The 144,179-nt window shown below is 41.2% G+C and overlaps 5 protein-coding genes and 3 long non-coding RNA genes across 18 annotated transcripts; 5 read left to right on the top strand and 3 right to left on the bottom strand.

The window, feature by feature from the left end:
• The first annotated feature begins 19,423 nt into the window (after positions 1-19,423).
• On the top strand, positions 19,424-23,408 carry LOC131323183 (uncharacterized). Of its 5 annotated transcripts, XM_058354867.1 has the most exons (6): positions 19,424-19,606; positions 20,054-20,130; positions 22,032-22,102; positions 22,187-22,311; positions 23,041-23,082; positions 23,227-23,408. In XM_058354867.1, exons 1-5 carry the CDS (start codon positions 19,578-19,580, stop codon positions 23,078-23,080), a joined length of 342 nt encoding a protein of 113 aa, XP_058210850.1. In that variant the 5' UTR covers positions 19,424-19,577; the 3' UTR covers positions 23,081-23,082; positions 23,227-23,408. The 5 variants fall into 5 exon arrangements, 2 of the variants coding, with proteins under 2 accessions (XP_058210850.1, XP_058210851.1); XR_009199107.1 differs by lacking the exons at positions 19,424-19,606; positions 20,054-20,130; positions 22,032-22,102 and adding exons at positions 20,619-20,976; positions 21,058-21,129; XM_058354868.1 differs by lacking the exons at positions 19,424-19,606; positions 20,054-20,130; positions 22,032-22,102 and adding an exon at positions 21,049-21,129.
• LOC131323184 (uncharacterized) lies at positions 20,613-20,977 on the top strand. The gene is made up of 2 exons (XR_009199109.1): positions 20,613-20,660; positions 20,885-20,977. It is a non-coding gene; the product is annotated as an uncharacterized LOC131323184 (long non-coding RNA).
• Positions 23,409-32,755: 9,347 nt separating the features above from the next.
• Positions 32,756-40,931, top strand: LOC131321713 (chlorophyll synthase, chloroplastic-like). Of its 3 annotated transcripts, none has more exons than XM_058352611.1 (15): positions 32,756-33,182; positions 33,275-33,319; positions 33,458-33,549; positions 35,205-35,292; positions 35,690-35,775; positions 35,857-35,943; positions 36,047-36,112; positions 36,199-36,282; positions 36,381-36,442; positions 36,647-36,722; positions 36,808-36,870; positions 36,982-37,063; positions 38,669-38,745; positions 40,158-40,205; positions 40,572-40,931. In XM_058352611.1, exons 1-15 carry the CDS (start codon positions 33,089-33,091, stop codon positions 40,632-40,634), a joined length of 1,113 nt encoding a protein of 370 aa, XP_058208594.1. In that variant the 5' UTR covers positions 32,756-33,088; the 3' UTR covers positions 40,635-40,931. The 3 variants fall into 3 exon arrangements, with proteins under 3 accessions (XP_058208594.1, XP_058208596.1, XP_058208595.1); XM_058352612.1 differs by having other exon boundaries at positions 32,831-33,182; positions 33,461-33,549; XM_058352613.1 differs by lacking the exon at positions 35,857-35,943 and having other exon boundaries at positions 32,828-33,182.
• Positions 40,932-50,001: 9,070 nt separating this feature from the next.
• Positions 50,002-52,101, top strand: LOC131323821 (B3 domain-containing protein Os01g0234100-like). The gene is made up of 7 exons (XM_058355661.1): positions 50,002-50,037; positions 50,669-50,799; positions 50,857-50,930; positions 51,131-51,216; positions 51,500-51,587; positions 51,693-51,750; positions 51,843-52,101. Exons 1-7 carry the CDS (start codon positions 50,002-50,004, stop codon positions 52,099-52,101), a joined length of 732 nt encoding a protein of 243 aa, XP_058211644.1.
• A 1,049-nt stretch (positions 52,102-53,150) lies between these two features.
• On the bottom strand, positions 53,151-57,674 carry LOC131321714 (uncharacterized). Of its 2 annotated transcripts, none has more exons than XR_009198615.1 (3): positions 57,483-57,674; positions 56,836-56,923; positions 53,151-53,275 (listed from the first exon to the last, which is right to left on the bottom strand). It is a non-coding gene; the product is annotated as an uncharacterized LOC131321714 (long non-coding RNA). The 2 variants fall into 2 exon arrangements; XR_009198614.1 differs by having other exon boundaries at positions 53,160-53,287.
• Positions 57,675-61,346: 3,672 nt separating this feature from the next.
• Positions 61,347-89,084, top strand: LOC131321712 (chlorophyll synthase, chloroplastic-like). 4 transcript variants are annotated; one of them, XM_058352609.1, is made up of 15 exons: positions 61,347-61,581; positions 61,719-61,763; positions 61,882-61,973; positions 72,184-72,271; positions 73,137-73,222; positions 73,304-73,390; positions 73,607-73,672; positions 73,758-73,841; positions 73,942-74,003; positions 74,207-74,282; positions 74,368-74,430; positions 74,543-74,624; positions 87,695-87,771; positions 88,391-88,438; positions 88,592-89,084. In XM_058352609.1, the coding sequence occupies exons 1-15, from the start codon at positions 61,476-61,478 to the stop codon at positions 88,652-88,654; spliced, it is 1,125 nt and encodes a 374-aa protein (XP_058208592.1). In that variant the 5' UTR covers positions 61,347-61,475; the 3' UTR covers positions 88,655-89,084. The 4 variants fall into 4 exon arrangements, with proteins under 4 accessions (XP_058208592.1, XP_058208593.1, XP_058208591.1 ...); XM_058352610.1 differs by having other exon boundaries at positions 61,387-61,581; positions 61,885-61,973; XM_058352608.1 differs by having other exon boundaries at positions 61,419-61,632; positions 61,885-61,973.
• Positions 89,085-106,256: 17,172 nt separating this feature from the next.
• LOC131323820 (protein MAIN-LIKE 2-like) lies at positions 106,257-106,879 on the bottom strand. Its single transcript, XM_058355660.1, has 2 exons — positions 106,454-106,879; positions 106,257-106,355 (listed from the first exon to the last, which is right to left on the bottom strand). Exons 1-2 carry the CDS (start codon positions 106,877-106,879, stop codon positions 106,257-106,259), a joined length of 525 nt encoding a protein of 174 aa, XP_058211643.1.
• A 25,670-nt stretch (positions 106,880-132,549) lies between these two features.
• LOC131322384 (uncharacterized) lies at positions 132,550-134,775 on the bottom strand. Its single transcript, XR_009198821.1, has 2 exons — positions 134,381-134,775; positions 132,550-132,789 (listed from the first exon to the last, which is right to left on the bottom strand). It is a non-coding gene; the product is annotated as an uncharacterized LOC131322384 (long non-coding RNA).
• Positions 134,776-144,179: the final 9,404 nt, after the last annotated feature.

Below are 144,179 nucleotides of genomic sequence, written 5' to 3'. Positions count from 1 at the left end.
ACTACAACTAATTAAGAAAGGAAAGTGCAGAATTAACTAAGAAAATGAAGAACAATAGCAAGAGTAAGCAACAAGAAATGAAATCCTATTATAGATCTAAAAAGTGCAATGTAATCTAGTGTGTACTTGGATATGTGACATAATGAGGCATATATACTGTAACGGCCCTGATTTTCAGTCAATAAAAATTTCGTTAAATATTTGAATTTTATTACTTGGATTGCTTTTAAATTCCTATAATATGTCGTAATTACATTTTAGCCCCTTGAAATTCGTGTATAATTCATTTCTAACCGACCAGTTGGAGAAACCAAATTAGGAAGTCACCTAGTTACATTTCCCTAACCATAGATGGACCTTTTTGCCTATCTTTGAACCTTGTGAACCTTTTCAACCCTAGACTTGAAAATTATTTATTTATTTTCTTCTATTATTTTGGTTTTCTTCTTTATCCATTGGACGATATAGTTAGGAGAACTTTTATCCATTGGATAATAGAAATCCTATTCTTTATATTAAAGGTATTCATTGAAAGATTTGATTAAGTACTAATATCTATAAAAGAATAGAATTTTATAATTGTTTAAAATGACATTTTTGATTATTTAACTATAAAAATTTCCTTATTACTTTTGTCCATTGGACAATAAATACTAAGGGATTTATTATCCATTGGGTAATAGGGTTAATCTTTCAACTAGTACAAGGGTTTTATAAACAAATCATTTTCTAGATTTCACATGTGTTGATTAGTACCAATATTATATTACATATATGCACATGAGCAAAGGACACCTATGCATTGTTTATTACATATTCTTCCACCCCCCCCCCCCCCCCCCCCCCCCCCCCCCCACCCAATTATCCATTGGTTATTAACCACTAGGAAAATTATTACCCATTGGGTAACAGCTCCTCTCTTCCAACAAGGTACAAGGCTTTGTTTTTATATTCAAGTATTGATTTCCATGTACTTTTATGCATTAAAATATTGGGGTAAATCAAATCCCTAGATTTCTAAAGGTACTTTATTGATTAAACTAATGCAAGTACTTTATTGTTATTTAAATGGGGAGAATCCTAACCTATTATTTAATTAGGGTACTTGGTACCACTTCTATATTTAAATATTGGGCATTTGTACACATGTATCAAAACCCTAGATTTGTTTAGTACAATATCTATTAGTTTAATCAAAACATGTGCCTAATTAGAATTCTTTAATGGGATATTTGATTTGGAAATTTAGTACCTTGTACCTTTTGGCCTATTATTTTTCTAGGAAAATCTTTACCCATTGGATAATAATTACTAGGGAAAAATTTATCCCTTGGGTAATAACCAAGACTTTTGCTATAAATAGCACCTCATTCTTGCCATTCAACTCACACCTTCCAACCTAACAATTTCTCTCTCTAGAAAAACTTGTGTTCTTCCTTTGTTCTTGCTTGTTCTTGGTGTTCTTGAGTTCTTGTTATGTTCTTCAAGAAACTCATCCAAGACCGCCACTCAACCACCCTCTCGATCCAAAAGTAGTAGTAGTAATAGCCAAGGTCAAGTTTCGAGAGAAACCTTTCTCTTTCGAAGCTACCGGAAGCTCCCGTAGGAAGTTACTCCGTCCGACCGCCGATTACCGTCCGTAAGCCGTTACTACCTCCTAGAAGAACGGTAAGGAAATCCTTACTTACTTACTTACTTACTTACTTATTCCAAGTAAAACGTATGTTGTTGATCTTTGAGAAAGAACGGTTTTCGAAAGTTAAAATGTTACTATTTGAATCGAAGTATTCATATTTTGATATTCCAAGGAGTATGAGCTTGCATACATGAATCGAATGTGTTACTTGTGGTATATTATAGAATTGGATGATCTTGTTAGAATGTTTCATTCTTACTTTTGTCCTACCGCGGAGTCTTTGCATGTAAACGAGACACGAGAACCGAGAAAGTAGAAACATGGCACCTAGGGTGTGATTAATGAAAGGAAATGTTTTCCGATGAAGGAAATGTTTTGAAACTACATTATGACCGGTTTTGGTGGCATAATGTGAGTTGGGTGTGTGTGTTCCAATGAGAATCCGGGAAAAATGGAACCATTGTAAGGTTGTGTGTGTTCCAATGGGAATCCAGGAAAAGCGGAACCATTGTGAGGTTGTGTGTGTTCCAATGGGATTCCGAACCAACGGAACCATTGTAAGGTTGTGTGCATTCCCATGGGAACCCGGAGCAGCGGAACCATGGTGAGGAATGGCTTGGTTATCCGCGGTATGGAGCCAATGCAATTGTGTGCCAATGGGAACCCGGCGCAGCGGAACCGAGGTTGGGTGAGTTAAACAAATGATTTTTGAAGGGTTGATTTGTATGTGAAAATGTTGACACGATCTACGATGAGTCGCGTAGGAGAAACACGGAAATCTTGGACACCAACGATAGATGATTAACGAATGTGGATGTGTGATTGCTAGTGTTGTTGTAAATGATTTACTGTTGTAAGATTGGTGGGTAAGGATTTCCTATTGAGCGTTGTAGCTCACGGTGTTACCTTTTGGTAACCCTGACATATTATATTGGTGGTGACGCCAGTATAATGTGTCAAACCTCATAGATGAACAGGGTGAGATGTACACCTTGGAGGCCTTCGGAGCCGAGGAGCTAGCTAGGATGGAGGAAGAAGTGGAGCAGTAGATAGGAACCCTAGTTCCTTCCGTTATTTGAATAAAAGTACTTTTGTAAGGTTTATGATGTAATAATGAGCCAGACTCACTTCGTTTTTATAATAAAATGTCTTATTTAACGTACCCAAAATTCGGGGCGTTACATATACTGGCCCTCATTTGTGCATGAAATATCCCAAAAATGCCTTTAAAATCTGCAAAGGCACTCGGTATCGATACAAGGGTTTCTTATATCGATACCGGATAACTTTTTGACAAATCCACTAGGCCGCCAAATGAACCGATATCGATACAGCAGCTGTATCGATACCAAATTGAAATTGGCATTTTCCAATCTCTCTCTGTTTCAACCGGGTATCAATACAGCAAAACTCGGTATCGATACCGCCTTCAAATCCTTGGGTTCTTTTGCATCCGGCCTCCGGCTTGGCTTCCAAAGGTCTTGGCCACCCAACGGGTCTTCAACACTTGGTTCTTTGGCCCCGGTGGCTTCATACCATGATCATCTTGAGTCTTGGATGCCTCCGGCTCGCTTTAAGCTTTAAAACCCTCTTATTAAGCGATTTTCCTACAAAATAGAATTAACATACCATACGTGCAATATCAAATAAAAAGCTAAATTAACTAAATATAAAGCAGTAAAACTAAGGACTTGAGTACCAAGAATATGCATTATTGTGTGCTTATCAATTAACTAGGTGTCAATGTTTGAAGTCCCTATCAAATTGTGAAACCATAATTAACTTTGGATATATGTTTCAGTTGTTTTTCTTTTGTGTATCTAATAGTACAAGCCACAAACTATGGGGGCATTCAATGTTGAATACATAACCGGCTTAAAAGTTGTAGTGGATGCATGCTAAGACGTGTGATTTTGCATTCTACGTAGTTGAGTGGTATTTCTAAGTCGAGTAGCAACATTGCCCTTCGACAAATTTAAAAGATGCAAACAAAAGTTAATTCCAAAGTTTCAGATAGTAGACTAATTCTCTCTCTCTCTCTCTCTCTCTCTCTCTTTGCAGAACCCACTCCTCGACGCTGGGATAAAAAAAAAACACAGCGCCCACAAAGCTCGCCCACCAATCAGCTGTCCATGAAATTGACAAAGCACACCAACCAATCAACAATACGCGAAAATCGATTTGATTCTCCCTCTCCAGTAAGACTCCCATGTCCCATCATCCTGAGTCTTCCTGTGGAAAAAATAATGTGGCATGTTCCTTGGTTTGTTGAAGTTTTTATTGCCTTTGTTTGGTTATAGACCTTTGTTTGGGTCTAGACCTGTTACACAGCCTTTTAGTTGCCTTTGTTTGGGTATTTGATTTACTACTGCTAATACATGGACGTTGGTTGGGAGTTTGATTTCCAAACTCTCAATGCCTAGACATGGCCTATGAAGTTTTCCAACTTAGGTTTTCGTTCAATTTTGAACTTCGAAAACTGATGGCGGCTGTCGCTTTCAAATTCTACAGTTTAGTTTTTGGATCTCAATTATTAGGATTGGTAGAATATGGGTTCTTCATGTCATGGCCTCTTTGTTTATACAAAAAAACAAAATTAAACAAAGGCTGAAGCAATTGCTAAGGAAAAACTAAAGGGAACAATCGTAGACGAGGGAAAGAAAAAGCTAACCACCCCAGGAAAGGGAAAAGAAAATTCATGTCCAGTGGTATGACGTCTTACAGTTATTCTTTTTTAATCATCTACAACATCTTACATAAACAATTTTTTTCTTTCTATTGACTTTGCACATATAGGTTCAAGTTCTTCGAGAAAGAAATACTGGTATTGTGATCAGCGATGAGAAGGACATTATGCGCTTGCGTGAAGTAATACATTAAATGTTTGGTATTGATTTTACTCTTTATTGTCGAAAAGGACTAAAGCCAAGATATACCTCTCACTACCCGCGTAATTGCAGAGCAACAGTCAAACGGTAGAAAGACTCATCATCGTCGAAGGTTGTTGGTCATTCGGGGTCCCCGGGCTCCGGTAAACCATGCCGGATTGCCAAAAATGATACAACGAGGCTTATCCCACATCAATGCAAATGAGAATGCTAAAGAATTGATTAATGGAATAGAATCGCAAATTCGCAAATGCCTTTTCAAATTTGGCTCTCTTTATTTAGTCTATACTTAGAAGAAACTACACAAGAGAACAATCAGAAAAGCCCCAGTCAGGATGGCCAGACACGAGGTCCTATTAAATCACCAATCCTTTCTTTAGCAGAGCGAAGCTCACTATTTTGACAGACTTTTGTGGGATTGTTCTCAAGCGTATTAAAATCTAAGTATAGACTACAATTGATTCGATCCCCAACAGAGTCGCCACTGTGGGCAGCGTGCCCGGAAAAAGAAGGGGCGGATCGATGAGCGCGCTTTTTTGGCAGACGAGCGCTCAATTCAGAGTCGCCACTTGGGTTTGAAGGTCCGACACCCAAAGAACCGAACTTGAAACGCTCGCTGCGCTGTTTGATTTGAAAAAGGTGAAGGCACCGGTCCGTCATAACCATATCTGGGTTCGGGAGCCAAGTTACGAGAGGGGAAGGGTTTTAAGGCACCCCTCTCACCCAATCCGAAGATCGGTCTTTACTTAGGCATTTGTGAAAAATGTCTGCAATTCTGTTTGATTAATCAATTTTTTAGCCAATTAAGGCGGGGGAACAATCAAAGGGGATTAAAACTATAACATGTTTGCAGGATGTGATAGAATAGCGTGGATGCCAGTTAGTATAGGATGAGAACAGACTCCTGTGGGAGTTTAAACAAACTGGGAGGCCCTTGTTTTGGAATGACGTGCGCAGGAAGAAACAAGCATGCACTGAACAAGTCATTGCATGTTTACTCTTGCGCGCGCAACTCCAAGACACGCGCACGCCGGTGAGCTCAAACCCACAGCTCTTATTCTCAAACCCTCTGGGCTTTGGAAGGATCAGTGCACACCCAGGACAAACCACGCAGTTATAAACAGCATAATATACAGTTTAAAGGCTGTAAAGCCCCACAAATTAATAAAACACCCCATAAACAGTGTGGGGACAAACTAATGGCCTAAGGCCGAGCTACCCGTGCAAGGCCACTCACTGGTCAGAGGTAGTCTAGCGCGCAATGGAGCCAGTCTGTCACGCGAGGGTGCGCCCTGGCGCGCGATGGTCTGAGCCTTTTAACCAGTGTTTGGTTTACACATTTCTGGGTTCTGGTACATGTCCAAAATGATCCCAGGGGTACTCCAAAACAGCAGAAACACAAATTAACTGCAAACAAACTAGCAGTTTCTAACAAAGGAAAGTTGTAAACTGATTTTTAACATGCTTAACAGTGATCTATATATAAATAAATACACAAAAACAGCAAGAAACCAATCCCCACGCAGTCCATCGCGTGATGAAGTGAGAGTGTCGCGCGCGTATATGGGACCATCGCGCGCTGGTTCTTGCCTCTACAGTTTTTGAAACCTTGCTAGCTTTAGGACCAGGACTGGTATTGATTACCAGCCTTAGCCCTGCCAGCCCCCCTCAGGGATCAGAACAGAAAACAGTAGGTAAGCTATACCTAGATTGAGTTTGAAAGAGATTAAGCTTTGAGTGAGAGGTTGTTTGAGTGGTTGAATGATTGGAGGAGGAAGAACAAGCTTTGTTCTTGGATGGTTGAAGTGTGAAAAATGGAGGATGGTGAGTGTAATCCTTCTTTGGACTTAAAATTTGGTAACCCAATGTGTAACCCTTTAAAATTCTTGAACCTTTTATATGGAAGAAAAATAGGGGTATTTATAGGGAAAGAGGGAGGTGAATGTGGTTGGTGCAAGGAGAGGAGCTCAGCCAGTCCATGAGGCTGGCTGAGGTTTTCTTGGTGGCAAAGCTTCCCAGCTGATAAAGTTGATGGGGACAGCTTGGACCATCGCGCGATGGAGTCAGTCTGGCGCGCGATGGTGCGCCCTGGCGCACGATGGTCAACGGTCAAGCTTTGACTGTTGACCACCACCTGGCAGTTTGACCATCGCACGTGAGAGTCAGACCGTCACGCGACGGTGCGCCCTGGCGCGGGATGGTTGCGCCCTGGTGCGGGATGGTTGCGCCCTGGCGCGCGTGTACCACCTACTCACGCGTCGGTCAACGATCAAGCTTTGACCATTGACCAACACTTGTCAAGTTGATCTACGGGCCCGGGCTCTCAACCAATGCGTGCCAATAGGGTTTTTGGCTCTTTTGAAGTGGCTTAGGCTAGGTTAGGTTCAAGGGCTTTGCAATCACTCAAAACTCAAACACGCTATCATTCCCAGGGTGTTCTTGATCCATTTCATCATTGGGAAATCAAATATCGTAAGTAAACTAATCTGGAAGCCCAAATTGGGGTGTCTATAGTAGCCCCTCTTTGATGGCACTTGAAGCACCATCGACTTGGTACAAGTAACGTCAAAGAATTCTAGACACCCTCAAGCCAATCCAGAACAAAGCATACCAGCAAAGTAGACTTGTAAACTTAAGGAACCTGATTGGTGGAATGGATGGGCGGTCCATTGCCGGGGATGGAAGCAGCAGTGGACGAGTGAATCGCTGCTTGTTGATCGAATTTGGACAGGACAGGCTATCGTTGCAAATTTGGACGGGACAGGCCGTCGTTGCTGGGAATCAAACTATCCTCGGCACAAAACATTCCAACAAACATGGGTAGGTCGTGTCAGGCAGGTTGAATTCTATCTATTGGGAATCAGAGCCAATCTCCTTATCAAAGACCATCCAAGACAGAGCAATAAGGCTGCTAGAAGATGCGCTTGAAGCTAGACTGATGTAGAGGTAGTCGTTTGGGGCAAACCGAGGCGGACTCTCCTGGGGAATAACTAGTTGTGGATGGGTGGACCATCGAACGATAATCTGACCGGTGTTGGGGCCTGAAAGAATGTTATGGACGATATGGCTGACCGTCGTTAATGGATTTGACAGGACTGGCTGTCATGAAGGCGGACGAGGAGATCAATGTGCTGATTGATCAAACCGTTGAGGGATTTTGACAGGACCGGCTGTCGTGAATGCGGACAGGGAGATCAATGTGCTGAATGATCAAACCGTTGAGGGATTTTGACAGGACCGGCTATCAATGATTTGAAAGGGCAGATCACTATACAAAGTGATCGAGCCATTGGAAATTGGACAGGACCGGCTGTCGTTGATTTGAAAGGGCGGATCACTATACAAAGTGATCGAGCCATTGAAAATTGGATAGGACCGGCTGTCGTTGATTCGAACAGGCAGATCACTATACAAAGTGATCGAGCCATTGAAAATTGGACAGGACCAGCTGTCGTTGATTCGAATGGGCGGATCACTATACAAAGTGATCGAGCCATTGAAAATTGGACAGGACCGGCTGTCGTTGATTCGAACAGGCAGATCACTATACAAAGTGATCGAGCCATTAAAAATTGGACAGGACCGGCTGTCATTGATTTGTAAGGGCGGATCACTATACAAAGTGATCGAGCCATTGAAAATTGGACAGGACCGGCTATCGTTGATTCGAACAGGCAGATCACTATATAAAGTGATCGAGCCATTGAAAATTGGACAGGACCGGCTGTCGTTGATTCGAACGGGTGGATCACTATACAAAGTGATCGAGCCATTGGAAATTGGACAGGATCGACTATCGTTGAACGGGCAGATCACTATACAAAATGATCGAGCCATTGGAAATTGGACATGACCGGCTGTCGATTCGAACGGGCGGATCACTATACAAAGTGATCGAGCCATTGGAAATTGGACAGGACCGGCTATCGTTGAACGGGCGGATCACTATACAAAGTGATCGAGCCATTGGAAATTGGATAGGACCGGCTGTCGTTGATTTGGTTCCGCAGGAGATTGCATCGCGTCCTTCAGGAAACAAGTCGTGGATTCAGGGAGATTTCTTCGCATCCGTTGACCAATGATAACAAAACCGCAGGAGATTGCATCGCATCTTTCGGCAAAAAAATCGTGAGTTAGAGAGATTTCCATTGCCTCTGCTAACCAATAATAACAAACCGCAGGAGATTGCATTGCATCCTTCGGCAAACAAATCAGAATTAGGGAGATTTTCATTGCCTCCACTAAACAAAGAGAACAAAATCGTAGGAGATTGCATCGCATCCTTCGGCAAACAAATCAAGAATTAGGAAGATTTCCATTGCCTCCACTAAACAAACAGAACAACACCGCAGGAGATTGCATCGCATCCTTCGGCAAACAAATCGAGAATTAGGGAGATTTCCATTGCCTCCACTAAACAAACAGAACAACACCGCAGGAGATTGCATCGCATCCTTTGGTCTTTAAAGAGATTGTACCTGCTTTCAACAATTGACATACACAATATGCAAAGATGTATACTAACAAAATGCACGAATTGAAAATGCAAACCCTAGCTAAGGGCGGCTTCTAGGAGGACAACGATGCTTAAGGACTATCACTGAGCCCCAGTACTTTACTGTCTTTTGCTTCTGAGATGCGCACCCAGACAAAGAGACATTGAGTGGGCTGGCGTGTCCAGTTGATTGAGTAGCGGCATTGGGCCTGAGTGCCCATTCTTTGGTGCTTGCACAGACGTGCCCCAGAGATATGCTTTGCTTGGCCTTGGGCCGACGTGCCCTTGCCGTCCACTAGATTCCACTGCTTGCGGATTACAGATACTAGGGTACTAATGTAAAAATTGCATTTTCCAGTTTATTGACATGTAAACCATGCGCTAATATCTAATTTGCATTGACAAGCGAACTGAGTCAACACAGACACACATGTGTGTACAGACTCGCCTAGCTCGAACAAAAAGGGTGAAAGAGCCCCAGGATTCAACACGGACCCTTAGACACATGGAAAATAATGAAATTTTGGGCATTAATGTGCCAAAACTCACAATATCCCTTTTGACATGTGAAACTGACACTTGCATAAGGTCAAATAGCTGTACAATGACTTGTACGAACCAACAAAACTGGGAAAAGCATCCCGAAATGACAATGGACTGAAAAATTGAAAAAAAAATGCCACGAAGACGAACATAAGACGCAAATGAAGACACATAAAGGTCCATACTGAAACCGACACCCCTGTGCAGTCACATTAGGTCTGCATGGTATGACAAAACTTGGCAAAAGCCCCTTGAATGACATTCGAAGGCAATAGCTGACTGCTATTGATTGTTGCTCGAATTGAAGCAGCGCAGGTTTGAGACCAACGCGCATCATATTGAATGAGCACGCATGAGTATTGAACCAGTGCGTGTGACTGCAAAGCTGTTGCAGCTACTCAAACTAGACTTCGCTAAACTCAGAACAAACTGTGAGCCGTTAGGCCTCGCTAGCATTTCGTTCTGTTTTTTTATGCTTAAAATCTTTTAAGGCTTTGCTCAGCTTTGAAATTGAAGTAGTAGTTTGCAATAAAATTGAAAGACAAAAGGTTTTCCCCCTTCTGCACAGATGAAGCTTGTCTTGTTCTTGACCCTTCCCGACCCTTGGTGTGCACCAAAAATGTCAACCATGGACCATGTTGATAGAATATGACCGAGTCTCGAAGAGAGACTGCCTACGTATCCCATATTCTAGGGAATCAGGTCAAAACATAGTTTAGGCTATGGTTCACTCGTGTGTTTTTACCTCACCTTTTATGCTCTAAATTTTGCCCAGAACCGCCTTCTTAGGTCTTCGGTCTAGCGAGCTTTGACTATTGCCATTACTTTTGCCTAGACCTCCATCATAGGTTCTCGGTCTAGTAGGTTGCTCTAACTTTTGCTTGGAACTGCCCACCTTTGGGGTTTTCAGCCCAACGAGCTTCTCTCAGGGAAAAGGCTTTTGAATTGATCCATGTTGGCTAAGGTATTGAATTGTTGCCATCAAGGTTGATGATCTTTGGCCACAGCCCCAGATAAGATGTCTTTGATACTGAAGGATCCAAAGCGCTTCAGCTGGAAGTGTCTCGCTTTGGGCCATTCTTATGCCTTCTGATTTGTACTTGGCAGAACGTTGTTCCTGCAAACTTGAACATGATATATGGCGTTGGACCTTCTGAGCTTTGCATTACATGATTTGGCATTCAGTAGCAAAGGGATTTGATGTTCCTTTATCTCGGGATCAACGCTGGGCATGTCTTTGTGAGACCATGCCAAGACGTCGATGAACTCTTCGAGCTTGTCTGACCGGGCACAATTCTTCTATGGGGACAGCGTTGAACCAATTTGAACCATTCGGAGGTCTACCTCATCTTTCAAGTTTATTTAAAAACTACTATTTCAATTAATAGGCTGAGCATGCCTTTCGTTTTCCCTTTCGGCGAGGGAACACATTTCCTTAAGGATGATCCCATCAAAATCTATCCCTTCGTTGTCAGAGTTGACACAGTTTATTCAAAAAGCCATCAAAGCACTTAGAAGCAAGATAATGCATTCAAAAGAAAGCCCCTCGGGGTTGCCAAGTACAACAAAAGACTAAAATAGAAGCTACGACATGGAGGGCCAAAAGGCACAACCTCCGACTCATAGCTAGACTTAGACAACTTGACAGACATTGTGTTAGATTCGGACTCAGAAGTGTCAATGCAACTAGATGCGGTTTGAAAAGGCAATTTCAAAAGCTACCATTAGTTTTCTCACAGAGAGGTGGGATCTAGCAGGTGTCAGGCCCAAGGAACAGCACTTCAGCTTCCTCAGCTTCTTCGACCAAACCTACTCGATGCTCCCATGAACAATGGACCTCACCCCGTCAGTCCGCTCCTTTGAAAGCTCTTCCTGACTGTCAATCCAGGTGTTGGCAGAGAAAGTCCCATTTGCACAAACAGCAGCCAGCAGGCTATCCTTGGGCTCAGATGAGATGGATACAGTCAGCTTGAAGCTTGGGTTGATTTGAGTGGAGATAGTGGATGTCTGACCAACTTGCGAGCCAGAGTTGGACTGAAGGAAGATTTGGAGACAGTATCGGCTGTTGATGGAGGTGGGGCTGTGATGATGCCACAATCGATGAGATCTTGAATGGCATGTCGAAGCCGGAAGCAGGCATTGGTAGAATGGCCAGCCCCTTGATGATAGGCGCAGTAGAGGTTAAGTTTGAAATTGGCAGGTGGATTCTTGGGTAATGGAGTTGGATTGAGGGGCATGATAGAACCAGCATCAAGGAGCTTCTCATAAACTGAGGCCAAAGGTGCAGTGAAGCATGAGAAAGTCCTCGGTGGATTTCGGCGAGTGAATTGAGAATTTAAACTGGAACCTTGTTTGCTTTGCAATTGCACCACATCGCCTCATCAACAGGATGCATTCTTTTGCCTTTGGGGCTGAATTCATCACTAAGCATGTCCTCCCCTTTGGCAATGGCTTTGGAAAAGGAATCAACATCCTCCTTCGAGTGAGTCCTAGCCTCATGGAATTCAACCAGGTTGTTGAACATGTCTCCTAAGCATAGTTTGATTACGACCGTTGGAAGGTGGTAGGCTTGAGAAGGTTCCTTGGCTAGCCCCAAATCCGGTTGCGGGGCTGTGGAGGTAAAGAGGCCAACCAAAGCCTGGACCATAACCATTTGTTTGTCCATCTTGTGACCCAAATCCTCTACAGCTTTCTTGAGCTCAGCCAGCTCCATTTGTGCTGCCATTCTGGATTGATGAACAAGGAAGGTGATATGACCTTGGAAGCGAAGATGTAACAGCCCCGGCAGACGTTCCCAATCAGGTTTGGCTCTTCCTTTCGGTACCTTTTTGCTCGGTGCAATGGCTTTGAACTAGACAGCAAAGTAAGTGAAAGCTCAGTGACGTTCCTGCAGCAGATATTTGCAAGAAGAATGCAATGCACACATCATCGTCGGTGGTGTCCTCCTAGACTCTATAACTATAGACGAGTTTGTCTCACGACGTTCGGACACTGCCAAAATCCTTAGAATTCTTTTTGAGAATGTATCCTTTGAATAGATCGACTAACACTAACAGATGTCAAAATAGTCTAAGCCTTTGACTATTCTGTTCTAGAAGTTTCAACTTTTGGAGTCAGAACAACTCGGTGTAGATGACGTGATACTGTAACCGGAGCGGCGTAGGTGACACAGCGCCATAGCCTAAACGGTGTACGTGTTGCGCATGATAATTAAGGTAGTATAAGCATCACGGCATTCTCTCCGTTGTTCCTCGTTTTCTGTTTGAAACCTCGATCGGGTATTTAGACAAGGACTTATAAAGTCTTGATTTCCCAAAGTCTCGCTGATCTAAGGATTCTGAAAATTGATAACATGCACCATCAAGACGCATGACTCTTCATCGGGCCAAGGCAGTGTCCTAATAATCATAAGACAGACTCGAAAGAGAGACAACCTAGAAGCCGCCCTAAACATGCTTCTACACAAAATAGTATGTATGTACAGTGCATGCGATAGGAAAAGCAGTAACACGTAGACAGTATATAGGGTTAGATGCAAGTAGATCTTTGTAACGCCCCGAATTTTGGGTACGTTAATGAGGCATTTATTACATAATAAAGAGAGTCTGGCTCATTATTACATCATAAATACATCAAAGGGTACATTTATTCAACAAGGGAGGAACTAAGGCTCCTAACTACTCCTCCACTTGCTCCTCCATCCTAGCAAGCTCCTCTGCTCCAAAAGCTTCCACGGTGAACTGTTCATCTTGAACATCTACAAGGTCTGACACATTATACCAGCGTCGCCATCGATATAATATGTCACGGTCACCAAAAGGTAACACCGTGAGCTACAACGCTCAATAGGAAATCCTTACCCACCAACCTTACAACAGTAAATCATTCACAACAACACTAACAATCACACATCCACATTCATTAATCATCTATCGTTGGTGTCCAAGATTTCGTGTTTCTCCTACGCGACTCATCGTAGACCGTGTCAACATTTTCATATATTGTTCAACCTTTCCCAAATCATTTTTGAACACACCCAACCTCGGTTCCGCCGTTCCGGGTTCCCGAGTATCCTCACAATGGTTCCGCCGCACCGGGTTCCTATTGGCACACAATTGCATTGGCTCCTCTCCGCGGATAACCAAGCCACAATTCAAAACCCTCGGTTCCGCCGCTCCGGGTTCCCGAGTATCCCACAATGGTTCCGCCACTCCAGGTTCCCATTTGGGTTTTCGAAAATTCATCCCTCGGTTCCGCCGCTCCGGGTTCCCGAGTATCTCCACAATGATTCCGCCGCTCCGGGTTCTCATTGGGTTTTTCACAAATCGTTCTTTTACACACACACAACTCACATTATGCAACCAATACCAGTCATAATGTAGTTTCAAAATATTTCCTTCCTCGGAATACATTTCCTTTCATTGACCACACCCTAGGTGCCATATTTCTACTTTCTCGATTTTCGTGTCTTGTTTTCATATAAAGACTCCGCGGTAGGACAAAAGCAAGCATGAATCTAACAAGATCATCCATCTCCATAATATACCACAAGTAACACAATCAATTCACATATGCAACTCAAACTCCTTGAAATATCAAAATACGTATACTTCGATCCAAATAGTAAAGTTTTAACTTTTCGAAAACCGTTCTTTCTTAGCAATTCAAAACAACAACGTTATACTTGAGTAAGTAAGTAAATAGGAAGTAAGTAAGGATTTCCTTACCGTTCTTCTAGGCGGTAGAAAACGGCTTACGAACGGTACGTCGGCGGTCGAATGGAGTAACTTCCTACGGTATGCCTTTGGGAGCTTCGAAAGAGAATGGTTTCTCTCGAAACTTCTTCTTGACTAACACTACTCTACTTTATGGATCGAAGGGTGGTCGGGTGGTGGTTTAGTGGCGGTCTTGGATGAGTTTCTTGAAGAACTCAAGAACGCTCAAGAACAAAGTAAGAACAAACTAGAACACTAGGATTTTCTAGAAAGAGAAGTTGCTAGGTGAAGGTGTGAGTTGAATGAGAAACATGGGGTGCTATTTATAGCCAAAATCTTGGGCTCTCCCTCCCCTCTCATGGCCGGCCCTCTCTCTCTCCAAATCCTCCATGGATTTGCTCCATTAAGTTGTCAAATTACATCACATGTCATGCCATGCCTTGTCCAATCATATCTTAGGTGTAAGGCTATAGAATCAAGTTAGATCTTAGGCTTTAGGTGAATCTAGGTAATTACAACCTAGGTCTAGCTTGTAGTCAAATCTTAGGCTAACAAAGGCTAGGATTGTGTCATAATGGCCCATCAATAGGTTGTCATTGGCAAATAGGCTTAGGGCTATTAAGTAGCGTGGAGTGTACTACACACTAGCACACATCTCACTTTCTCTTTCCTCTCCCAACCGGCCTCCCCCTCTCTCTCTCCCATGGCTCTCTCTCTCTCTCTCTCATGCTAGTATACACACACACACACACACACACATATATATATATATATGTGTGTGTGTATATAACCAAGTACAACTACAATTAAGTACTATATGAATCTTTCTAGATTGCAAGTACAAGATTCCCACATTAAAGAAATCAAATAAGCACATGTTTAAACTATAATATTAAAGTACAAAAGAATCTCAAGGTACAAGTTAAATCTTCTAGTCTTTCAAGTACAAGTCAATCAAAGAATGACTAATGGTATTAACCAATGGGTAATAATTTTCCTAGCGGGTAAAGACCATTGGATAAAAGAAGTATAAGTACTTTTATACTTAAAATAAGATTTCTTTAAAGACTACATGTCCTATATGTACTTTAAACAAAATATAATAATGAAAAGGTTATTAACCAATGGACAAAAGTTACCCTAACATTATGGACCAATGGATAAAGAATAAAGTAAGTTTGATGAGAAAGTTTGAAGTGACAAGGTTGGCTTCTAGAAAACAAGATACAAGATTCCTTTATTATGACTAGTCAAATCAACTTTATTAGAAGATTCTCTAGTCACATCGGTACTTTATTGGTCGTAAGACTCTATTACCCAAGGGTCACTAACTTCCCTAACGGTTATTACCTAATGGGTAAAGGATCCAAGGAACTAGGTAGTTGGTTTCTAACTAATCGGTTTAGAATCTAGTTCTATGTGCTCGGGAAACTATTTAGCCAACGGTTAAAATTTAGGGAAAATCTAATTATCACGAAATATCGAAAATATAGAAGGAATATAAAAAGTAAAAATAAAAATCAAATATTTAACGAAATTTTTATTGACCAAAATTCAGGGGCTTTACAATCTTACCCTGTAGGTACTTGTCCTAGTTTGAAGAGTGCTAGTGCTTTGTATATGCAAAGGCCTATTTTGGCTTGTAACAGGTTCCGCGGACTAAAGCCAAGATATACCTCCCACTACCTGCGTAATTGCAGAGCAACAGTCAAACGGTAGAATGACTCATCATCGTCGAAGGTTGTTGGTCATTCGGAGTCCCCGGGCTCCGGTAAACCGTGCCGGATTGCCAAAAATGATCCAACGAGGCTTATCCCACATCGATGCAAATGAGAATGCTAAAGAATTGATTAATGGAATAGAATCGCAAATTCGCAAATGCCTTTTCAAATTTAGCTCTCTTTATTTAGTCTATACTTAGAAGAAACTACACAAGAGAATAATCAGAAAAGCCCCAGTCAGGATGGCCGGACACGAGGTCCTATTAAATCACCAATCCTTTCTTTAGTAGTGCGAAGCTCACTATTTTGACAAACTTTTGTGGGATTGTTCTCAAGCGTATTAAAATCTAAGTATAAACTACAATTGATTCGATCCCCAACAGAGTCGCCACTGTGGGCAGCGTGCCCAGAAAAAGAAGGGGCGGATCGATGAGCGCGCTTTTTTGGCAGACGAGCGCTCAATTCAAAGTCGCCACTTGGGTTTGAAGGTCCGACACCCAAGGAACCGAACTTGAAACGCTCGCTGCGCTGTTTGATTTGAAAAAGGTGAAGGCACCAGTCCGTCATAACTATATCTGGGTTCGGGAGCCAGGTAATGAGAGGGGAAGGGTTTTAAGGCACCCCTCTCGCCCAATCCAGAGATTGGTCTTTACTTAGGCATTTGCGAAAAATGTTTACGATTCCGTTTGATTAATCAATTTTTTAGCCAATTAGGGCGGGGGAATAATTAAAGGGGATTAAAACTGTAACATGTTTGCAGGGATGTGATAGAATAACATGGATGGCAGTTAGTATAGGATGAGAACAGACTCCTGTGGGAGTTTAAACAAATTGGGAGGCCTTTGTTTTGGAATGGCGTGCGCAAGAAGAAACCAGCATGCACTGAACAAGTCACTGCATGTTGTTTACTCTTGCGCGCATAACTCCAAGACACGCGCACGCCGGTGAGCTCAAACCCACAGCTCTTTTTCTCAAACCCTCTGGGCTTTGGAAGGACCAGTGCACACCCAGGACAAACTAAGCAGTTATAAGCAGCATAATATACAGTTTAAAGGCTGTAAAGCCCTACAAATTAATAAAACACCCCATAAACAGTGTGGGGACAAAATAATGGCCTAAGGCCCAGCTACTCATGCAAGGCCACTCACTGGTCGGAGGTAGTCTGGTGCGTGATGGAGCCAGTCTGTCGCGCGAGGGTGCGCCCTAGCGTGCAATGGTCTGAGCCTTTTAATCAGTGTTTGGTTTACACGTTTCTGGGTTCTGGTACATGTCCAGAATGATCCCAGGGGTACTCCAAAATAGCAGAAACACAAATTAACTACAAACAAACTAGCAGTTTCTAACAAAGGAAAGCAGTAAACTGGCTTTTAACATACTTAACAGTGATCTATATATAAATAAATACACAAAAACAGCAAGAAACCAATCCCCACGCGGTCCATCTCGCGATGAAGTGAGAGTGTCACGCGCGTATATGGGACCGTCGCGCGCTGGTTCTTGCCTCTACAGTTTTTGAAACCTTGCCAGCTTTAGGACCAGGACTGGTATTGATTAGCAGCCTTGGCCCTGCCAGCCCCCCTCAGGGATCAGAACAGAAAACAGTAGGTAAGCTATACCTAGATTGAGTTTGAAAGGGATTGAGCTTTGAGTGAGAGGTTGTTTGAGTGGTTGAATGATTGGAGGAGGAAGAACAAGCTTTGTTCTTGGATGGTTGAAGTGTGAAAATGGAGGATGATGAGTGTAATCCTTCTTTGGACTTAAAATTTGGTAACCCAAAGTGTAACCCTTTGAAATTCTTGAACCTTTTATATGGAAGAAGAAGAGGGGTATTTATAGGAAGAGAGCGAGGTGAATCTGGTTGGTGCAAGGAGAGGAGCTCAGCCAGTCCACGAGGCTGGCTGAGGTTTGCTTGGTGGCTAAGCTTCCCAGCTGATAAAGGTGATGGGGACAGCTTGGACCATCGCGCGATGGAGTCAGTCTGGCGCGCGATGGTCAACGGTCAAGCTTTGATTGTTGACCACCACCTGGCAGTTTGACCATTGCGCACGGGAGTCAGACCGTCGCGCGACGGTGCGCTCCGGCGCGGGATGGTTGCACCCTGGTGCAGGATGGTTGCACCCTGGCGCGCGTGTACCACCTACTCACGCGTCGGTCAACGGTCAAGCTTTGACCATTGACCAACACTTGTCAAGTTGATCTACACGCACGGGCTCTCAACCAACGCGTGCCAATAGGGTTTTTGGCTCTTTTGAAGTGGCTTAGGCTAGGTTAGGTTCAAGGGCTTTGCAAACACTCAAAACTCAAACACGTTATCATTCCCGGGGTGTTTTTGATCCATTTCATCATTGGGGAATCAAATACCGTAAGTAAACTAATCTGGAAGCCCAGATTGGGGTGTCTACAGATTATTGGACTTTGGGTTTTTTTTTTTTTTTTTGTACATCTTTCCTTGCATTTCACATGCATTAGGACTGCACATTTCATATATCACTTTAAGTAAGTCTTCCATTCTTTTCCATCGTATTTCTAAAAACTATTGAATGAAATTAGGTGATTTCTACCCATCTTTTTCTTCACTTTTAAAAGCAGTGATATTAACATCTTCGAGAAAGCAGTGATAGCAACCTACTTTATGGTATGCTGGTTCTTCATTCTAATTATCTAAGGACGGGAATTTTTTTGATCCATAACTTTTGTTATTTGTCTTTCAAAGATGCTCATTTTGTGTTTGTTAAAATGCATGTTTGACAGAGTGAAAATATTGGGGAGTGAATTAATTCTTTATGCCCAATTTTGTGTAGCTCTCTTAATTTTTTGATAAATTTTGTGGTCCGACACTGCGAGGACACGCGACCCGACGGAAACACGTGGAGACATGTCTGGACATGACACATGAGGTATCCATTACCAGGAGAAATACTAGGAACACGGCAAAGTGAATTTAACACTTTTTAAAAGTTTTAACAGAATAACATATGTATCTTAAAAAGTATTTCAATTGGGAGTTTAGGAAAAATTTCAAAATACCCTCCAAACTTTTGATTTCATTGTCAGTTCATATTTCACTACAACAAAAAGGACTTTTTCTCGGCATTTCCTTTCCCGCGTTTGACAAAAACCCCGGTAAAAGTAAAATTTTATTGTCCGGGGGCGCGGAGTGAAAGGTTAAAACTTTCCCCGGCCTCCATCCTCTCCGAAGCCTCTTCAAAAAAAAAAAATCCTCTCCGAAGCCCAGAGATCGAAAAAGCCCTGGTTCAACCACGCTCCTGCTCTGGCCGTTCTCTCTCTCTCTCAACCACGCTCTTGCTCTGGCCTCTCTCTCTCTCTCTCTCTCTCTCTCACAGATCTCAAACCAGTGTAAGTTCTCTCTCTAGCGTTCTCGCCCTTGCCTCTCCTGGACAGATCTCAAACCAGTGTAAGCTCTCTCTCTCTCTCTCTCTCTCTCTCTCTCTCTCTCTCTCTCTCTCATCTGGTTCATAGCAAACCCTAAAAGTTCTGATTGTATTCTTGCTTCAGAAACCATTACAAGAAAAAGGGGATCTCACGACATTTGAAAACCGGTACCGGCGTCATTGGGGCATGTACATCGGCGCTTCCTCTAACGCCGAGTAAGTTTTCTACTCAAAATCAGATATACCTGAATCTCTTGTTTGAGCTCAAAGAATTGTAAATCTGAATCTTTCTTCGACTTTGTCAATACTATTTTAAGCCCTAATTTCTAGAGTCTATGGCGTTCAAATCTTTTGATTTCTCTTTCCAGCCCTAATTTCGAGAGTCTCTCTGTGTGTGTTTGATTTTGTCGATTCTAGAGTATATGGCGTTCAAATCTTTTGATTTCTCTTTTAAGCCCTAATTTCGAAAGTCTATGGCGTTCATATCTTTTGATTTCTCTTTTCAGCCCTAATTTCGTGACTCGAGAGTCTCTCTCTGTGTTTGATTTTGTCAAATCCTCTTTTATGCCCTAATTTCGAGAGTCTATCTCTCTTTGTGCGTATACATAGACATATAGATATTATGCATTTGTATGTGTGCAATTAATTCTTTGCTCTTTCAAGTCTGCAGTTTAAGTTCACTTGGATCGATCGCTCTGTACTTTCAATTGCATCTTGTGTCCATGTGAATTATGATCTCGGTATTTAATTCTCTTACTCAGTTGTATACGCTTTGAGTTTTTTGATTTGGTATACAGTTTGTGTGTGTATTGCCTGAATTTTGAATGCTAACTGAGTAATTTTGACACTCTAGTTGGATTCATAGGAATATTTTGCTTGTTAAGTGTTGATTGAATCTGTCGTAAATCTTATTATTTTGAGTAAGGGTTGGATATGCCCTTATGAATGCTCTAATTTTATCAATTTATCTTTTCTTTGTTCTCATATGCTTTTTCTTTTCATGGCTGCTTTTGTTTTTTATTTGATTTGATTTGGTTTTCATGTAATGCCTATTATACTTCTAAAGGTGAGACTGTAGAGTTGAACTGCTCTTCTAACATGAATCTTATGAAGAGAAACAATAAAGCTAAAAGTGCAAGACATCCTCTTGGGACCAAAATGTCAAAATCACCAAAATCAATGATGAAGGAGTCAAGAGAGCTATGTTCAGAAATGGAGAGAGAGCTATGTTCAGAAATGGAGAGGAAGGGACAAATTGCAGACGAGTCCAGTTTGTTTTGTGAATCATGGTTCGTAATAATAGAACTGCAGTTTATTCCTCCCTTAAATAGTTAAATCCTTTTGATCCTTCCTTTTCTTAGCCGAGTTCTGAGAACAATGAGCCTGATGAAGCCATATTTTTTGTATTTTGACTGTATGATTGGCTATGAAATTTCAAGTTTAATGCAGTGCTTTGTGGCTCTTAAACAAATTTTTGGTTTCTTTGTTCTCCAGGGAAAGAGATTAGTCTTTGTTACCAATAACTCCACAAAGTCCAGGAAACAATATGGGAAAAGTTTGAAACACTTGGTCTTAATGTCAACGAGGTTAGTTCATGGCCCTTGCCTTCTAAATTCTCAGATAGTATATGTCATCCTTCTTAATCAAAAGATAACCCCATGTATCAGGAAGAAATTTTTGCGTCGTCCTTTGCCGCTGCAGCATATTTGAAATCCATTAATTTCCCGAAAGATAAGAAGGTATGCGCAACAAGAACTTATAACTCCTAAGTTAGTGATGAATTGAAAGTTGAAAGCTAATCTTTCAGTAAGACTAAAAACTTCGGCCGAAGGACATGCTTTTCCGCCATCCGCTTCCGGCAGCTGTTGTATTGTGTGATTACCCGAACTGATTTATTTTCAAGTGAAGGCACATGTTTTTACTTTAGGCTTGCTTGCCCTCAAAGAATTCAAAAGAATTAATTAAGGCGTATATGTATTTTGCGCCTGTACATACAACTTGACCTATGTGTTAATTTTCTGTTGATCGGAAAGATTTGTCTTTGTTTTTATACTCATAAAAGCTAATCGTTCTGTAATTACTTTCCAATACATAATCAAAAGAGATATTGCGTGATTACATGACTAATTTCTTTTGAAGGCACATGTTTTTAGGCTTAAATTGCACTCTAAATTTTCAGAAGAATTAATGCCTATATGTACTTTTGCATGTACACTGTAGGTATGTGTTGATCACATTTCTGTTGCTCAGGAAGATTTGTCCCTGCCTTTATATTCATAACGCCCTAGTCCGAATATGTGTGTGTAGGTATGGATGTACATGTGGTTGTGTGATTGTATATAGATGCCAGTGTTTTTGTAATTTTGAAAGAATCAATCGAGTTCAAATAAAAGTTGTGTCTTTTGATCTTCTTTAACTACAAGAAAAATTGCTATTTCCCGCATTTAATTCTCGGCATTTACCGAAAACCCCGGGAATAGCTAATAATGCACATACGGCAGTCGGACAAAAGAAACGGCGGAGGTGGCTACTTAACCCTTAAACATGAAACGACGTAGTTTTGTGTTGCCCAAAGTTTCCCTCCCCCGAAATTCCCCAATCCCACACAATAACCCTAGTTCCCTCATCTCTCTCTACTCAGACGCCGCTCTCTACCTCAAACGCCTCTCTCCCTCTCTCCCTCTCTCTCTCTCTCTCTCTCTCTCTCTGCGGGTATAGTTCTCTCTCTCTGCATCTCTACCTCTGCATCTCTCTGCTGGTATAGTTCTTCTCTGATTTCGTTTTCTCTCACTGTAGCTTTCTCTATGTTTTCTTCTGTATCATGGAGGCGCCGGCGTCGGAGTCACTCATCGGCGGCAAAAAGCTCACAATAAGCTGTTCAAGGAGAATTTTCCTGACAACAAATCACTTTTAGTTATGAGGTATACGAGAACTTTTGATCTAACCTTCGATTTATGAGCTTTGTTCGATTATTTTACTGTTTTCATTGTTTTCTCATATTCTGTTTGGTTGCTGAGAAAACGGAGGGGGAAAATGAAACAAAATAAAGGATCTACTTCGATCGTACCTTAGACTCTATCGTTTTGTTACGGTCTATATGAATTATGATTTGAGTTCAGTAGATAGAGATACAACATCATATATGGTAGAAATCAGAACTATTTTGCACTCTTCCTGCTTTAGAGTAATTATAATGTGCAAGAGTCTTCTATTTTGTCGGGCCTTTTTGGCAACCATTGTGGTGTAAACTTTGGTAAAAGCATGCCGCATGAATTACAGAATTAGAGGTGAGAGACGATTGTCCTTATAAAGTGTCACTCTATTAGTCAATTGTTTTCTATATCCATTTCTCTCCATTGCAACAAAATATGGTTACTAGTTTAATGTTTTAGATTTTAGACTGATGGAGAACATACATGATGCAATGTACTTGAGTTCCATTTCATTGGAAAATTGCAAGTGTGGAACTGCAGGGGGTTTGGTGAACTTCTTGGGTACAATGGAATCAAGGTAGATTATAGGTGAATGTTCTGGTGTATCCATTTGTATGGTACTGAGAAATGAGCAGCTAATTTTCCATAAATGTAATTTAATTTCCTTTCAGGTCAATTATACGTAAAATTTTAAGCACTTCTGCCTACCTCTTGCAGGTGGCTCTTCCTCGAGAGTCTTCCACTGGAAAGAGATTAAAGGTTTGGGTTGCCAGTTTTGCTAGTGCAGATTGCAAATAACCATGTTTTTTTAGGAATGCAAGCCTTCTTTATTCTGTTAACTTTTTTTCTATTATTTCTCCTCCATCAGTTTAAACTAATTTCTCTTTTTTGTATGATTCTTAGGGTGTCTGGGACTCTCATCCATGTTTGGCAAAAGCAATACTATAGTTCCATGGTTGAAATTTTTTTTTTCTTTATCCTCGTTGTGCTTCGTGTGAATGTAAATTGTGGACATGATGTAACATGATGTTGGGATGTTGCTAAATTTTTTGTTAGATGTTTCAATCCTATGGATTATTAATGAATTTGAATGTGTGTATTTGTTATTTATTACTTATATGTTTGTTACCTTGGATGTGAGCGGGTGTTAATGAATTATGAATATATAGGTGAAAATAATAGTAAATGGGTAAAATTGGTATATGTATTTTTTTAAATAAAATAAAAGACTATTCCCGGCGTTTACTAAACGCGGGGAATTCCCTCGCCGGAGCGGTATGTCTTCTTACCGGAAAACTTTTCCCGGGGTTTATAAAACGCCGGAAAAAACGCATCGCTGGAGCGGTATGTTTTCTAGCTAGAAAACTTTTCCCGGGGTTTATTAAACGCCGGAAAAAACGCCGGGACTATTACCGGCGTTTTGCAAACGCCGGAAAGTATTCCCGACTAGGGCAGTCGCGGCATTTACGGAAAACGCCGGGAAGACTTTTCCCGGCGTTTTTTTCACTTTTGCCGGCGTTTAAAAAACGCCGGGAAAACCATGATTTCTTGTAGTGTTTGGTGATGAATTTAATAATTATTAATCTTATTTATGTAGGAATGTCGAGGACTGGCAAAGGAACAATGGGGTCATCGTGATAAGAGCTTTGTTAAGACATTGGAAATTTCATAATGACATTTTATTTGTTAGGTTAAGTTTTACAAATATATATTTGTTTGACAATAGTTAATTTTTATTACGTGTGTTGGGTGATTTATGGATTTTAGAAATTTTTTACCTACTTGAATATTTTTTGCACCTCGATTTGTCTTACGCATATACTGTAGTTTACTATGTTCCAATCCATTTTTTTACAATATGTCCTCTCTTTGCTCATTATTCGACCCGTGCCTTCAGGGATGGACATTCGCTAGTATATATATAATACCTAACATTTTATATAAGGGCACTATTGGGATTAAAAAAATTGAGAATAAAAACTTAACTATTCAAAATGGCCGGGATGGATACTTAAGTGAGATGAGGTTTGAGAATGAATATTTAAGTCTCCCTTGATTATTTTGCAAAAACATTCACATTTTTCATGTATCACATTAATGTTGCCTTCGCTCCTATATGAGCCGACTGAATCCGTTACCGGTTTAGTTCATAGATCAAGATGTGCTTGCTTGTGGAGTCCTTGGAATCATAGAGGAGCACGGGGTGCTACATCATCAAAAGGTAAAGTTAGGTGTCACAAGAGGCTTGTGGGTAAATCCTAAATTGGTATCTCTTGTAGTCTTTTGATTTATGGATATATAGTAGGATTAGACCGTGTTGATCCTAAGTAGTTTCCACATAAATCTTCTTGTCTTGGCTCTTTTTAATTGCTTAATATTTGATTGTCATGGAGCTTGATTAGTTGAATATCTCTTAACTAAAATTTAAATTTAAATTGGTCGTTCCATTCAATCCCCTGAGACTCTTAGTGCATTTGGTAATACAAGTTTTTTTTTTTTTTAATTCAGGTGCTAGAGTGGGTTTTTTTGGAAAGACTTAAAGAATAGTTCTCGGATTCAACTCTTTGTAAGTTTTCATCTGGCATTTTTTGAATAGTTATGTTTTCATCCTTTTAGGTGGTGAATTGCCTATATTACCCATTTAATATATAAGATATTCATATTTAGGTGTATATTTTCTTCCTAAATTAGTGGAATTCTAGTAATTATAGTTACCTAAAATCATGGATGGAAATGGGGGAAATTTTTAATTTTTAAAATCCTTTATGGATATATTCTAAACCGTTCTCTCTCCTTAATTTCGTGAATTTTCATAAATTGGTCGTATTATTATATTATAAACTTACAGGAATATGGTTCGACCAATTTCACAAAAATTCATGATTTATATAAAAAATATGAATACACTATTTTTATTCATGAAAATAAATTAATAAAAAAACATGAAGACGTTAATTAATTAATCGAAATACATGGAAAAATATGAATACACCATGTTTTTAATCGACCATGAAAAACAAGAATAAATTAATTGGCCATGTTTTTCATGGTGTATCCATGAAAAACATGAATAAATTAATCGGTCATGTTTTTCATGAATACACTATGTTTTATTCATGAAAAATAAAAATAAACACGAAAATCATGAAAACACATAAATACACCATATTTTTTCATGACTCACAACCTCGCGTGATTTGCCGCTCGACGCTGCTTGCCCATCACTGCTCACCATTTTATTGTACCGCTGCTCGCCACGTCCTAAACCTACAAAATGGAATGAAAGATTTTGCCATGCGCTTTTTTTTTTTTGAAAGGCAATAGGAAATTTTATTAATCTTTGAAGTTGTTACAAAGATTAAAAGGATCCTGAATAATTTCATTATTGGAATGCATCCCAATAATGTTGACACCCAAATCCTTGACAATCATGTGCCAAACAAGGCCAAAAAAGAGAAAAATAGTTAACAGGCGTTCAGAGAAAGAAACAAAAATGGAAAACATTTCAGAAACAGAAACAAAGCAGAGTTTGGACAATCCTCTTGAGTGTTCCATTGAATACTCTAGATCCCTTGAAAGCCCATCTTGAAGTAGAAGCTCCATGGTCCATGGTAAAAGCAGATCTTGGCTGAGCATAGTAATCATCGAGCAAAGTGGAAATAAATCCAAGGATTTACAGAGTAAAGCCATCATAGAAGTCACCCCATCGTTTAATTGAAAAACGGAAGAATGGTAGTCACCGTTGTTGAATTGAGAGCAAGATGGGCCTAAATTTTGGGATTCAAATTAGGGGTGATTATCCTTAAATTAGGTTACAGGACCTTCAAGATTATTTTTTGGTCCCAAAAATCTCTACATTCAAGATTATTTTTTGGATTCAAACACAGTCCTATTTTATTATATAGATATTATGTATATAAAGGGCATTTCTGGGATTATTTAAAAGTGGAGATGAAAACATAACTGTTCAAAAAGTGCCAGATAGAAACTTACGAGGGATGAGATTTGATGATGGATATTAAAAAACTCCGTTTTTTGAGTATGTGTTCTTTAAATTGCTTTTGCAAAATCCTATTGGGAGTATGAGCTCTTTTTAGTTGATTTTTGTTTTTGTTCTAGCAATCTCCCTGTAAGGTGTAGTTTCTTGCACCATCACCAAGTGTGTGGATTCCATGAAAATGTATGGTGGAAGAGGTTGCTGCGGTGCTTCAGGAGTATTGAATAATTACTCCTCGAAATCAGGTTCATTTATCCCACTTTGATGAGTTGCTCTTGGCTCTTGCTCCAAAGCCTCCAATCATCTTTTTTCCTTATAAGGCTCCGTTCAGTTGTCAGAAAAGTACAGGAAATGATGAAAAAATCAATTTTTCCACAACTTTTGTAGTGTTCAGTTGGCAGGAAAGTAGTGGAAAACATGTTTTTAAGTTTTCCTGCAAGATTTACTTTCTTGCAAAAGTGATCCGGCCAAAAGCATAGGATTTTGCATCGCGGGAAAAGTTTTCTCCATTGTGGGGCCGAAATAATTGGCGGGTAAGAAAAAAAGTGAATGACGCCAATACCAAAAAAATATGAATTAGGTTCTTAGAAAGACACTTTGAGATTTACATGAGCAACAACAATTTCGACTACTATGTTGCTTTCTGAGATAATTGTTGTGGAAAAAAATTCGTAGTTTATTTTTTTTGGAAGTATTTATTTATCTTGTCATTAGTCTTCAATTTTGTTTTGTACTAACTAATTTTCAGTGAGTTTTTGCATCGGCAACTAATCAAGCATGGTTGTTTAATAGTTATTTATTTAGTTATCGATCATCTACTTATTTTTTAAACTTCATTTGTACGGTTGATTGTCAGAGACTTTCAATTTAAATGGGGGATTTGCATGACCATTCAGAATATAGGAAATTGAATAGGAAATTGCAAGTCAATTTTTTCATTTTATGTTAAGGTTTTGCATTAAATAAAATACATTTTTCGTATATGTTAATTTTTGAAACATGATAGCCTATTATTTAGCTCTCAAAGTTACTTTTATTTAAAATTAGCCATGGAAATAAAAATAAAGAAGTTTCTCATAAGCGTATTTTCCCGGCAAATGAATCACTAAACTTTAGTTTTCCTGCAAAAAAAAAATTGTCAAATGAACACTCACATGAAAATAGATTTCTTTTTCCTTTACTTCACTTTACTTTCACTTTTCCTGAGAATAACTTTCCGGTACAACATTCCTGACAACTGAACGGAGCCTAAATGTTTCTTGGGAAAATCTTCTTTAAGAGGTGCTATAAACACTTATTTATAGTACTCAATCGTGATCGTTCAAAAAAAATTTTTTTTGAACGGTCAAGATGTTAGTGAAACTTTTTCAGGAAAGAGTTAATTGTGACCAATCATAATTGAAAACGAATCTCAGCTATTGATTGTGCGAATAGACGGCTGAGATCAGAGACGTAGCTACATGTGGGCATACGTGGCCCCCGCATTGTTTCTGGGTTTTTTTTAAATTTAATATTAGTTATTTTTTTATTTGTTAAGAATTATATTTTGTATTGGGTGTTATTTAGACATTTAAATGCTTAAGAATGTGTTCATTTTGGGTCCCAAAACTTAATTTTCTCTCTCTGCTCATGGTCTCCCATAAGTTTTTTCTTCAATTATTAACCTTATTTATCTTTCTATCTCTTCCACTGATTATCGAAAAATCTCCCTTAAAATCTAGACCAAACCAACTATTAGATTTTCTAATATTGAAATTTCAAAATCTTGTAGTTCATAATCCAACCCTTGCGTCTATGAAATCCTGGCTCCGTCCCTGGCTAAGATTGCGCCACTCCGTGAAAAAGATACTCTCATATTTCTTTCTTTTTCCCTTCTAAATTGACCTCAAGCTTTTCAAAACCCATATTACGAAAATTTTCTTTACGGAGCGTCTCATAAAGGAGATTTACGGCACTAAACCGCGTGCGTCCAAAAGTGTTTGGGACGGTTCGGATTGAAAATCAATTGTGACCGGTAATAAATTATTTTTGACCGATCAAAATTGAAACATATTTTAACCATTGATTGTGCGAATTGACGGTAGAGATTACACAGAACCGTGAATAAGTCCTTTCTCTATTACTTCGTGGCATTCAGCACTTGCGATTTGCACTAGAAATTCACGACAAATTTTGCCCTAAATGGTCATTTGGTAAAGCAACTTTGCATCCAACCTTTGGTTAGGTTTGTTAAACCACGCAAGCTTGGTGGGGTCATCTAGGTTTTGAAACAAAGACAAGAAACATCGACACATACTTACGTAACTTACCCACTATGCGATGTACAATACCTTGAAAACTTTTGAGTAGTGATTAATTGTTTATTGAAAATTTTCATTTTTTGAGCATGCTAGCTTTGTCCTATATCTTATTATACAAGGGAAAGTGACTTCATCAGTCTTGTGTTTTAAGTGATGACCAAGTCATTAACTTAAGGAAGTCAGGTGAACATGAGAAATTTGATAAGTGTTTGTCCTTTATTACGTTGCATATTCAAATTCTACGAAAGCCAAATATTCCCAACCATGGAGCCACATGAGAATTTGTCCGATCATTAATTTTTGAACTCCAAAATTAATTGAGAAGTGCGCAGGCTGGTTCAAATAGCCGATTATCAAAAGTGGTGACCAAGTCATTGAATTCAATAGCTTAAGACTTTATGGTTGTGCAAGAAAGCTTCCACTCACGGAAGGTTAACGTGCAGGTATCTAGAGTCAGCTCAACGGAGAAGGCCTAAAACGAAGTTCAAGTGTCACAGAGATTTTATGATGGTTGTTCGCATTGCAAGAATTTGTTTTCAAAACTCATTCCGCACAACCTAGTTAACGTAATTTGAATGGAATTACCGCCTTCACTATTATAGGCATTTCATTTGGACGTTTGTTTTTATTTATAAGGTCTTTTTTTTTTTAACCAAACTCAGGAGTTTTGATTAATCAAAATCAGCCCAAAGGGCTACAAACCCCAAATCGGAGCCCGTCAATGGGAACAAACCCACGATAATCGGGTTATCCATATGATTTGGATGGAAATACACTGAGTACAGAAGAAACCTACCCACAAGGGGTGAGGCAATACCCATAGAGGGCAAAGAGTGCTCCATGTAGGGAACCAAGATCTCCATTAAAGAAGAGAAACAAGAAAAAACAGAAAATAAAAACGGAAAAATAAACCTCTTGCCGACAGAGATGTCACCAGAGCCGCCACCGTGGGTCTGGCGGCTTATGGGTTGTTTAGATAAGAATTTTTTGGTTGTTTTTGGATTTTGCAAATAAAGGGGGATAATTAGAGTTGTTGTGTCGGATTGAAAATTATGAAAAATTGTTCCACAAATGTGAGCATTGAGTGATTTATTTCGTAGTTTTGCAAAGTTTATACTTATTAATTAACCTACATCTGAAGGGGGCCTTCCATGTGCTTGTGAAATTGTTCTAAGGTTCAGCTGCCTTGCGGCTATTTTAGATGAATTTGAGAAACTATAAGTACAAAACACAAATAGCTCGTTTTGTCCAAATATTAAAAATTGTTATGTAAAAGCTATGAATTCAAGACTAGTGTTATGATTTTTTTATTTTTTTTACAATTATTATGAATTAAATGCGATTCAAGGAGTATTTATCATACACATCCAAATAAGTTTGTGAAATGTAGCAATTTCCGAACTTTTAACACCCACCTATACACAGTAGAATAACGAAACAGGGCCTTAAGTAAATTAATAAAAATGGACAAGTCAAACTCAGGTGAATAGAAAAACCCAACTACATTGGAATCTATCCATCTATCTATTTATACTACTCCTTCCATCCCAAAAAGATACTTTACTATGAAAAACGTTCAATTTCAGATCCAAAAATATAGTTAAGTTTGTGAAACGTTCAGTTTTCATGCATAATTTTTGAAGTTTCATGAAGACCGAATTAGTTATTAAATTCGGTGTCAAGAAATTTAAAAAGTTATTAAGATATAAGTACTTTTATTTTAATTTGAAAATTACACGTCTTTTTATAGCGGACTATCTTTCAAGATGAGAGAGCATATATTTAAGATGTGTCGGTCATTTGGCACTACCTCTTTTTTTTCAAGAAATAAAAATGCATAGAAATTCATATCAACCCTCCACTTTTCTAATCTCATATTCTTTTGTTCATTCACCATTACACTTTCTCACTGCACTCATTGGTGTCCATCATTTCTCTTAATTGTGTACTTGTGGTAAAAACAAAAAACTATGCTAAAAAGTGTAGGCATGATACAACGTACTAATTAACATACTACGGAGTAATATTTTTGTGCTCTACGGTGCTTGAATGATACTATTATTAACGTAAAGAAAAGGGAAATTTGCACTTACTTCCCATGTACTATTATCGATTTGAAGATACACTCATTGTTCTTCAAATTTAAGCACTTATACGTAGAAATATAAGAGGTGTAAGTGCAAATTCTCCTTCTTTCACTTCAGAGTACAGGGGTGTAAGTGCTAAAATTTTAAATACAAATTGTGTATTTTTTAAATCAATAATAGTACAGAGGATGTAAGTGCAAATTACCTCAAAGAAAATGGTTTCCGCAATCTCTATATGTCCTTTTGCTCTATTTTTTAAAATTTTTATTCACGTAAAATTATCAAATTATTCTTGCTTCTTAACTCACTCATGAAAGGTGACTTTTAATTTTGCATGAATAAAAATATAAAATAAGTACAAAAGAATAGAAGGAAAATACTCCTACACAAATTACGAGTTATTTTATTTATTTTTTATGTTTTTATCCCCTAAACTATTCTCCATTTTTCTACTTCGTCGTGTAGGTATGATTTTTCTCACGTAAATTGTACTCCTTTTGTATCTTTCTAAGTGTCTAATTTCGTAACTCCAACTTATTAAGGAGATCATCATTACACTTTTCATATCAACTTTTACCTCACTTTTCATACTTATACTTTATGGAGGCATCATCATTACACTTTTACTCACTAACTTTTTAAAATGAAATCTACTTTTAGGGACAAAATGAAAAATGCACCAACTTTTACCCACTAACTTTACAAAATGAACACTTATTAAGGGACAACCCAAAATAAAATATTGGACTCTAAAAAAAACCCGGAGGGAGTAGTATCTACATGTATGTATGAATCCTGTGGGTTCTGCAACAAGACCATAGTGTCCATTCCAATGTGCCAAGTGAACCCAGCCAGAAACATAACCTTGGACCCGGGTGCGAGAAGCCAAATCTTCTGTATTGAAAAGTCTACATACCTTCGTTGTCGTGCATTTCCAGTTTCAAAATTGCTTACAAATATCCTTTTCGTGCCCCTGAAAAAGTGTGAGAGTTGTAGTATATTCACTTTTTTTATACACCTGTATCGAGTGGGTAGGTGCGGTTGTCTAGACTCGTTTGATTTAAAGCATCTCTAGTCAGAGACGGATATATGTTGGGGCATATGACCCCCGCGTTGTTTCGGTTTTAAAAATAATAATAATAATAATAGTTATTTTTATTTGATAAGAACATCTAGTTATTGTATTTTGTATGAAATGTTATTTAGACATTTAAATATTTTAAGAATGTTTTCGTTTTGGGTTCCAAAACTCAATTTGTCTCTGTGCATATGGTCTCTCATGTGTTTTTCTTTCATTATTAATCTCATTTCTCCCTCTCCCTCTCCACTCATTACTTAAAAAACCTCCCTCCAATCTTAAACCAAACAAACTATTAGATTTCTGAAACTTGAAATTTCAAAATCTTGTTGCTCATTGTTCGGCGACATCCTGATTCCGTCCCTGTCTCTAGTGACAATCTTTATATTTGTGTGTTAAAATATTTGTTAGAGTGTGCATAAGAATACGTGGATCCAGAGATGTGTCATCTTTTTCCAATAAATTCTAAGAACTCTTCAAAATAAATGTCAAACCAATGGCTAGGTACCTTTGTTCTTATTATTGAAATTTAATTTTAAGTGGATCAGACCAACTTATTATTTTTTTTATTATGGTCAAACTTAGGAGAAAATTTTCAATTTAATGGTAATTTGTAACGCTTCTTCTCTCACATGATGTGGGGCCTACACATATATATGAAACCCACGTCATGTGAGAGACGTTACAAATAACCGTTGCATTAAAGATTTTTTTCAAACTTAACGCATATTCTAGCATATCTCAAGACAAGGACACTCTAGCGTCTAAACTCATACAAGCATTGGAGGGTACGCCAAAACTACTGGGAATTGCAGTTAAAAGAAAAATACCCATCGAATGCTCTTACTTGACTCTACATACAGAAAGGTTTTTTGTTACTTTTTTTTTTTTTTTAAATGAAGAGTGTCCTGAATCCGACTAATCTCTACAACTTCTTCTTTCCACGCGTTTGCGTGAGATAAGGTGACCCTAAAGACAAATCATTGTCTAAGAGAATCGACTCTGCGAGTGCGACCACAGTTTCTTTTTATTTTTTGTTAGACGGAAAGACATATAGAACAGTTTTTTTTTTTTTTTCCCTTGAACGAGGCCATATGGGACAGTTTCAATCACAGTTATATTAACTGAATTGTGTTTGTGGATTTTTGATTCCGAAACTATTGCTCCCCTTCAAATATTTTTCCGCCGAAATACAGAGATACAAGAGAGTAGAGACAGAGTTTAAAAACTGCCGGACTCTCTCTCTCTCTCTCTCTCTCTCTCTCTCTCCTGCTCTTCGCCTCCAAAATACAGAGTCTCTGAAATGGCGACCGTTCTAAACATATTTTCATCCATTCGATTACCGAATAACATGACCCGACGTCCTACTCCGCCACCAATTTATCTCAGTCTCCCTCGTAAACTCAATCAATCACTCCCGTTTCTCAACTCAAACATGAGTCTTTCTAGTATATATATGCAGTTAATACGTATTGTATTATCCTCTCAGGTCGGAGGCTCGTCATCAGAGCAGCGGAAACGGATGCGAACGAAGGTAATTTTTTTTGGAAATGTTTGTTTTTGTGAATACTGATCGTTGACTTTTGTTATTTGAGTATAAAACGGGAATTTGGTGAAGGTTTATTGGGGATTTTAAGTGGGGGCTTGTTTTGCTTAATATTCAAAATATTAGTAGCTAAAGCTCCGGCACAAGAAAAGGCACCTTTGGCAGGAGGTTCCAGCTTTAACCAGATTTTGGGCATCAAAGGAGCCAAACAAGAGACGGTCAGTCATCCATCTCTCTTTCTTTTCCTATTTACAGTATAAATGTCGGTGGTCATTACCAGAAGGCGAAAATCATTTTCGAGGCACTAAACCAAACTATGAGAAGTGAGAACACCCCCAATTTTTGAAAGGGTTCGGTCATATTTGATTTTCTGTCACATTTGCCTAGATACTGAACAGGCTATCCTATGATCATTGAGATAGTAATGATTTGGACATATCCACTTACATCAAGTAAATCACAGCGGAATTGTACATATTTGTTCAAATAATGGATTTTACAAAACTTTGGACTGAGGCATGCACATAGTTGTCAAAGCCGCACGCCGCATCAAGGTGCCTTCAATGAAGTGCAGCCAAGGGGTGCCTAGGCGAGAAAGGCGCAAAAGTGAGAAAAGGTGCGCCTCTTTCAATTTTAATCAAAACCATCAAATCTAGGTTAAAACGTTTTACCTTCACTCCTTCAGCCTTGACTTCAGTCGATTGTAAATCCCTCCTCTCTCAGTTACAGAAATGGAAATAGCATATGTATCATCTCGATCATCAGTCGATCTTCCTCTCCTCTCTCTGTTCTCCTCTCTTCTCTCTTGATCGTCAGTCGATCTTCTCTCTTCATGTATATAGTCGATATATATTCTACTGATATCAAAAGGAAAAAACTTTTTTTAATGGTTTTAAATGGATGTTTTGTTTGTACAAAAAATAGCCCCATGCCCTTGGTGCACCTTGCAAATGCTTGTGTGGCACTGAAAGGGATATGTGAACTAGAGTTTTGATCGTTACTGTTGGAAATTATCTGGTGTGTGTGTGTGGACTGTGGTGTGTGTGCACATTCTCATGCAGTATTGGTCTGTCTGAATTTGCGAAACATGAATTGCGGGTGATGATAAGGTTATCTATCTTAATAGCCCCATTCCCCCATGTAAAGACAAGGGACTTGTTCCATTTCCATTAGCCCAACACTAAACATCCTGAAGTTGAGGACATGTTCCATGGTTGGTTTCTTTAGGAAAGACAGAGGAGCAGTGGAGTCTCAACAAACTAAGTCGAAAAGGGCTCGTCGACTGCAGCTTGCAGGCCTAGATTGGGTGTTATCGGAGAACTTTTGGGATGTCAGAGAAAGAAGTGCTTGAGCTGAGATAGTGGTCCATATTGTAGTGCGTGGCATGCATGATTGAGAGCCATTTGACTTTATAAATGCTTCTCAAAAACATCATTTGTTTTCACTGAAATTGTGTAACTGCGCATCCTTTGGAGAGTACACTGGGCTTTTATCGTAGGACACCTCGAGAGCAATTACAATCCCTTTTCAAAATAAGTGTGTTAAAATTTCTTGTACGATTTGATAGCCCTTATGATGCCAAGGTTGCATAACCCGCAGATTATGGACGTTTTATGATTGATCCACCCTTTTTGTTGATTGAGGCGGTACCTTACATATTTTCTTAGAACAACTACTAGATGGAAATACTACCTTTAGAGAAGCGTGAAATTTTTCTAGACTCGTCTGCATTTCACACTTCTTTATCTATTGTTCCTCAAAATTAAAACAAAAAGAAGAAAAGCAGAAAATAGCATAGCAGGAAGTAATGGGAGAACACTTCACCATGCAAATAATGTTGGAAAGGTTCATTTACTGCTCGTCTCTTCTGCAGGATATATGGAAGATTCGTGTTCAACTTACAAAGCCTGTTACTTGGCCTCCGTTGGTTTGGGGAGTGGTTTGTGGAGCTGCTGCTTCTGGTACCCCTCTTTGCATCGGCACTTGTAAAATTGATGATGGATTGTGTTTCAAAACTTTCCTAGGCCATTCATTTCATTGCTGTATAAATAATTAAACATGACTAATTATCTTCATACCGCATTTCATGGTTCGCCATTAATACAAATTCTCTTAATACTGACCTTTTCATATAGCATTTAGTAACTGTTGTTTCGGGCTTATGAATTTTCGTATGATTATTTAGTCATTCAACAAAAGGATTGATGTGGAATAATCTTTTTTACTCCTAGCGTGGGGACATCAAGACATTCCAATTGAATTCCTTTCGTAAACATTTTGCTAGTAGAATTCATATTGCTTTCAAAAAGCTTCTTATATATGTTCATTCACTTGTGACCAGTCCTGCTTACATTGTAGGAAACTTCCACTGGACGGTGGATGATGTTGCCAAATCATTGGTCTGTATGATGATGTCTGGCCCATGTCTGACTGGCTATACACAGGTACATATCTCACTAGTGTGGAAATAAATCACTGCTTTGAAATTTAGTGCATCTAAAAGTTGTATGCTTTCACCTTCCTAGACTCTCAATGATTGGTACGATAGAGAGATAGATGCTATTAATGAACCTTATCGTCCTATTCCTTCGGGGGCAATATCTGAGAATGAGGTATGTAAGTTATCAGTGTGTTTTTTTGTTTCCTTTTAAATGCACTTTATGTGCCAAACTTCGCTTTATTTCTTATAGTTATCTTTGATATTCTTCCTCTCAGGTGATTACCCAAATTTGGGTGCTTCTTCTAGGAGGCCTTGGGTTGGCTTATATATTGGATGTGTGGGTAGGTCTTTGGAATTGGTGGCCCATTTTACTTCCCATAAAAAAACTTTAGGTGAATTTTAGTTCTTGAATGGTTGTCCTTTATAGGCAGGGCATGATTTCCCTATAATATTTTACCTTGCTATAGGCGGGTCCTTGGTATCTTACATTTATTCAGCTCCACCTTTAAAGGTAATCCCCTGTATCCCTTTCATCTATATACACTCTTGTATATGTGTTGAAGATGAGAATTTGACTAAGCATTGACTATTAGCCTCACACTCTTGCAGCTCAAACAGAATGGATGGAGTGGAAATTTTGCTTTGGGAGCAAGTTATATAAGTTTGCCATGGTATAATATCTTAGTTTACCTTCTCCCATGAAATCTATGACATCCATCAGTTTGCATTCGACATATCTGTCAATGGTAACGAAATAAAATTTTATGGGTTCTATTTATTTATGTTTTTGTTTGCTAGTCATTGTAGGCTATTAAGAGCAAGAAAGTCAATGTGGATCTTGGCTCCATTGCATAACCTGTCTTTCTTAACTACAGGTGGGCTGGTCAAGCTTTGTTTGGAACCCTTACACCTGACATAATTGTCCTCACGCTTTTGTACAGCATAGCTGGGGTTTGTATTTTGTAGTACCATTTTTGTTAGACATAACATGACATGAGCCGGTTGATGCTAATCAACTTTTCTTTTGATGGTTTAGCTAGGTATAGGCATTGTAAATGACTTCAAAAGTGTTGAAGGAGATAGAGCACTAGGACTTCAGGTTTTACACTATTCTCTTTTAAATGTTTTGTGAATCCTTTTGCTATCGGTAGTAAATTAGCATGCCCCTCAATTTTGTTTTAACCTTTGGATGGACATGCTGTCTGACCAGTCAATTCCTGTGGCTTTTGGTGCGGAGACTGCTAAATGGATTTGCGTTGGTGCTATTGACATTACTCAGATATCCGTGGCTAGTAAGTAAAAATTTTCATCTATATGATCATAGTTCTTGTCTTCAAATTTTATTTTTTCCTTTTTTAACACCATTTATAGTTCTTTTCCAATACTATTGTCTTTATTGTTACTGTATTAGTGCTAGAGTTTCTTTGCCCTTTGGATAATTGTTGTTATCAGTAAGACTTTTATGGGTATCACTTACTGACACTACTTCGTATTTTACTACATTAAGTTTAATGATCTAGTGAACAATTTGTGGTCCAAATTCACAAGAATCCAAAGGATCGATGTCGTATTTACTTACAGAGACCATTCACGACCTCTATAAGGAGGGCTAAGGCATCCAGTGGGTGCTTGATCCTTAGAGACTGTTCACCTTGGAGACCTGATGCGGTTATGGGTACGACCGGGTGTGAAAGGCACTCGGTCCTCCAAATTTTCAAGGGCCGCTGGGGGCGCACCGGACTTGCCATGCCTTGACTAGAATGGTCACTTGTTTTTACCTACCTTCACGTGCAATGCCTTGTCTAGACCGTCTTGGCATGCCCAAATGTTGTCCCAAGTGAGAGGTTAGCTCGTCGCCTATTTCAATGAGATGGGCGGCGAGCGCCAACCGATGTATCTCATCGATTGGCTACGACACTATCCCTTCGGTAATCTTTCTCGATGACGCACTAGCAAAGCATGACGAGAAGTACACTTGAAACGGCACGTGCTTGTCAACGGGCACGACAAGCCACACTACATGAGCAAGGAAAAGGAAAATAGGCAATGTCGTGACCTCCTTGTGTCAAGCGAGCATCCTCGATGACGCAATGGTGTTCCCCTTTGGGGATGTCTACTTGTTGAGAGGTAAGCTCGTCCCTCGGGTCGCTTTCGAATAAATACTTGTTACACGTCTTGTGGGAAATGCTTGAGAAAACAACCGAAGTAAACTTGAAACAGCTTGTTGTGCCCGACGTTGGTCTTGGAAATAAACCGTCCCAAGTTGCTAGGTAACGGCAACCAAGTTGTTGGGTAGTGCTGGGTAACGGCTACCAAGTTGCTGGATAACAACTATCAAGTAGCTGGGCTCTGGTGGAGGCCCGCAGCGATACTGACGTGCAAATCGTTCGTCTAACTTGGGTATAAGGGCGAAAGACTAATCGAACCGTCTAGTTTGAGAAATCATAATGGGATTTTTTTGAGCAACAAAGCTTTTTTTCATGAACTATGAATTGGAACATCTTCACAAAAATATAAAACAACTCCACAAAAAAATTCAAAATCTGCTAAAAAATTGCTGGGTAATGGCTAAAAAGTTGCTCGGTAACGGCATACAGAATTCTGTTAAGTATAAAAAGAACCTCACAGTTCACTCTGAAAGGAATGGCTGTTGTCCAGAAAAAACTAATTTGAATGGAGCAAAGTAGCAAAACTGCATCATGTAAATCTTTTATTCACATAATTTTAAGACAAGTCAGACAATGGCTAACTCTTATGAGCATTCCAAGTCCTAGTACAGGTCATGCTTTCCTTACCTGCCTTCTGATTCTCTGGACACAACGTAGGATTTACTCACTGGATTTAGGTTGTTGCACCTTTATTTGAGAAGTTCATTTTTCTAGCATTTTTTGTTGCAGGTTATCTTCTAGGGGCTAGTAAACCATATTATGCCCTCGCCCTCCTTGGTTTAATACTTCCACAAGTCTTTTTCCAGGTAAATACCATCAAAAGAACTGATGAAGTCATTGCTTAGGATTATTCCATTACTTAGTTGCATGATGAGACATAGCATTATGAACTCATGATTATTGATCTTGAGATTGAGAGACTGGTCAAGTCCTTTGAAATCTCAATTCAATAGTTGATGAATCATTTAGGCTAGAATTTTGAGGCACATTGTATCCAAAAGCACTCAATTGTTTCTGTTCTCTTACCTGGTATTCCAAAGAGGTAATAAATGGATATTTATTTTTCCCTGGCACTTATGATGGTACCTCATCATAGCGAATGGTACTCATTATTTGGTGGAAATACATCCCTTCTAGGGATGGAACCATAATTTTGTAAACGCGGGGGCGGGACTATAACAACAAGGTTTTGAAGTTTCAAGATTTGTTTGGTATATATTTTGAGGGAGGTTTTTTTGGGTAGGAGAGAGATAGAAAGAGAAACGAGATTAATAATTGAAGAAAAAACTTATGGGAGACCATGAGTAGAGAGAGAAATTGGGTTTTGGGACCCAAAATGAACACATGCTTAAAATATTTAAATGTTTAAATAACATCCAATACAAAATAATAGTACTCCATTCCTGTAGTGTTTAAATGTTTAAATAAAATTTAAGAAAATACCCCCGAAACAACGCGGGGGCCGTGGCCTCCATAAGCCCTCAAGTGGCTCCGTCTCTATCCCTTTCTTGTAGTGAGTGCAATGTAACTGTTGCAAGTGTGTCTCAAACTCAACTGCATCATACCTGTTTCTAACCTTTGACAATCGGCATGATGCTCCAGTCAATAGGGTACGATCCAGTTTCTGGTGTGGGGTACATTATTAGGTTCTTATATATGAGTGAGTTATTTGGGGCTCTGCGGTTTTTACATGAGAGGTCTCACTCATAGTGAGATTCCTTTAATGATTTGCGCATGTGGACACGGATATGGTCAGATGGTCTTAAAGGTGAACCACACAAAAAGGTTTTTTTTTGTTAAATTTATTGCCTCCTTTTTTGATTCCTTACAACATTGATCACAATGACGGTACTATTTGCTAAAATACTTTATTTCCTGGAACATGATTTTGAAAATAGGATTGTAAAGCATAAAACATAATATGCTTTTCAGAATATAGTTTTGAAAAGCAGAAGCAGGAGCAGGAGCTGCGATAATCACGTTAGTAATATGTAAATAACCCTAGGAAAACCTCCCCTCTATTGTGCTTGATAGAAACTTCATTATCAATTATGGATGGCAAAATTATCCGCCGCTTTATGAGTTTGATGATGGACTTGGGAAGGAATACAAAATTTGGCTCGTACCTTGGACATTTTTTCTACTCGGGGATGTGAAACACGGACTTCAAGCTGCATTTTCTTACAATCTCGTTTCGACATGTCATGCACTATTGCAGTTCAAATATTTTCTCAAGGACCCAGTCAAATATGATGTCAAATATCAGGTACGTCTTGCTCTTCTTCAGATTGATTCCTTTATACAGGATGAATCCTCTTTAATCATCATTTTGGACTAGACCAGACAGTCCAAATTTTGACTCTTCAACTCAGCAATGAATGGTTTGTATCTTGTTGTTAGTATCTTACGGGTAAGATAGGAGTATATCTTATAACTATCAACAATTTTTGATCGTTGATTGTCGAGGCTAACGGTTGAGATTTGGACTGTCCGGTTCAGTCCAAAAAATCAGAATCGGAGAAGATCCTAGTCCTTTATACAAGTGGGCTTTTAATAAGTGTTGGACCTTTCAAGCTAGAGAATCGGTCGTATGAGTTTTTACCGGAGAATTGAAGAGTTTTGATATTCTCAGGCTAGTGCGCAACCGTTTATGGTACTGGGCCTTTTGGTGACTGCTTTAGCAACTAGCCATTGAACATCACCGGTTTGGCATGGCCGCATGGGAGCCAAGGAAAACACGGAATGGAAAAGCCCGGACGCAGCCCGGCAAGGGGCAGGTGATATATTGCCATCTGTAAATTAAGTTTTTTCCAATGTCTTATAGACGGAGTATATGTTTTGCCTAGCACAAGTACGACCTAGGCAAAATCACGTTTGTTGTTTTCCTTAAATTTCCTACATGTCCTGTATTTTATTGCCCCTCACAGTGTGCCCTGTTATCTTAACAGTGTTCCACAAGAAAGCTGATTATTGTAACAAGTTCCAATATTAATTAGTTGTAGTGTCTTTTTTTTTTTTTTTTTTTTCCTATTTACAGAGTATTAGCATCTCATGTACGTGCTCAATACCGTTCATCATATATTGTTAAAATTTTCATCTTGATGTTAATATTACATATTCGATTCTTTTGAAAATATATCACTATATATATTAATTAACAAAATCAATTCACTCAATCACCAGCGGTGATCTTAATTAATGATATTCATGTTTGTTGTAACTCATAACCTGACAAGTATACTAAGTGCTCAAATTTTCTCCATCTGTAAGGTTGGTCACCTCGGATACTTGTACATAAATTTTCAAGTCACATCCATATTAATTAAGATATTGCACAGACAAATTTAATATTGCGTTTGGTGTTTATTGTTGCGAGTTCCACTAATGATCATATGCTACTTAAATAGTACGGGTCTCAGTTATGTAATGCTAAATTAATATTAAAATATGTTTCTACCAATTCGGACCCCACACAATCCACCTCATCTTCATGTGCTAGAAACAACTTCCACTTTTATCTGTAGTAGTAGTAGTAGTAGATTTTCACGTCTAAATTAAGTTGCAATGTCTGAATTTAGTGACCTAGAAAACCAAAGTGTGAAGTGAGTGAATACTGTACGGTGAAATTAACATGGAAAAGACTATTGATGCCATATTGGCTTTACAAATTCAACTCTTTTTTTTTTTTTTTAATTTTGTTGGCTTTACGAATTCAACTTGCAACCATGTCAACCCAGTTAACCACCCTAGCTCGCTCTGAGCTAAATGCAGAGTTTGATCATTCTTTGATTGACAGCTGACAAACCAGAAACACCATGGCATATTAGACATGTTTTTGTTAGTTTCATTCAGTTGTTGGATTTATTATTGCACCTAGAATAGAAGCCAAAAAGAGTTGAGAAACGGAATTTAAGACAGCAGAGCCCCCGTTCAACTTGGGTTCCATGGTCTCCAAGGAATGACTTTGCGTTGTGTAATTGTGGATTATCTTTTTAAATTAGATTGGTGTTTGCTGTTTGATTTAATAGTACTCCTCCTCATTAACGTCGCCCTAAAAAAAAAAAAAAACAATGTACGTAGTCTTGCACCATACTGGCCTGATTGGCAACAAACGGGGCAGACAACTACTGTATTAGTTACGTCTCGGATAAAAATCTCCGGCTGTTCCAGGTGTCTCGTGTAATTCCGGGCAATCTCAGTGGTATTCCAGAGTCCCGTTGGGATGCCGGGGTTCTATACATGTTCCGAAAATAATTTTACATCTAGAAAAATAAGAGGTGACAACTAATAAATTAATTGCAATAACAAATTGTAATTTCTAAAAGAAAGAGAGGTCAATTTGTTCTTAAATTATTAAAGTGATAAAATATTTTTAAAAAATTAAATTTTGAAGAGTCTGCTAACTCACCCTTTAATCATGCAGAAAAGTAGAAAAATACAGTTTTGAAGCTAACTTTGTAAATCCTTGTGGAGATGCTCTTAGATCATTAAAAATGTAAAACGTTTGGCGAAATTTTTGGCTTTTTGTTGCATTCTTTTTTAGTTTCTATTTTGTCCTTTTTGATTCTTTAAATTATGGTTTCACATTTTGTCATTATTCAATTCGTCAAATTGAAAATTATAGACGGAAAGTAATACAGTAAAAACTTTCAAAAATGGAAGTAAGCCAACAAATTGTATTACGTAGGTCTTAATTTTTTTATACCTTTGCCAGATTGAGATACTTTTTTTTTTTTCAACATTTTACGTTCCTCCAACGAAATTAGTCTGATTTTGAATGTTTCCTAAAGATAAAACAAGTCGTGAAAAAATTAGTTCTCTTAACTATAAAGATTGGGGAATGACTTCGGTGTCCCCGGTCATTTTGGGGATACCGTAACTTTTAGCATAACAAAACTATTATGAGTATAACCAAAATTCATTACAAGCATAACAGAACCGTGGGGCTCCGATGAACGTGGCTCGCTTCCTCTAGAACTGTTGTTCATCTGGATCTAACCTCGTTCCCTTGAACCTAACCTACACCACGAAGCACTACTAAAGACCACATCGGAGGAGCCCCGGAATGGCCCTCCGGCGTGAGGATGAGAATAGTGCAGAGCGAGGAAAGCAAAGGACTAGGGTTTCGAGGGTAGGAGACCATGTATCTTTTAGGGCGACTATCCCTTGGTATTTATAGAGGATTCTTGGCTTGCTCTCCAAGTTCGTCTATGCGTCTGACACGCGTCGGCTGACGCCACCCGTGACGTAGCGGATAAGACGGTTAGTGTGAGCTGTCATTGGAGACATGGCCGAGCCCAGTTGCCTAGCTCTGGGCTGAGCCGAGCTTCGTGGGAGCATCGTGGGAGACATGGCCGCGCCCAGTTGCCTAGCTCCGGGCCGAGCCTGAGCTTCGAAGGAGCATCGTGGGAGATATGGCTAAGCCCAGTTGCCTAGCTCCGAGCCGAGCCTGAGCTTCGACGGAGCATTGTGGGGACATGGCCGAGCCTAGTTGCCTAGCTCCGGGCCGAGCCGAGCTTCGTGGGAGCTATCATGGGAAACATGGCCGAGCCCAGTTGCATAGCTCTGGGGCGAGCCGAGCTTCGTGGGAGCATCGTGTGAGACATGGCCGAGCCCAGTTGCCTAGCTCCGGGCCGAGCTTGAGCTTCGAAGGAGCATTGTGGGGACATGGCCGAGCCTAGTTGCCTAGCTCCGGGCCGAGCCGAGCTTCGTGGGAGCTATCATGGGAAACATGGCCGAGCCCAGTTGCCTAGCTCCGGGCCGAGCCGAGCTTCGTGGATGAGCTCTAATAGAAGAAATGGCTGAGCCTCGTGGCCTTCTGCCGAATGTAGCGATTGTGGCCGAACCAAAATATTCAGACCACTACAATAGCCCCTCAACTTCTTCTGGTACAAATAGAGTACAGGAGAAGTTGACAATGAGTCTGGCCGAATATCAATGACCGAACCATAATGACAACCTTTGATGGTGCAAGGGCCGAATGCCATGCGGATTCTAGGAAGCCCCCCGGCGTGAGAAAGTTGGCCGACCGATATGGTCTTTTATGGCGCAAGCGCCATCGCGATGGCGCAAGCGCCGAACGTCGTGTGGACTCTTAAAAGCCCCGACGGTTTGAAGAGTTGGCCGAAGACCGTTGATGGTGTAAGCGCCGAACAATCGATTGGACTCTAAAAAGCCCCGACGGTTGAGAGATGGCCGAAGGCCGTTGAGGGTTGGCCAAAGGCCGTTGATGGCGCAAGCACCGAACAGTCGATTGGACTCTAAAAAGCCCCGACGGTTGAGGGTTGGCCGAAGGCCGTTGATGGTTGACCGAGGCCGATGATGGCGTAAGCGCCGAACAGTCGATTGGACTCAAAAAAGCCCCGACGGTTGAGAGTTGGCCGAAGGCCATTGAGGGTTGGCCAAAGGCCATTGATGGTGCAAGCGTCGAACAGTCGATTGGACTCTAAAAAGCCCCGACAGTTGAGGGTTGGCCGAAGGCCATTGAGGGTTGGCCAAAGGCCGTTGATGGCGCAAGCACCGAACAGTCGATTGGACTCAAGAAAGCCCCAACGATTGAGGGTTGGCCGAAGGCCGTTGAGGGTTGGCCAAAGACCGTTGATGGCGCAAGCACCGAACAGTCGATTGGACTCAAAAAAGCCCCGACGGTTGAGAGTTGGCTGAAGGCCGTTGATGGTTGGCCAAAGGCCATTGATGGCGCAAGTGCCGAACAGTCGATTGGACTCTAAAAAGCCCCGACGGTTGAGGGTTGGCCGAAGGCCGTTGATGGTACAAGCGCCGAACAATCGTTTGGACTTTGTCTTTGGACTTTTCGTAGCGATAGCTTCGCCCTTCTCCCGCCGACCTCGAGCTCTATGTGGCTCGGTTGTGTATCAACCATTTCAGGGTCTTTGTAGTCGTTGTATTGGACGGTCTCCTAACTAGGAGATCCGTCAGAATGTCTTCTTTGTGTCACTGAACCTTGCCAAACGCACCTTGAGGGGGGCCTTTTATGTCGCGTCCGTCCAATTTTTTCTCTAGCAACTGAACGTAAGCTATTATTGCGTCTTGTGGCTGGAGAGAGCCCCGCGATAGGGAGCATAGAGACATAGATATGGCCACCAATCAGAGGAGTTATGGTTGTTTTCTCTGGGGAGGGAGTATGTTTAGTTGTCCTCCACCCATTTTGGCTAAGAAACGATGGTTTGATTCAAAGGGAGAGGAAGCTGAGAAGAGAGATGGGCGGAGCCGCCGCGGATCCAAGGAGAAGTTTCACGTCAGGTTCACCAATTGTGGGGCTCCGATGAACGTGGCTCGCTTCCTCTAGAACTGTTGTTCGTCTGGATCTAACCTCGTTCCCTTGAACCTAACCTGCACCACAAAGCACGACTAAAGACCACACCGGAGGAGCCCCGGAATGGCCCTCCGGCGTGAGGATGAGAATAGTGCAGAGCGAGGAAAGCAAAGGACTAGGGTTTCGAGGGTAGGAGACCATGTATCTTTTAGGGCGACTATCCCTTGGTATTTATAGAGGATTCTTGGCTTGCTCTCCAAGTTCGTCTATGCGTCTGACTCGCGTCGGCTGACGCCACCCGTGACGTAGCGGATAAGGCGGTTAGTGTGAGCTGTCATTGGAGACATGGCCGAGCCCAGTTGCCTAGCTCTGGGCCGAGCCGAGCTTCGTGGGAGCATCGTGGGAGACATGGCCGAGCCCAGTTGCCTAGCTCCGGGCCGAGCCTGAGCTTCGAAGGAGCATCGTGGGAGATATGGCTAAGCCCAGTTGCCTAGCTCCGAGTCGAGCCTGAGCTTCGAGGGAGCATTGTGGGGACATGGCCGAGCCTAGTTGCCTAGCTCCGAGCCGAGCCGAGCTTCATGGGAGCTATCATGGGAAACATGGCCGAGCCCAGTTGCCTAGCTCTGGGCCGAGCCTGAGCTTCGAAGGAGCATTGTGGGGACATGGCCGAGCCTAGTTGCCTAGCTCCGGGCCGAGCCGAGTTTCGTGGGAGCTATCATGGGAAACATGGCCGAGCCCAGTTGCCTAGCTCCGAGCCGAGCCGAGCTTCGTGGATGAGCTCTAATAGAAGAAATGGCTAAGCCTCGTGGCCTTTCGCCGAATGTAGCGATTGTGGCCGAACCAGAATATTCAGATCACTACAAGAACCATAACAAAGCATAACTTGTTTGTTATGCATTGTTTGGGTTTGGTTATGCCTCGATTGCTTTTTTGGATATTCTTTGGTTATGCCTTGTTTGGGTTTTGTTATGCTTGTAATGAGTTTTAGTTATGCTCATAATGGTAAAGTTATACCAAAAATTACAGTGTTCTTAAAATGACTGGGAACACCATAGCATCATATCCTAAAGATTGGGTTGAGTATATCATATCCCACGCAAACAATAAATGAAAATTTTAAACATTTCTGGTCACGCTGACCCATAAAGTTAATTTAAACTTGTGTACCTTGGAGGCCCATAGAGAAAAATGTTCATACTAAAAATTAACTTGATTTATTGCACAATATTATTCTTTCTTCAAAGCTTACAAGATGAATATAATTAAATTACTTGATCATTCTTGAAATAATTGAAGAAAAATTAACTTGATTGAAACAAGTTGATTTATGGTATAATATTATTTTTTCACGAATCTTACAAGATGAATATTAAACACATTACTCAGAATAGGTAAAATGTGAATATAAGTATACTAGTAATTGCCCGTGCCTAAAGACATGGCACAATGCTTTCTAAATATAGTTGTGGGCTCCCCGATCGGCCCGTTTGAGAGTCACCACCCAAGTTTTTGAAATGGATGATCCGAGAAACTGAGGGTTTGATTTGAAGAAGAAGGCTTTTGATCTAGCAAAAACGCCAAGATTTTGGATTCGGGAGCCACGTTACGAATGATGAGGGTTTTGTTGAAAAACACCTCATTCGCCCGGTAAAAACTAGTCTCTATTAAACTCTCATAAAACAAATACGAGAAAGGGATATGGGATTTAATATATCACTTTGGCGTGCTCGTGGTACTTACTGTCCAGTAGATAACAAGTGAATGACATGCAAAAACGAAATAGCAGTACATCAATAATTTGTTCTGTTCATAGCAACACCGCACGGTGTACCAAGGTACCTCACACGGTTTTCTGGTACACCGTGCGGTGAATCTTTTCACTTACAGCTTGCTATTATTATTGAAAATCTCGCATGGTATACCTAACTACATCGTACGTTGCTCCTCAAAACATCGTACGGTGCAACTTCTGGCTTATTTCAGAACAGCTCTATATTCTTAAAACAAACCAGGGATTCAGGAGGCCTTTGTCCTTCCATTTCTACTAATTTTTCATAAAATAGTTTGTAAATCCTTTTTGATGCACTTGATCATTGAAAATGATCTTGAAAACCTTTGAAGTATTTAGAAGGCAAAAGACATGATTTTAAACAAACCTCCATTCTGAAACACACCTGCACGATCTCTCAGAAATATTAGCAGAACTAGAAATGATTGAATGTGATCAAGACTATCAAAATAAAGCCAAACGAATGAGGATCAGCATAACACCGTGCATTGGATCTATTACATTGTGTGGTGTACTATAACACCACATGGTGTCGTACTTCTAGTGCAGTCACTGGTTTTTGTTTCGTTTTGCTTTGCTTTTAAAAATAGTTTTTGAGTCAACACTTGACATGAAGAGGTCAAGTGCGACTCCAGAAAGCTCCCCTCAGGGCTAAGATTGAGCTTAGCCCAAGGAAACTTGCTTTATACCTTCGGCTTTGAACTTGAATGGGGATTGGTGAGTGTAGGGTGGAGGCTTCGAAAGTGATGGTGTTCCAAAGCTAGTAGTTTATTGAGCTTCGGGAGAGAAGAAGAATGAAATTTTTGTAGAGAAAGAGAAAGAGTGTCAAAAGAATGTCAGAGTAACTTTCTCAGAACATGGAGGGGTGCCTTTCAAATAGAGGGAGAGGGGGAAAGGGGGAGGGGGGGGGGGGGGGGGGATTTGTATTTATAGGCAAGAGGGCCAAGGGCCAAGAATCATCCATGCAAAGAGGGGAGTGGCTTCTAGGCTGGCTAAGAATTATATTATTTGCCAAGCCGTTTTCATTTGTGGCTCAGACAAGCGTGGCTGACAACTTTTTGAACCTGTCAGAACTTTTCTCCAAAACACCGTGCGGTATACCTCAAGACCGCGTGCGATGTAGTAAGGAAACTATACCGTACGGTTAAGAAGGTAACACCGTGCGATGTCCAGGTCCAGTTTTGGGCTTTGGTGGGCTTCTTGGGCTTTTCTGGCTCTTTGGGGTTTTTTTTGGTTCTTTAGGCTGTGGGAATCCACATTCAAGCTCTCGAAGGTATCGTTCCTTTGTTTCATCATCAGGGAATTTAAAGATCCTTTGAGGTCCGGATTGGAGTGTCTACAATAGTCTAAATGACGTATCAAACCCCACTTTCCTGAAGTTTTTTTTGGATACAATGGTTGTTTTTAATGCCATCTCACATGAGGTGAGTCCCACCTCATACGAGATGAGCGTTACATACAAAAAAAAATCTTCTCCAAACAAAATCTACTTCTTGAAAATTTTCATTTTAATAATAAGCTTCAAATATGGTCCATCTAACCAAGGTCATAAATAGTCTAACACAATAAATATTACCAAATCTGTGTAATTCAAATTAATTGCATTCAGGGATAGCATCAAAGATATTAAGAATGTATAATCATACTGGATTTCAACTCGAATTCAATTTTCTGAATGTCCACTCACTCAAAAGTGACCCTTATTGCACTTGTTTCTTTACTGACCTAGAAAAATAGAAAAGCAAAATAATTCCAAGATTATATATAACCAAGTAAGGAGTAGAGTTTGAAACTTCGTCTACCCAAAAGAATCCAACAAAAAATCTTCAATCTTCAATTCCAGACAGATCATGAAAGTCCAAATCATCTAAACTAACTTCTCTTACCTAGTAGTTAAAAAGAAAAAGAATCTGCCGTTAAGAATTACTATTGGCCGCAAAGAATAACTCATGGCCGCGAAAAATCACTCTTGGCCGCGAAGAATTACTCATGGCTACAAAGAATTACTCTTGCCAGATACCGGTAAAAGCCTTTACAAAACATCCAACTTTGTCTCAGAAATTTGGCCTGAATTCAGGGACAAAATTGGATGTTTTGTAAAGTCCCCTACCGGTATCCAATTGAAATGATTTTTTACAGGGGCCTTAAAAGAAATATTTTGAACAACATGAGCTGCTCCGATCATGTTCGTGGGACCCAGAATGTGTGCATGGAGTATGTACTCTATTATTTGTGCAGTTAGCATTAGTGCCTTAACAATAAAGAGAATCAATAAATAAAAACTTCAAATAGACAAACATTTTATGAGCCAATAATTATGAAATACAACGAAAGTTGAAGCATATATTTAGTTATACCTATTTTCGAGATATATACAAGGGTGTATGCTAATTGTAGTACTTCACTTTTATCATTATGCCAAATATGAAAAAAAAAAATATTCCTAAACCTTTTTACTCTTGAGTGGGAGCACATGACTCCAATATCTTCGCCCCTTAATCTACACTAATTTGGCACAATTTTGGTACAATCTAACCACTTAATTAAACTTATCTCATTTCTCAATGCATACCAAATGCATAGGAGTGACAAGCGGTGTGTATAAAGGGCAGGGATGTAGTAAACGCGAGCTGATGACTCGTGCTTACTAGGAATTCCTCGTTAAAGACCAACAATTGCAATAATCTATCCCCATCATGATGAAATTTCAAAGATTACCCGGACCTTTCAGCCAAGGCTATAAACTCGTTGAATACATCAGTGAAGCGCGCATACGGCCTAGAACATCTAAGGGCATCACAGACTAGTTATTGCCTCAAACTTATGTGTCCTGAAAGGCCATAGTCCTTCTAAAAAGTTAGTTGTCGAGGGTCACCTCCACATAGCTAGTTACCAGGTTAAGGTCTCGTTCGTTAACGAAATTAACTAGACAAATCGCTCCACCAACTAAGAACGGCCATGCACCACCACCCATTTCAATGGATGTTTTTCCTTAGAACCATGGCTCTAAGTCAAAGCCGAAATGCATCAGAAAAGGTAGGTCTAGAGAACCATGCTTGTTACCTTGCTTCCTTTATAGTTGCTCTATATGAATTGGATGGATCTCCACAAAGCAACTTGAATTACAGTAGCTAAGAAATTTTGTTTAGAACTCGATTTGATGATTGCCTATGTCTAGCATGGTCTTTAGACTCTTTACTGAATTTGATTGTACTTTTTCAGTCCTATTGATGATATGTTGTCTGATCAGAAATATTGTGATTACTTATGCAGATGATTTCTGATAATCCTAGCAGAAGTGAAAGGTGACTAAATCTAAATTATGTACGCTCGGATTTTTTGAAGTTCCTTTTTTTGGAAGTAAGGAACAGTTGCTAGAGATTGACTTATCATGTGGCTTCTGCATCCTTGACTCAAAAAAAGTTCCAAAAGGGGGAGAGATATAGTGGACAACTCCTTTGATCATTTCAATGATCAGACTCAAGTCACGATGAGAGCAGCAGAGATTCAAGCTAGTTTGGCTCCATAATTTCCTAGCTTCTGGAAGTTAATGAAGCACTCTCATGTAACCAGAGGATATTGGCTAGTTAGTCCCGCTGAATTTTCCGATTATGTTAGTGAAATCTGGAATCCCAAATTTGTTTGTGCTGCTCTAACTGAATAACAGGGTCTTCTTTCGAAATTTTGTCAATTGTACCTGCCAAGGTATGATGCAGAAGTGGTTTTAGAGGATGAAAGTGGGGATGAATACACTACCAATTACCTTAAGGAGAAAGCACTTAGTGGTGGATGGAGAAGGTTCTCCATTGCCTAAAAATTGGTTGAAGGTGATGTCGTAGTTTTCCATTTTGTTAGCCGACTTAGCCTTATCGAATTCAAGGTAATCAAGAACTATAAGCTCATGAAGGGCAAGCCAGTTTATGAAGCCAGTAACAGCCAAATTACACTGTTATTATGTTGGTGTGTTCTAAACTTCGTTTTAGTCACCATCTATTTCAAAGCTATACATACCATAATTACAATGAATCCATTTTGGGATTGTTGACAAACCAAAAATCAGCGGGCTCGGTGAATTTAATTGTAATTTAACTCTGGGATAGATAGCTACTGCCTATTGGTGATATTTTAGATAAGTGTCCTTCACCTAAGAAGTATAGAAAAAAGAGAAAAAAAAGTAGGAGTATTCTAAAATTGGTGGATTTTAGTAGGACACCGGTAAGTAATATAAACAAACTTGTATGGTTTAGGAGTTATTCCTTTTGCACCAATTTTTCCTCATTTTAATCAATTAACATAGAAGAATAGGATAATGAATGGAGACTGATAAATTCTGGTCCAAACACTTTTCAGATCAAGTTATTCTTACTAGGTTTTCTTTTTTCAGCAATATTTACATACATGCTCATCTTCCCTTGCCTATTTAAGGCAACGAAGTTGTATTTTGTTTTTATCTTGAATCTCCACTTAATTTTGATCTATCCCCAACCCACTTTCATAGGTGTACATAGTGAGAGCAAAATATTTTGAGGTAGCCAATGCCCTCAACCTTCCAAATTCTGTTGCTTGTGAAAAAGAAACAGGTTTTGGTAAGTAGTGATCCTCCATTTTGCTCCAGTATTTTTCTTAATGACCCTCTTAAGCTACATTTTTCAAAATTTTCTGTAATATGCTTCAATATTGATTCCGAAAAGGATCTTTTGCAGAGAAGAATAGCGAAAGATGTGAGAAGGAAGAGAAAAAGCGTCCAAGGTGTGAACTAGATGATGAATCCCATTCTAATTGGAGCAATATTCACTCCTTAGCCACAACAGAAGGTTCCAAAATTTTCAGATATGTTCCAGATATCGAGAACTTCACATTATTGTGAATGGTATAACTATTGATTTGCTCGCGACACATGTGCGAACTAAGTACTACAATCTCTACTGCAACCAGATATCAAACATCCATAAGGGCCTTATCAATAGTAATATGGCAACCGGAATCATATCAGAGACTATTAATATTGCTGATGCAATTAGAGCTTCCCAGATTTCCATCTCCCGGATGACTTTGCGATGTGGGACAAGATTTTGGAAGCCTTTGGGCTTTTGGGAATGAATGTAAGATTTTTATGGGATCGATTGAGCCAACTCGTGAGCCTCTCGTCAGAATCAAGAGAGGGATCAAAGAAGTATGCAAAAACAATCATTGAGCGAGAGGGTGTGTAAAGGGAGATCAAAAGTCTTGACTGAAAGCTTGTTTTGGGAAAGAAACAAGAGAGGAGAAGGCTTGATGATGTGATGGAGGATTTGAAAGTGAAAGCCCAAAAGAATGAGTGTTTGTTCAAGAAAGAGGCAACTACCCCATGGTGATGACTAATGGGAAAGTAGTTTATTACAAGGGTAAGCTTTATGTAAATGGGCTAGCCACTACTCTTCTGTTAAATTACATGACTTTAGAGTAGTTTTAAATTATACTTAACTAACAAACTTATGGAAATATTGGCTTTGCAATAGCTTCAAAAACTCTACTACTTCCTCTTAAAACTACTCTAAGGTCATGTAATTTAATTTAATAGAAGGGTAGTGGCTAGCCCCTATACAAAAAGCTTACCCTTGTAATAAACTACTTTCCCATCGGTCATCACCATGGGGTAGTTGCCTCTTTCTTAAACAAACACTCATTTTTTTGGGCTTTTGCCTTCAAATCCTCCATCTCATCATCAAGCCTTCTCCTCTCTTGTTTCATTCCCAAAAGCTTTAGTTCAAGACTTTTGATCTCCCTTTGCACACCTCCCGCTCAATGCTTGTTTCTGCATACTTCTTTGATCCCTCTCTTGATTCTGACAAGAGATTCACAAGTCGGCTCAACCGATCGCATTAAAACCTTACATTCATTCCCAACAACCCAAAGGCTTCCAAAGTCTTGTCCCACATCGCAAAGTCATTCGGGTAGGTGGAAATCTGGGAAGCTCTAATTGCATTAGCAATATTTAACAGTCTCTAATATGATTTCGGCTGCCATATTATTATTGATAAGGCCCTTGTAGATGTTTTATCTCTGGTTGCAGCAGAGATCGTAGTACTTAGTTCACACATGTGTCGTGAGCGAATCAATAATTATACCATTCACAATAATGTGAAGTCCTCGATATCTGGAACATATCTGAAAATTTTGGAACCTTCTGTTGTGTTTGAGGAGTGAGTATTGCTCCAATCAGGATGGGATTCATCATCTAGTTCAAGCCTCGAAGGCTTTTTCTCTTCCTTCTCACATGTTTCGCTGTTCTTCTCTGCATAAGATCCTTTTCAGAATCAATATTGAAGCGTATTACAGAAAATTCCAAAAAATGTAGTATAATGTGTTAGCTGATAGTATGAGGTTATAACTTATTTTTTTTAAAAGGTAATACTCATGCATTGAAAGTGCGTGTAGATGTGGTGGTTATGGTGGTTTAAAAAGTTGGTACTGATGATGAGATCTTTTTCTTACAAAGAAAAATAGTTGAGATTGCATTATATTGATTTTAACGAGAGTAGGGAGTTTCTGGTGGGAATTTACTCTATTTACGGATAAACTCATAAGTTTCCTTCAGTGGAATCATGCGAAATGATAAAGGTAGTGTTATTGTGTACACAAGTTAGGTACTGCGACATAAATTGAGGGTCATGAGCCCCCTTTGAGAGGCCAAATCGGTATTGAGTTAATATTTGCGAGACTCATATAATTATTTTCATCGAAAGTTGTTGTGAAATAAGGAAGTTTTAAAATGTGAAACATAAGGGTTTTAATTGCTATATGTGTTGTGTGCATAGAGACATAGTTTTTAAGGGAAGTTTTATTTGAAGTTAAAAGAGAGTGAGGATGGATTACACGATGTTGTATTTGAAGGGGTAACTTGTTTGTGGGTATTGTATATACGTTATCCTTGTTCTTACATGTTATTGTGGGATAAAACTGTGTAAGTAATCTAATAGTTTTGGTTGTCGCTGGTGTGGGGCAGTTGGTTCTAATTTCGAGGAAGAAATTTTCTAAGGGGGGGAGAGTTGTAATACGCGCCCTGGATATTTTGGTAATTCAATTACTTTTAATTGAACTATGTGTTTTAGGGGTTTAAATTGTAAATAATAGAACTTGCGAGGATCCTGTGTGTGATTTGTGATTGGAGCATAAGTTAGGACGTGGTTCCGTTTGCATGTGATAAATTCCCTTGTGCCCTTATATAGCAAAATATCCTTGGGATATTTATCTTTCTCCATACGTATTTTGTTTCTACGTAGAGAGAGAGAGAGAGAGAGAGAGAGAGAAGAGGAGGTTGGAGACTCTGGTCTGTTCTTTAAGAAATTATTCAAGGTACGTAGAAAGCTTTTAAATTTCTGGAATTTTTATTGAAGGTTCATTAGTGTGTCTAGCATACGGTGTTAAATTTTCATAATTTTTCGAGAGGTGTAGAAAAAGATAAAAATCATAAACCTAACTGTGGTCAAGATCCTATTTTTTAGCAAACAGCTTACAGAGCTGCGTCTTTTATCAAATTTTTTTTATAGTTAAGCAATCCTTCTGATTATGGATCCTTATGAGTCTGAAAGATTGATAAGTTGGTGATGTTTTGGCGTCAGAATTACTAAAAAGTATTAAGTATTTGATTTTTAATGAATTTTCGAACATAGACTGTTCTGCTGGAAATTGTGTTTCGCTGCACAGAATTTCTGAGTTTGGAGGTGATTTTGACTAGGTTTCTTCATTGCGAAAAATCTAAGAAAAATCAGGAATGAACGTTGGTGCGTGGTAATGGTGTGCACCAAATTTGGGGTTTATTAGATGTATATTCTAAGTTTTGCGGATTTTACAAGTTGGTGTATCCCTGCTGAGTTTTGAATTTGCTGCATTGACACATTTTGGGAAAATTGTCATATCTTTTAGCTCAGGTATCGGGTTAGTGCACGGGTTGTTAGACTCGTATGTCTTTTGGAATATGTGAAGGTTGTGGCTTAGTTTGTATCAGGTTAAATCAGTTTTTGATTTGAAATTGATAGACGTGCAGAATCTGTGATTTTGGACAGATTTTTGTGTAACTTTGGACGGGCATAACTTTATCGTCCGGACTCCGTTTTTAACAAATTTTATATCAAAATTCATGTACCAGAGGTGAAATTTCTAATGGTGGTGGTTTCATGATCTATTTTTAATCCTATAAGAAGTTATAGGTAGAATACGACAGGCTGGTTGTAGATTTCAAACCAAATGTAGGGGTTATGTGGTGTTTGAGTGTTACGCTTGTTTAGGGACACTTCTAAACCTTTGAGATGGACATGCTAGTATGCGTTAAGCATCTTTAATCTATTGTTGGTGTTATAGATTGTTGTTAGGAGTTAGTTTTGACGTTTAAACGTTTAATAAACTAATATGGTTAACTTGTGGTTAGGTGTTAAGCTAGTCAGTTGGGAGGGGCCGAAATCATAAGTTTGATGTACCTCGGTCGATACAAAGGTGAGTGTGTTTGATATGGTTCTCCTCAATATAATATTGTTGTAGTGGTAAGTATATATCTTGCTAATCGTAGTTAGCTTTTGATGTGGTTATCTTTTATGAAATATTATCGTGGTGGTGAGTGTATATCTTGCTAATCGTAGTTAGCTTTCGATGTGATTATCTTTTATGAGATATTGTTGTGATGGTGAGTGTATATCTTACTAATCGTAGTTAACTTTTGATATGATTATTTTTATGGGATGTTGCTATAGTGGTGGGTGTATATCATGTTAACAGATGATTTAGCTGTTGATATACATGCATGATGATATGTATGCTTAGAGGTTGTATATCATGTTAACTGAGGTTTAGTTATTGATATGCATGTTGTGGTGTGTTGATTGTACCCGCTTCAGAATTGTGGAGTGAGTCACACCATGTCGTGGGCCGTGCCATCTAATTAACGGTGAATGGGAATATGGTGTGCGGGACACAACACCTTGGGTACATGGGATGTGGCAGACGTATCACTGCATGTGATGTGATTACATTCATATTGTTGTGCATTGATTATTATTACTCAGTTGGGTGGATATATTGGTTATAACTGTTGTATACATTCAAGTATTTCAGTTATGTTGGTGATGTGTATTCTGGTTGATATTCCTTCGGGTATTGTGGTATTATGTTGAGTATTTCTATATCTCACACATTCTAGCTTTCCTTTTTGGTCTGCCAGGTAGCATATTGCTTAGAGTGGGTCCACTACCGGTCGTTGTGTTGAGGCGTTTTGCTAGCGTCAGGTGGAGTTTTGGTTACGTTGTTGTAGAGTATCTTAGCTGGTGCAGAACTTAATTTGTATGGAGTTGTAGCTAAGGATAGTTAAAGATTTTAAATTGTATAGGTTGTAATTAACTTTGGTCGATGGCTGGTGTTCTATTTGAGGTTAGCCTTGGCGTTGTGGATGGTCGAGTTTGTTGTAGGTGGTTGATGAAGAAGTTGATTTATTCAAGTTGTAAGTAAGTCATCGGTGGATGTGTTGAAGTATAGAATTTTTAAAGTACTATAATGCAGATATTGTTTCTTGGTTGTGCGATGTCATGGTTGATTGGTCAATACGTTGATTCATTTTATGTTAAGGTGTTAAGTCTTCCGCTGGGTGTTTATTTCTAACAGGTTGTGAGGTGTGGTTTGGTCTTCTGCGTGGAATGCCATTTGGTCGCGCTGACTCGGGCCCATTTTGGGTGCCGTTTTGGGGCGGGGCATGACAAGATCCTTTTCGGAATCAATATTGAAGCGTATTACAGAAAATTTCGAAAAATATAGCTTAAGAGGGTCATTAAGAAAAATATTGGAGCAAAATGGAGGATCACTACTAACCAAAATCTGTTTCTTTTGCACAAGCTACGGAATTTGGAAGGCTGAGGGCATCGGCTACCTTAAAATCCTTTGCTCTCACTATGTACACCTATAAAAAGTGTGTAAGGATAGATCACAATCAAGCGAAGATTCAAGCTAAAAATAAAATACAACTCCGCTACCTTAAATAGGCAGGGAAGATGAGCACGAAGGTAAATATTGTTGAAAAGAGAAAATCTAGTAAGAATAACTTGATCTGAAAAGTGTTTAGACCAGAATTTATCAATCGCCATTCGTTATCCTTTTCTTCTAAGTTAATTGATTAAAATGAGGAAAAATGGTGCAAAAGGAAAAACTCCTGAAACATACAAGTTTGTTCATATTACTTACCTGTGTCCTACTAAAATCCACCAATTTTAGAATACTCCTACTTTTTTCTCTTTTTCCTATACTTCTTAGGTGAAGGACACTTATCTGAAATATCACCAGTAGGCAGTAGCTATCTATCCCAGAATTAAATTACAATTGGATTCACCAAGCCACTGATTTTTGGTTTGTCAACAATCCCAAAACGGATTCATTGTAATTGTGGTATGTAGCTTTGAAATAGATGGTGACTAAAATGAAGTTTAGAAAAAACTAAAATAATAGTAGTGTAATTGGATTACCTTGAATTTGATAAGGCTAAGTCAGCTAACAAGATGGAAAACTACGGCATCACCTTCAACCAATTTTTAGGCAATGGAGAACCTTCTCCATCCACCACTAAGCGCTTTCTCCTTAAGGTAATTGGTAGTGTATTCATCCCCACTTTCATCCTTTAAAACCATTGTTGCATCATACATTGGCAAGTAAAATTGATAAAATTTTGAAAGAAGACCCTGTTATTCAGTTCAGAAATGATTCGTGCACAGCTGTTGTGCACAGCTTGCTGTGCACGTAGCACAGCCCTATTCAGTTAGAGTAGCACAAACAAATTTGGGATTCCATAATTCACTAACATAATCAGAAAATTCAGCGGGACTAACCAGCCAATATCTTCTGGTAACATGAGAGTGCTTCATTAACTTCCAGAAGCGAGGAAATTCTGGAGCCAAACTAGCTTGAATCTCTGCTGCTCTCACCATGACTCGAGTCTGATCATTGAAATGACCAAAGGAGTTGTCCACTATATCTCTCCCCCTTTTGGAACTTTTTTTTGAGTCAAGGATGCAGAAGCCACATGATAAGTCAATCTCTAGCAACTGTTCCTTACTTCCAAAAAAAGGAATATCAAAAATCCTAAACGTACATAATTTAAATTTACTCACCTTTCACTTCTGCTAGGATTATCAGAAACCATCTGCATAGGTAATCACAATGTTTCTGATCAGACAATATATCATCAATAGGACTGAAAAAGTATAATCAAATTCAGTAAAGAGTCTAAAGACCATGCTTAAACATCCCAAGAAAAAGATTTTCTCAGTTGGACTTACACACACCTACATAGAGATAGATATAGGCAATCATCAAATAAAGTTCTATACAAAATTTGTTAGCTACTATAATTGAAGTTGCTTTGTGGAGATCCATCCAATTCGCATAGAGCAACCATAAAGGAAGCAAGGTAACGAGCATGGTTCTCTAGTCCTACCTTCTCGAATGCCTTTTGGCTTTGACTTGGAGTCATGGTTCTAAGGGAAAAACATACCTTGAAATGGGTGGTGGCGCATGGCCGTTCTTATTTGTTGAGCAATTTTTCTGGTTAATTTCGTTAACGAATGAGACCTCAACCTGCTAACTAGCTATGTGGAGGTGACCCTCAACAACTATCTTCTTAGAGGGACTATGGCCTTTTAGGCTACAAAAGTTTGAGGCAATAACAGGTCTGCGATGTCCTTAGATGTTTTGGGCCGCATGCGCGCTTCACTGATGTATTCAACGAGTTTATAGCATTGGCTGAAAGTTCTGGATAATCTTTGAAATTTAATCGTGATGGGGATAGATCATTGCAATTGTTGGTCTTCAACGAGGAATTCCTAGTAAGAGTGAGTCATTGGCTCGCGTTGACAACTTTCCTACCCATTGTACACACCGCTCGTCGCTCCTACCGATTAAATGGTCCGGTGAAGTGTTTGGATCGCAACGACTTGGGCGGTTCGCTGCTGGCGACATCGCGAGAAGTCCACTGAATTTGAGACTCTTTGGGCATGTAATAACTTGATTATCTGTTACTTAATTATTTAATACTAAATGTTAAACTTTGTTAATAATTTATTTTGTTAACATTCCCAAAAAATTAGGTAATACATGAACTCTCATCTCTTAGCGAAATGCAAGAGTCCTAGTAAACTTAACTAGCCCCAATTTGTTCTATCACAATTGTTTACACAGAGAAAATCTTAAGAGAGATCTCTTGGTTTTAGCATTAATTAGCTATTGATTGTTAGTGAAAATCCAAGGGAAGAAATGATCATACACAATGGGAGGCACCATGGACAAAATAGGGGAAAAATACTGCTCTCCTTTTTTATCCATTCATCTATAGGGCAAACATTAATCCACCCATTACCATTTGTTAATTAATGTCAAAAAATTACAATATTATTTTTAATGTCAAATTTGACAGTAGAGATGATTAATGTTATCACTCCGATATCTTCCAATGCATTTGGTATGCATTGAGAAATGAGATAAGTTTAATTGAGTGGTTAGATTGTACCAAAATTGTGCGAAATTAGTGTAGATTAAGGGGCGAAGATATTGGAGTCATGTGCTCCCACTCAAGAGTAAAAAGGTTTAGGAATATTTATTTTTTCATATTTGGCATAATGATAAAAGTGAAGTACTACAGTTAGCATACACCCTTGTATATATTGCGAAAATAATTACATAAGTATAACTAAATATATGCTTCAAGTTTCGTTGTTTTTCATAATTATTGGCTCATAAAATGTTTGTCTATTTGAAGTTTTTATTTATTGATTCTCTTTATTGTTAAGGCACTAATGCTAACTACACAGATAATGGAGTATATACTCCATGCACATATCGTTTTGGGACATATTTCGGGTCTCATGAACATGATCGGAGTCGTTCATTTTGTTCAAAATATATTATTTAAAGCCCTTGTAAAAAATCATTTCAGCTGGATATCGGTAGGGGCCTTTACAAAACATCCAACTTTGTCCCAGAATTCATGTCAAATTCAAGGATAAAGTTGGATGTTTTGTAAAGGCTTTTACCAGTATCTAGCAGAACTTATTTTTTACAGAGAGCCTAACCAAATATTTAGAACAAAATGAGCGGCTCCGATCATGCTTGTGAGACCCAAAACGGGTCCCAATATGATCTATGCATGGAGTATGTACTCCATTGTGTGTGGAGCTAGCACAACTCTTGTTAAGGTGAAATATGTAAAAAGAAAGTCACTAATAAAACAATATTCCTTTATTGTTTGTCTAGTTTGGTTCAAAAAATAAAATAAAAATGTTTGTCTAGTTAGTGTTAGAGGTGTTCAAGAAAATCGTCCGAACCGTGAAATCGGTCTGATCCGGATCGAACCGTCCTATTTGGCTTGGTTCTGCGGTTCTACGGTCAGGTTATGGTTCCAAAAAAATAAGAACAATTAATTTTGGCTTGGTTATTGGTTCTCAATTAATGAACCGTGGTTAGAACCGAACCAGACCGTTTAAAACTAAGATAAATATAGAAATACATATGTGTGTGTAATTAAATATATTAATTGAATTTGGTAGGTTAATCTTTTCTTTGTTAAACTTAATTTATTTAGAGATGAAATCTCATTTGTTAGGAAAACTTTTATTTTTTTTATTTCTTTCATATTCCAGCAGATTATTTTTCTATTTCTTTAATTTTTTTTGGTGAATATTTCTTCGTTAATTTTATGAGTTCATATTTTGTGAATAAGTGTTTGGATGCTTATTGGATAAAATCAGAACCGGATTGGTCTTGCAGTTCGATTCTGGTTAGGTTTTATGCATATATTGGTTAAGTTCTGATTCTCAATTTTCTAGAACCATTTGAAATGGTCTGGTTATTGATTTTTTAGTGAACCGGAGCAATTTAGACCGTGCACACCCCTAATTGGTGTGCTTGTGTGATTTTAGAACTATTGTCTGTAAGAACACGTGGGTCCCGAAAAGGTGTACAATCTCCACTAGGATGCAACACGTCAGCGGGAACACCTTGATGCAGGTACACCTAATAAAAACAATAAATAAACTACGACAGTAGTACTCCACTACTCCCCCTCCAAATTTCTGCGATAAGATTTCCTGTCCGACTCCTCCTGTTTGATCTGCCTGTTCCTTTCCTTTCGATCGTTGATTTTACAAATCAACAGTTGAGATGTGCCGAACATATTTTGTTCCAAAACGATATCGTTTTGAGAAAAAAATGCTCGTTCAATCTCAACCGTTAATTTATCATTTGGAGCAAAATATGCTTGGCCCTATCTCAATCGCGGCTGAGAGGGGGGTAACATACGGGTCGGACAGGAGTTGGACAGGGATCCGGTTTCAAATTTTTGTGGCGAAATACAGAGAGGCTGCAGAGTAGAGATACAGAAGTACATTTTTACCCCCCAAATCCACCTCTCTCTCTCTCTCTCTCTCTCTCTCTCTTCCAACTCTTCACCCCAAAACCCAGACTCCAAAATGGCGTCCGTTCTAAACCCAGTCTCATCCATTCGATTAACGAATACCATGACTGCTCCATGTCGAACACCGTCTAATTCGCTACCAAATTCTCTCACTCTCTCTCGTAAGCTCAATCAATCACTCCCATTTCTCAACTCCACCATTACTCTTTCAAGTACTATTCATGCACATATGAATATGTATATTTGTATGTAGTATGTATGTAAGTACATATATATTTAATACGCATTATTCTCTTAGGTCGGAGATTGATGGTCAGAGCAGCGGAAACGGATGCAAACGAAGGTTAAAAAAACTGAAAAATGTTTGTTTGTTTTTGTTGTTTTGTTCTAAATTTAACCTTGAATTTGGGAAGGTTTATTGGGGGTTTTAAGGGGAATTGTTTGGTTTATTATTCGATTAGTAGTTAAGGCTCCAGCACCGGATAAGGCGCCTGTGGCTGCGGGTTCGAGCATTAACCAGATTTTGGGCATCAAAGGAGCCAAACAAGAGACGGTCAGTCTTCCATGTCCCTTTCATTTCCAATTTTGCAGTAAATAACAGAGCATGTTGATTATTTACCGAGAATAGAGCTGTATTTTAAATGTTTATTACTTTGGTCTCCTCTACTGCTTATAGCAATATCGTGGGTTTACTCATAAATATGAGTGTTATAGTGGTCGAGCAGGAATTACAGGAAAGGTAAAAACAAATACTCCGTATAGAAAATATGTTTGTGCTATCCGGAGCAGGACACAGACATGATTCATGGATATGGATGGCTTACTTGGTGTTGTTTTCGAGAGCCTCATGTATTTAGACTTGCACATTTTTTTGTTAAGAGGGAAAAGGAGAATTTCATAAGAAAAATAATTATGAACGAAACTGTAAAGGAAATGTAAGGGAAAATGTTTTGTGCTTGTGGTGTGTCGAAATAACCGGAATAGACTCAGGTGGCCTTTGGCTCGGATTTGGGCTCAGGTGGAACAACACGAGCTCATGCGCACAATGAATACCCATCATTCGTGCCTTACTAGTTGGAGGCGACCAATAAGGCACTTTGATGGTTAATTGAGTGACTGGAGAAGGAAGTGGAATGAGGAGGAGTTTAGGGTATAGTGAACAGCATACCTCCTTAGGGTTTATCCTTGCCCTTTATACAGAACCTTCAAACTTTTCCTCCAAGTATATGTGTGTTCGGGATGCGCGATAACCGCTTCGGTTGACGTCACATATGATGTACCGAAGGAGTTGGTTATGTTCACATTCGCGAACTGCCTTCCATGAATTACGTTGGTCATACTGGTTGGATCTGGGTCGGTCCTATTCGGCATGAATGGTTTGGACTCAATCGACCAGATGGATCTGAATAAAAAGAACCTAGTTACTTGACTCGAAAACAAGAGGATCCAGACTGGTAGCAGGTCCGGCCAATAGTTTGGCTGAAGCTATTGGTCATACGCTTGAGCTCAATAGCATACTGGGCTTCTGCAGGCCTTGCCATTCGGCCCATGAGACTATCTTGTGCTTTGGCCCACTACAGTGCTCAATATGCTTGTTTTGCAATTTTCTCTTCTCTTTCTTTTGAAACTCACCATGGAAGAGAAACACTTTTCACATGGTAAATGTTGATGGTTGGAGGTTGGTAAGCTGGTTGTAAGACATCTTATAAGTATAATAGGTTGCTGAGAGGGAGAGAGATTGCCGAAGATTTGATTGGGTTAATAGTTGAGGCGGTCGTAGAGAAATTCGGGATTTGGGAAGTATGATGGTAATTGGAACTAAAGTTAATAAGCCATTGTCTCCAAGCTCCCCAAAGGTGTGCTTGAAGACAAACCATAATATCCAAGGCCAACTCACCATGCATTACGCGGCTGGTGACATAGTTTTTGTTGTCTTGCATTCTTGTTAGTGGAGGCATGGGCACCTGGAATAGTAGTGGAGCATATATCCTCTGAATCATATATCAATGAGGCTCAGGCATTATATCATTAGTTAAGAAATGTGTAGCTTGACCTCAGGAGCAACAGATCTCAGGAGGAACAACATGTCACATGAAGCAATTTTATTGCAATTGCTTCATGGTTCATCTTGTGAGGCTGACATTGGATTCATGAAAAAAGGTGATGGCATGGCATGTCACGTAGGACTTCTGGACTCCTGCATCCACAATGAAGTATAGATAAAAGAGTATTGAAATATGACTGGGTAGAGTTGCTAAGTGCTGCGTACAAAATCGTATGGTGCTTGTTGTTTTTGCCGAAGCTCTTGGAAGAGGCCGACGACGCTGGATATAATGAGGCTGGTGAGGAGTACAAGAAACAGGTGGAAGGCTTAGTCAAAAATGTCTTCAAGGAGGGGGAGCTAAAGGGGATTGAGGAGACCCACAATAGCTCTTTCCTCCTTGGGTACAATGTTGGGCTCGATTACACCGAGGTGGAGGAGGTGGTCGGCTGCATTCTTGCTCTTGGCCACCATATCGTCGATATAAGCCTCCATTATCCGGCCGAGCAACCCTTTGAACAACATGGCTATCACACGTTGAAACGTGGCCCTAGCGTTCTTCAAACCAAAAGGCATCACCCGGTAGCAATAAGTGCGTTGGAGGTAATGAAGGTTGTCTTCTCCTGGTCCTTCTCATCCATAGCGATTTGGTGATAGCCCCGGTATGCATCCATGAAGCCCAACTGCGCATATCCGGCGGTGGCGTCCTCCAACTGGTTGATCCACAGACAGGAAAACAGTCCTTGGGGCATGCGTCATTTAGGTCAGTGAAATCGACGCATACACGCCATTTGCCGTTTTTCTTCCGGATTACCATCGGATTTGCCAACCAAGTTGGATATTGAACCTCACGATTGCCCCGGCATCAAGAAGGCGTTTAACCTCTTCATTCACAGCGTCAGCGTGCATCGCCAAGGCTCGGCGCGGCTTCTGCACGATGGGCCTCCTACCCGGATCAACATTCAACGAATGCTTTATCACATCGGGGCTCACGCCTGGCATCTCGTGCGGGATCTATGCAAAGACTTCTATATTATCCTTGATGAACTAGACTACTGATCAAGCTCGGCTTCATCGAGTTCCGAGCCAACCAAAAAGAACCGAGTCCCATCCTCATCGGTTGGTACCTGAACCAAATCTTCCACAGCTCTATCACAGGCTGGTCTTTCGATTTCGTTTGTCCCTGTAATGCTTCCTTGACTGTGTCGCCGGGCTCCACTTCGTCCGGTAGCTTCAGCACCTCTATCCACTGGACCTCCTTTCTCTTGCCATTTCCGTGAACGGAATTGACAAAGCACTTTTTGGAGGCCATTTGATCTCCCTTAATGGTTTCCTGCCGTCCAAACTCGCCGATGAATCGAACACATTTGTGTAGTGTGGATGCGACGGCCTTCGTGCCGTGCAACTAGTTGCGGCCCAGAATGGCATTGTAAGGACTCAGAGAGTTGACCACAATAAACTCCACACCAAGTTGAGCCGAACCGACAAAATCCGGGAGTACTATCTTGCCGACCGGGTAGACCGGAATCCCAACAAAGCCAACCAGAGGGGCGTTTATCGAAGACAATTGATCCTTGGAAAGACCAAGGGCCTTGAACGCTGAATAGTACAAAATCTCCGCTGAGCTGCCTTGATCGACCAACACTCGCCGGACCATCTTTTGCTGGATCGGTAGTGAAAGGACCAAAGCGTCATTGTGGGGAAAAGTCACCCCCTCCATATTCTGCTCGGTGAACATGATCCCACTTGTGACGAGCATCCATCTTGCGTTTCAAAGATGGCTGTATCACCATCACCTCGGAAAGAGAAGGTTGATTTAGTTCTCTATGGAGCTCATTGGCCTGGTTTTGACCCATTGGACCATGTATGCATTGTACCACGCTATCTAGGTTCCGTGCTTGCGCCTGGACCCCTGCGTCCGGCGACTTGGTCTGGTCGATCCACCTGTCCATCCTCCCTTGTTGGACGAGCTCTTTGAGATAGAGTTTAAACGGCTGACATGCTGTCGAATAGTGGCCCTGCAGTACACTCGCTGGTTCGGCTCACGCCCATCCGCGGTCCCTAACTTCTCCATAGCTCTTGTTGGCCACTAGAATCTAGGCAGCCGTCCGCACTTTCGGAGCATATGAAAGATGGGTTCTTTGAATAGGTGGTAATGGCCAGATGGTCCCGTCCATCACTCGGTGGTCGGTCCCACGTCCTGCAGCCTCCCCTATTGCCGCCATCGCTGGTGCCTTCCTTTTTGGCAACGACATTGACTTGCTTCTTCATTTCTTTCACTGCGGGCTTAGTCAAGTCAACGACCTCTGTCGTACCCGAGCCACCGATATATTCCTCGAGCTCAATATAACGGGCAACGATATGCATAAGGTCTGACATGTCGCTCGACGGCCGGAGCATCAACTCTTTGGAGAGGTCGGAGGTTCGATCTAGATAGCGTTTAAAAGATGTAGCAACGGTTTTTTGGTCATAACTTTCAACCAAGTTGTAGACATTGTAGAAGCGATCTGAGTAGTCCTTCAAGGACTCGCTGACTTTCCGCCGTAAATCCGTCAATGCTTCAATCGTCTCGGCCGCCGATGGCTCGCTACAAATCGGGCCGTGAATGAACGCTGCAATTCCCCAAAGCTATTGATAGATCCTGGCTTAAGCTGGGTGTACCACAGCATGGCTGCGTCTGGCACATCATGGCCTCGCTAAGTCCACAGAGCGCAGACATTGATCTGAACTACTATACATGGGTCGGAGCATTTGACCTTGGATTGTAAGTGTTGAACTTTGGGACCTTAAAATTGGAAGGGGGGACCTCTTCCGTTATGACTTTGGAAAAAGGTGACCCCGTCTTCTCAGTTGTGGTCACAGCCGTGGCCCGAGGGTCTGGTGCAATGATTGCCAAAGGTGCGACGAATGTCTCAGGGATGGCATCCCTTGAACGCTTGTCGGAGAGCGGAATTTGGGGTCCTCGTCCATCGATACTACGCTCTAGTGAGTGCCGTCTCTTGGACCCTAACGCTGCCTTTACATTTTCTCTCCTTGGGGGGGAACCATATGCTGTTGTGCCACCCAATAGGTAGTTCTTTCGCTGGTCCGGGTGTTTACCACAGTCAAGGCTCCGCTGCCGCTGCCGCCGCCGCCGCCGCCGCCGCCGACTTCGCTCCTTTACTCTGGGAGTAGCCCCTGGCTGTCCTCCTTGTGTGCTTGGGATGGCCTCGCTGAATGCCTCGGCGAGTGCTGTTGGGAATAACCTGCAGAGTACCCCGGCAAACGCTGTTGGGGATGACGCGCGGAGTGCCTTAGCGAACGCTGTTGAGAAGTTGCCACTCCTTTCCCACGGTCTTCATTTCGCCGGCCCCCTAACTTGGGTGCGTAATGACCACCCCGGCGGTCTTGAGACATAGGATGGTTTTGGGAATTTTCTGCAACATTCCCCCTGCCGCAGGTCCGGCGAACCACCTCGGTCGGTGTCCGCCCCTCCTGAGATCCTTTTGTCCGAGAGCTCAAGACCGTGGTGCTTGTCTCGGGTAGTAGCGTTCGGCGAGTGTGGCCTTCGCCGGACGGTTTGTTGAGAGAAGCTGTTCGGCGTATGGACTCCGAATGTCCACTGGCGTCGAGGTGACACAGTGAGCCGAGCCTTGTGAAGGCAGAGGCCATAGTAGTGTCGACCATTTGGGTCGGATGGACCGCATTCCTCCTTCGATGCCGTCCCTAGACCTAGAAACGGGAGGGGCCTCTTGATGCGCTTGGAGCTCTTGTACCTACGTCCTTAGTCGCAGTAACTCCTCAGCTATACTCACCGGGAGTTCTGGCGAAGGAGGTGGAATAGGGTTTAGGCTGGCCGCCGTGCGGTTGACTCCGTTGATGTGGAACGAAGCCGCTCATGCAACATGGTTATTTGTCGCAGTCATAGTTGACCCCACCATAATGGAGCCATCGAGTCCCCTGGCAAGGGGGCCCACAAGCCCCAGATCCGCCCGCACTTTCTGAGTTGTTGGGGAGGCTTGGTGAGCTTGGGAGTTCGGAACGAAGTGCGCGAGATCAATAAGTCGTCCGTCCGCACCAGTCATCTTTGAACAAGGAGGTAAGGAGAGAGGGAGAAAGGAAGCGAGGAGAAAGAGTTCACCACAAGATCTGAATCAAGTTGTTCCCCAGCAGAGTCGCCAATTGTGGTGCCGTGCTTTCTCCAGTTGAACCTTCTTGAATGATGGCGAGGTTGGTGTCTCTTTAGTGTAGCTGAGTCTTGCACACTCAAACACTCGTGTTAGTGCCAAACCCGGATCGTGGGGGTCCGGGATAGGCACTCCGACGGTCAAGTAAGAAAGAGAAGCTTTTAGGTTATGTTTAGGGTTTCTAGAGAGAGAATCAATTACCTTTTCCTCAAGGTGGACTACTCCTTTTATAGGCAAAGGAAACGTGGAGACTAGCCCACGCGTACGCACCACGCACTCGGTGATGGGTTCGTCAATCGTGGCACCAAATCAGGCCCGCAATCTAAGGCTGGTCATGATCTCCACGATCCGTTCCGGTAATAGGGGGAACGGTGCCACGCCACTTGCCACACCTACCCGACTCTTCTTAACTTCCTCTCCAAGTTAGGGAGTAGGGGTGGCTCGGTGGGTGTCGATTCTGCCGATCGAGATGGCCCGGCTATATTCGGACTTTGGTAGAGTTGCTAATTGGTCTGGCGGGATGCCACTAAATTGAAAGTTATGGCTGACCCGCATCCGGGTCCATAGTTCCTGCGCGGGCGAACGAACCTGGCTCGACAGAACAGGTCTGGCAGAGGCACATTGAACACTGCACCGCCGGTCCATCCAACCCATGAGTCCACGGGTCTGACTAATCAACGTGACGCGGCCATTGCCCGGGTCCTTCCGTCGAGCCATGCCTGCCACATTATATGATTAAAGCCATTGATGCATAGCGGCTCAAAGGGATTTGTGGTTTAGGGGTTTGATTGTTACTGTTTTGAATTCTGTGTGTGTGTGTGTTTTTATGTGTGTGTGCTCGCGTGCGTGTGTTTGAAACATGAATTGTGGGCGGTGATAAGCTATAATGGCTTTGTTCGGTTAACCTTTTATTTGTAGTTTTAGTTTAGTTTTCAATCATTACCCTATTTTTTTCTCCAATCATTACCCTATTTTTCTAATTATTACTTTCTCATCTCTCTCTATCTCTCTCCAATCATTACCCCTATCTTCAATCATTACTCTATTTCTCTCTCCACCCACTACCAAAACTAAACTAAACTAAACTCCCAACCAAACAAAGCTAATATCTTAACATCCTCATGAAGAGACTGGGGACTTCTACCATTTCCATTAGCCCAACATTGAACGTGGTTAAGTGGAGGACATGGTCCATTGTTGGTATCTTCAAGGAAAGAGAAAGGAGCAGGGAGTGTCATACAAGCTTTAGTTGAAAAGGACTATCTGGCTGCAACTTGCATGGCAGGTACTGGGTGTGATGTGAGAATTTTCGATAAATCAGAGAGCGACACTTGCGCTGAGATATTGGTCCAAATTGTTATGCGTATATGATTGAGAACCCTTTGATTTATCGGTTTGATTTCATCTGAGCTGGTTGTTTAATTGTGCATCCTTTGGAGAGGACACCGAGCATATGTAGTAGGATTATGATGTAGAAGTATAAGGAAGCTGCTAGAAACGATGAGGCATATTTTTGTTCTTCTTATCATGTCTTTTATTTTCTATTTTAAGTGTCTATCCACACAATTTTTAGTGTCATTTAGTCATTCGAAGAGTTAGTGAGTTGTTCAATGAGTCTTCCTAGTTTTTGTAGTCAAATATTAATTATCGTCTTGAAAATATAGCTTATTTTTCCTATGTTGGATGGATGTTCCAACAAGTCCTATTTATATCCTTTGTTATGAATGAAAAAGCTAGTTTTGAGTGTTAAGAAGGATTTCTTCTTTCATAGCTCTTATCCTTTTGGTGGATTCCAATAGGTGCGAGTTCCCCGTTTGTGTCTCTTAGGTGTATTCCTTTGAGTGGTGAGCTGTTCCTAACCCTCTATCCTTCGTTAAACCCTCAGGTGGTGTCAATCTGTATCCTGCTGGTTTTCTAACTTGGTTAGTGAGCATTTACCCTTTTATCATTTTTACTTTTCTTCCTTCCCATTTGCAAAATCCAGTATTAGTTTGGTATCAGAGCACAACTATCCATCCTGTTACGTTTTCATTCTTCTATGGCGTTTTTTGAAGATAAAAACATGTTGGAAGGAATTTTTTCGTATTAAGATTCGACAGTCTCACAATCACCAGTAGATTGGAGTTTGCCTCCAATTTACGATGAGTACACTGAAGATGGACACTTGATTTTGCGGAATGACCACATCAAGAACAATACAGTAGTTGTTGGGGCTTTGTTTCCCTTTGGGTGTTGTCCTATTAATCTTTGTAACAATTTCAAAGGTTCAAAAAATTTCTTTTTTGCCGTTCAAAAAAAAAAAGAACAATACAGTAGTTGTCATTGATGAAGTTAAGAAGTGCTAGTCACATGACGTGGAAGTGACTAAATTTGGTTGGAATCAAACACCAATTTTTGATGTGTATGCAAATGTCGGGTATTTGACATGTTGTCTAGCTTCATCTGTGGAGTTTTTTCTCCCTAATGACATCCAATCACATAGTGATGCATCAAAGAACATCGAGTTGAAGACTTCAACTCAAGAATCATATTGCGCATCAAGAATATGGAGGGACCTTGATTTTTATCAAAAAATAAGAGTTGGAGAGATTTTACAACATTTCAAAATTCGAGGATGAATTTTCTCCAACTAGGGGAGAATGATGCAGAAGTATAATGAAGCTAGAAACGATGAGGCATATTTTTATTCTTCTTATCATGTCTTTTATTTTCTATTCTAAGTATCCATCCACACAGTTTTTAGTGTCATTTAGTCATTCGAAGAGTAAGTTGTTCAAAGAGTCTTCCTAGTTTTTGTAGTCAAATCTTTAGGTCATATTAATTATCATCTTGAAAATATAGTTTATTTTTCCTATGTTGGAGGGATGTTCCAACAAGTCGTATTTATATCCTTTGCTATGAATGAAAAGGTAGTTTTGAGTGTTGAGTAAAGAGCCTTTGGCTTGTTAAGAAGGAGTTCTTCTTTCACAACTCTGATCCCTTTGGTGGATTCCAATAGGTGGCGAGTTCCCCATTTCTGTATCTCTTAGCTGGATTCCTTAGAGTGGTGAACGGTCCCTAGCCCTGTATCCCCGTTAATCCTTGGGTGGTGACATCTATATCCCTTCGGTTTTAACAGTGGGTGGTGAGCGATCTTTTATCATTTTTTTCTTCCTTTCCATTTGTAAATTCCGCCATCAGTTTGTTATCAGAGCACAGCTATCCATCCTATTGAGTTTTCATTCAATGGCGTTACAACCACAAGTAGATTGGAACTTGCCTCCAATTTACGATGAGTACACCGAAGATGGACACTTGATTTTGCAGAATGACCACATCAAGAACAATGCAGTAGTTGTCATTGATGAAGTTGAGAAGTGCAGATCACATGACGTGGAAGTGACAAAACAATTTGGTTGGAATCAACCGCCAATTTTTGATGTGTACGCAAAAGGTGAGCATGTTACATTTTGTCCAGCTTTATCTATGGAGTTTTTTTCTCCCTAATGACATCCAATCACAAAGTGATACATCATCAAATTTCTTCAAGTTGAAGACTTTAGCTCAAGAATCAGATTGCACAGCAAGAATATGGAGGGACCTTTTTTATTTTTAATCACAAAACAAGAGTTGGAGAAATTTACCACATTTCAAAATTTGAGGAGGAATTTTCTCCAACCAGGGGAATGATGCAGGAGAATAATGGTGGTGAATCAGCAACTTCACATGCAGTCTACATTTTCCAAATTAGCAATTATTTGAAGTGTCTATTTAAATTCCTAGATGTCTTTTAATTTCTAGCATTAAGTATCTATTCACATAGTTTTTATTATCATTTGGTCGTTTGAAGAGTCATTGAGTCATTCAAAGAGTCTATCTGTTTTTTTTGTTGATAAAAGTCTTTGTTTCTTTTGATTCTAGCTTTGAAAATCAAAGTTTATGTTTCCTATGTTGGAGGGATGTTCCTACAAGTCCTATATAATCATTTGATATGAATGGATTCGAGAGAGTGTAGCCTTTGGCTAGTGAGAAGTATATTACTTCTTGTTTTTCTTTTCTGTAGCTCTTAGGTGGATTCCTTTGAGTGGTCAATGATTCCTATACCCTGTATCCCTTGTTAAATCCTCGGGTGGTGTCAATCTGTATCCCGTTGGTTTCCTAACTTGAGTGTTGAGTGTTATCCCTTTTATCATTTTTACTTTTCTTCTTTCCCATTTGCGGTATCAAATTAGGACACCTTGAGCATGAAAATCAATACAAATTAAGTGTGTTGACGTCTTCTTTAAAGATTTGAGATCCCATATGATGCCTAGGTTTGCATAACCTGCACATTATCGACATTTTATGACTGATCCATCCTTCTTGATTATTGAAGAGCTACTTCTAATATATTCTTAGAACATTTACAAAATGAGAATACTACCTTCAAGACGAGCATAAAAAGTTCTCTACTCATTTAGATTCCACACTTAGAGATTGTCCCAGCAACAAAAAAGGGAACATAAAGGAAAGCAGGAAGTGATGGAGTGCAAATAATGTTGAAAAGGTTCATCTATTGATATTTGTCTCTTCTGCAGGATATATGGAAGATTCGTGTTCAACTTACAAAGCCTGTTACTTGGCCTCCATTAGTATGGGGAGTGGTTTGTGGAGCTGCTGCTTCCGGTACCCCTCTTTGCATCAACAGTTTTAAAATTAATGATGGAGTGTATCTCAAACCTCTTCTAGCCATTCATTCCATTGCTGCATAAATATGACTAGAATAAATATCTTGATTCCACATTTTATGTATGTGAGGAGAAAAAAACCACAGATATATTTATTTGAAGGGCCATTTTTTACCAACTATGTTAACCCAAATGATGAACAAACTTATGAAAAATTTATTTTGCTGATAAAAAAGTTAACTAATAAACACACCGTGACGGTGATTATTGGCGCAAGCCGAAAAGGAAGGGCATACACAGAGAAGGGGGTCGTTATGGCAATTGTGATGATCTTCTGGCTCACAATGTGAATGAGAAGGAAACTAAAGTACTTAAGATTTAGATGGAAGAGGAAGAAGTAGAGGGAGAATGGCTTGGTTGATCTTGTGAAAATTTTCTGTCTGCACTTCACGATTGAGAAGGAAACTAATGTGTGCAGGATTCTACATGATTTGACATGGCACTTATTGAGGTTTTTTCTTTTCCTTGTTTGCCCTTTCAGTTATTTTAGTCAGAAAGGTTAAAGATATGTGAAAATGGTTTTCTTTGTTGGATTGTGGAAATTAAATGTGTGAGCCAGCTTCATTTAATGCCGGTTATTTCAAGTTTAAAATTTTTCATGTGGTCATTGAACAAAATGATTTACGTGGAAGAGTCTCTTCTACTCCTAGCTGTGGGTACATCGAGACACTCTATGATATTCAAAACTCAAAATAACGTAATGGATTCATTTCTTAGAACCTTTACTTGTTGAAATCTTATTGCTTCCACTAAGCTTCCTATATCTTTTAATTCACTTATGACCAGTTCTGCTTACATTGCAGGAAACTTCCACTGGACGGTGGATGATGTTGCCAAATCAATTGTTTGTATGATGATGTCTGGCCCGTGTCTGACTGGCTATACACAGGTACATATATCACACGTCTGGAAATTAGTCACTGCTTTGAAATTTAGGGCATCTAAAAATTGTTTGCTTTAACCTTTCTAGACACTCAATGATTGGTATGATAGAGAGATCGATGCCATTAATGAACCTTATCGTCCTATTCCTTCCGGGGCAATATCTGAGAATGAGGTACTGTACAGTCTGTACTTATCAGTTTTTTTGTTCCCTTTTTAAAAGCACTTTGAGTGCCAAACTTCAATTTATTGCTTATAGCCTATTTTAGAAAGGGAAATCTGAAAATGATAATGCCAAAACAGTTTTTATAATGCCAAAACTTTTATGCATAAAAAACTTGTTTTGGCATTAACATTCCCCTTTTATTATCTTTGAACTTCTTCCTCTCAGGTGATAACCCAAATCTGGGTGCTGCTTCTAGGAGGCCTCGGGTTGGCTGGTTTATTGGATGTCTGGGTAGGTCATTAGTATTGGTGGCTCATTTTACTTCCAACAAAATACTTGAGATGTGTGTCAGTTCCTGAATGGTTGTCCTTTATAGGCAGGGCATGATTTCCCCATTCTATTTTACCTTGCTATAGGCGGGTCTTTGCTATCTTACATTTACTCAGCACCACCTTTAAAGGTAATCACCAATTGTCTGTTTTCTTAATCCATTCCTGCATTTATACTGTTTAAGAAAAGAATTTGACTAAGCACTGACTATTACCCTAACATTTGTGCAGCTCAAACAGAATGGATGGATTGGAAATTTTGCTCTTGGAGCAAGCTATATAAGTTTGCCGTGGTATAGTATCACAGTTTACCTGCTCTTTGTGAAATCTGTGACTACCAATATGCATTTGACGTATATGTTCTCTGGTACCAAAGTGACAATGTCATGGGTTCAATATGTGTCTGTTTTGGTTGGGTAGTCACTGTAGTCAAGAAAGTTAATTTGGATCTTAGCTCCATTGCATTACTTGTCATGCTTGGATTTTTTCACTACAGGTGGGCTGGTCAAGCATTATTTGGAACCCTGACACCTGACATAATTGTCCTCACGCTCTTGTACAGCATAGCTGGGGTTAGTAGTTCATTGAAGCATTTTTGTCAGACACAACATGACGTGAACTAGTTGATAGTCATCAACTTTTCTTTTGATGATTTAGCTAGGTATTGCAATTGTAAATGACTTCAAAAGTGTTGAAGGCGATAGAGCCCTCGGACTTCAGGTTTACATTTTTCTCTTTCAAATGCTTTTGTGAATCCTTTAGCTGTCGGTAAATATATGAGCATGCCCCTTGGTATCATTCTGACCTTAGAGTGGACTTGCCGTCTGACCAGTCACTTCCTGTGGCTTTTGGTGCTGAGACTGCTAAATGGATTTGTGTTGGTGCTATTGACATTACTCAGATATCTGTGGCTGGTACGTAAAGTTTCATCTATATGATCATAGCTGTTATCAAATATCATTTGTCTTTGTTGTTGCTGTGTTGTTGCTAGACTTTCTTTTCCTCTTGGATAAGTGTTATTGCTGTGTTATTACTGATATTTTATGAAGCTCAAAAGAGTTTTCATGAAATTTATATGTTAGAATAGAGTTGGACTAAATCCCACATTGGTTGCTTATGTTATGTAACTAGTCACCACATAATATAAATAAAGCTTACGTGTTTTAAGGTTGTTTAACACTCTACACACTTTTATTATTCTTCCAAACATCATGGTATAAGACCATGATTCTAACCTTAGTCTGCCACTATAACCTTTTTCTCGTCCACCAGTCATCGCCGTCCACCACCCGCCGCCGTCCACCATCCATCATCAACCATCATAGTCGAAACCCTAGCCTCCTCTACTGCCGACATCAGATCCTCATCCTCCTCTACTGCCGACATCAGAACCTCCAAACCCTAGACCTCCACAGTCGAAAACCCAATCTCCAAAAGCCAGCCCAGTCCACCGCCAGCCATCGCCACCCACCACCGGCCATCGCCGACGCTCGCCAACCTCCGGCGACCCTTCTCCAGATCATATTGATCTCCGGTGATCTGCTGGATCTTCTCTGAAATCCTCCACAGTCAAAACCCCAACCTCCAAGCGCTAGCCCAGTTCACCACCGGCCATCGCCACCCACCGTCGACCATCGCCGACCCTTGCCGATCTTTGGCGACCAATCGCCAACCTCCGGCGAACCTCCTCCAGGTCATATCTACCTTTGGGGAGACCCTAGATCTGTTGAATTTTCTTCAAAAACCACTGGGTCTTCTCTTGCTTGATTTATCTGCATGACCTTGAGGTAGATCAATGATTTTTCAGTCCGTATGTCTTCTGTTCATACTCTAGTTATTGTATTGCAAGCCTTATGAGTATCTGTTTGGTGGGTTTTTGGTTTTTGGTTTTGTGGCTTAATCGATACCTATTTATGTTGCTATCTGTTTGAGATTGGATATTTTGGTTGGTTGGTTGGTTGGTTGGTTGTGGGTCGTAGGTGGTTTTATTTTATCTTAGTATTGGCTGTTGAGTTTTGCTCTTGTAGTTGATTTTTCTTGGTGGTGATTCGGTGCAATGGATGAGTCCAAGTCTGAATCTCATTCTGCTACTAGCTCTACTATTGTTGCAAATTTGTCTGGTTCTTCTCGGTTTCGTGAGAGGTTGTCTATTACCTCCACCCCTTTGAATGGTAAGAATTATCGTGTTTGGGCTAGAGCAGTCGAGGTTTGTTATGTGGGTCAGAAACTTTATCATTATTTGACAGATGATCCTCCCGCAGCGATTGCTACCACATATGAGGCATGGGTATCTGAGGATACTAATATTCGGTCTGATTTATGGAATAGTATGGAAAAACATATTGCTAGCAGACTGGTTTTCTTACCTACGGCCAAACAAGTTTGGACACATGCTCAAGAGATGTATTCTGGTGTTAACAATCTCCGTCGCATCTATGATCTTCATCGGTCCTTCTTTTCTATCTCACAGGGTGACTTATCTTTGGAATCTTATTATGCTAAATTCCGTGGTATCTGTGAAGAGCTTAATATATGTGAGCCGATTTCCTTTGATGTTCAGGTCATGCGGAGCCAGCGTGAGCGTATGCAGGTTGCTCGGTTTATATCTGGTGCATCATCCACATGTGCTCCTATTCGTAATCATCTATTGGGGTCTCGTGATCTATCTTCTCTCAGCGAGGTATTTAGTCACCTTCGTCAGCCTTCTGTATCTGTGTCTACGCCACCTCCTGATCGTTCAGCATTGGCTTCCGTTGGTGGGCGTGATTCTAGTATGGGTAATCGTGGTTCTGGTATTGGTGGTTTTGGTCGTGGTTTTGGTGGTCGCATGTCAGGGGGAGGTAGTCGTGGTCGTGATTCCCGATCATGTACTCATTGTGGGGGGACCAATCATACCATGAAGACTTGCTATGATCTCCATGGGTTCCCTCAGGCTCATCAGACTGCTATTTTGGAGGATGTTGAACCACTTCCTCACCCTGCCGACTCTGTGGTGACTATTTCTGCAGAAGAGTATCAGCGACTTGTGTCAAATCAGACTTCATCCTTTACTGCTACGCTCGCTCAGACCAGTTCCTCCGTTGTTTGTGTTGCCTCTTCTCGTTCTTCCACCCCTTGGGTTTTCGATTCTGGACCTTCTGGTGCTTCAGATCATATGACTATATGACTGGTACATCTACTATCTTTTCCGGTCGTCGGTCTGTTGGTCCAACATCTCGTGTCACCTTAGCTGATGGTTCTACTTCTGAAAGTACTGGTTTGGGTCCCATTTCTGTTACTCCATCTCTTAATTTTCCTAGTTTTCCATTTAATCTTATCTTTAAACTGCTCCATCACTTTTTCTTCTCATGGTTGTGTGTTTCAGGATCTAAAGACGGGGAGGAAGTTTGGTGGGGGTACTGAAAGCGGCGGCCTATATTACTTTACTGATGACATTTGTCCTGCATCTGTTGCTCTTCAGTCATCCGTTTCTCCCTATCAACAACATTGTCGTCTGGGCCATCCCTTACTTCCGAATTTGAAGCGTTTGGTGCCATCATGTAGTCATGTTAAGGACTTGCAATGTGAAGTCTGTGAGTTTAGTAAACACTGTCGAGTGTCTTTTTATCCTAGGGTTGAGCGTCGTGTGTCACGTCCATTCCAGTTAGTACATTCGGATATTTGGGGTCCTATTCATGTTCCCACTTTAGCTGGTTTTCAGTATTATGTTATTTTTGTCGATGATTTCTCTCGTGTTACATATCTTTATCTTATGAAACGAGATCAAAGTTGTCTTCTGTCTTTAAGTCATTTTATGCAGAAATAAAGACTCAGTTTGATACTTGCATTCGTATTTTTCGTTCTGATAATGCACGTGAATATTTTCATGATGCTCTTTCTCGCTTTTTTGATGATCATGGGATAATTCACCAGTCTTCTTGCACTCGAACCCCACAACAAAATGAGGTTGCCGAACGCAAGATCTGACACTTATCTGAAGTCTTACTGGAGTGATGCTGATCTTACAGCCTGTTACTTGATTAACCGTATGCCCTCCACTGTTCTTGGTGGTCAAATACCGCACAAGGTTTTATTTTCTGGTCGGCCTCTCCACTCATTACCCCCTCAGGTATTCTGGTGCACATGCTATGTTCATGCACTAGATCCTGACCGGGACAAACTTGATCCCCGCTCGATCCGGTGTATCTTTCTCGGGTATTCCCGTACTCAGAAAGGGTATAAGTGTTACTCACCCTCTGTCTTTACTTTGCGTGTGCTGATGTCACCTTTAATGAGTCATTGCCTTTCTTTTCAGGGACCCCTGAGTCTGAGTATGTTATTCCTATAGATGTTCCTCCTGTTCCTGTGCCATCCTTGTAGGTATATGTTCGTCAACGGAAAAGATTACCAACCCCACCAGTGCTTGCCGCCGCGTCTCCTCCGTCCCCAGATCCTGCTTCACTGCCACCTCCACCTCCACCTCCCCCCCCCACCTCCCCCATCACCTGGTCTTCCTATTGCTCTTCACAAAGGTATTCGGTCTTGCACTACTCATCCTATTGCTCAGTTTGTTTCCTATACTCATCTGTCTCTGTCTCTTCGTGCTTTTACTACTTCTGTTTCGTCCGTTTTTGTTCCTAACACTGTTCAGGAGGCCTTATCTGTTTCTGAGTGGCGGACAGCTATGGAGGCTGAGATGTCTGCTCTCCATGACAATGGCACTTGGGAGTTGGTTTCTCTTCCACCAAGAAAGTCTACCATTAGATGTCGGTGAGCATTTACCGTCAAGTATCATCTGGATGGCACTGTCGAACGGTACAAGGCCCGTCTTGTGGCCAAAGGCTATACCCAGACGTATGGAGTTGATTATGCTGAGACTCTCTCCGTTTGCCAAGATTAACTCTGTAAGCATTCTTATCCCTCTGGCTGCCAATCTTGGTTGGCCCTTGTTTCAGTTGGATGTCAAGAATGCCTTTATACACGGTGACCTGCTCGAGGAGGTATATATGGAGCAACCTCTTGGGTTTGTTGCTCTGGGAGAGCGTTCTCAGGTGTGTCGCATTCGCAAAGCCCTCTATGGTCTTAAGCAGTCACCTCGAGCTTGGTTTGGCAGGTTTAGTGAGGCTGTGTTGTAGTTTGGTATGCGTCGCTCCCATTCTGATCATTCTGTCTCCTCTGTTCAGTCAGATCGGGGGAAAATAGTGTTGATTGTGTATGTGGATGATATCATTATTACCGGGGATGATCTGAAAGTTATTTATGAGTTAAAACAGTTTTTACAGTGTCAGTTTCACACCAAAGATTTGAGTAAGTTTTGATATTTCTTGGGTATTGAGGTAGCAAGATCCAAAGACGGGATCAGTTTGTCCCAAAGAAAGTATGCACTAGATATTCTAGAGGAGACTGGTTTATTGGGAGCAAAGCTTGTAGAGACCCCTATGGATCCAAATGTCATATTGTGTGTTGATAAGGGAAGACATTTCCTCATCCAGACCGTTATCGTCGCTTGGTAGGCAAGCTGAATTATCTCACCAATACACGGCCTGATATCTCATTTGTTGTTAGTATAGTAAGTCAGTTCATGTCAGCTCCTCATCTTCCACATTGAGAGGCTTGTCTTCGTATTGTAAAGTATCTCAAGGCTCATCCTGGACGTGGCCTCTTTTATCGTTCAAATGGTCATTTGCGTGTTGAGGCTTTACTGATGCTGATTGGGCAGGATCACCATCTGATAGACGATCCACTACTGGGTACTGTTCTTTTGTTGGTGGAAATTTAGTTACTTGGAAGAGCAAGAAACAAACTGTGGTTGCTCGGTCTAGTATTGGAGCAGAATATTGTGTCATGGCTCATACTACTTGCGAGGTTGTTTGGTTGAGAGCTTTGCTCGAAGAGTTGGGGTTTGGCGTACAATTGCCTATTCCTATGTATTGTGATAATCAAGCAGCGATACACATCGCTTCAAATCCAGTATTTCATGAGAGAACCAACCATATCAAGGTAGATTGTCATATTGTTCGGGAGAAGATAGATAGTGGCGTGTTGGCTACCCCTTTCATGTCTACAGGAGCTCAGTTGGCAGATATCTTCACCAAACCTTTATTTAAACCACGTTTAGAGTTGTTATGTATCAAGTTGGGATTTTGTGATATTTATTCTCCAGCTTGAGGGGGAGTGCTAGAATAGAGTTGGACTAAATCCCACATTGGTTGCTTATGTTATGTAACTAGTCACCACATAATATAACTAAAGCTTATGTGTGTTAGGGTTGGTTAACACTCTACACACTTTTATTATTCTTCCAAACATCAATATGTTTCCAGCTACTTTGTATTGTGCTTACAAGTTGGTGGTTTCATGCCCGGGCCATATTGCCCAATAGATTCAACCGCGGGCCCAAAACTCGGATATTTAACTGCATTAAAAGCAATACCGGCATCATACATCCACCTTGCGAATCTCGTCACCGCATGATCTCTTAGTTCTTTCTTGCATGGGTCATTCGCATCAATTGTTGGTTGTTTCCCTTTCTTATTTTTCACAACATCTGGATTAGGTGTGAAGAATACATCTATAGGCCCTTTAGTCTTCGGCTTTTTTCGCATAGGTTTAGAAATGGAGCCTTGACTGCTTCCAATGGATTTACCTCGCCCAACGGCCCCAACCGGAATCTCCATAATATCTTCATCATCCTCCATACCATAATCATCAATATCCGGTATCATTTGCATTTGCTCTTTTCAATGTTCTCTTTTTTCCCATATACTCTTGCATCTCTAGTTATACCTCGGGTGGGCATCTTGGACAACCTGACACGTCCCTATAACCTCCCCCAAGCTGTTTCTTTGCCCGATAAACCCAGCCATTTGTTATTTTGCCACAAAAATTACACTTAAATTTATTAGCATTCGCGGGATCTACCAAACTGTGATACTTCCATGCGGGATCTGTTCTATTCATAGTATCTTCGCTTGTCATCTAAAAGCAAAAAAAAAAAACTAGTTCAATTTACATTAGCTAATAGTAAATAACCTAAAGCTGCCTAATACACCCTGTGAATTCCAAGAACTTATTTTTATTTTTAAAACCCTTGACATCAGGTAAAAATTAGCCACAAAGAAGCCAAATTGGTAACTGAGCTCTTGTGATTTTGCTTTTTGATTCTCATACATATATACGTATGAGAGAGAGAGAGAGACACCTCAGGACTGGAGTCACGAGAGAGACGAGAGAGTTGAAGAGAGATCGACGACAAGCAGCAGAGAGATCGACAACGAGGGTAAGACCAGTCGGAAGTGAGCAGTGAGAGATCGAGTGAGAGAGGCGAGAGATCGAGTGAGACTGAGAGAGGCAGTCGGCTGATGCCCTTTTGTGTTTTTTTGTTTCAAATCTAACTGCGAGGGTTAGATCTTTAAAATCCTAGGGCTGAGATCAAATTTTAAAAGAAGCGCGCTTTTCTTGTGCCTCTCGCCTTGTCACCTTTCCTTGCCTTTTGCGCCTACCCTGCGCTTTATTGAAGCCGCTGTGCCTGGGCTACCTCAAGGCGCAAGAGGTGCGCTGGGCCTCGCCTGGCGCCTAGGAGCGCTTTTGACAACTATGATTTCCCCATTTCAAGATTTTATTTCCTTAGTTGATATGTAGCTTGTATTATAAATTGACCTCCAATGGGAGAAGAATAAACATTCAGAATCCAGTCAACATTTGCATTGGCTTTGTGGAGGACTAGTTGTGCCAAGGGTTTATCAATCCCCTTGCCCAGCCAGATTACCCATCCCAAGGGGTTAACTATGGAAAGACATAGATTCCCATGTTCTTGTCAACCATTGACACAAATGCCCCTAGCTATATAAAGCTGGTTCATTTTGGAGAGTTTTGTTCACTGTCTTTGTTTTCATTTGCATATTTCTTTATTAATTCCTAAGGAAATTGGAGAAAATATGTTCTTGTTTCTAAATCATAAGGAAACCATCACTGAAACACGTTCATTTTTGTTTTCATTTTCATTTAGCACGCCTAGTTTTTTTCCTTCTTCCCAAACAGATGGAGTATTATGCCTATGACATTATGATTAATTTAAAGAAAAACTGTTTAGGTTCCAAAAAACACCATCTTAATGTGTGTGGGGTTGAGAAAATTATGTTCTTGATCACGAGAGGGAAAAAAATAGAGATCTGACTTTCTAGTGTCCTTAGATTATTTTCCTCTCATTTTAGGGGTAAGGGTAATGTTGGAAATTAATGTCCATTATCCAATTCCTTCCAGAGTGAACTAGAAAGTTCTTTTCATACTTATCTGAATTCTGTAAAAGGATCAAGCACCCACCAGATGCCATAGCCATCTTATTACTATAAAGAACATTAGTGGCCACTGTGACTAAACATCGCTGTGAGACTCTGACTAAACACCATATCTTTTGGAAACTTATGAATTTGAACCACAAATTCTGCTTGCAGGTCAGTAATCCTAATGTAAGGAAATACATGTAAATCATGTAAATCAAATATACAGATCCCTAAACTAGCTACCAAAATAATTTCCCTTCCTAATTTAAATATACATAGCCAACACTCTCCCTCAAGTTGGAGAATATATATCCTGAACACCCAGCTTGCAACAAATAGAATCGATGGTAGCTTTGGGAAGAGCTTTGGTGAAAATATCTGCGAGTTGAGACCCCGAAGGAACGCAAGGAGTAGTAATTTCCATAGACTCCACTTTTGACCGAATGAATGAAGTGACAGTCAACCTCGATGTGTTTGGTTCGCTCATGAAATACTGGGTTGTTAGCTATATGAATAGCAGCCTAATTGTCACAATAGAGAGGAGTAGGATCATGTACTGGAATCCCGAATTCTTGTATAAGAGTGCGTGGTTTGCGCCATAGCTCGATACTCAGCCTCAACACTAGAACGAGCAACCGACTATTTCTTACTTTTCCAAGTAACAATATTACCACCAATAAAAGTACAAAAGCTTGTGGTCGATTGACGATTTGCAGGAGGTCCTGCCCAATCAGCATCGGTATATCCTGCGAAGATGACCAAATGATCGATAAAGAAGTCCACGTCATGTAGCATTTTGAAGATACTTCAAGATACGAATGGCTGCCTCCATATGAGGAACACGAGGACAAGTCATGAATTGACTGACCACACTAATTGCATAGGAGATATCAGGTTGTGTAATAGTCTAGGAAGCACATATACGGGTATGGATACGACATGATACGGACATGGCGATACGACAAAACATAAAAAAAGAGGATACGGATACTTCGGGGATACGGTTGTATAAATTATACATTTTTATCACTATTAGTCTCCTAGGCATAAAAATGAAGCCATAAGAAATAAAAGAGTAGTTGAATTGCCAATACCAAGCATTAAGTACATGTCAATATCGAAAGATTAAGAATTGATCATCCAAAAGATCAAAATTTTGTAAAAAAGTAAAAAAAATACACATTACTCTAATAGGTATACATATAATCAATCCCCCTTTTTATGAGGGATCCCCTACTTCGCTTAAGTGCGGTCTTCACATTTTTTGAACAAATTTCGATGATCCGAATTGTTCAATGTGCTCAGAACGTGATTTTAAGGGTCCTTGAGATAAATCAGCAAAAAAATATGTCCGGAAAATGCTTGATCCAAATTGTTTTTCATAAAAAAGTTATATGCGGACTTTATGAAAAACTGTTTGGATCAAGCGTTTCTTGTCATCTTTTTAGCTGATTTTCCGCGGAGACCTTTAAAATCACGTTCTGAACACATTTAACGGTTCGGATCATCGAAACTTGATCGGGAAATGTGAAGTCTGCATTTAAGCTAAGTAGGGGATCCCCTACAAGAAGAAGCTTGGTGTATGTATAATATACTTCATACATATACGCATATGTCTGTATACAAGTGTATGTATTGGATATAATTTATTATCTATGAGAAACTCACATCAGTACAACAGAAAGAGAACCTTGTGAATCAAAGTTCAAGCAATCTATGGACGGAAAAATATTGACTGGTTCAGAGAATGATCTATCGATGAGCACAATTTCCTAGGTGTTATATTTTTAGTGATGCTATTATTACAATTTTCCCTTTTAGTTTGTACTTGATTCTTTAAAAAAATTTATTTTAAACGCCCGTTATATCCTTAAACGTATCCTCTGCCGTATCCCCCGCATATCCGAAATTAAAAATATTTAATTTAAGGGTTAAATACCTAGATACCCCTTGAAGTTTACCCTTTTGTCTCGCTCACCCCTCTTAGAATTTTGCCTACGGAGAGACCCCCTCATTAAAGTTTTATCGTCCCGTAGACCTATTTTTACCTAAATTCTGCCAAAAGTTGTATAATGTTCAAACCTAATATTTGCCCCACTTTGGGGGAAAAAAAATCTCTCAATTCAAATCCCAACCACCATCAATGCCACCTACCATTTCACTCTCTCTCTCTCTCTCTCTCTCTCTCAACAAACTCCAAATACCTTCTCCCAAACAAGATCACAAACCCTAAAATCAACTAATCAATCAACAAAACTAGACAAATCGCAGCAAATTGGACACAAACTAGAACCCAGCAAATACCTAGCAAATCGAAGATCGTGTTATTCCAGTTTGGCCTTTTCCCTTTTCTTTTTTTTTTTTTGATTTCAACACAGTCAATTCAACCCACATTCTTCAACTGAACAAACACAGCACACACGTGCACGCGCGCGCGCGCACACAGAGAGAGAGAGAGATGCAACAGAGCACTGAAAAGGAAGAGAGGCCAGAAACGGAGCTGATATCAATCCCAGCAACTGCATGCACAACATCAACACCCAAAATCCTAACCGCATCAGGACTAAGATCACTGAAATCAGCGGCGGCTGGGACGGCGGAGTGGACTCCAACATCGTTTATATCGCCGATGTCTGTGGGCATATGGTGGGTATTTGAATTGACGGAGAGAGAAGTATGGAATGACTACTGTGAGGTCCTCCAAATGGAAACGTTAATGAGGGGGTCTGGCTGTAGGCAAAATTCTATAAGGGGGTGAGTGAGACAAAGATGAATAGTTCGAGGGGTGTCTCGGTATTTAATCCTTAATTTAAATGCTGGATGGCGGATACTTAATTTGCCGTATCCGATACGTATCAGGCACGTATCTGCATCCCTCACGTATCCGAAACTCGTACAAGACTAGTTTCGGAGTATCCATGCTTCATAGATAATAGCGAGGTATATAAGTCTACCTATAAGTCTCCGATAAGCTTCAGGGTCATTAATTAGCTCACCATCTTCAGGAAGTAACTTTAAATTAGTACCCATAGGGTGGCGACAGGTTTAGAACCAAGATAACATGTATCTCTCAAAAGATCAAGAGTGTACTTCCTTTTGACAGGCTGATGCCTGCTTTGGATCGAGCAACCTCACTACCAAAAAAGTATCGAAGCTTACCTAGATCTTTAGTAAGAAAACTAGAGCAGAGGTGACAAATCAAGCTTTGAATTCCAACAGTATCACTGCCAGTGATGACAATATCATCCACATAAACAACGAGAGCCACAATCCCGCGATCGGTCCTTTTAAAGAACACGAAGTGATTAGCCTTACTCCGAATCATGCCATGAGAAAACCAAGCACGGGGAGATTGTTTGAGGCCATATATAGATTTACGAAGTTGACATACACTCTCCCCCAGGCGGTTGAGCCATGTAAACAATCTTAGACAAGTCCTCCATGCAAAAAGGCATTCTTGACATCAAGTTGATGGAGCGGCCAATCAAGATTAGCAACGATGGTCTGAGTAAAAACCTTTGGCCACGAGGCAATCTTTAATACGATCAAAGGTGCCATCGGAATTGTGTTTGTCAGTAAAAACCTATCGACAACCAACAATATGAGCCTCAGAAGGCTTGGGAACCAAATCCCAAGTATGATTCAAATTCAGAGCACGGATCTCTTCTTGCATTGTCGAATGCCAACCAGGATGTGAAAAAGCTTCTTGAATACTAACAGAGAAAAATGATACAGTAAAAGCTTGAAACGAGGAGGATAAACGATTATACAAAACAAAGTGAGAAATAGGATGAGATGTACAATTACGCGTACTCTTTCTCACTGCAATTGGTAGGTCAAGAGAGGAAGCTGAAGATGAAGATGGATCTGTAGACGGTGGACGAGGCGGTGGGGGAGAATGAAAAGAATCCACTGGAGCAATAGTTGAAGGGCGACGAACATAGACCTGGGTAACCGAGGGTTTGGCAATATCAGGAATCACCGGTGAAGCACTAGAGTAGAGATTAGTGGATCCTGTAAGTAAGCCCTTTCTTGAAAATGATAGGGAATCATTTCAAAAAAGGTGACATCGGTACTCACAAAGTGCTCACGTAATGTAGGACTATAACACCTATACCATTTTTGTGTTCGTAACACAAGAAAGATACATTTATGAGAGCGATGATTAACTTTGGAGCGATCAGGGTGCAAGTTGTGAACAAATGCAACACAATCAAAAATTTTGGGGGAAGAGAAAAGGGATTCTTATTAGGAAACATGACTTGAAAAGGTGATTTACCCCTCAAAACATGAGTCGGCATTCTATTTATAAGGTATCCAGCAGTAAGAACTGCATTGCCCCAAAAAATTTGGCACATGCATGTGGATCATAAGAGCACGAGCAATGGCTAGGATAGGGCCATTTTTTCGTTCAGCAATACCATTTTGGGGGCAAGTTGATGACCCTGATTTGTCTTTGTTTTTATCACCCTTGATAAGGAAAGGAAGACAACCAAAGATAAATAGGATCAGAGATACCTCAAATGATGACAAATAGCGTAGAATCTGAGAGATAGAGTTCTGAAAAGCCTTTAATACTTTGACCCAGTAAGTTTTGAGTTAAGTTGGAGGTTGCCGAGAGGTTTCGAGAAGATACCAGGCTTGCTGAGTGGATTCGAGGGTTTTCAAGAGTTGCTGAACCAAAACAAGGGTCGCCGGAGATGCTACAGATGTCGCCGGAGTCTGCTTTGGTTCCGGTGAGGATCATTGGTCGCTGATCTGAGAGAACCAAAGGCTTCAAAGTGTTTCAGCAATGGTTGCTGATGCTCTACGATCGTTGATGAAGCCCCTGTCAACTAAAAAGAGACTATCAATGAGAGAGAATTGATCAGGATCGAGAGATCCAGATGCGAAGCGAGAAGAGAAAAAGACCGGTATGATTATGTAACCCGCTCTGATATCATGTTGAACGAATTCTGAATGTTTATTCTTCTCCCATTGGAGGTCAATTTATAATACAAGCTACCTATCAACTAAGGAAACAAAATCTTGAAATGGGTAAATACATGTAAATCAAATATACAGATCTCTAAACTAGCAACCTAAATAATTTCCCTTCTTAATTTATATATATAAAGTCAACAACATAGTATTAGGGCCTCAACCACCTTCACAATCCAATCCCATCCCATCCTCCAAATCGCTCGTAAACAAAAAGTAATTGACATGGGGCAATGTTGATAGGGTGGGTTGATAGGGTAAGGGTTTTGTTTTGGGCTTAATGTTGGGTTTTCCCTTTATTTGGGCTTTTTGGCCTTTTAGGTGTTTGGGCTGTGTCCCATCTGTGCTTATTGTTATATTTGGGCTTGTAAGCCTTTAGGTGTTGGGTTGTGCTTTGTATTGATATATTTGGGCTTTTAGGCCTCTTGGGGTATTTCCTTGGTTGGCATCTTGCCAATCAAGGGATTGGGTGTTGGATGGGCACTCGTTGTCTTTTTTCTTGGTTCCTTTGGTCTTTGTTATCTTTCAAAGATTAATAAAATTATTTTTCGCTGTTCAATAAAAGATATGGGGCAAACTGTACTTCATATAACTGTGTTCAAATTTTTTTAAGAAAAATGAGACAATAGCTGGATCTTATGAGAGTTCCAATTTCTAGTACAGGTCCTGATTTTCCTACTCATGTGGCCCGTATGGAAGACCCATAATAATGAACCTAAAGTTTCTAGCATTGCTCCTTGCAGGTTATCTTCTAGGGTCTGGGAAACCATATTACGCCCTTGCCCTTCTTGGTCTGATACTTCCACAAGTCTTTTTCCAGGTAAATACCATCTAGAGAACTGAGGTAGTCTTTTTGCATTAGCATTATTCCACTTCTCTGTTGCATGATAAGACATACCTTCCTGATGATACCGGCCAGATGTCCCGGGCATTTGGGCTTGGAAAGTGGAACCACGTAAATAGAGTGCTTTACTTATTGTTCCTTGATTTTGATCCCTTGCAACACCAACAATGATGTACAAAAAATTGATCAAACCCAAAAGCATAAAAAAAATTGATACTTTCAGTACGAGTTTGTAAGCAACTTTAAAGGCTGAAGCATGAGTTGTGACAAACACTTCCATATGACCTTTTTAATGTGTTAAAAGTTCTGAACAAAAAATTGGATGAATTGATCAAGTAGGTATCGATGCCTGATTTGGCTTACAAACTATTTTGTTCAAATCAATGGCTACGATTGGCTAAATGGCACTAAGAGTGGGACCCACAAATACCACTGGCCTTAAGTCTCTACCCGTAGTCAAGTTGATAATGACTCCATTATGATTGAAATTACCAGCCATTTTTTGACTTTGATGGCTTAGCAAAAATCACAGGGGAAAGAAAAATGATTAGAAATTAGTAACAAAAATAATTTAACGTGTCATGCACAACTGCAGTTCAAGTACTTCCTCAAGGACCCAGTCAAAAACGATGTCAAATATCAGGTATGTCTGTCTTTACACAAAATCAAGATCTTGATTCCTTCTTTTGCAGAGTACTCTCATGTCTGAACTGTTTGTGTTCTTTTTGCTACACGAAGTGGTTAACACTTAACAGTATGTTGGGGAAATTGAACAGTTTTGATCTTCATATTTCAGGCTAGTGCCCAACCGTTTCTTGTACTTGGGCTTTTGGTGACTGCTTTAGCAACTAGCCATTGAACGGAAATGAGAAAAACTTGGGCTTTCCGTTTTTCATACAAAGAACGGAAATGAGAAGTATTTAGCCGGGAACAGGTGATGTTGCTAGACCAGAAAACAGCTTCTTCCACATAGTTTTTATGCAGTAGAAGTGTTTGCTAATTTCGTTTCCTTTTTTTTTTTTTGTTGGGTAACGTTTGGCAGCGCAAGTATAACATAAGCAGGCCACCGTGTCATTTTCCTTTGGTGAATGCCCCTTGCTTTTGTCAACTGATTTGTTGTAAAAAGTTTTAGTATTGCTCGTAGTGTGTTCCTTTGGGGTCTGTTGATTAGAAAGAGAATGATAAAAAGTGCAAGAAACTAAAGAATCCGATACAACTTATTGCCAAAACCACCAGAACATTTATAGTACTATCGTGAAACTAGTTATCCAAAAATTGGAAATTTATCATCTCTTTTTAGTTACTCTTCTAAGTTGTTATACTTTAATTATCTAGGCGACTTTTGGTCAATGTACTTTCATTGTAACCAAACTATTACGTTAGAAAAAATTCATATTTCTGAAAAAAAATCATTACAACCAAACACATCCAAGAACCTGATTTCTCTTTTATTTTCTCCCTTTTCTTTCATTCACTTTCTAGCATTCTTAGTAATTATATTTTTCTAGCTCATCAAACGATTTTTCTTTTAGTTCCTGTTTTCCAATTGCAAAATATGAAAATAATCTCATTTAAAAAAAAAAAAAAAAACAGTTGATCGCCCTGATGCCCTCAACGGGGATTGGGGGGCCAATCAAAGTGAAGTTTTTGGCTTGCGAAAATTTTGGGTGTTTTGGGCTTATTTGCAAAAGAATGTGTTTTCACTTCACGTGTCGTTGGACTTTCTAGTTTCTAATGGAACCGATGTCGAGTTTCAGCATAATTCATAAAGCTAAAGTAAAATAATTTAGACACAAGCCCAGCCCAACGAGGAGAACATACATACTGGACGACCTGTATTACTTTTCTAGTTTCTAATGGAACCGATGTCGAGTTTCAGCATAATTCATAAAGCTAAAGTAAAATAATTTAGACACAAGCCCAGCCCAATGAGGAGAACATACATACCAGACGACTCTGAATACAGGTTGTGCTGCGTTGCATCTTGTCGAGTGCTGCGTGCATCCTGTGAGAACATGCAGGACGACTCTAAATATTGGTCGTGTTGCGTGCATCTTGTGAGACCATGCATCGACTTTGGATACATGTGCTACGTGCATCTTGTGAGACCATGTATCAAATGGACAACTCTGGATACCATGTATATTGGATGGATAATTCTGGATACCTGATATGCGTGGTATCTTGTGAGATCCAGCTTCTTTGAATACCTCAAACGGCTTTGGATAGATGGGTTAGAATATTTATGTTAAAAAGAAAATACAAAATTAAACCCAAGAACAAAAAACGAACTAAGAAAAAGCAAACCAGCCAAATGAGAATTATCATTTAATCATTTTGTTAAAATATTCTCAACCAGCAAAATAAATGACTCGAATTGTCAGCACCCTACAGACGAGCTTAGTCTGCTCAGTCCTACATACACGTACACGCGAGCACACGGAAGAGGGTACCTTCAGCAAGACGCCCCTGAGCTTCGAGGTTCTTGCCACCAGGGACGACAGTCTCGCCCTGCTTAACCCCGTTCGCGAGTTCACCAATGTCCTGATGCCATTCTTACTACTACAACTATCTGTACTGCTCTTGTTTCTCTCACTATAGTATAACCTCTCTCAACGAACTTACACGCAATGCATGCAATAGCCAGCTTTAACTCAAATGTTAATCCTCACCACAAGATTGTAGAAAGAACTAGCTAGCGTTAAAACACTAAACCAAATTGTCTCCTGGAATTATACGCATATGCGATTAGCTATGTAGAGGTTAGAATGTGAAGTGAAAAAGAATACATGTGGGAGTGACTCGAGGACATAGACGTGGCAGCTTGGGAGCAGATGGGGCAACGAGGACAGAGTGAGAGAGGTGCATCCAATGTGGAACGGTTGTCCAAGAGGCAGACAACACATTTCTCTCTAGATCCCTCGCTAGATTTTACCTTGCCGCAACTAATAAAAATTTAGATAAAAAAAACTGAAGGAACCGACGAGAAGCATAATGTAACGCCCCTAATTTTGGGAACATTAATAAACATTTTCATTGGAAATTTAAATAGAGTTAGGCTCATTATTACATCATAACTCTCACAAGAGTACTTTTATTTAAACATGGAAGGGAAACTAGGGTTCCAATCTACTGTTCCGCCTGCTCCTCCATCCTAGCCAGTTCCTCGGCTCCAAAAGCTTCCAAGGTGTAGAATTCACTATGTTCATCTACAAGGTTTGACACATTATACCAGCGTCGCCACCAATATAATATGTCAGGGTCACCAAAGGTAACACCATGAGCTACGAAAGCTCAATAGAATAATCCATACCCACTAATCCTTAACTTACAAACAATATATCATAAAATTTAACGATTCCACATAGTACATGTGTAGACACCCCAATTTGGACTTGTCAAATTTCCTTAATTTGTGGCCCTGAGGCTCCCCGATGATGAATATGGGTCAGAACAAGCCTTGTACCAATTGAGACGTTGCTCCTTGAAAGAAATGGCCAAAATCAATCCCAAGCGCTCAGAAGCAGTCTCAAGCGCTAAAAACTGTTTTCCAAAAACCACTGGCATGGCTCACTCCCAAGTGCTCGAGAATGATGTCCCCAGCGCTCGAGACTACTCCCAAGCGCTCGAGACCTCTCCCAGTGCCCAATGGGTGAAGAAGATTCCCACTATCCATGCAAGCCATCATTGCTCCGACTGAGGTGAGTCAACACTCAACCTCAGTCGGAGAAGAGATCAGCTGAAGATTTCTTTCTTTAAAAAAAAGGATTTATTTCAAAAATCACTTGATTTTTCAAGACCATGGGTTATATCCCCTATATATATACCATGTCTTGCAGCTGAAAAGGGGGCTCTCTCTCTCTCTCTAAAAAAAACTCCCTCTCTCATCTCTTTCCTGTCCAAAAGGAAAACATTTTCAAAAACAAAAACTTCCTTCCCAATCTCAAGGGTGTTCTTCAAAATCATCAAAGAAAAGGGCAAGAGACTCAGAGTACTTTTGGTTTCTGATCTCCACATTCACCTTTCACAACCATCCAAGGAGCAAAGTGTCAAGCAAAGGTAGAAACATTTCTATCTTTGGTTCAAATCAAGAGGCTGTTCTTCTCTCTGAGGAGGAGGGTCTCTCAGCCGGTCCCAGTCTTTAATACTGGTGTATGGTTGGGAGACCTTAGTGAAAAAGCAAGAACAAAGAGTCCACAAACAATGTTTTCCCAAAACCCCCTACTGGAAATACTCCAGAGCGCTCCAGAGTACTCCAGAGCGCTCGGGACTGCTTCCAGAACTATGCATGGCATTCCGTTAAGCAGCAGGCTGGGAGGAGATGCACTCTTAAACAAAATGGTTTTATTTTGGCATGCAGACACGGAAGATCATTCTTCCTAAAACACAAATATTCCTTACAAATTTCAAGTAAGAATAAAGTTTTCCTAAGTTAAAAATAAGATTTTTCCTTGTTAAAAACTCAGATAAGGGTGTTTGCATGGTGAAGTAGTGCCATTTTCTATCTGAGAGTAGGCTGGTATGCGGCTCACTCCTAAGCGCTTGAATCCATTCCCAAGCGCTCAGGAGTACATGCATGCCATTGCATTTCACTTTCCTTGTCTTCTGTGTTTTCCGAGCTTCTGCATGCATGGATGCGTACATTTGCTCCTTTAAAATTGTAGATCCGTTCGTGTAATGGCAAGGATACATGACTTGAAAACTTGAGGTCCCATCTCTGTTTTTCAAGTCCTCCGCTGAGCCAGTGGTCTGTGTAATGGTATTCCATTTTGTAGTCTTTATATTGTGTTGTGTCAGTGCTAACAGAAAGTTCAGGTGGGGATTCAGACACTCCAAAGCGCTCAAGAATGCTCTTGAGCGCTCGAGAGTGAAGCCAGTGAGGAGTGTTTCTTTCCCTGTTGTTTTGCTGTCTTTCATCGCACCATTACTCTCCCATGCACATACACCAGTATACACCATTATTTGGCATCCTGTTTGTGACTAACTAACTCTGCAGGATTTGGTCAGCGATACTCCCAAGCGCTCGAGTGTACTCTCAAGCGCTCGAGAGTTGATCCAGTGACAGTTTATACTACTTTGCCATCATGCATGTATCCATCATCATTCCATCATTCCTTGTACACAAGCACCTGCATACACCACCTATTTGCCATACCTGCGGATACCTGCTACGTGTTTAATGAAACAAAATCTATTTGAAAAATCCCACAAACGTTTAGTAGAGACCGACGTCGCGTCGGGCGAGGGGGGTGCCGTAAAACCCTTCCCCCCTCGTAACGTGGCTTCCGAACTCTCGAATGATCTTTGGTTTTCAATTCAAATCAATCAATTTTTTCAAATCAAAAAACGGTTTCTCGGGTGGCGAACCACAAATCCGGGTGGCGACTCTTCAAAATTTTTCAAATCGATTAGCCGGAGCGGTATGTGTTTTTCGGGCCACCCCGATCTCACACGGGGCTGTGGTAGCCCACAGTGGCGACTCTGCTGGGGAAATGAGTTTTGATTAAACTTGTGAGCCAAGCTTGAAAAACGTTTGTGGGATTCTCAGATTGATCTTGTTTCATTGTCTGTTTCTTGTGTATATATCTTGTGCAGCCCCGCCGTTGTGTTTCGGCAATCCTACCCGGCTTGCCGGTGATGGGGAATCCCGGAACGCTCAGCAACCCTCGACTGTGATGAGTCATCTCTACCGTTTGGACCATTATTGGGTATACGCTCAATAGTGGGAGGTATACTTTGACTTTAGTCCGGGGAACCCATTTCAAGCCAAAACCGGCCTTTGTACATGTTTAGCAAGCCTTAGAACATTCCAAATTAGGACAGGAGCCTGCAAGGTAGGATTATGTGCTATATCCTGTCTATGTGCTGCATTTCATCTCGCGTCATCGTGCTGTCAGCCACGGTTCTCGAGACTCGCTCGCGCGGTCTTTTGGGAGGTTGCCGATACCCGATGAAGAGTCACGCACCCTTGTGCGTGTTGTTAACTATATGAGTCCTCAAGCGAAAACCTAAGGGAAACTAGGATTTTGTTAAGTCCTCGACTAGTGTTCGGTCGGGGAATTAACCAAAGGGAGGAATGACACGGAAACAGAACATCGTGATGCCGACACCGCCCAGGCTAAAAGCAAATGTGCTGCTTACGCCACTTCGGTTATCGTATCACGTTGTTCACCCCAAGTCATTCCAAACCGATGGTCAATTTCTTGATGAGACACTAGCCGAATACTTAACTTATTTTAGCATCTTTTGGGGAACGACGCTCCCTAAATGAGGATACACCCTAAAAATCCGAGGATCAAGGCAATCTCTCAAAACATTCGATCATTTTTCAAAAAAAAAATCGGAGTCGATGACGGTGAGGGTGACGCACGCATTTTCTGAAGAGTTATGCATAAACTTCATAAATGTAAGCAGGGACCACATTTGAGCACGGTTTTTGCTTTGCTATCAGTTCTGAGCAATTGGGCCAAGGAAGAAGAATATCATACCCTCCTGGACCAGACCCTTGGGACAGAGATTGGAACGGCTCCAACTTCAGGCAGACCCCGCTAGTGCGTCGGATTCAGGGGTGGAAATGGACCTGCTGATTGGAAACCTCAACCCAAACGGAGACAATCCAAACCCAAATCTAATCCCAAACCTCAACCTTAATGGAGGCAATCCAAATCCTAACGAAGGCAATCCAAACCCAAATCCAAACCTGCACCCCAATCCTAATCCAAACCCGGAACCGAACCAAGAAATCTCAAATGGAGAAATGAGGCAGATCACGCAAGCTATTCAGTGTCTGGGCGAACGTACCGACAATCAAATCGCCCAACTCATGATGATGATAACCGGGGTTGCCCGACGACTTCCAAATCCAAATCCAAACCCAAACCCTAATCCGAATCCAAACCCTAATCCAAATCCGAATCCAAACCCTAATCCAAACCCGAATCCGAATCCGAACCCTAATCTAAATCCCAACCCAGAGCAGCCGATCCTTGAAGCAGAAGCTCCGCAGAATGCAGAGATGGCAGCGGTCCTGGCAAAGATCACCCAGTTAGAACAGTCTGTTGCGAGAAACGAGAAGATTGCCTCGACAGGTTTTGACATCAACAAGCTTTGCCTTTTTCCCAATGCAAAGCTCCCGGAGAAATTCAGACCGATCGACTTTGCTAAATTCGACGGGACTGGGGATTCGAAAGCGCATTTAACTGGGTACATCGGAGCACTGTCTATGTGGGGAGTAGAAAGAGACGCCATGGCCCAGATGTTCTCCCAGACCTTGGTGGGACATGCTCTTTACTGGTTCACTTCGTTGGATGAAAGGAAGAAGCGCTCATGGGAAGACATATGTGCGGTTTTCGTGGTGCAACATGATTACAACATCCAACTGGAGGTTACCACTCGGGAACTCGAATCTAGAAAGATGGAAGCCAAGGAAACCTTCGCAGACTTCGTGAAAAGGTGGAGATCTAAGGCAGCACAGATGAAGGATAGGCCTACCGATAGAGATCAAATCCGGATGATTGTCCGGAACCTTCAGCCCAACCTTGCAAGGCACATGGTAATGGCTCAGGCCTGCTCTGATTTCAAGACATTCTTCGACACAGGCTTGGCCGTCGAAAAAGCAGTTCAACTCGGAATCCTTGACAAACCTGAACCTCCTCCCAAAGCCAAGAAGGTCTACTCCAGTAACAGCAGCACGCTGTTCGGGAACTCCAATTACACCCAACTCCCGAACACCTCCTCAAACACGGCCCAAGCTGAACCTGTCAACCAGATCGTAACCCAAACCAGTCAACCTCGGTCTCAACCCCGTGTGTTCGCCCAATTTTCAGCACCTCTCTCTGCGGTGTTTGAAAAGTTGGTCGAAAGTGATCTCCTTAAACCACTTGCTCCTACCCCACTGCCACAAAAACTCCCTGCCTCTCACAATCCCAACGCCTTCTGCGCCTATCACCAAAATCCTGGCCACCTAATCGATAACTGCTTCCGCCTTCGCCATGCCATTCAAGACCTCATAGACAACAAGACCATTCCTATGCCTCACCAAAAGCCCAATACCGTCTCCAACCCACTCCCGAAACATGCAAACGCTCGCACAAACCACATTTCCCTGAGCCACCCCTTCAACCCAAGCCTTCACATCATCCCTATCACCGAACCCAAACCAATTGTCAAGATTCCGGCAGAGGATGCTATCTGTGCACTTGAGACGGTGGAGTGGGATTTTCAAAGAAGGTGGGAGGACTTGGCAAGTGATTTCCTTGCGGTGGAACAGCAAGCCATTGTCAGCGGAGTGTGGCCCGTATCAGTTAATGCTCAGCAAGTCGAAGAATTGGAACATGGTGAGTGGAGACAAGCCTGGGTGAGATGATGGCAGATCCATTTGATGGATATTCCCTATTTGCTCTATTCTTGGAGCTTGAACCAGTCGAGGAGTTTGACGAATGGGACCCAAAACCCGGTGAGTGGCTTGGGCTAGACGATTCGGACCCTCTTGATGAAACATCTTTGGTGTACTTGTTCTGGGAGCAGGAAGAGGGACAGGGCCCTGATCTGATGAACCCCCGCTTATTCTCCGGGCTTCCTGCTTCAACCATAATTAATATCGATAGGGATTCCGACGCCCTCGCCCGTACCTTGGATCATGTCTTCTGTCCGCAGGAGTACATTATTAATGAATTAATCCCACAACCAATTGTTGAGATCCCTGACGAATCCTATATCTGTGTGCTGGATCCTGAAAACCTTTGGGGTAAGGCTGAAATGGTGAACGTATGGGTCGATGGTGAAGAGCTTACTGTCAACAAGGCTATGTTGGACGAAGGCTCTCTACAGGTCAACAACAGCAGCAACGTTGACTTCTGGAACTCTCTTGAAGAAGAGAACATATGGAATGCCCTGGAGATGGAACTCTTGAATGACACCCTGGAGAAGACAAAGCTCGATAAGGGAAAACGCAAGGCCAATACCGATCTCTCCGATTTCTGGGAGGGTCTTCGATTGAAATCCGCCCCCATGGCAGTCAGTAATCTCACCAGAAGCGGTAGGGTATACTAGCCCGCCAACCTCCAGCAAGGAAGCTCGTCCCGAGCAGCTCCCCCTCAACAGAGTAACCCTCGCATCCCCGAGAATCCCGCCAGCCCCACCCCTGTCTCGCCAGCTCCACAAAATAACTCCTCAAACTCCGATAACCTGCCACATCAACCTGACCCGCCCACCCACCTTAATCCATTTGTCAGCTCAAACCAGAATGCCTCTCACCACCAAAACCCAAATACCAACGATGACCCCATCATCCAGCAACTTCATGAAACCCCTGCCCGCATGTCTATGTGGGGAGTGTTGGCAGCTTCCCGCGTGCATCGCTGAAGGCTTGTCAACTCTCTCTCCAGGCTTGAGGTCCCTTCCGACATAGCCCCAGAAGCCCTCATCGCCCTTATAACCCCAAATCTTACCCAACACACTTTGTCCTTCACCGAGAAAGACGTTCCGCCTGAAGGAACCGATCACAATAAGCCTCTCCACGTGACCATGAAATGCTTGGGAAAGTGGGTCCCCGTGATACTCATAGACAATGGTTCGGCCATCAACGTGTGCCCTCTCCGCACCGCTTACTGCCTGGGCCTCAAAAACAAGGACTTTGCGCCATCAACTCTGGGCGTCCGTGCTTATGATAACACAAGGCGTGATGTCCTGGGAACAATCAACCTGGAACTGACAACTGGGAAGTTCAAGAGCACCGTGGAATTCTGTGTACTAGACATACCTGCTTCATTCAACCTCTTGCTGGGGAGGCCATGGCTGCACCGTTCTGACGTTATGGGGGTACCCTCTACACTGCATCAGAAACTCATCCTAGGATTGGATTCTGGGACTCTTATTATCCACGGGGATTCCGGTATTCGTCCACACTCCGAAGATAATTCCCCGCTGCTGGAAATCATGCACGGAGAAGAAAACGTGGCCTTGGGGGGGTTTGCTGTCATGACCTCAAAAGTTTGCACCATTCGGGCCGAAGATGGTTTCTTGGTGAGTTCCGCGGCATTGGAAATCATGAAGCGAATGAATTACCTGCCAGGTATGGGCTTGGGGCTCTATGAGCAAGGAGTCTCTGAGTTCCCTCATTTCCCCGGGAGTAATGAACGCTTCGGTCTAGGTTACGAGTTCAAGAAGAGTGATCCAAAGAAAAGGTGGCGCAACCGCGCCCGAGCTCATACAGTCGGAAAGAATCAGAAGAAAGAGGAAGCACCATATCGAGGAGAACCCAAGCCTTTCATTGATCTTGAAACAAAAGTGAAACACCCTGGATTTGAAATCTTCGCCAATGACACTTGGGAGGACGAGGAAGAGGTAACTAAGATGGAAGAATTGTCCGAAGCACTGGATTGGCTTGAAGCCTTTGGTTTGGGTAGTCTCCAATCTCTGTTCGAAGGTGAGGAACCGGAGGGTATGATAGAAGACCCGGCTGTGCTCGTGATGGGAGGAGAAGATGAATTGGAAGACCCTTCTAAGCTCATTGTGGACGCTGTGGGCGCTTATGAAAACTGCACTTTCGTTCCATTTGTAACACGCACTCACGACACTAGCACCGAGTCCGAACCTGAGTCTAATACCGATTCTTCGTCTAGTAGTGAGTCGGAGTTTGTGCCTATCGGCCCTCCTCATCGTAGCTTTTACTTCGAGTTTGAGTCAACTGCTGTATTCCCTCCTTCCGAGGAGCCTATCAATGAAATGAATGACGCCTTTGCTTACTTGCCGGATTTTGAAATAAATTGTTTGGATCCCGACAATGAAGGAATAGATTTCGATGGAGACGTCCCCAAGGAAATCCGTTCCCTCATTGAGCGTGAAAATGAAAGGCATGCTCAGCCTCTAAAAGAAGAAATAATCTCGATAAACTTTGGTGATGAGGAGAACCCTCGATCGGTTCAGGTCGGTTCCGGGTTGTCTCCAGATGAGCTCCAAGAGCTCACCGATTCACTAAAAGAATTTAAAGAAGTCTTTGCTTGGTCCCATGCAGACATGCCCGGAATCGACCCAAAAATCGTCGAGCACAGGATCCCTCTCTATCCCGATGCAAAACCCGTTAACAAAAGCTGAGAAGGATGCGACCTGATTGGGTATTAAAAATAAAAGAGGAACTAATGAAACAAATCGATGCTGGCTTCCTAATTGTTACAGAATACCCCATTTGGGTCGCAAACATTGTGCCTGTCCCCAAAAAGGATGGAAGAATCAGAGTGTGTGTCGATTTTAGAGATCTGAACAAAGCAAGCCCTAAAGATGACTTTCCATTGCCGCATATAGACATACTCGTTGATAACACTACAGGACATGCTCTACTATCCTTCATGGACGGGTTCTCGGGGTACAATCAGATTCTATTGGCTCCGGAAGACAGGGAAAAGACCACGTTCATCACCGAGTGGGGAACCTACTGCTATCGGGTTATGCCGTTTGGGTTGAAAAATGCCGGTCCTACATATCAGAGGGGTGCTACGACATTGCTGCACGACATGATCCATAAGGAAGTCGAGGTGTACGTCGATGACATGATAGTAAAGGGGCAGGAGCGGAAAGATCACCTCCCAGCGCTGAGAAAGTTCCTCGAGTGAATTCAGAAACACAAGATGCATCTTAATCCACAGAAGTGCACATTTGGAGTCACTGCTGGGAAAATGCTTGGGTTCATGATCACAACCCTAGGGATTGAGGTGGATCCTTCTAAAATCAAAGCCATTCTTGAGATGGAGCCACCCCAATCAGAGAAGGAGGTCCGATGTTTCTTGGGAAAAATTCAATTCATCAGTCGATTCATCGCCAAGTTGACCTCGACTTGTGAACCATTATTTCGACTACTCAAGAAAGATGTAAAGTTCGAGTGGAATGAGAAGTGTCAGAAAGCTTTCGAAGCGGTGCGAACTTATCTCCAGAACCCTCCAATCCTGATGCCGCCTACACCAGGAAAACCTTTGATCCTATACTTGTCCGTCACGCCCTCATCAATGGGGTGCATGCTGGCACAAGAAGGAGAAGATGGGGTTGAAAGGGCAATTTACTACTTGAGAAAGAAGATGGTAGGGTGCGAGGAGCGATATACTTCACTCGAAAAGACATGTTGGGCGCTTGTGTGGGCCACAAAGAAGTTGAGATACTACATGCTCGCTTACTCAGTGATACTGATCTCTCGGATGGATCCGCTCAAGTATCTATTCGAGAAGCCAACACTCATCGGTAAGCTAGCGCGTTGGTTGCTCTTGTTGGCGGAATTTGAAATCAAGTATGTCACTCGCAAGTCAGTGAAAGGGAGAGCAGTGGCAGAGTTCTTGGCAGATCGTCCGATCGAAGGGCCAGAGCACACAGAATTTCAATTTCCAGATGAAGATGTGATGTCGACGGTCAATGAAGCGTGGAAGTTGTACTTCGATGGTGCCGCAAATCAGAAAGGATTCGGGATTGGCATACTGCTGGTCTCGCCTGAGGGGTCGCATATTCCCCTCACATTCAAGTTGAACTTCGAAGTTACAAACAACGAAGCTAAGTACGAAGCATGTATCGTGGGAATGGAAGCCGCATTGGAGATTGGTGTCAAGGTGTTAGAAGTCGTCGGAGATTCCAATTTCGTCGTATCGCAAGCGAACGGAGAATGGAAGGTCAGAGACGAGAAAATGAAGCCGTATCATCAGCAGCTCGATGAACTCCTCCCGAATTTTCAAAGGGTAACCTTCACGCATGTACCGAGGATGAAGAACCGCTTCGCAGACGCCCTAGCCACTTTGGCATCCATGCTGGAACTCCCAATTGGGGTGAAGCTAAGGCCTGTCATGATTGAGCAGAGGGGAAAACGTGTGTACGACTATATCATGAACATCAACGAACCGGACGATGGACTCCCTTGGTTCTACGATATTCGGAATTTTGTTGAAAAGGGGGAGTTCCCTGTGGATTCAACTAAGAAAGATCGGATCGCACTGCAACGACTTGCGTCTTAATACATCATCTGTGGAGGACAATTGTACCGGCGATCTCCTTGCGGAGTTCACAAGTTGTGTATTCACGGAGACGACAGCAGAGCGGTAATGGAAGAACTTCATGAAGGAGTTTGTGGACCTCATATGAATGGGATGATGCTAGCTAAGAAGGTGTTAAGGCTAGGCTACTATTGGTCAACCATGGAGACAGATTGCATCGAGTACGTACGCCGGTGCCACAAGTGCCAGACTCATGCCAACCTTATCCATGTCCCGCCCTCGGAGTTACGCTCGATGGCAATTCCATGGCCATTCTCCGCCTGGGGCATTGATGTCATTGGAAAGATCACGCCTGCGGCTTCTAATGGTCACAGGTTCATCTTGGTGGCAGTCGATTACTTCACTAAATGGGTCGAAGCAGCTTCATACAAAACTTTGACGACGGTTCAAGTGGCTCACTTCATCAGGCAAAATATCGTTTATCGGTATGGGGTCCCTCAAGCATTCGTATCTGATAACGGTGTTCATTTCAAGGGAAAAGTTCTGGAACTCTTTGAGGAATTCAAGATCCAAGTACATCATTCAACCACCTATCGGCCACAAACAAACGGAGCAGTCGAAGCAGCAAACAAGACTATTAAGATGATTCTGGAAAAGACTACTCAGTCAGCAAGAAATTGGCACGAGCAGCTACCGCTAGCTTTGTGGGGATACCAGACGTCTATCCGTACACCGACAGGGGCAACACCCTACTCTTTGGTGTACGGTATGGAAGCCGTTCTCCCTATCGAGCTAGAAGTGCCATCTTTGAGGGTCATGGCGGAATGCGGAGTGGACAAAGCTGAATGGATCAGCGGAAGATTCGAAGAACTCATGCTGTTTGATGAAAGAAGGCTGCGCGCGCTGTACCATATTCAGGGCTATCAGCGAAGAATCGCCTGGGCATTCAACAAAAGGGTGAAGTCAAGGGACCTACGGGAAGGGGACATGGTAGTCAAGGAAATCCGTGCGCCGATTTTCGATTTACGAGGGAAGTTCCGACCTAAATGGGCAGGGCCCTACATCATCAAGACTATCCTCTCTGGAGGAGCAGCTTCAATTGTCGACCTCGATGGCAACGAATTTGCGAATCTTGTCAATTTGGATCAACTCAAACGTTATTATCCCTGAGAGAGCTCGCTGGGCCGAAAACCGCAAGGGCGGGCGGCTCCAGGCAAAAGTTAGAGCAAGCCTGCTAGGTTGAAAACCCGAAAGGGCGGCCTAGGCAAAAGTTAAGGCAAATAATTAAAGAAAAGCTCGCTAGACCGAAAATCCGAAAGGGCGGTACTAGGCAAAATTTAGAGCGCAAAAGGAGAGTGTCAATACCCGAGTGAACCTGTAGCCTGAACTACGTGCGGGCCTGATTCTCTTTTACAAGGGATACGTAGGCAATCTCATCTCGAGATTCGGTCCTAATTCCTAAAAATTAAAATCCGATCCCAAATCAAGTCCAAATTGAATATTCCAAAGCGCCTTTTAGAGCCGCATATGATCAAGTGAACCGAAAGGGGGAAACCCTTCATCAGTCAATTTTATTCAGATTACTTCTTTATTACAAGCTGAGCATGAAAATGAAAAAGCACAAAACCAAAGCACGCTTTTTATTTCAAAGTCTGGCGAAGTAAGCAGTTAACCCATCCTTGCTTTCACATCTCTCCTTAGCCATTTGCGGTACCTTCCGGTTAAAGCAATGGAAAACAGCGGGTCACTTGGCTCGGTCCTACGAGTCCCCCACGACCGAGTGTAACTCTGAAGGCCCGGAATGCTGAAAAGGAGGGAGACGAAGCACTTCAGAACCCGGCGGCGGCACCTCCTGGCTAAGTCCAAGCTGACGGAAAACACGGAAGGGTGAATAGAAAGAGAAGCCTGTCAAGCCAGCCACAAACACATGCGTCGAGCCCATATTGCCAACAGTCATAGCAGGAAGCCTCAGCCAATGGCACCGCCAAGCAATGTCATCCTCCTCTGCAGAAGCAAAGAAATCAGCCCAATCGTCTTCACTACCATACATCACTTGAAAGGAACGGTTCCATCCACTTGCATGATACCACCAATCATTGGCTGGGGGTGTTAACAGACTTAATTTGTCGCAAAGCCACATCTGTCAAAAACAGAGAAAACAAGTAAGGAGCCAGATAAAGCCTGAACCGAGTGTCGAGGTAAAATGAATGAGGGAAATAGAAAAAGGAGAGCTGAGTGAGGTCCCTCGCCTGCAGCAACAGCGGGCTACCACCAAAAACCCTTGTGCAACCAGCATGGACAACATCTAACCCCATCAAGGTTTCAGCAAGAACCAATGGCGCAACATCCTTACGAGCCTCAATCTGAGCAGCAACCCCCACCAGTAAGGAATTGGGCTGACCAACGGACGGAACCAACAAGAAGGCCGCCAGGAGGCAAATGCAACAAGCCATCATCCTGCGACCTTGGTGCTCGAAATCTGTCAAGTCCCCAGGTGGGCTGAACCTCTCGTATAACTGCACGATGTTAATGGCATTACCCCGAGTAAGAAACTCGGCGGTGTTACCACTAACACCCAGCTTTGCCTTCAGAATATTCTTTATGCTCTCCCTGATCATAGGAACAACCGGCTCAGCAGAGTCATGGCTTCCGAGATAAGCATGAAACTCCTCGACGGTGGGGCACAGTTCTTGAGAACCGAAGCGAAAGACATGCACCTCCGGATCCCAGAAGCGTGCCGCCGCGTGCAGCAAGACGAGATGAATTGCAACCTCTCGAAGATATCTTAGGGCGTGAAGCCGATGCCCTCGGAAGTTCAACCAGTCGATGCCTTCAAGACTGTCCAACCAAGGGCGAAGTAAGACTTGGTTTAGCATGGTGATGGAAAGAATGGATTTTTGAAGGGAAATCATGAAATGAAGTGTGAATGGCTTACCAAAGAAGAGCCTGGTATTTATAGAAGCTTAAAGTGAGCAACACCAATTCCCCACCAACTTTGAAACTCATCAAATTCATCATTTTCAAAATCTTTTCAAAATTCAAACTTTGGAAACTTGCAAAATATTGGAAAAACCACAAGTCAAGCCTTAGGAAGCCATTCTGTTCTGGGGAAGCAGCTAATACGAAGCCATTTAGGTACATTGAAAACATGCGAGCAGAAGAAAGCAACAAAGGACAGCCAACAAGTGGCATTGGGAAGCTACAAGGGACAGTCCATGACAGAAGTCCCGAGCGCTTGGGAGTGAAGTCCCAAGCGCTCGAGACCACTCTCGAGCGCTCGAGAGTTCTGCTGTTTTGCAGCAGACTCCAATTTCCCCATCTTGGCTTCCATGCAACATTGAAAGTTTGACAATTCCCAGCAGTTATCTAAGGGGTACAGCAGTTCTGTTCGTGTGTTTTGTCGAGTATTCAAGGATGTCACGTGTAAAGTCATAAGTTTTCCAAAGATTTTTCATTCCTTGGGAATGCCGGAATCTGTATCAGGGGCATTTGGTCGAATCAAGCAACACGCTCGACGCGCCCCAAAGGTGTGTCGACACTCTTAATTCAAGTTTTCATCATTCGGTCTTACCAAAATCATCATTTTAAATGCGAGCGTCGAATGTCAAAAACATTTTGGGTGATTCTCCCAGTCCCCTTGAGTCACAACACTCATTGTCAACCGCGCAGCACACTCGGTTACGATCAAAAACCCTTAAGTCCAAATTTCATGATCGATCGCTCGAAAGTTTGTCATTTGGTGTCAATGTCAAGTTTTATCCCTCACATTGAGAGTATTGGTCGAAATTCGCGTACTCTTTACATTCTTTCAAAGCTAGACGAACATATTTCATAAAATACAATTCTGTGACAGCAGTGTGAACGAATGAAAGAACAAAGTGCGAATTCTCATAAATGAACATGATGTTTACAGTGAGCGAAGAAGGAGGTACAAAAACTGGGGCAAACACACGCCCAAATCCTGACTACCGGGGCACGCAGGCCCGAACAAAACTGAGGCACGCAGGCCCAAAATCTACTACTACGATGGCACGCAGGCCTATGTGCAAGGTAAAACTAGAAAAGCAAAACCCGAGGCTTAGACCCGTCGAATTCTCTTCTGTTGTGGTCCCGTGGACTCGGAACTTTTGGGCTCGTCGTCACCGTCGTCGTCGGAAGGGCCAGAAGCAGTACTCGAGTCCGACGTCCCTAAGACACGTGACTCAGAGGACTCCCCCGTCCCATCCTCTATCTCTCCTCCGACTCCTCCGGCTCCACGCGAGTTGGTCTCTGCTGAGACGCCTCCCGAGGCAAAACCTCGAACCGTCCCGCGCCTGCAGCAACCCGTGGCGCACGTCCTGCACCCCGACCTAGCGTGCCGACAGGAACGGGAGGGCTCGTGGTACCTCGCGGACGCGTCCTAGCTGAACGTTGTGGCTGCACCTGCATATCACAAACATTTTCTCATTTTGTGCATATTCGAAAGTAACTTTGCTCAAATCGAAAGGTGGGATATGTGTGCATGTCGTACCTGGGCGGCAGCAGGAGAAGCAGTCGCAGGGGCAGGTCTCGTCTGAAGGACCCTCCCCTTAGCGCAATCCTTCAGCAGGTGGCGTATCCCCACCATCAGCATCACGGCCTACTCAGCCCACTCTCGCGGCACCTACAGAATAATCCAAGATTCAGAATATAAAAGCAGGGAGTGATCAATATGCAAAGCAAACGGAAATATCGTTTATACCTGAGCAGGAAACCGCATCGGCGGCTGTGGGAGACGTGGCACGTTGATCACCTCCCGTGCGCCCGACGAACTCGTCACGCCTATAGTCCACTTCAGCATCGACAACTCCGATGGTGCTGAAGTCTCACCGGTCTCTGGGACCCTCGTACTCCCCTCTCCCCTACCTCCAACGCCTGCACCTCGCCCACCAACGGAGGCTCTAGCACCTCGTCCTCGACCCCCTGCAGAGCGACCACCGCGGCTCGGCGCTCTGCTCTCGTCTCTCTAAGCCCCCACTCCAGCTACTCGTCTCTCGAACTCCTCCTCCACCCCCAGGCTCCTCGCCAAGTACCGGTCTGCATAAGCAGCATAGTCCAAAGAGCGTCGCAGGTGCCTCTCTAGATCCATGTTCGGCATGGTGAACAGCTCAAGCTCAGCGCGAGTATAGGACTCAGTCCTCTGCACGCGTGGGGGAAGCAGCCCGGGAACCACGAACGCTGGAAGACCGAGTGACTGTTGAGTCACTCGATCCCCCAGGTACCACTGCCAGCCCAGAGGGCACTCCAGCAGGACCCTGCTCCGTGTCACCTCCCGGCTCCTCGGGAGGAAGTCAGCCCCCATCCCCGCCCACCGGTCCCAGTGAACCTGCAATTCAAATTTTGGGATCCATTCATAAGTCTACTCTATGAAAAGTTTGATAGAAGAAAAGCAAGAGATGTCGATCGTACCACAACCCCTGTCAGGTTATCCAGCCAGCGCCGAAAAGTCATCAGCTCCCCTCGTCGCTCCTTCTCCCTTCAGTACGCCTTACCCCAGGCTAAGCCGCGTGGAAAAAGGTTCGGGTCCGTACAAGTATTTTCGGGCGGGAACATCCCAAGAACCTCGTAAGCCCAAAGCTGCAAATTTCATAATTCAGGTTGAATCAATCTCAAATGCATAATTCAAGTCAAAAAGTAGTCGAAAGCAATTCAAAAGCAATAATTCAAAATCATACCTCGAACACTCGCCAATACCCTCCAACTGTGTCTCCGACCCCGCGAGAAGCAGCTCCAAGGAGACAGTAGAGCGTGCACAGAGCATCACCTCCCCAGTCGAAGCGCCCCGCCTGTCCCAGGTCCACCAAACCCACTAGGTAGCACAGGTGCACCCGACTACGCCTGTTCGGGAACAGAGAAGCCCCGAACAAGTATAGCAGGTACGCCCGGGCCATCTGGGCCGCCTCCTCGTCAGTCGCGGGCTCGTGGTTCCAGTACTCCACGAACTGCCCGTAAGCTGCCATCCCTCCGCTGTGGCGTGGCACTCGTCCAAGGAACCACCTCAGAGCCGCGTCGTCCAGCACCAGGCTCGAGTCGTAGGGGATCGGGTCTCCGCCAACCCTGAGCCCTGTGATCGCCTCGAAGTCGAGGGGCGTCACCGTCATCTCCCCGAACTGGAAGTGGAAGGTGTTGGTGGTGTCCCACCACCTCTTCGCCAGCCCTGTAAGCACAGCCCGGTCTACCCTCACCACTGTCAGCAGCTGTACGAAAGGCCCGAACCCTGCTGCCTCCACCAGTGCTCGTACCCTCTCAGGCAAGGCCCTGAAGTGCGCCAGGGAGCTGGCTGAGCCCCCGTGGCCGTACACGTCCGTCGTGCGCTTTTTCAACAAAGCAAGAAATAGCATTAGATCTCAAGCAGGAAATAAAATTCGAAGTAAATTGCGAAATTCGAGAAAAGATAGTGATCAGAAGCTCACCGTAGTCCACCCAGCGGAGATGTGTGAAGCTCGATCCCGGAGGAGCATCTCCTCAGGATAGTCGGCACGGCCGGGGATGTAAGCCGTCATCTCCACAGGCTCAAAGAAGTGCAGTCGAGGAGCATAAGTAGCCGGAGTGAACTCGGGCTGCTCTCTCGCCAGGTAGGCTCGCCGCTACTCCAGGTAGGCTTTCGCCTCATCTACCGCGGTAACCCGCACCTCAGCAGCCGCTTCGGCATCCACCCTATCCCCTCCCAACTCCTCCGCCTCCGGTACAACCGCCTCCTGGGCATCCGAGCCCGCTCCGCTCAGCAGAGCCCCCAAAAGCGACGCCGAAGCCCGATCCTCAGGCGTGCTAGCATCCCTCAGCACCGCGGTGACCACGGAGTCGAGACCGAGCGCGTCCAAGACACCCCGAGGCTCCACGCCCTCTAAGAAGTCCCCGTCCACGAAGGGAACAGGGCGTGAGGACCCAATCCCGCTATCCCCACTCCTCGGCTCCAACGCCGTCGCCGTCCTCAGCACCGGCGTCTCGCTGAACTGCCCAATGATAACCTCCTCGCCCCCAAGGTCAGCTGGTCCCTCGTCACTCGCCCGCTCGGCAGCCACAAGCAACTCCTCCACGGTAGGGGTGAGAGGCCTGCCCGAACCCCCGTCCCCGCTACCAGAGCCCCTTGCTGCTGCCACTCCCTGGTCACCAGCGGCCGCCACCACCGGGGCACCGACTGTGGCATCCCCGCCGCTGGGCTCCACCCCTGTACCGCCACCTTCCCCCTCGGTTGCCACCACTGTGGCACCAACCCCGATCTCCTGACCGACGGGCTCCGCCCCTTCGCTGCCGCCAACCACCATGTCTTCATTCCCCCTCGCCATTGCAGGATCGAGAGAGAGAGAGGGTCGTGAGTGAGAACTGTGAGGGAAAGGATCGAGAGTGAGAGAGCTGAAAGAGTGAGAGAGTTGAGAGAGTGAGAGCAGTCGAGAAGGTAAGAGCGGCCGTCGGTCTGGTTCTCGAGCGCTCGAGAACCAGAGTTTTAACCCCCAAATCAAAGAAGAAGATGAAGGGCCGGTGGTCCCCAGCGACGGTCCCGAGCGCTCGAGACCATTCCCAAGCGCTCGGGAGTGGGTCCCCAGTGCTTGACTCTTTTTGTTACTCTTCGTAAGCTCATGCATAGCACCTTGATTAATGATCATTGTCCTTCAAGAATTTTTACAAAATCAATCTCAGTCCTGTTTAAATCCGAGTCGAGACAGAGTAATCGATAGCAGATTTCGTTTCGTGATCTATTCTGGATCATCCTCATTTGCCCAAAAAGTTCTGCTTGGAGGTCGATAAAAGTTTTCTAAATTCCACAATTGTCGATGTACTCGCAAGAAGTTTTACCCAGCGCGTGATACTTCTTTCATCATTTTGTCCACCGAACAGAGTAACGGATGGGCCCCAGTTCTTGTCTCTATCATTGTCGAGGCATTCGTCGATCTCTTTCCAATGCATGCTTCACACGTGTTTGCATTTGCCCCAAAGAACTACGCTGGTTTGATCCCTACAAACGGGGTACGTAGGCAGTCTGAGGAGACACGACCTCATGCATTGAGTGCTTATATGCTTTTTATCTGCATTTGATTCGTAAATTGAGGATTTGATTTGGCTCGAATTGGGTTGTCTCGATCTTTGGGCGACACTCGCATCCAAACATGATGCCGAGCACCGTCCAAAGAGGGGCAACTGTAGACACCCCAATTTGGACTTGTCAAATTTCCTTAATTTGTGGCCCTGAGGCTCCCCGATGATGAATATGGGTCAGAACAAGCCTTGTACCAATTGAGACGTTGCTCCTTGAAAGAAATGGCCAAAATCAATCCCAAGCGCTCAGAAGCAGTCCCAAGCGCTAAAAACTGTTTTTCAAAAACCACTGGCATGGCTCACTCCCAAGCGCTCGAGAATGATGTCCCCAGCGCTCGAGACTACTCCCAAGCGCTCGAGACCTCTCCCAGTGCCCAATGGGTGAAGAAGATTCCCACTATCCATGCAAGCCATCATTGCTCCGACTGAGGTGAGTCAACACTCAACCTCAGTCAGAGAAGAGATCAGCTGAAGATTTCTTTCTTTAAAAAAAAAGGTTTTATTTCAAAAATCACTTGATTTTTCAAGACCATGGGTTATATCCCCTATATATATACCATGTCTTGCAGCTGAAAAGGGGGCTCTCTCTCTCTCTAAAAAAAACTCGCTCTCTCATCTCTTTCCTATCCAAAAGGAAAACATTTTCAAAAACAAAAACTTCCTTCCCAATCTCAAGGGTGTTCTTCAAAATCATCAAAGAAAAGGGCAAGAGACTCAGAGTACTTTTGGTTTCTGATCTCCACATTCACCTTTCACAACCATCCAAGGAGCAAAGTATCAAGCAAAGGTAGAAACATTTCTGATGTAGGACAAAAATGGAGAGTTTTTGTATTTTATTTTTATTGTTTTAGAATAAGATTTTAGCTAGGAATATTTTCATTTAGGTTAGAATTATTAACTTTCCGTATTCAGTTTGATTTTGATTTATGCCTTTATTAGGATTCTTGGTTTACAAGAATTAGGATTTTATTTTAATTAATTAGGAAATATCTTTTATTTAATGCCGCTTGTTTTGGCATGATTTATTATTTCTTTTACAGTAGGATTTCTAGGGTTAGGGTCTTATAAAAAGGGCTGTAACCTATTCAATTAAAAAGACTTTTAAACTTTTATCAATAATATTACAGAGATTCTCTCTCTTTTTCTTGTGCGCAAGATTTGCTCGTTGCGACGAGTTGTTTATCTCGTTTGGACTAGTACGCTAACTAGTCTCTCGTGAATTCCGCTGCGTCAAGTGGTATCAGAGCAAGGCTTTGCCTGGTTCGATGTCACCAAACAAAGTTGAAGACACACCCATTGACGTTGGTCGTGGGCGTGCTGACCTAAGGAAGATGATGGAGGATACCCGAACACAAATGCAGGATCGAAGCACTCAGTTAGCCGAAATCCGTCAAGATACTCGCACTCAGTTTGCAGAGATCCGTGATTTACTGCATGGGTTGACTCTACAAATTCGCCAAAGGCCAGAAAGGGTTGAGAAGGATCGCGCGTTGGGATTTGCCCATCGCCAACCTCTTAACCAGAATAGGAACCGCGTTGAGGGATTTGCCCGCAACCAACCTATTCACCAAAACGTCTCCGGAGGATATTCTTATTATCACTACGATAGTAGGAATGAATTTGAAGGCGAGTTATTCGAGGTCCATGATGATTATCAGTCGATAAAGCGACAAACAAATTTCAGGTATTACAATAAGTTGCCAAAATTTAGTGGTCTTGAATTTTTTGAAGATCGTTTGGATTGGATATTGGACATTGATGATTTTTTTAAGTATACGAAAACTCCTTTTGAACAAAGGTGGAGGTTTTTATTATTGAAGCTTACGGGCCCGGCGCTACAATGGTGGTTAAAATTACAATCGTCAAGAGATCGATTGGGCAAGCGTCGAATTCATGCATGGTCGAGAATTAAAAAACTTTTGGTGGAGAGATTTTTGCCCTGGAACTATGAGGAATTACTGAAGGAAAAATATGGGCCAAAGCAACAGAATACAACCATTATTGTCAAAGATGTTGAAGAAGTTGCAAAAGAGGAGGGAGATCGGATTGAACTTGGTGACGAAGAAGAAGCTGGCGATGAAGAAGTTGGTGGCAAAGAGGAATGTTTGAGTGCCCCTATGCTTGAACATCGGTTGGATTTAGATGGAGGTGCAACCAATGAGGTAATTGCAAGCAAGGATGAAAATATCGCAACATTGTATCAAGTACGAGAACCAAAGGAAGAGGAAAGTCATAAATCAGGACCTATAATTTCTCGACATGATGATGTCTTCCCTAATATTGAGCCTTGTGAGCCACACAGAAGTATGAGTGGTCCCAATGGTGAATTTGGTACAAGATCTCTTAATGCTACATCATTCATACATGATGTACCAATTAATTCTGCTATGGATCAACATAAAGAGAAATTGGAATTTCTGCATGACGTTCAATTTATTGATTTTCTTGGGTTGGAGCAGTTTGAGTTTTCACTCAATTCTCGTATTGTGAAAATTGTCAATCAATTGAAGTGTGCAAAAAAACTATCTTGGCGAGTGTACTTTTATTGGAAGACGAGCGAAAAGTTGAAGTATTCCAAATATTTATTTATTTGGAAAGGTAGATGGCAAGTTTCTAATGAGAACTCGAGGGCGAGTTCTTTTGAAGAAAAGGAGACTGATGTAGGACAAAAATGGAGAGTTTTTGTATTTTATTTTTATTGTTTTAGAATAAGATTTTAGCTAGGAATATTTTCATTTAGGTTAGAATTATTAACTTTCCGTATTCAGTTTGATTTTGATTTATGCCTTTATTAGGATTCTTGGTTTACAAGAATTAGGATTTTATTTTAATTAATTAGGAAATATCTTTTATTTAATGCCGCTTGTTTTGGCATGATTTATTATTTCTTTTACAGTAGGATTTCTAGGGTTAGGGTCTTATAAAAAGGGCTGTAACCTATTCAATTAAAAAGACTTTTAAACTTTTATCAATAATATTACAGAGATTCTCTCTCTTTTTCTTGTGCGCAAGATTTGCTCGTTGTGACGAGTTGTTTATCTCGTTTGGACTAGTACGCTAACTAGTCTCTCGTGAATTCCGCCGCGTCACATAAACTTTCGCATCTCTGTCACAAGCTAAATGATAGATATCCAAGAGGCTGTTTATCTTTGGTTCAAATCAAGAGGCTGTTCTTCTCTCTGAGGAGAAGGGTCTCTCAGCCGGTCCCAGTCTTTAATACTGGTGTATGGTTGGTAGACCTTAGTGAAAAAGCAAGAACAAAGAGTCCACAAACAATGTTTTCCCAAAACCCCCTACTGGAAATACTCCAGAGCGCTCCAGAGTACTCCAGAGCGCTCGGGACTGTTTCCAGAACTATGCATGGCATTCCGTTAAGCAGCAGGCTGGGAGGAGATGCACTCTTAAACAAAATGGTTTTATTTTGGCATGCAGACACGGAAGATCATTCTTCCTAAAACACAAATATTCCTTACAAATTTCAAGTAAGAATAAAGTTTTCCTAAGTTAAAAATAAGATTTTCCCTTGTTAAAAACTCAGATAAGGGTGTTTGCATGGTGAAGCAGTGCCATTTTCTATCTGAGAGTAGGCTGGTATGCGGCTCACTCCTAAGCACTTGAATCCATTCCCAAGCGTTCAGGAGTACATGCATGCCATTTCATTTCACTTTCCCTGTCTTCTGTGTTTTCCGAGCTTCTGCATGCATGGATGCGTACATTTGCTCCTTTAAAATTGTAGATCCGTTCGTGTAATGGCAAGGATACATGACTTGAAAACTTGAGGTCCCATCTCTGTTTTTCAAGTCCTCTGCTGAGCCAGTGGTCTGTGTAATGGTATTCCATTTTGTAGTCTTTATATTGTGTTGTGTCAGTGCTAACAGAAAGTTCAGGTGGGGATTCAGACACTCCAAAGCGCTCGAGAATGCTCTTGAGCGCTCGAGAGTGAAGCCAGTGAGGAGTGTTTCTTTCCCCGTTGTTTTGCTGTCTTTCATCGCACCATTACTCTCCCATGCACATACACCAGTATACACCATTATTTGGCATCCTGTTTGTGACTAACTAACTCTGCAGGATTTGGTCAGCGATACTCCCAAGCGCTCGAGTGTACTCTCAAGCGCTCGAGAGTTGATCCAGTGGCAGTTTATACTACTTTGCCATCATGCATGTGTCCATCATCATTCCATCATTCCTTGTACACAAGCACCTGCATACACCACCTATTTGCCATACCTGCGGATACCTGCTACGTGTTTAATGAAACAAAATCTATTTGAAAAATCCCACAAACGTTTAGTAGAGACCGACGTCGCGTCGGGCGAGGGGGGTGCCGTAAAACCCTTCCCCCCTCGTAACGTGGCTTCCGAACTCTCGAATGATCTCTGGTTTTCAATTCAAATCAATCAATTTTTTTCAAATCAAAAAACGGTTTCTCGGGTGGCGAACCACAAATCCGGGTGGCGACTTTTCAAAATTTTTCAAATTGATTAGCCGGAGCGGTATATGTTTTTTGGGCCGCCCCGATCTCACACGGGGCTGTGGTAGCCCACAACATGCATATTTGACAAAACAGTTAATAATGACATATCCACATTCACTATCTAAACTGGCGTTGGTGTCCATGATTTTCTGAGTTTCTCCTACGCGACAAATCGTAGATCGTGTCACTCGTTTCACCTTTCATTTACCAAATCAACATTTCCAAAATCGTTTTTAACACACCCAACCTTGGTTCTGCCGTTCCAGTCTCCTGAGTATCCTCACAATGGTTCCGTCGTCCCGGGTTCCCATTGGCACACAAAACTTTGCATTGGCTTCTTTCTGCGGATAACCAAGCTACACACCCAACCTCGGTTCCACCGTTCCTGTCTCCCGAGTATTCTCACAATAGTTCTGCCGCCTCGGGTTCCCATTGGTACACACACACACCACACACCACACAATGGGCTACCATGTCCGCCCACATTGTGGTTTTTAAACCATTTCTCTTTTTTAAATCACGTCTTTTCATTAACCACACCCTAGGTGGCAGGACTTTCTACGTAGGTAATCATAAATTATTCATTGTAATCTTGAAACTAAACTAGCAAAATCATCCAACTCTATATTATTTTATCATGCTCATGTTCACAGAATCACATTCAAGCAATTACCACATACTTAAAGCATAACATGGACGGACACCTTTGGAGTGAAAATCGCTTATGCTTTATCATACATCAAAACAAGAAATCCTAGTAAACATGTATACATGCTCATAACCATCCTAAGATTAAAATATGAATACTTTCAATCAAACTATTATTTCTTACGTTTTGAAATCCGTTCTTTCTTTCTTTTTAGGGAGTTCAAAACAACATATGTTTATTTGTAGTAAAAGTCTAGTCATTCAACATGCTTATATTTCTCTTCATGGTTTTAGTAAAACAAGTTTGCTAGCAAATTTTCTTTTATGCATTTCAAACGATATAAGCAGTATACAAGTTTTCTTTTATACTTAGAGATAGTGAGTAAGGTCAATCTACTTATACTTAGTGTTAGAGAGTAAGGACACTCTACTATTCTTCTTGGCGGTAGGGCGGCTACGAAAAGTAAGTCGGCGGTCGAATGGAGTAACTTCCTACGGAAAGCTTCGGTAGCTTCGAAAGAGAAAAGGTTTCTCTTGAAACTAGTTCTTGACTAACTACTAAACTTTTTGGATCGAAAGGGTGGTCGAGTGGTGGTTTAGTGGCAGTCTTGGATGAGTTTCTTGAAGAATTTCAAGAAGAACTCACTAACTACTAAACTTTTTGGATCGAAAGGGTGGTCGAGTGGTGGTTTAGTGGCAGTCTTGAATGAGTTTCTTGAAGAATTTCAAGAAGAACTCAAGAACAAGAAGAACAAAGAACAAACTCAAGAATTCTAGAAAGAGAAGTGGGAAGATTGAAGGTGTGAGTTGGAAGGCAAGAATGAGGTTCTATTTATAGGCAAAGGGTGAAGCTCTCCCTCCCCCTCTTATGGCCGAAACATCCCCCTCTCTCTTTCCTTGTTCTTTTCCTTCAATGATGAGTCAAATCTCACTCATTACAAGGCATGGTCTTCCCCTCTCTTGTCATTTCAAGTCTAAGTCAATCTAGCTCATGATGAAGGGTTCTAATGACATGTCTTGTCAAATCTAGGTACTCAAGCAAGTGTTATTTCTATTACCCGAAGGATAAAAATTTCCCTACGAATTCTTGTTCAATGGGTAAAGAGGAAAGGATGAGAAGAGATATTCTTGGAAGAAATATCTTTTTGAAAGTGACCTTTCAATGGAGAGAAAGAATAATGCACTTTCTAGGAAAGTGATTTGATTAAGAAAGCACAATGATGAGTGGGGAACATGACAAGTCAATGGAAAGTGAAATGATTAAAGAGTTAGCTTTTGAAAGTGACTTGTCAATGCAAAAGAATGAATAAGGCTTTCAAGTAGCATTTCTAGAAAATTTTTAGGGTGTTATACACACATATATGTATATGTATGTCAAGGTTACTTATACGAATGAGGAAGGAAGTAATGATGAATTATGGGCTACTTGATGTAACAGTACATAATCATGGTTGTTTGGAAGAACAAACTTGGTCTTGATTAGACAAGTCCATGGTAGCACTATTTTTTAGACAATAGGAAGTCTTATTTTTACTACCCAAAGGATAAAAATTACCCTACAAACTATTATTCAATGGGTAAGGAGGTAATGATGAGAGAAGATATTCTTGGAAGAAGTAATGATGAGTAATAAAGTCTTGAAATGACTAGTCATAAAAGTGCAATGATTTCCTAGTCTAGGGTTGAAAAGGTTCAACCAAGGTGTAGAAAGGTTCACAAGGTTCAAGGGTGGGTGAAAATGTTCACCTAGAAATTAGGAGGATTCATAAGGGTCGTAAGGTTCAACTAGATGAAACTAGCCAAAGGTAACTGGATTGGCTGAACTAGTTAGTTAGGAATTAACTAGACTGGCCGAGTAGGATTTCTAGCCAAGAAACATAACTTTAAGATTTTATTATACACACTAGGAAAATATGCAAGTGCTTCTATAAGCATACTTGTCTTTAGAAAATGACTAGATTGTTCGGTGCGAAAAGATATAATTTTATAAGTCTCAAATCTAATTATGATGGATTATTAGAATTTAAAAAGGAATTTTAAAGGCAAATTCAAGTAATTAGAATAAAATTCAAATATTTAATGATTTTTTTTATTTACCAAAAATCAGGGTCGTTACACATACCGATAGGGTATCGACGGGCATGCGGGGTCCACCACGGGTCCCTGTACAAATGATTTTAGCCATTCAATAATTTTTGGAAAAAACCGAGTCGACCCGTGAAAAATCAGCTCAATCCAAAATCTAAATGAAATAATGGATGATTTGTTCAGATTGAGCACCTACACATATCAGATTGAGCTGAACGACTTAGATCACTAGTGTGGGATCATCCATGCGGGATCTAGAGTGGGTCCCACGTGTCTGTCGATATCCCATTGGTATGGGGTGGTCGGTACCAATAGCAAGGTTCATTTAGGTAATACAAGTTGTGCTACTCGCACAGATTTTTGTGGGGCTCATATTGGTTTCCACGAAGATTATCTGAACCGCTCATCATTCTTAAACTTTTATTTTGAGGGATTCTGTAAAAAATTAGCTTGAATGGATATCGGTAATGGCTATTTCAGAAATCGCAAGGTAAAACAAAATGATTCAGTTACGATTTCTGAGAAAGCCCTTACCGATATCCATTAGAGGTGATTTTTTAGAGGAACCCTAAAAAAAATATTTAGAAAAGTAGCGGCTCGAATCATTTTTGTGGGGTTTGAGATGAACCCCACATAAATGTATGTGCATGACAGACCTGTGTACATATGGCTTTAGGACCCGTTTTGGGTTCCACAAAAATGATCAGAACTGTTCATGTTGCTCAAAATATTTTTTTAAAACTCCCACAAAAAAATCAGCTTTATCGGATATCGATGATGGCGTTTACAAAGTATTCAACTTCACTTCAAAATTTGGGCTTTTGTGGGAGCTGAGACGGGTTCCGAAGCCATCTATACGTGTTGTCTATACCCAAGCAGCTTTCCAAGTAAAATATTCCCCGTTTGTGCATTGGAGGGGGATGAGTTATGGATGTTGGAAAACCAAATCTCCAAGACCTAGTAATGATGTGTACAGATTAGACAACAAAAAAATTGCAAAAACCCTACAAGGCGGAATTAGGGTTTTACCACAACTCCCGCGTCACGAACGCTGGTTGAACTTTTTATAGCACATTTTGCTGTATGCCACAAATACTGCTCGACCGTACCTTACGATCTTCTACCATATTCCCTTATACCTCGAATCACGTACCCGTTTGTGAAGACCGTACGTGATTGTTTGTTCTCTCTCTCAGCCCACTTTTCTGATTTCTCAGAAAACATCTCATGACCTAGAGAATGAAGCAGTATATTTATAGGGTTAGGGCAGAGACCTAAGGAGAAATAAATCTGGGCTCCTTGTGTAAATAAGAAATCTTAATTCCACTAGGATTTTATTTCTTATCACACAAATTACAATTCACCCCACTACAGAATTATAATTGTACTCTTGTCCTTATCTCAATTATATTTCGAGCTCCATGTTATTAAATACTTATTAATCTCCACACGTTAAGATTACAGATACCCGTTGATTAAAATAAATTACTAACAATCTCCCATTTAATCAACATCTTATCTTGAAACTATCCGCTTAACTTATTCGATATGTCGGATACAAAATCCACTTGCAGGGTTTGACATATTTGAAACTTATAAGCTTACTCAAGGGGTATCATCAATCCCTATCGGGACGTTGATTCCATTAAGAATTAATAATTGTCATATGCATAATGTTGCGACCCAACTTACCGAGACTATTGATCGTATAAAGATCTCACTCTTTAATGAATCAAAGTCAACAACATTAAATATATACCTCTAATAATTATCTTTGGATTAAAAGCAGAAGTATTCATAATAACCCTGAGGTTCCAATTGTCTTATAAAGTCAGTACAAAGACAATTACCTCAATGCGGTCTTGTTCAATACACACAAAGTGTACTAGCACAATGAGTTAGAACTAAACTGTTCCCTGTAGTCAAGACAGACCTACTAAACATTGCACTACAGTCCTACCAATGGTGTGTCCAGTTCCATCTAAGACTGTGAATCATATCTTATATTTTTCAAGAACCGATGATCCGATCTTCTGTGTGTAAGCTGAACTCTACACACCAGATCATCTACCTTGTAAAATAAAAGACACACATGCACAACATACAATAATATTATGCAAACATTGCCCATAAAAGATTCTCATCAAAAAGGGATAAAACTAATTAATACATAACAATATTAATCCATCATATAAAAACATAATGTTTACATAACCTCCTAAGAAACTCCCATTCAGACTCAAAGTCATGTTGCCATGCATCTCACTCACATTCCCTCTACGTGACTATCAAAAGTCTTAGCCTGTATACTGTACGTAAAAGGATCTGCTAGATTGTTTATTGATGAGATTATGGACACAGCTGCATCACCTCGCTGAACAATCTATCGAATCAGGTGATACTTACGTTCGACGTGTTTTCCTTCTTATGAGTCAATGGCTCCTTAGAGTTAGCAATTCAACCACTATTGTTACAATAGATATAATAACTAATTGCACTAAAGGAATCACTTCTAGATCCATCAAGAACTTTCTAAGCCAAACGGCCTCTTTGGCTGCTTAAGAAGCTATCACATACTTGGCCTCCATGGTGGAATCAGCAATGCAAGATTGTTTAATACTCCTCTAACTTATGGCTCCACCTCCTAAGATAAACACACATGCGGAGGTAGATTTTCTAGAATCCTTGTTTGACATAAAGTCTGAGTCTATGTACCCATAAGGTACTGGACTCTCTGATTGGAACACTAACATATGATCTCTAATTCTTTTCAGATACTTGAGTATATGTTTCACTGCAGTCCAATGCTTTTGCCCTAGATTAGACTGAAATCTACTAACCATGCCAACGACAAAACAAATATCAGGTCTAGTACACATCATAGCATACATGAGGCTTTCTACTGCCAAGGCATAAGGAACTGCCTTCATCTTCTCCATCTCCTCAGGTGTCTTAAGACACTAATCCTTAGATAGGTTGATTCCATGTCTAAAAAGGGAGGAACCCTTTCTCGGAATCCTGCATGCTAAAACGAGTAAGGATCTCATTGATATAAGTAGCTTATGGTAAGCCCAACATCCTATACTTGCAATCTCACATAAGCTTAATCCCAAGGATGTGGCCGGCTTCTCTCAAGTCCTTCATATCGAACTGGCTAGATAGTCACACCTTTACCGAAGACAACATTCCCACATCGTTTCCGATTAGTAGAATATCATCTACATATAGTACCAGGAACACCACCATTTTTCTGTTGCGCTTTTTGTACACACATGACTCATCCGGACATTGATCAAAACCAAAAAAAAACTTGATTGCTTGATCAAAACGGATGCTCTAAGATCTAGATGCTTGCTTGAGTCCATGAATAGACTCTTTAAGCTTGCACAACATGTGCTCTTGACCCTTTGCTATGAATCCATCCGGTTCCATTATGTGGATGCAGATTTCACAGCCTTTTGCCAAAGTTTCGCATCTTTACCTTCTAGTTCCTCATTGTAGTTGCAGGGTTCAGCATGTTGTTCATCAAGAATCATATCATAAGATTCTCCCAAGAACATATACCGATTGGGACAACAACCCTCCCACTATAATGAGGTACTGGTGTGTCAAAAACTCTTTCTTGCAGTGTAACCTCTTGTTCTACTGGTATTGAAGAAGTTTTTGTCGGTCCCTCTCCTCTCAATTTCTCTAGAACAATCTTCCTACTAGGCTTGTGATCTATTACATAGTCCTTCACTAAGTATCGGGCATTGGTGCTAACAATGACCTTCTGATTCTTAGGACTATAAAATAATTCACATTTTGTTCCTCTAAGGTACCCCACAAACAGACAAACTTATGTCCTTGATTCCAATTTATCTGCGTTCCCATTCAGCACATGTGCTTGACTATCCCAAACCCGAACATGCTGCAGACTAGGTTTGCCCCAAGTCCACAATTCTATGGGTGTAGATGGTACTGCCTTAGATGGTACCAAGTTAAGAATGTACATTACTGTTTTCAGTGTCTCCAAAACGAAATTTGCAAATGTGAATAACTCATCATTGATCTCACCATATCTATAAGAGTCATATTCCTTCTTTCTGCTAAACCATTTTGACGTGGATACCTGGTGCTAATAACTGGGATGTAATCCCTTCAGCTAACAAGTACTCCCTAAACTCTCTCTAGAGGTATTCGCCACCACAATTAGATCGCAGTGTCTTAAGACATTTTACCCATACGCTTCTCCGTTTTCGCCCTATACTCCCTGAATTTCTCAAAGCATTTAGACTTACAGTGCATCAAATAAATGTTTCCAAACATTAAGTAATTATCAATCAAAGTGATGAAATACTCAAAACCACCTCTTGTTTGGACATTCATGGGTCCACAGAAGTTAGAATGAACCAATTTCAACGGCTCTTTGGCTCTATAACCTTTTGCTAATTAAAAAAAACTTCTTGGTTATCTTATGTTCTAAATAGGATTCACAGACTTGAAGTTCCTCAACTTCCAATGAACCTAAAGGTCCATCCCTGACCAGTCTAGAAATTCTATTCAGATTAATATGACCAAGGCATAAGTGCCAAAGATACGTTTGGTTCAATTGAGAAGGCTCATTTCTCTTACATGGCATATTATTAGTGTTATTCAATTCATGCAGTTGCACTGTAAGAAATATAGAGTTAATAAAGTAGAGATTATCCACCAATGACCAGAATAGATAAAAAGTTTATTTACCTTAATAACCTCAAAGTTATTAAAATAAATCAAATATTCATATTTAATCAACTTAGAAACTGAAACCAAGTTTCTTCTAAGTATGAGAACATAAAGATAATCTCTCAAAATTAAACTCCTATTGTTAATAAAATTTAAAATAACATTTTCTACTACAACTGCTGCCACTTTTGTAGCATTACCCATGTGCAGATAAATTTCTCCATCACTTAGTCTTTTGGTTTCCTGGAACCCATGCAACAAATTGCAAACATGATTAATGGCTCCATATCTACACACCAGGCACTGGTAGATAACACCACTAAGCATGATTCAACGACTAGCAAAAAGATCTATCTTGATTATTCACTTTATTGAGATAGAATAGACATTCATTCTTCCAGTGTTCTTGCTACTTGCAGTGAAAACACTTGCCTTTAGGCTTTTTCACTCCACCTTAAGGTGCTCTAACTTACTCCATAATCTTCTTCTAAGACTTGTTTTGCTTCTTCTTGCCTTTCAACTTAGAAGTAGAATCCTTTACCGCCACTAATACAGATGGTTTCTTTACACCCATAAGACCCTCAATTGCATGGAGTTCCTGAAGAAGTTTCACCAAAATTAAATTCATTTTGTTCATAGAATAGTTCGGGTGAAACAACTTAAAACTCTCAGACTGTAGTGAGTTAAGAATAAAATCGATATTGGTTTCTCCATCAATTTCAACTCCAAGGATCTCTAGTTCATTAAGAAGAGCTATCATCTTCAGAACATGATCCCTAATCAGGATCCCTTCAACATGGGTGATACTCACCAATTAATTTTTATAAAATTTTGCTTCTTGTTCTGTGACATTCTAATTAGGTCTAGGAGGGCATACCTCAGACAACACAAATTTGTACCCCTCAGCAGTTAACACAATATCCAAATTCCTTTTCCAGTTAATATAATTTGATCCAGTAAATTTATTATCTTTGAGAATAATTGTAAGTGGATTGAAAAAATCCATTTTTGAATCCGAGAATCACATAACAACAATTATGAAGGGCAATGCAAACTTGAATTTCATTTTAATATTGGTTCCCTCAACCACGTGTTAAAAGAAAAACATTGGCAACCCTACACACCGCGAAGAGCATGGCTCGATGGGAAGGTTGTCTACTCTTCATCATTCGTGTAGATAGGCACAACCTTTTAACTCTATTATCTAGACACTAGACCATGCCAAGTAAAATTAAATAGCCAATATTGCTTCAGTCCTATAAATAATAACAGTGACTCAGATAGAGAGGATATTATTATTTATAACTAAGTGCATACCATTACCTAGCTTTTAGACCTATTGTTCCATTATGAACCACCTCAGATGGAGAAGTGACCCGCACAACAATTATCTTAGAGCTATCCCTTTAGGAAGTTTGTATCGATGATGCCATAATTTTATTTTGTCCGATAGAGAGGAAGGTTCTGAAATCAACACACAAAATTAATTATATCATCTACCGACTAGGAATGGAGACCATGGAATTTATCCAAAATAAATTCCCTCTTCCACTTAGTTATTTAAAAATTTGTGAGGGTTATCAAATTTTTGAGTTTGCAAAAAAAAAAAAGAAAAAACGTGATCTAGGTCAAAAGCCAAATATTACCATGTTGTCCCAATATGGTAAACTATCACATATGCAAATAATATGGAAATACAAATAATAAGGAAACACAAGATAAAAAATCCAGCTATTATGGTCAAAGATGCAATCCTTGAGCAACAAGGAATCCTTCCAAACTTGAAATCCTTAAGCAATAAGAAGTCCTTTCAAACTTGAAATCCTTCAACTATACTTGTGTGGAAAGCTTAGATACTTTGAATCAATCAAGGAAACCAAAATCCAACCGTGCTTAGGCAAGAAAATTCGGATTTGATATATTCCTGCGTAAATTGCACAGCCTTCAGTATGTTGGTCATATCTTCCTCATCCGAACTCCAATTGAAGTGATTCGAATTGGGTTGGATTCAAAATTCAATTATCTACAACTTTCGTAAAGAATAGATTTTCTAATTCCAACGTTTACTGGGTCAAAATAGCCCTGCGATCAGACCCTACAGAATCCGAAAAAAATCTGCTGCGAGCCAAACAACTTGTATCTTTTGTATCTACCATCTTCTATCTTTGAATAACCGTCGAATGCTATTACAATCGAAGAAACATACAAACATTGATCTTATGCCTCCATTGGAGTTCACATGCTACGTTAATTATTACAACCACAAAAAATAATCGTGACACCCAATAAATAACACATGCCACGTTAATTATTACAACCACGAAAAATAATCGTGGTACCCAATAAATAACAATAACCACGAAAAAATTATTGTGGGATCCAATCACACAAAATCAACAAAAATCACGTGACCATAATAGCTGGGTAAGAACGCTGCCAAACAAAGATTAACACAGTTCTACGTTCTACCCTCTATGACCTACGGACAACATGGTCTGTTTAATCCATAACCGTGATTACAGCCTGCTCTGATACCACTGTTGGGAAATCGAATTTCCAAGACCCAGTAATGACGCGTACAGATTAGACAACAAAAAATTGCAAAAACCCTACAAGGCGGAATTAGGGTTTTACCACAACTCCCGCGTCACAAACGCTGGTTGAACTTGTTATAGCACATCTTGCTGTATGCCACGAATACTGCTCAACCGTACCTTACGATCTTCTGCCATATTCCCTTATACCTCGAATCACGTACCCGTTTGTGGAAACCTTACGTGATTGTTGGTTCTCTCTCTTAGCCCACTTTTCTGATTTCTCAAAAAACATCTCATGACCTAGAGAATGAAGCGGTATATTTATAGGGCTAGGGCAGGGACCTAAGGAGAAATAAATCTGGGCTCCTTGTGTAAATAAGAATCTTAATTCCACCAGGATTTTATTTCTTATCACACAAATTACAATTCACCCCACTACAGAATTGTAATTGTACTCTTGTCCTTATCTCAATTATATTTCGAGCTCCATGTTATTAAATACTTATTAATCTCCACACGTTAAGATTACTGATACCTGTTGATTAAAATAAATTACTAACAAGGAGAGACAAAATTTGGCAGTCAAACCCAGCCAAATTTATCATGTCAAATCTATTGTGCCGAGAAAGAAATTGAGAATATAAACAAAACAACAAGCGAAAATCAAGAACACAAGATTTACGTGGTTCCCCAAATTGGGTACGTCCACGAGAGAAGAGCAAGTGGATCCATTATAAACGGGGAGATAACACACAGAGCCGGCTATACCCGTAACTCTCGTTGAAGCATCCAATTACAGATATCCAGGTAAAAATCTCTAGCAGAACCCGATAGGGATACTAAAACCCTAGGTGGAACCCAATAGAGCATAAACTAGAACCCTAATATCTAATCTTCGACATGAGAGACCCCCTAGGGGCCTCTCCAAAGGGATTCACTCAAGAAGTCCAAAACCTAATGAAGAGAATAATGCTATATTTATAGCCTCAGAGTCTTTCCTAAAATCAATACTTACCCAAACAAAATTCCTTGTACCCAAAGTCTAAACCAACAAGGAAACAAATCTTTTAGGAAGTCAAATATCTTTTCGACCATCCCAAATTCAAGGCATATCTCCAACAAATCTTCACCTTGACTTGAATTCCCTTGAACTCAACACTATAGGCAATCCTCTCCTTCAATCGCTCATCTCCCCAAAAGCCCCCCATGGGGCAGTCACCAATGGCACAAATGAGTAAGGCTCAAGCACACCTACTTGACTTTGTAAACGCGACTCAAGAAACCTAGCCACACATGCCTCCAAATTGAGCCTCTATCTTCCAACGGGTACCTCCCACCCAACGCATCCCTCCTGGATACACACGAAGATCTGCTCAAACTCCACATAGAGTTAATTACCGACTCCACGGAGTTACTTACCCAACAAGTATACCGATAAATTTAGTCTCCTCCTCAACCTCTCAACAAAATTTTATAATTCTCCAACAAAAAACCCTTGAATAATCTTTGTTGAACAAACTTCTCAACTTCGTAATGGACTCCATTGAAATGATCACCAATTGCACAATACGCAGCTGAAAACGAAAGCCTTGGATTGAAAGCCCGGAGCTCTGATACCAATTTGTTGTGCCGAAAACAAAATTGAGAATATAAACAAAACAACAAGCGAAAATCAAGAACACAACATTTATGTGGTTCCCCAAATTGGGTACGTCCACGGGAGAAGAGCCAGAGGATCCACTATAAACGGGGAGATAACACACAGAGCTGGCTATACCCATAACTCTCGTTGAAGCATTCAATTACAGATATCTAGGGTCAAATCTCTGGCGGAACCCGATAGGGATACTAAAACCCTAGGTGGAACCCAATAGATCATAAACCAGAACCCTAATATCTAATCTTCAACATGAGAGACCCCCTAGGGGCCTCTCCAAAGGGATTTACTCAAGAAGTCCAAAACCTAATGAAGAGAATAATGCTATATTTATAACCTCAGAGTCCTTCCTAAAACCAATACTTGCCGAAACAAAATTCCTTGCACCCAAAGTCTAAACCAGCAAGAAAACAAATCTTTTAGAAAGTCAAATATCTTTTTGACCATCCCAAATTCAAGGCATATCTCCAACAAAATCATCCTCTCATCAGGGTGGATGAGCTATGGAGGGGAGCTAGCCTATGACTGCATCCAATCAGGACCTAAAAGTCGAGAGGGTGGACGAATTTTCGTCCATGGTCCTTTGTGAAATGACTACTCTGCCCTCTAGGTTGATAGTCTTTAGTTCTGCTTGGGGTATTGTATGGTTTTTTTTTTTTTGTGCAAAATATTAGCTTTCGCAATCAATATGTTTTGTCCCTAAAGCCATTACCTATTGTAGTGTTATATGGCGTGTCACTCCTGTTGGGATAATTATTAAGTGGCTTTCGGGCATCAATATTCTAGGGTACTTTTCACCACACATTAGCTTAGGATCCATCACACAACATAATTTTCTACCCAACATAATTTTACCATTTAAAAATGAAATGACAGAAGTATTGTCATATATACATTTTCTTTTACTCTGTTTGCTTTCATTTCCAAACCCGTCGGATAACAACAGTCTATATATAATTTCCATCTTTCACATGTACAACAATAACTATATGGGTAGCATTAAATAAAATGAATATATACTCCTCGGCCCGTATTTAGATTGTAGGCCATTTGAGGGAATCGTGTCAACGTCCGAATTGAAATAATGCTACATTCAGGATGAACTGAAATAATGCTATATTTAACGTCCGGTGGAACAGAGTTTAGAAAATCAATTAAAAGAATACGACAATACTTTTTCATCTAGGAATTAATGTGCGCAGCTCTAAAAAAGGGATTAGTTGTTGGGGGCGGAGGGAGTAAAAATTTCATTTAAAAGAATACAACAATACTTTTTCATCTAGGAATTAATGTGCGTAGCTCTAAAAAAGGGATTAGTTGTTGGGGGCGGAGGGAGTAAAAATTCAAATGAAATGGAAATTTAAAATTATATTATATGGCTTGATGTTTTCATCTACCCCATCAGAATTCGGGGAAAAAAGTGATTAAAATTAAAAGGAGTTAATGCTAGCCTCACCTTTTGAGTTTTGTGTTTTAGGTTATCGATCTTTGTCTTCGAGTCTTCAAGAAACTTTTGGCAACATTTTTAGGGATCCTTGATTCGAATAAGAAAAGTTAACAGTGCGTATATGGATTTCAAAGATTAATGAAATTTTTTTGCCGTTCAAAAAAAACAGTACGTATATGGAATAATGAAAAGAAATGATTAAGTTAAATACAACTGCGGAATTATATGTTAAATTTTTTGTAATAATCTATAGATATAGTTTTTTTTTGGCATAAAAGTTTTATATTTAGATTACTCCTGTCAGGAACCTTTGAGTGAAAAGTCAAAATAATTTTAAGTTAAAGCTGAAAAAAGTGCAAAGAAGATACAATAAATCACAGAACCCAAACAAAATTTGGCCAACTTGTAAGGTAAAATTTAAGTTGAATTACTTACGTATCAAAAAAAAAAAAAATTAAGTTGGACTATATATTAAAAGGTGTAGGAGCTGGTACATCACATTCATGTGTCATAATCTATCGTGAATGCACTGGACTAAAGCTCGTTTTTTAAAAATAATTACACACACCAAATTCCCCTGAATATAAAATGTGACATTATTCTACGTTATTAATGGCATCAACTCTCTCTCTCTCTCTCTCTCTCTCTCTCTCATTATAAAGAAAAATACTGATTGCGTTAGGTGGACTATACTTGTCCTCCAGCAATATTCTAACTGGAGTAGTATTTATTTAGTCTCAGATCGACCGCAATGTGAAATTGGTGGTACTTAATACTCTTTCCGTCATTTTTTAATTGTCCAGCTTCGTAATTCTAACTTATTAAGAAGATATTATCATTACACTTTTACTCACTAACTTTTCAAAATGGAATATACTTTTCGGGACAAAATGAAAAATGTACCAACTTTTGCTCATTAACTTTACAAAATGGACTCTTATTAAATAGGGACATCCCAAAATAGAATACTGGACTCTAAAAAAGGGACGGATGGAGTAAATATTTACCCTATTTTTAACACCACATGCAATAAGTCTCAACATCCATCAAAAACTGAGAGAACTTGTAGGATTATAAACGCTGGTAATGGCTTCGTAGTTATTATTCACATATAACTGATTCAAGCAGATGGCATATTACTCTTGGCTTTAAATGGCGTTTTAAAGTCAAACTATTCTATGTTGCATTTAAATAGATTTTGTTTGGTTGGTGTACCATTCATGAATTGTTTTTATTTAAAGTCTTATGTTCTTTCTTGTTAAGTAATTCATCTGTCCCGATTTGTTTATTCCTTTTCATTATTTGTGACCTACTACAAAATTGTCTATATATTTTAATTTATATTGTTTTTATATGTAATATGGATCTTATTGTTCTTTCTTGTTTTTAATTTATATTGTCTTTGGATTGTCAATTATCGATCCCTTCCGTATATGGAGGAGGGAATAGAGAAGAGTTCCTGAATTGGGGATAGGAGATAGAATAGGGTCCCCCAACTCATACCCTATCCATTGCCATCCCTAAGTAGTAAGTACCCCATAGGGTTGATGTGAAGGCTTGGCCGGACTTGCAAGGTTTGAGTCTACTTCTTCCTTAAGTTTGATGTTTGAAACCCCATGAGTATTTGTATCAACTCGTATTGGGTTGGTTTCTAGCTATGGGGCTTTGTCCTAGTTAATGTTAATCAAACTTTCTCCTAATGAAGGGTTGAATTAAGTCTTCAGAAATTAATCGAGGTGGATGTAAGTTGACCCGAACATATTGAGTTATCAAAAGGAATAAGATTAAATTCCATATGCGTACAGTGTAAATATAGGGGTTAAAGCATATACCCAATCAACAACCAACACTTCATTATTTCAATATTAACAAATCTGTTCTAGATTACCATTTTTCATGTTATCCCTTTTTTTCCGCTTTCACTAGGAGGAGGAGTTCGAATCTCCCCACCTATGTGTGAGTGCTCTTTCCTTGGATGAGTTTTTCTTTTCTTTATTTGTTTCTTCCCATTGATGGGCTTATTTCAGGTATTAGGGAGTGATTTTCGCACTTCCCAAAATTATTAACCACACTCCCCAAAAATCAATATGGAGTTGATTTTCGCACTCCCCAAATTAAAATAAGTATGGAGTTGATTGTCGCTCTCCCCAAATTGTTAACTTTGGAGAGTGCAGAAATCACTTCCCATCGGAAATTGTATAATACCTTCGTCCGTATTTGTTTATCCACTTTAATTCACTATTCCACTCCTTAAAAATCTGTACATATTTTTCAATATGAATTTCTAAAAATATGCAACATAGATCTTGTTTGATAGATATCAATTATTTCTATTATGCAAAATTTTCAAAATTATGAAATTCATTATAAATTGAAAGATATAGATAATTTAAAACATGATACGGTTGCCGACAATGGACTAATTAACAAATATGGACGGAGGAAGTATGATTTTCGGGGATTTACACAAGGCAAACATGTAACATTATAAGAAGGTTTTTGACCAATTCTTAAGCCGCAAATTAAGCCACCAAAAGTCATTTTCTAAGCAGTCAACCCATATTGAAACTGTTAATAATACTCCCTCCGTCCATTTTTAAGTGTCCTGCTTTGTAATTCCAACTTATTAAAAAAACATCATCATTATACCTTTCACATCAACTTTTTCCTCCACTTTCCATACTTACCCATCATCATTACACTTTTACTCACTTACTTTTCAAAAAGAAATCTACTTTTAGGGATAAAATAGACAATGCACCAACTTTTACCCACTAACTTTACAAAATGGACACTTATTAAGGGACAGCCCAAAATGGAAGACAATGTTCTGTACCACAAAAAACTCCACCGCACGGTAGAAGTAGGTGCCGTACGGTACTAATCTTTGTGGCCAATTTTGCACTCAAATCAATTACAGCATGTGAACAGTTTTTAACAGATAGAAATACTAATAAGTAGGCTTTAATTAATCACATAACAGAAAAAAGCAAATAACGACTTTGTTCCACATGATACAGCACCGTACAATAGACGTATGAACCGTATGGTACATGCTCTTGTGGCCAGCAGCTTAAAGCGAACTACAGGGCATTTAGAGACCTAAATAGGCATGTAAGCACATGCATGAAGTAAACTATACTCATGTTGAAAACATGGCATGTGACTGATTCATTCCATGAATTTAACTAGCATGACATGTGTTGCTTTAAACAAAACATGAAATAGCATTGCATATTATACTAAAACAGAAGAATGAAAGAAGCTGCAAACGAAACTGTTCCCCTGAAAACCCTCCACCGTGCGGCAGTCATGTGTGCCGTACGGTAGAGATAGGTGGGCTACCAACTTTGATTTTCATGCAATATTTGAACCATTCAAACCCGAGGCTGGTATAAGGAACCAATTAAGGCCATTTGGTTCCCCTCAGAATACAAAAAACAGAAAGTTTATACCTTCGGAATGAAAACCTTCCTTCAGAGAGTTGCGATTGATGTGGTGGCCCTTCTTGTGAATTTGGATGAGCGGGGGAAGCTTAGGTACACCGTAGTGACAACGTATGAGACTTGGCTTTGGACTTGGCTTTGAGGTGTTTCGGTGTTTTTGAAAGTGAAAAGGAGTAAAAATGACTTGTCCTCCGAAATGGGAATAGGCAAGGGTATTTATAGAGTGAAAATGGCTTGAAAATGAAGCAAACTTGGTCTGCACGCATTTTTAACCGACTTTGTGTCCACCGTACGACACATAAACTCTACCGTACGGCACATCCCAACCGACTTAAGTTTAGGCGGTTAAAAACTCTACCGTACGGTACAAATATATCCACCGTACGGTACAGTTGACCACTGTACGGCACAGTTGACCGCCGTACGGTATAGGTGATTGCTCAACAGGCCGAACTTCGAATGGCCGCCCCGGACACTCCCGAACTCGGTTTTGGGTGTTCTTTGAACCGTTGGAAAGCTCGTTAAGTCTACTTTCTAACCCAAGTTGTTTGGATAAAAATAATTTTGTACATCAAAAGATATGACAATTTTACCCTCAGGTGGTCGAAAAATAAGTCATTTAGGCAAAATCCTTGTATCTCCCTCATTTCAAATTGGATTAAGACTTATTATATATCGATAAGAGTGGTGCTATTTGCACCGATGAATAGTGTAGGGAAACGGTACCGACCGCCGCGCGCGGCCGTCTCCGGCCGATCCGAACCGTCCAAAAATTTAAAAAAAAAAAACCGAGGGGCCCAACGCGGGAATCAATGGCATCCAATGTGTGTAGGGTGCTTGATCTAGACACCCTATTTTTTGTGTATATAGTTTTTTTAAAAAAATTTTGGACGGCTCGGATCGGCCGTCTAGGGCCGGAGACGGCCGCGCGCGGCAGTCGGTACCGTTTCCCTACACTATTCATCGGTGCAAATAGGATTTCCGTATCGATAAAGAGGGTTTTGAATGTGCTAAAAGATGGTGGAATCCAAACATAAAAATAAGGAAGTTTGATTTATGAAAAAATGGGCTGAAAGCAGACTAAACCATAGACCGTTGGTGCCACGATGGCCAAAACACGTACTCACTCATTTTAAGTGTTACTCGGCACTCTCATACCAAGTTCTAAGGTGTTTTCTCACTCCTTTGAGTACAAAGAGCATTGTTTAAAGCTTTCAAGGCACGTTTTAATTATTGGGAAGCTTATAGGCCACTTGTGTACGGTTTTCGAAAGGTAGCGCTCCAAAAGGTTTAGATCAATCCAAAGGTTTAAATCATGCTTTGTTTATCATCATCGGGGACTTAAAAGATGTCCGGGATTTCCAAATCGGGGTGTCTACACAAGGTTTCACCTCAGCAAGGAAAATGAATAAATGAAATTCTGCACAATGAATTGTCGGAGTGATGAAGGAAAAGAATAAAAAGAAATAGAAACTACTTAGAAAACAAAGTGAAAATGCTATGATAAGGATATGACAACGACCGAAGAAGATCGAATAGGTTACCTTTCTGCGTCAAGTCATGTTATCGGTAGTATATGTTAATAATCGCGCGAGAAGGAGAATGACAAGGGAAATAGAGTGGCATGATTTACCCACCACCTGATCGATCATCTCCAAAAGTTTCCTAAATGGTTAGGAACTCATTCCACTCTCGGCTGCCTATGAAGACAACTCTGCGGACGTGTTTTAAACGCGTCCAAATCCAAACTTTCAAAGTGTAGTGGCCTCGGAATAAGGGTTCGGTTACCTTATCGAGCCACGGTGAACCGAGGTCCCAAGAGGGAACCGGCTCATGACTTAAAGGCTTAGGAAGGGTTTGGTACATTGCTCGGGAAAATGGTTGGGGATAGAACCCCGGCGGAGGCTTCGGGGGAATCTAAGAGCATGGAGCGTATCCGGTCCGGAGCTCCCAAAGCCGTCTGAAAGAGGATAGTTACGCCAAGGGGGACCCTTGAGGATTGTGCAACAAGCACAATCATTGGGGATCTAACCTGACCATGTGCTCCATAACCGTCTTATCCCTTACGTCATATATGACGTCACCCGAGGCAGTTACCCGAGCGTCCCCTCCATGCGCTAGCTTGGATGCCAAGCAAACCAAGGTCTATAAATACAAAGAGATACTAACCTAGAGAGGTATGCCATTCTACCATAACCCTAAATCTATACACTTCTCCCTACATCTAACTTGATCGTCGGAGGGTCACTGGGCGGTGATCACCCTAGTGACTTGTTGCAGGTCTGGCGGAAGACGCACGGAGTAGCGGAAGAATGATCCTAACTTGAATCACGGTTAAGATCCCGTCAAATCAAACCATTACAATTGGCGACTCTGCTGAGGATCAAGCCATCATCTCAGCATTCATTTCCATCTTTCCAGAGGACTCCATTCATCGTTCCTAGTCCAGATATGGTGGAGGTCGAAGAAACGCATTGCAGTGATAACACCCTTGGGCTCGGCCCCCTCGGGGACCACAACTTGGCCTTCGGCAAAGCCAATGCCTTGGGGAAAGCTCACATGTCCATCAGAGTCGGAGTCGGAGTCGGAGCTGGTGTAGAGACCCGAATATTTTTCTTTTTTAAATTTTGAAAATGTTTATTAAATGCATAATTGGAGAAATATGGTTTAATTGATGATTATTTGATTTGAGGACCAAAGTGAAAGAATAGAGAATTGATGTCACGCCCTCGATTTTTAACATAAATAACAATACCATTTTAAATACAAATCCTCACAAAAGTACATATAGTACCCCAAATTGCAATACAATTTCTGAATCTCACAAATTTGTCAACTGATATAGTATTCCAAAATAGAGAATAGTACAATGCAGTTTGATTTACGAAAAAAGACAATACTTCAAATAATAACTTTAGCCTGTGATGTCTGCATGCACTCCACACCCTCCAAGACTCTATCCCTGTAGTGCACCTGAAAATGATAGGTTGAGCTACATTAGCCCAGTAGAGAAATCTATACTCAAGTTATATGAAAATGCGATGAAATATGTTCAAAGAGTGAAAGAATTTGTTAAGTGAACATGAGAAAAATGAGTTTATCACAACGGAAGATAGATTACAGCCGAAGAGTTCCAAACAGCTTGTACGTATTCCTAACCGTTCACATGTCATGTAGAAACATTATTAAACTCCCACCAATCAAACGTACTCAAAATAGGTTCGCAACCATTTCGGTGCTTCTCATAATCTCAACCATTCTGCATTTTCACCCCTTGCGTTGCAGTCACTTTCCCATTCCAATTCTCAATTACAGCCACTCGAATCCCAATAATCATACAACACATTCAACAAACACTTCTCTAATCTCATGACACAATAAAGCACGTCAATCAAACCGACTTATACGTCAAGCACGCATCGACAATCACATTTCAATGTATTCCAAACGATCAATCATAACCGAACATCGATTAATAAATCTGTACGCGCCTTTTTCTCTTAGTACATCACAACATCGTACCGACTCCATAACAACTCTCCAACATACTACTCGCTAATATTGATACTTAGATCTCATGGAACGAGCGCCAAAAGAGTTTGAAGGATAAGTGAATCATGCGAACACGCATTACTATGCTACCACTCGGATCACTAGAAAAGCTCAAGTCTACCAACTATACTTCCCACAACGTCCCACTTAGCCTTTGGTACTCTTAAACAATCATACATCATGTATTCCATTTACAACGACGCTAAGATTATGCTTGACGGGTATCAAAGGAACTTAAATGATCATTAACTCATTGGAACTCGAGTAATTAAACTTAGGGATGGTTTAACGATGTTCAAATTGTGTTAGAAATGATAGGGAGTCAAAATAGACGAACGATAATCAACGGACCAAAACTGTCCCAGAGAGCAGGCAGTGTTCGACAATTCATTAAAAATTTCGTACTCAATTATTTTCAATGATTCCAACGCCAAAAGTTCACCAACTTACCAATCTTTAAAACCCACAAGGACCCATAACCAATAGCATCGTTTTAACCATAACAAACGATGAAAAACGCAGCTCTACACGCTGCCAGATTTCCAGATTTCAGCTCAATCTTCTAAAAATCACCATAAATTGAGTTGTTAATATTTTTGAATGATTCCAGTCCCGATAGTTGCGCAATCGAACGAAGTACAAAAGATGCGAAGGAACTCTAGTCAGATTCGCACTCGAAATAAGGCTAAACAGGCATTTACTGAAGCAATATGAATCTGTCAGACAACAACGTGACAGATTCGAGACCTGAATTCTAAAATCCACCGTTAATTTAATTCTCAACGGTTTCGGGTGATTCCAGCGGCATTAGAACGGGCTTTAAGTCTACTCTATTTCATTTGAAGGAACCAAAATTCAATTCTGAGCCTAAGAAGACGTAAAATCCCAAAAAACGAAGACCCTATTCCGCAGATTTTCGAAAACGGAAGAAACAACCTCAAACAACGAAACAAGGCACGATCTAGGTACATAAACACCATATAAACGCATAACAAGAGTAAGAAATCCCTACCTCATGGGTTTTGAGCAAAACCCGACCCTTTGACCAAGTCAACTGAGCTCCCACGCGATCCGATCAAGATTTTTCTTAGATATTCGGAAAGCCCGTGCTCCGAATAGCAACTTTAATTCTTGGGCTTCGTCCGGAATCACGCTCTAAAGGGTTGAAATCGAAGAGAGAAGAGAGGGAGGGTTTTCGGATGGAGAGGGAGAGGGAGAGACTGCCGAGAGTGAGAAAGAAAGAGAATGAGATATATTTCTCCTCCGTGAGAAATAATAGAGGTGGGGGAATAATCCCCTACTTCTCACACCACACACTCACACGTGCACCACTCCCTCAATTACCCTTCTATCATTCCATGAATACGCCACACCAAATATCCGCACCGTCTATCTCGGCGGGCCCTACGTTTACACGAGAAAAAAGAGAGAAAAGAAATATATATATATATATATATATATATATATATATTTATATATTTATATACGGCCTCAAAATTATGGGTCTCCACAATTGAGGGAGTGTGGGTGTAATAAAAAGATATAGGGGTATAAATAGGGGTGTGAACATGTAGCAGATCATTTTCTCCCCTTTCTCTCTCTCTCTCTCTCTCTCTCTCTCTCTCTCTCTCTCTTCTCATCTCACTCAAAACTCCATTTAATCTCACAAAACCTTCAAGAATCAACCTCTTTACGGCTTTCCATTCGCGTTCTTGAGCTCGGGGATCCATGGGTCAAGCTTGAATCAAAGTTTCGAAGTTCAAAGAGGCTAGGGTTCGTTCAAATCACTTGAGTCTTGGCCATTGTTGCGAGGTAGGGACTCTTTACCTCTTTTATGCGTTTATGCGTTGATTTGGTGTAGAATTATGCCTTGGATCGTTGGATTTTAGTTGTTGTGCTTGCTTTGAAAATCTGCTGAAATCACTACCCGAAGCCTCGTGGTATCGATACAGCTTTTGTGTTGTATCGATACAATAAGCTTATCTTTTTGGACAATTAATGTTGTATTGATACGACTTTGGTACGTATCGATACCAGGAGCTTAAGTCCAGTTTTGCTCCTGTTGCTTCTCCGTCGATTGTTTTGACTCCCGATCACTTCTAAATCCTCTTGGACACCTCCTAACCTATCTTAAGCTTGTCAAATTGACTTCCTTTGGTTATTCGATGCTATCTTCGCTCCATTGGTCTTCCATAAGCAAGAACCGAATGAGAAATTACTTAGTTAAAATGTCATTAAAATGCATTCTATAGATTGTTGGTATTTGTGATCGTTCATGGTGGATTTGTGATGACGTTGGCATAATGTATGATGTTTTATCTATGCATGTGATCATGGGGGAGTCTTAGCTTGCATGTTGTATGGGAAAATAGTTGATTGGGTTAGAAGTTGGTTTAGGGAGTCTCCTAACGCAAGGGGTGGTAATACAGAGACTTAGAGGGGTTTCGTAAAGCAAGGGGTGGTAATACGATAACCCGAGTTGTTAAGGATCACCATAACGCAAGGGGTGGTAACACGGTAATCCTCGTAGTGTTATACGGTAATGCAAGGGGTGGAAATACTGAAGGTGGGAATTTGGGTTAGCGAGCCGACTGGAGATTGTAGAGTGCGTAAATCATGTAAAATGGGTGACTATATGTGATAATGTTGTTTGAATGATTGAAAGGAATGTCGATACACCAATGAGTCAATTGTTATCTCCTGCTTGAATTACGCCTCCTTGTCTTCTCGTTTTGCACATATCATCATATCGATACATAAGATTGGTAAAGATTTTCCTACTGGGCTAGTGTAGCTCAACCTAACTTTTCTTTTCCGGAAAAAATACCGAGCAATAGATCGCATGCATTCGTGTGTTTGGACTTGAAGACCTTTTGGGAGCTAACCTTGTTTTATTACTTAATCATCTTTTGTATTTGATTTACTTTTGATAAAGATGAGTTTGTTACTAATTGTTCTTGAATTCCTTCGACTAAAAAGTTTGTAATATTCTAAACAGATTCGTACTTGTAATTAAGTTAATTTGGGTCGTGGTGCCAAAGTTGTGTAATTTTAGCTTTTGGGGACTTGCTCGTAAAGTTAAACAATTGGTAACTCTTTTGGGTATTATTTGTATTATGCGAGGATCTTTTATCAAATTGGATTATTTATTTATGTTGAAAATCGAGGGCGTGACAAATTGGTATCAGAGCATCTAGGCTTGAATACCTTGAGACCGTGGGGAGACTTCCAGTCTTATGGGTTCAAAATGTCACGCCTTTTGCATAACATATGTGTGCTTGTGTGCATTGACATGACATGACTTATGTGGCATTACGTTTCAATATAGTAGAGTGGCGTGGAGTTGCTTGACCTGTGTTAGGATAGTTCGGGGCTTTGACCTCAGGAAATGATGCTGTCATTGATGAACCTTCTTTTTCTTATAACTTATAGCTAGATGCCTCCGAGAACGCGTGCTAGAGCAGGTGAGGTCGAAAGTCGGGGTGGCTGTGGTCATGGTCGTGGTCGTGACCGAGAGGCACCGGTTGAGGATGAGGTTAGGCATAATGGGGAAAATCCGAATGGGAATCCGGGGGCAGGGACCAGACACGGTCAAGGAGAGGAGGTACCGATCGTTCAAAGTCCTTTTGCTAGGGATTTTGTTGTGACTCTTGCGGCTGCAAACTTCTAACCTAGCTCCTAGGGAGAGTGCAAACAGTCGTTCCTTGTTGGCAATAAGAGAGTTCAACCATAGAAATCCACCTACGTTCGACGGGTCGAGCAGTGACCCTCTCGTGGCTGATCATTGGCTAGCCCAAATTCAAAAACTCTTCAGATCCCTTAAGATCACAGAGGATGATTTGCGAGTCAATATTATGGCCGTTCAACTAACCGGGGAAGCGAATGAGAGGTGGGAGTCGGTGCTAGAATCACGAAAAGACGCAAGGAGAGTGGCAAGGACCGCGGCTTAAGCAAATGAGCCAGATGTTGAGAACATAACTTGGGCTGAATTTGAGATGCTCTTCGAGGAGCAATATTTTTCGAAAATGAGTCGCGACCAATTGAGAGATGAGTTTGAGAAGTTAGAGCAAGGGGATATGACCGTGTCGGAATATGCTACAAAATTTCAATCATTGTCCCGTTTCGCACCAGAGTTAGTGGCTACGGAGGAGAGAAAATGTAGGAGGTTTGAGAAGGGTTTGCATGAGACCGTGAAAAGGATGGCAATGGCGCAACGCAAAGGGAGATTTGCCGATGTTGTTGAATGTGCAAGGAGCATCGAGATACTAAAGGAGGTACCCAAAAATCCTAAGGTTTGGGAACCGAGACAACCAGTGGGGGGTATGAGTTCTTCGTCGAGAAGTTTCGGTAGTCAAGGGAGGAAGAGACAACGAGATCAAATGTTGACTTCATAGGGTCTGTCAAACTTTAGGCCTCCACCATCGTCTTCGTTCGAGACTCGGGGAGTCTCCAATAGACCTTCGATCTTATGCCACGAATGTGGTCAAGCGAGGCACATTCGCGCCCAGTGTTTTACTTGCGGGAAGGCCGGTCATTTTGCAAGGAATTGTCCTCGTGGGGATGGGGCTCGTAGCGAGTCGGGTTCGGTACAGCAGCCGAGGGGTCGACAGGGTTTTAGTTGATAATCGTTTCAGGGCACGGAGAGGCAACAACAGCCTCACTTCTGTCAGACCACTTCAGTTCAGGGATCTCAGGTTGAGAGAGGAGCTAGTTTGTCTACGCCTACTCATGGTTCTGGTCATCGGGGTGGACATGTTCTGAGTCAGATGACTCAGGGGAGGGCTTTTGCTATCACTTCAGCTATACCATCTCCACCACCTCTTATCACTTCTCAGGCCCCGAAGACTTCGGTTGTGAGGGGTATATTTCTCTTATTTAACTCATTTGCAAGAGTACTCTTTGATTCTGGAGCATCGCATTCTTTTATTGCTGTATCTTTTGCTTGTGCTTTGGAATTAGAAATCGAGAGTATAAATCCTCCGTTGTTCGTTGAGACCCCAATAGGACGTAGATTGCCGTTAGATCGTATTTGCTGAGATTGCGAGCTTATCATCCGAGATCATCATTTTACCTTTGATTTCATCGTGTTGAACATGTTGGGGTTTGATCTTATATTGGGAATGGATTGGTTGTCTATGTTTCGTGCCACCATAGACTACTTCAAGCGTCGGGTCCGTATTTGTCCGCCTTGGGTTGCTTGTTTTGAATTTTTTGGGGAGCGTCGGGAATTGTTAGAGCCGTATTTATGTGGGCTTCGGGAGCAAGAGTCAATGTATGCCTTATTAGCAAGTTTGGCCTTAGACAAGGACGTATCCGCGCGTGGGGAGTTACCTCCTGTTGTCTACGACTTTCCGGATGTGTTTCCGAAGGAGTTACCCGATTTGCCACCCGAGAGAGAAATCGAATTTACTATTGACTTACTTCCTGGTACCGCTCCTATCTCCATACCTCCTTATCGCTTCGCGCCTGCTGAGTTGAGGGAATTGAAGATTCAATTGCAAGAACTAGAGAGTTTGGGATTTATCCGCCCGAGTACGTCACCGCAGGGAGCACCGGCTTTGTTTGCTCAAAAAAAGGATGGGTCACTTCGTCTATGTATTGATTATCGTAAGTTGAACCGCATCACCATTAAGAATAAGTATCCTATGCCTAGAATCGATGACTTGTTTGATCAACTTCGAGGCGCAACTTGTTTCTCTAAGATCGATTTGAGGTCCGGTTATCACCAGTTAAGAGTTTAGAGGGAAGACATTCGAAAAACCGCTTTTCATACTCGTTATGGCCACTACGAGTTTGTTGTTATGCCCTTTGGATTGATGAATGCACCGGTAACTTTTATGGATTTAATGAACCGTAACTTTCGTGCCTATCTTGACCATTTCGTAGTTGTCTTTATGGACGATATTCTTATCTACTCGCCTTCGGAGGAGGAACACCAAACTCACCTTTCTATCGTTCTTGAACTTTTAAGAGAGCACCATTTGTATGCCAAGCTTAGCAAGTGTGAATTTGGGTTATCCGAGGTCAAATTTTTGGGTCACATCGCATCGAAGGATGGAGTGTCCGTTGATCCAGGAAAGATAGAGTCAGTGATGAGTTGGCAGCAACCGAAGAATGTGTTCAACATTCGTAGTTTCTTGGGCTTGGCCGGATACTACCGTCATTTCGTACTAGATTTCTCTCGCCTAGCGGCTCCGTTGACTAAATTGACTCGTAAGGGAACTCGTTTTGTTTGGAGTGACATGGCCTTTCAGGAATTGAAGAGAAGATTAACTACTGTGCCGGTTTTGATTGTGCCCGAACGGGGAGTTGGTTACTTCGTGTATTGTGACACCTCGAAGGAGGGATTGAGGTGTGTGTTGATGCAATTGGGGCGAGTGGTAGCATATGGATCGTGACAATTGAAAACTCATGAGTGAAACTACCCTACCCATGATTTAGAACTTGCGGCCATCGTCTTTGTATTAAAGAGTTGGTGTCATTATCTTTACGGTGAGAGATTCAAAGTCTTTTTTGATCACAAGAGTCTAAAATATTTGTTTTCTCAAAAGGAGCTCAACTTGCGACAACGCCATTGGATGGAACATTTAGAAGACTACGATTTTGAGTTACAATATCACCCGGGAAAGGCGAACGTAATAGCGGGCGCATTGAGTAGAAAGTCGACTCACCTTGCGAGTTTAGCCATCCATGAATGGAAGACGATGAATGACTTAGGTTCGTATGCGCTACGTTTTGAAGAGGTCCGTGATGGAGTCACTTTGTGCAACTTGACCATTCAATCGACTTTGTCGAATCGGGTAATTGAGGCTCAATGGCAAGATGAAGAAAAGAAGGAGTTTCGCACCAAGTTTCTTAGTGGAAATGCTTTAGAGGGGTGGATGATACATGCCGATGCGATACCAAGGAAAATTGTTCATACCCATTTCATGTCGGGAGGAAATTTTGAGAGAATTTCACCATTCACCATTAGTCGTGCATCCAGGAGGAATGAAAATGTATCATGACTTGCGTAGATAGTTTTGGTGGCCGGGAATGAAGAGAGATGTTGTCGTTTTCATGTCCAAATGCCTAACGTGCCAACAAGTCAAAGCCGAGCATCAACGACCCACGGGGGAGTTACAACCATTGCCAGTCGCTGAATGGAAGTGGGAGAATGTGACAATGGATTTCGTTACCGGTTTACCGAGATCTCCGAGGGGGCATGATGACATTTGGGTGATAGTCGATCGATTGACCAATTCAGCACATTTCTTACCGATCCAGGTTACGGATTCGATAGATACGCTTAGCCGTTTATACATCCGCGAGATTATCCGTCTTCATGGGATTCCCATTTTTATCGTGTCGGATCAAGATATAAGGTTTACTGCGCGCTTTTGGCAGAGTCTACAGGCCGCTCTTGGCTCCAATCTTTTATTTAGTACTGCGTATCACCCTCAAATGGATGGGCAATCCGAGAGAACGATTCAGATTTTGAAAGACATGCTTCGGGCTTGCGTTATGGATTTTTGTGGAAATTGGGAAGATCACCTACCGTTAATCGAATTCGCGTACAATAATAGTTACCAATCTAGCATCAAGATGGCATCGTATGAAGCCTTATATGGGAGACCGTGTCGATCACCCATGTGTGGACCGAATTGGGCGAGGCTACATTGGTCGGGCCGGATTTGATCAAAGAAACCTCTGAAAGTATGAGAGCGATTTGTCAATGTCTTTTTGAAGCGCAAAGGAGAACAACTGAGCAAGTCAAAGTGATTCATCAACGGAGGTTAACCGCGCAAAGTAGGCAAAAGAGTTATGCCAATCGTCGTCGCTGACCATTATCGTTTGAAGTGGGGGATCACGTGTTCCTTAAGGAGTTGCCTCGTTGGGGAATATCTCATTTTGGGCTTAGGGGCAAACTTGCACCACGTTATATCGGGCCGTTTGATATTATCGAGAAGATCGGGGAAGTGGCATATAGATTGGCTTTACCACCAAGATTATTGAACGTTCATGATGTGTTCCACGTGTCGATGTTACGAAAGTATGAGCCGGATCCGTCACACGTTCTAGAGTGGTCTGAGTTAGAGTTGGAAGCCGATGCCTCTTATGGGGAGGAGCCGATACATATCCTAGATTCGCGCGAGCAAGTTTTGAGGGGTAAAACCATCCCGTTAGTGCGAGTCTTATAGAGTCATCTTAGGAAAGAAGAGTCGACGTGGGAAAGGGAAAAAGAAGTAAGGTAGAAGTATCGGCATTTGTTTCCAAGTTAATCGATGTGAGTCTTGAAATTCTAATCTTATGATTGTTAACTAGTTGTTTGGTGATATATGTTACGGCATGAGCATGTTTGTTTGATGCAAACTCTTAATTGGCGTGTGTTGAAAATTTTGGGATGAAATTTCTTTAAGGAGGATAGATTGTAAAGACCCGAATATTTGTTTTTTAAAATTTGAAAATGTTTATCAAATGCATAATTGGAGAAATATGGTTTAATTGATGATTATTTGATCTGAGAACCAAAGTGAAACAATAGAGAATTGAGGGAGTGTGGGTGTAATAAAAAGATATAGGGGTATAAATAGGGGTGTGAACATGTAGGAGATCATTTTCTCCCCTTTTCTCTCTCTCATCCAGTCTCTCTCTCTCTCTCTCTCTCTCTCTCTCTCTCTCTCTCTCTCACACTCAAAACTCCATTCAATCTCACAAAACCTTCAAGAATCAACCTCTTTACGGCCTTCCATTCACGTTCTTGAGCTCGGGGATCCTTGGGTCGAGCTTGAATTAAAGTTTCGAAGTTCAAAGAGGCTAGGGTTCGTTCAAATCACTTGAGTCTCAGCCATTGTTGCGAGGTAGGGACTTCTTTACCTCTTTTATGAGTTTATGCATTGATTTGGTGTAGAATTATGCCTTGGATCGTTGGATTTTAGTTGTTGTGATTGGTTTGAAAATCTGCTGAAATCGCTACCCGAAGCCTTGTGGTACAACAAGCTTATCTTTTTAGACAGTTAATGTTGCATCGATACGACTTTGGTGCGTATCGATACAAGGAGCTTAAGTCCAGTTTTGCTCCTGCTGCTTCTCCGTCGATTGTTTTGACTCCCGATCACTTCTAAATCCTCTTGGACACCTCCTAACCTATCCTAAGCTTGTCTAATTGACTTCCTTTGGTTAGTTGATGCTATCCTCGTTTCGTTGGTCTTCCATAAGCTAGAACTGAATACGAAATTACTTAGTTAAAACGTCATTAAAATGCATTCTATAGATTGTCGGTATTTTTGATTGTTCATGGTGCATTTGTGATGATGTTGGCATAATGTATGATGTTTTATCTATGAATGTCATCATGGGGTAGTCTTAGCTTGCATGTTGTATGGGAAAATAGTTTATTGGGTCAGAAGTTAGTCTAGGGAGTCCCGTAACGCAAGGGGTGGTAATACCGAGACTTAGAGGGGTTTCATAACGCAAGGGGTGGTAATACAATAACCCGAGTCGTTAAGGATCACCGTAACGTTAGGGGTGGTAACACGGTAATCCTCGTAGTGTTATACGGTAACGCAATGGGTGGAAATACCGAAGGTGGAAATTTGGGTTAGCGAGCCGACTTGAGATTGTATAGTGCATAAATCGTGTGAAATGGGTGACTATGTGTGATAATGGTTTATGTTTGAATAATTGAAAGGAATGTCAATACACCAATGAGTCAATTGTTATCTCCTGCTTGAATTACGCCTCCTTGTCTTCTCGTTTTGCACATATCATCATATTGATACATAAGATTGGTAAAGATTTTCCTACTGGGCTAGTGTAGCTCAACCTAAATCTTTCTTTTTAGGACAAAATACCGGGCAATAGATCGCATGCATTCGTACGTGAAGACCTTTTGGGAGCTAACCTTATTTTAGTTACTTAATCATCTTTTGTAATTGATTTACTTTTGATAAAGATGAGTTTGTAACTAATTGTTCTTGAATTCCTTTGACTAAAAAGTTTTTAATATTCTTAATAGATTCGTACTTGTAATTAAGTTAATTTGGGCCGTGGTGCCAAAGTTGTGTAATTTTAGCTTTTGGGGACTTGCTCGTAAAGTTAAATAGTTGGGGACTTTTATGGGTATTATTTGTATTATGCGAGGATCTTTTATCTAATTGGATTATTTATTTATGTTGAAAATCGAGGGCGTGACAAATTGGTATCAGAGCATCTAGGTTTAAATACCTTGAGACCGTGGGGAGACTTCGAGTCTCATGGGTTCAAAATGTCACGCCTTTTGCATAACATGTATGCTTGTGTGCATTGACATGACATGACTTATGTGGCATTACATTTCAATATAGTAGAGTGGCGTGGAGTTGCTTGACCCGTGTTGGGATAGTTCGGGGCTTTGACCTCAAGAAATGATGTTGTCATTGATGAACCTTCTTTTTCTTATAACTTGTAGCTAGATTCCTCCAAGAACGCGTGCTAGAGTAGGTGAGGTCGAAAGTCGGGGTGGCCGTGGCCGTGGTCATGGCCGTGGTCATGACCGAGATGCACCGATTGAGCATGAGGTTAGCCATAATGGGGAAAATCCGAATGAGAATCCGGGGGTAGTGACCGGACACGGTCAGGGATAGGAGATATCGATCATTCAAAATCCTTTTGCTAGGGATTTCCTTGCAGCTCTTGCAGCTGCAAACCTTCTAAACCCAACTCCTAGGGAGAGTGCAGACAGTCGTGCCTTGTGGGCAATGAGAGAGTTCAGCCGTAGAAATCCACCTACATTTTGTAGACACCTCCCTAAAGCGGGGCATCGCCATACAGATTGATCGTTGCAGTTTGTT

Source organism: Rhododendron vialii, chromosome 4a (genome assembly GCF_030253575.1).
Source record: "Rhododendron vialii isolate Sample 1 chromosome 4a, ASM3025357v1".
Taxonomy (NCBI): Eukaryota; Viridiplantae; Streptophyta; class Magnoliopsida; order Ericales; family Ericaceae; genus Rhododendron; species Rhododendron vialii.
The sequence above is the reverse complement of the archived record's forward strand: the minus strand, read 5'-3'. Positions and strand labels throughout refer to the sequence as shown.

Excerpts from the sequence above, each read along its gene's own strand:
- LOC131323820 (XM_058355660.1), bottom strand. The coding sequence starts at position 106,879 with ATGACGGTGACGCCCCTCGACTTCGAGGCGATCACAGGGCTCAGGGTT. Across the intron at positions 106,356-106,453 it reads GGTATTGGCGAGTGTTCGAG|CTTTGGGCTTACGAGGTTCT; the intron begins GTATGATTTTGA and ends TGAAATTTGCAG.
- LOC131321712 (XM_058352606.1), top strand. The coding sequence starts at position 61,476 with ATGGCGTCCGTTCTAAACCCAGTCTCATCCATTCGATTAACGAATACC. Across the intron at positions 73,391-73,606 it reads GGGCAATATCTGAGAATGAG|GTGATAACCCAAATCTGGGT; the intron begins GTACTGTACAGT and ends TCTTCCTCTCAG. Across the intron at positions 87,772-88,390 it reads TTCCACAAGTCTTTTTCCAG|TTCAAGTACTTCCTCAAGGA; the intron begins GTAAATACCATC and ends GCACAACTGCAG.
- LOC131321713 (XM_058352611.1), top strand. The coding sequence starts at position 33,089 with ATGGCGACCGTTCTAAACATATTTTCATCCATTCGATTACCGAATAAC. Across the intron at positions 33,320-33,457 it reads GGAAACGGATGCGAACGAAG|TAGCTAAAGCTCCGGCACAA; the intron begins GTAATTTTTTTT and ends TCAAAATATTAG. Across the intron at positions 38,746-40,157 it reads TTCCACAAGTCTTTTTCCAG|TTCAAATATTTTCTCAAGGA; the intron begins GTAAATACCATC and ends GCACTATTGCAG.
- LOC131323821 (XM_058355661.1), top strand. The coding sequence starts at position 50,002 with ATGGCTCTAAGTCAAAGCCGAAATGCATCAGAAAAG. Across the intron at positions 50,038-50,668 it reads GCCGAAATGCATCAGAAAAG|GGTCTTCTTTCGAAATTTTG; the intron begins GTAGGTCTAGAG and ends ACTGAATAACAG. Across the intron at positions 50,800-50,856 it reads CTTAGTGGTGGATGGAGAAG|CCGACTTAGCCTTATCGAAT; the intron begins GTTCTCCATTGC and ends CCATTTTGTTAG.
- LOC131323183 (XM_058354867.1), top strand. The coding sequence starts at position 19,578 with ATGTACATCGGCGCTTCCTCTAACGCCGA. Across the intron at positions 19,607-20,053 it reads GGCGCTTCCTCTAACGCCGA|TCTGCAGTTTAAGTTCACTT; the intron begins GTAAGTTTTCTA and ends TGCTCTTTCAAG. Across the intron at positions 20,131-22,031 it reads CCATGTGAATTATGATCTCG|ACGCCGCTCTCTACCTCAAA; the intron begins GTATTTAATTCT and ends CTCTCTACTCAG.